The sequence below is a fragment of the Sciurus carolinensis genome, chromosome 8, assembly GCF_902686445.1.
Source record: "Sciurus carolinensis chromosome 8, mSciCar1.2, whole genome shotgun sequence".
Taxonomy (NCBI): domain Eukaryota; kingdom Metazoa; phylum Chordata; class Mammalia; order Rodentia; family Sciuridae; genus Sciurus; species Sciurus carolinensis.
The window spans coordinates 93,408,607-93,552,785 of record NC_062220.1 but is presented as its reverse complement, the minus strand read 5'-3'; the positions used below and the strand labels follow the sequence as shown (position 1 = coordinate 93,552,785).

General features: G+C 36.9%; 1 protein-coding gene and 1 pseudogene across 3 annotated transcripts; one reads left to right on the top strand and one right to left on the bottom strand.

Moving 5' to 3' along the window:
• Window positions 1–23,047: 23,047 nt before the first annotated feature.
• Window positions 23,048–141,825, top strand: Dpy19l1 (dpy-19 like C-mannosyltransferase 1). Of its 3 annotated transcripts, XM_047561134.1 has the most exons (23): window positions 23,049–23,808; window positions 50,222–50,246; window positions 50,871–50,958; window positions 54,000–54,137; window positions 55,127–55,247; window positions 56,230–56,323; window positions 83,993–84,050; window positions 89,015–89,106; window positions 93,338–93,437; window positions 95,629–95,706; window positions 105,637–105,723; window positions 107,324–107,383; window positions 108,139–108,219; window positions 117,785–117,886; window positions 119,965–120,036; window positions 121,937–121,986; window positions 129,956–129,980; window positions 130,748–130,867; window positions 132,217–132,391; window positions 133,175–133,274; window positions 134,560–134,685; window positions 139,010–139,206; window positions 140,543–141,825. In XM_047561134.1, exons 1-22 carry the CDS (start codon window positions 23,511–23,513, stop codon window positions 139,164–139,166), a joined length of 2,247 nt encoding a protein of 748 aa, XP_047417090.1. In that variant the 5' UTR covers window positions 23,049–23,510; the 3' UTR covers window positions 139,167–139,206; window positions 140,543–141,825. The 3 variants fall into 3 exon arrangements, with proteins under 3 accessions (XP_047417091.1, XP_047417090.1, XP_047417089.1); XM_047561133.1 differs by having other exon boundaries at window positions 139,010–141,825; XM_047561135.1 differs by lacking the exon at window positions 107,324–107,383 and having other exon boundaries at window positions 23,048–23,808; window positions 139,010–141,825.
• LOC124990776 (serine/threonine-protein phosphatase 2A catalytic subunit beta isoform-like) lies at window positions 81,548–82,470 on the bottom strand (annotated as a pseudogene).
• Window positions 141,826–144,179: the final 2,354 nt, after the last annotated feature.

Sequence of the window (144,179 nt, the reverse complement as noted above, 5' to 3'; positions counted from 1 at the left end):
GGTGGATGTACCTTGGCTCATCTGGGTGCTGGCTCCTGTGTGGTGGGCTTCAAGCGGCAATGCTCTTGCCGGCTTGGCTGGGACCCACCTGGCCACCACCTCACTGCTCCATGACTCCACGGCCTCACCACTCTGCTGCCACTTCTTGGCAGGGACCAGTAGGCCAACTATGTAATTTGGCAGCTGGGGAGCCAGGTCACCATGAAGCGCTCCTTCACCACAGGCCCAAAGCAACAGCATCAGTCCATCATGGACTGGAATCTCTGAAACTGTGAGCCAAAACAAATCTTGCCTCATTAAGTTGATTATTTCAGACATTTGTTACATCAATGGAAAACTGATTGACAACAACAACAACAACAACAACAAATAGTAACAATTCTGCACAATCTTCTATAAAGTAGAAAAGGAGGAAATATTTCCCAACCCTTTTTATTAGGCTAGAATCATGTTGTTAACTAACCACATCATGATAGCTTTCTATCACTGTGACAAAATACCAAAGAAAATCAAGTCCCCTTCTTATTCATGAGTTTGCTTTCCAAGGATTTCAGTTATCCACCATCAACTGTGGTCTAAAAATATTAAATGGAAAATTCCAAAAATATACAATTTTTAAGTTTTAAATTGTGTACCATTTTGAGCAGCACAATTAAATCTTGCACCATTCAACTCTGTCCAACTCAGGATATGAATCATCCAAGCAAATTCATACTACGTGTGGTTAGTTATTTAGTAGCTGTGTCAGTTATCAGATTGACTGTAGTGGCATGGCATAGAAGAGAGGCCACAGTTGCATATTTGTATCATAGTATATTGTTAAAATTGTTCTATTTTATTACTAGTTGTTAATCTTTTACTATACCTAGTTTATAAATTAACCTTGATAATGGGTATCAAGGAAAAAAACAAAATGTATGTATATAGTTCAGTACTATCCTTGGTTTTAGGCATCTACTGGGGGTCTTGGAATGTGTCCATATGGATAAGGGGGGACTACTGTATATATAGAAAGGCATAATAACTAGAATATCAAAATAGTTTAAAAAAGGACAATGTTGGAAAACTCACATGGCTTTATTTCAAGCTATAGTAATCAAGACAGTGTGATATTGGTAGAAGAATAGACATATGTCAATCAAACAAAATAAGAGTACACAAATAGACCTATACAAAGATGGTTAACTGAATTCTGAAAAAATACAAAGGCAATTCAGTGAAGAAAGTATAGTCTTTTCAACAAAATTAATCAAAATGAATCAGAAGTAAATGTAGAGTATAAAGAAATAGACTTTTAGAAGAAAATGTAGAAGAAAATTGTTACATCCCTGAATTGGGCAAAAAATTCTTATATATAGCACCGAAACACTAATACACACAAAGATTTTTGATAAACTGGAATTTGTCTAAAATTAAGGTTTTTGCCCTGCAAAGGTATCATCAAAAAATGCAAAGAAAAGCCACAGACTAGGAAAAACATATTTGTCAAAATGTTTATATATGTGAAAAGACATATCCAAAATATATAAGGAACTCTAAAATGCAACCATTATAAAAGAATGGAATTTTTAAAAGGGTCAAAGATTTGCACAGATACTTTAACCAGAATATATATAAGAATATAGCAAATCTACTCATGAAAAAACAGTCAACATCATTAGTCACTAGGGAAATACAAATTAAATTCACACTGAGATACTTCTACACACTTACCCGGAATGCAAAGGTTAAAACAAAATATAAAACTCAAAAATGCTAGTAAGAACTTGGAACTACTGGAGTATTCAAGAAGAAAAAACAAGACAGCTTCTTTGTAGTCAAACAAACACTGTATGACCCACAATTCCACTTTAAGGTATTCATACAAAAGAAATAAAAACTTAAGTTCACACAAAACCATTAAGCAAATGTGATCTTGCAGCTTTATCTATAGTGACATAAAGCTGGAAACAACTCACATGGTTAACCAGTGAATGGATAAACAATGAATAAGTAAAGTCAGCTATTAAGTGAAATAAACTGGTTATATGCAACATGGATGAATCTCAAATTCATTATGTTAAATTTAAGAAGTTAGGCTCAAAAAACTGCATGACTTTTTGACATCTCAGAATGTCACTAACATGACATCTCAAAAAGGGCAAAATCATAGGCAGGAAGAATAGGTCAGTGGTTTCCAGGAGTGGGGAGAGGGAGAAGTTGTCCAAATAGGGTAGGTAGAGGGAACATTGAAGGATCATAAAATTTAATTGTGGTAGTGTCTTATGCAATTGTGTGTATTTGCAAAAATCACTTTAATTTACATCAAAATGAGTGAATATCATTTTGTGTAAATTAAAAATTAAAACAACAAGACATAGTAAAAAAACTTTTTTTTAAGTATTTCTCATATGTCAGGTATTTTAAGTATGTTGTCTCATTCTATTCTCATAACAAATCTATGAAATAAGTACTTTTATCCTCATGTTACAAATGAAATTCATGAAGAGAAATATATTTATTGTCATATATTTAACAAGTGACAGAGCAGAAATGTGAAGAAAGATTTGTCTGGTTACAAGATTTGATTTTTTTCCTCCTGCAAAATGATCCATTGAAGAATCTACTTGGCACTCAACATGCACTCACATCACACAAATTGTACACCCACCTACATAAACACACACACTTGCAAACTCCCATGCATATATGGGTCTTTGAAATTGATAGTAATATGCAAATATAAAATTGTATTTGTGTGTGTGTGTGTGTGTGTGTGTGTGTGTGTGTGTGTGAGAGAGAGAGAGAGAGAGAGAGAGAGAGAGAGAGAGAGAGTGAGAGAGAGAGAGAGAGAGAGACAGAGAGAGAGAGAGGTATCCTGGGATTGAACCCAGGGCCTCATGCATACTAGGGAAGTGCTCTACCACTGAGCAATATTCCCAGTACCAGCTCCCCATCCCTTTTTAACCAAGGATTAAACCAAGGGTACTTAACTGAGTCACATCCCCAGTACTGTTTTTATTTTTTATTTTTAAAAAAATTTTGAGACAGGGTGTCTCACTAAGTTGCTTAGGGTCTCTCTAATTTGCTGAGGCTGGCTTTGAACTTGCAATCCTCCTACCTCAGCCTCCTGAGGCACTGGGTTTACAGGCATGCACCACCCTTGCCTGGCTCCCTGTCCCTTTAAAAATTTTATTTTGAGACAGTGTCTCACTAATATGCCCAGGCTGACCTTAAACTTGTGATTTTCCTGCCTCAGTCTCCTGAGTAGTTGGGATTGCAGGTGAGCACCACCATGTCCAGCTAAAATTGTATTGCTTTTATCATTATCCATATTGGCATCATGAGGTAGAGAGTGTTGTATTCATTAATCCATTTATTTCCTCATGTAGTCCCTCATTTCCTAGGTCAGGAAATAGCAATGGCTTTATTTGTGCTAGGTGCTATTCTGAACTCTGGGGATACTGCCGCCAATGAAACAAGACACCCCTCTCCCCACAGAACTCCTGGCCCAACGAGGGGAAACAGTCAATAAGCAAATAAATATAAAGTGGGATATTAGGCAGTAATAAATGCTGTTAAGGAAAAGTCAGTAAGGTAAGAAGACGAGTTAGAGAAGGAGTTGTTTTAGAGAAAACGTTCCTCTAGGAAGGTGAAATTGAAGCAGAGACCTGACTGAGGTGAGAAAGGGAGCTTTGGGAAATTCTACAATATTATTCCAGGTAACAGAATATCCAGGAGAAGCCTCTGAGATTGGGGTATACTGTTTGAGGGGTAGCAGACAGGCCCTGTGGTTGGGGAAACTAGCAGGGTTTAGAGTGGAAGCAAGCCCGTGAAGTCAGGGGATTTTCCTACTCATGGTATATACTGGTGGCTGGTCTTTACTTCCCTGTACAAATTGATCTCTCTTGGTCATTGCAAATTCTTTACAGGGTCATGCCTTATATTTCTTTTATTTAACTTCATTCTGTACCTGGCACTTCAATGGGCACAAAAGCAGATTCTAAATGAAAGAGTATGATGGCTAATGGCTATCACCCCAGGGAAGGCAGCAATGGAATCAATAAAGAAGTTTCCAAGAGAGTAGAAATTTCCCAGAAGTGATTCCTATTGTGGCTTTTGGGACCAACAGAGAGTTCTGTTGAGTGTAAAGTCCTCACTTAGTTTATTATTGTGGCATTTAGCATGGATTGGTCAGGAGTGACCAGTGCTTCCTCTGGGCTAATGCTCCATGGGGACCTGGTGGGTATGGTCTGTACATGCACCTGAGAAAATCCAGGGATGACAAAATGAGCTATTAGGTGTCCTGTATCTTCAGGGGAACTAGGTTCCTTGAAGAAACTAAGGGTTCAGAAGGAGGGAGGAGATCCTTGTATCTCAGGATAAAAAGACATTCAAGGAGAAGCCATGGACAAGTTATTGCAGCCTTTGGAAAAGGTTCCAGAGTAGTGTGCAGTGTGGAGGTAAGTCATGTTCACTCTGGTTCTTAAGGGACTTCACATAACTGTCCTGACACAGTCAAGTATGACAATAAGAGCACAGATTTCCTTAAGGAACAGACAGACAGTGTCTGGGAAGCTTGGACTTTTGATTTAGCCAGACTTGGGTATTAGGCCCAGCTCCTGCCCTGGGTAGAGTGAGCTCCTGTTACCTCCTCTGTAAAGACAGAATCCTAGGCCACCTTTGAAGGAAATATCTGCCATTTAGTCAGATATATACTGATTCCTTTCCATTCCCCTTACAGGCCAAGCTACTAAAGGTCATTTGTCATAGTTGTCACTGGAGCAGAAAGACCTGAGACCTGGCAGTGGCTTTCGGGAGACTCGAGTATGAGCTGAGAGGGACCTGTGGTACCACGGTGGCCAGTTGGAGGAGGATGGAGATGGAGGGGTTGCTCCTACAGAACAGCACCAGAGTGGGGGACCTGAGGTAAAGAGACCAAATGACAGAAGGGTGTACCTGCTGCTGGCCCAGTTTGCACAGGCAGAGGCGTCAGGGCAGCCCACCATGGGAGCAGACCTTTTGTAGGGGACTGAAAAGACCACCAGAGAGAATACCTCCCAAGAGAAGAAGGCGCAGTGCAATAAACTGGACTTATGACATAAACTGGGCCACAGACAGTGAATCTTCCAGGTTCAGTGCGAAAGCAGTTACCCACCTATCCCCAGCCCAACTCCTTTCCTAGGGATAAAGTATTTTTAAAAATAATAATGTGTCAGTAAATTCTAACACAGGCAGCCTCAAGGAGCCTTCCTAGGCAGCACTCCAACAGCCAGTGACATAGTCACAGGCCACAGCACAGCTTGTTCTCAGGACATCAGAGCAGGTGGCTGGTAGAGAGGCCGCGACTACCATCAGGTTGTAGCTGTGCCAGGCAGAGCCAGAGTTTAGACTCCTGTGCCCTGTGGCGCTGTGACAGCTGGTGATAGTCATTCTGCTGACGGGTAGGTCAGGGGCAGGACTCTGGGGCCCAGGAAGCAGCCTTGTTCTTGTATGCCCTTGAGACACCGTCTGGAGAGTTCCAGAAAAACTGGCATGGAACTTATAGGTAGAGAAGGTAGGAAGTCCGCAGGTGTGAGTGGGGTCAGGCAAGTCCCTGAAATTTTAAGCTGGTCCTGCTAACCTGACCTCCTCAGCATGGAGAGGCTTTGGAAAGATAAGGAGAGGAGAGAAATGACCAGGAAAGGTCCTTTTCTAGTACTTATCACATTGGTCAGGCACTATGCTTAATATTCTAAATATATTACTTATTCCTTATCCCAATTCTGAAATGAGAACACTTGAGATTAGAGGACACTGAGGCACAGTATCCATGTAAACATGGCACCTTTGTGTGGAAAGGTGTCGGGAACCAGGGGGACAGAACAGAATGGTCACAACAGAATCAGTCTCCACCTGAGACCACTCTCTGTACTCCACTGTGCTCCCTCTGAACTCAGCCTGAGCCTCCAGGGCCCAGGAGAAAGACAGCACTTCTGGAACTCTGTTCTGACCTGGGCATCTTCTTTTGGAGGAACTGAGAATTAGCCAGAAGAGGCATGGAAATGCTTATGGAATGGAAGGGGTTTGAGGAAGATCATAATGAGAGGGCTCATAGGAAAAGGGCAGGAGGAGGGCAAACATCAAAAGCCTTAGGCATTGCAGGTACGAGGACTGTTCCGTGGCATGAAGGCAATAAATGCATCAGTAAATGTGTCAGAGTTTCCCTGACATTGGTGCAAGGGAAAAGTGATTGTGAGCTCAGACTTCCTCCAGAAGTTTTCCATCTTACCAAAAATCAGTACTCTGCCTGCACAACCAGACTGCTTCCCACCTGGGACAGAGTTTCGGGTTACTCCAGGGCACCACCCTTACCTAACCTGGAGGTAAGGGAGATCTGCCTGATGTTACCTGCTCCATCTGAGATTTCCCACACCACACAGTTCCATGGGCTCTCATAACAGGCTCTCATAAGAGGATTCCCAAATCTGGGGGGAGGGGAGGTGCCAGGCTAAACAAACATCAAACAAGTTTTTTGTTGGGGTGTTTCATTTTATTTTTACCCTAGACTGCAGAGCCTTGAACGCATTAAATTGAATTATGGTTCACCAGGAGGGGAATGCAGCCTTTCTTAAGCTTATTTGAAAAATGAGCCTTTCTCTATAAAACACTTAAGAACATCTTAGTGAATTGGTGTTCTGTGAAAGATGATTTTGCATTCTCTGCCTGCTTCACAATTACATGGTGCCTAATTTGCTACACCTGTATTTTCTTAAACTAGAAGCAAAATAATAACCCAGGTCTACCAGTTGGGCAGCTCCCCCATCCCCTTCTCCTCCTCTGTTCTCTTCTTCCACTTCCTCCCTTCCTCTTTCTTCCCTTTAATCTACAGGAATATCATGAATAAAAGAGAACTAGGAAACAGACATACAAATTTGGCAATGATTAGTTTTCATTGGCAATAATTATTTTTAATTTCATGGCATGCAAAAATAATCTAGTCCTCAATTTCTTTTAAAGAAAAATAGGGTATTTAATAAAATTATTGCTTAATAAGTATTTGTTGATTTAATTCATCAAATGTGGTTGTTAAATGAAAATATTTATTTGTACCTTAGAAATGAGAAAAGGTCACATTTTGGGGTGGAGCACACCACCTCAGGGCTGCCGTACCCCAGGGGTGCCATTCACCTGGTATCCTAAGTAACTACCCCAGACCCATGCAGCACAACCCCAGGATGCACCCATGCAGCATAACCACAGGATGCCGTAGCCCTGAGTTCATTATAAGTAAAAGTGACTTTTTAAAAAACTGATTTGCCTTTTACCACTTTCTTTGGAGGAAGCAGATGAAGATTTAGAATTTTAACAGGGAATGTTTACCTTACAACACAAACTAGATGAAAAGATCAGCAGGCACCCAGAACACACATGTTTTTCCTGCAGATCCAGCCAAAAGTGAGTTCGCAGCCTGGGCATGATTCATACAGAAGCAAGGAACACCCCCCACACAGGTGGTGTGGCTTCCACCGGCCTTTGCAGTACTGCCAGCGCTCAATTTCAAACAGAGCCCATCAGCTCATTAGAAAAGAGCAGGCAAGAAAGCCAAGTCAGGCAGCAGGCTTGGTGCCACCTCTCCATGCCAGAGCCACCTGCACACTGCTTGGTGCAGAGGGATAACCAGAGAGCCCTGGAGCCAATTCCTGGAAACCAGCAGTGGCTCATCCATCCTGCCCACTCCCAGTAGGAGGAGCTGCCTGGGAATGGCAGTGGAAGGAGGACACCAGACTGGCAGCCTATGTAGTACCTTAATCCTCTCTGGTCCCCAGGGCCTAGCAGAGTTGTCTGGTTAATTCTGTGTTGAATGGAATGAATTGATTTTAGCTCCAGCTTCACAGAGAAATCCCTGAGTGATCTGGAAAAGCCACTTCTCTTGGAACCCACAGCAAAAAGCCGCTTTGAACTGAGTAGCATAAAACAACAGCAAGCATTTATTATTATCTTTCACTACTTTGGGATTCACTGGGCTCAGCTAGGCAGTCCTCATGCAATGACAGTCAGACAGAGCTGGGGCTAGAGTCCCCTGGATGGCTTTTCTATTCAGACAGTCTAGTATCTGGGAAGACCCACACAGTGGGGGCTGGAACAATTGGGGTCTCTGGCATCACTCCCTACCGCAGTGTGATTCTCTTCCCTCTACCCAGCATGGTAGCTTTCGGGTAGCTGGCCTTCTAAAAGCCCAGGCTCCACAGGGCATGAGGCAAATGGATCAATTGCCCTTTGTGATTCAGTCTCACAGGTAATACAGTGTCACTTTCACCACATTATATTCATGGAGCCTGCCCATGTTCCAGGGAGGGGCCAGTAGATTCCTCTTTCTGATGGGAAGAGTGTCTAAGAATTTATGGATATGCTTTGAAACTTCAGGGGCCTCAGTTTCTCCATATGTTAAATGGGGATAACAATCTATCCTCCTGGGAGAGCTTATTTTAGGGGGATGGGAGGATAATTGGGGCTAATGCAGATGAATTCACATGGTAAAGGTTAAGCTACTGTTCAAACACAAGAGGACACTTTAAAAAGTTGTCTTACTAATTCTCAAACTGGACTATATTATTACCATCTCAGAGGCTGAAAAACAGTCTTCTCATTGGCATTCTTCTCTTCAATAAATAAGTTACCCGAACTGTTAAAAGATCATTTCTATCTCTGGAAGCAACATTAAAGCCATTTTAAATGAAACAGAAATAGAGCCTGTGAACATTTTTGCTCTTCCCTAAATTTGTCCTTGATCCAAATCGGATTACCCACCATTGCCATGCATCTTGTCACACCCATTGCCGAAACTCAACATCTGGTCAGGGTTGATGCATACGAGCATTTACAGTGGAAAGAATTTGAGAACACGAAGTTGTCATTGGCCGAATTATCATTCAAAACAATTGTCATCTTTGCTCTATTTGCCTGAACAAAATAGATAAAAATTGTTCCATGTGTGCTTCAATTGTCTTAGCAATGGCACTTAATTACACTTATTTATTGGTTTTAGTTAGAACTGAGGGTTGCAAGTATTTAAAAACAATTCTGAGCAGGTTTATATAAAAAATGCCTCAAGCACTGGAGTGTTGAAATGTGAGTGGACCTTAGGAAGGATCTATTACCAAGGACTGGTGGGAAGCAGCAGAGATCGCTAAGATTTATTCCCTCATCTATTCACCCCGCACCCCCGACCCTTGAATCTGCTACATTCCACTCTGTACAGACATTTTTTTCTACTTCTTGATGGCATGACCTGCAGAAGTGGCAGCTCTATGATTTTTGTTTTGAGTCTTTTGTTCTCCAGGCTTGCCCACTCTAAGACCTCTGAGAGGTCCACATTCTTGGGAGAAACAACGTGTCTGTCCTTGGCACAGGTTGGTTCAGGGTCAAGTGATGTAATACCATTCTGCTGCAAAGCTCCAGGGCAGAGACTAGAAACTTAGACCAGGGGAGGGTAGGTCTGGAGGGAAGACCAAAGGAACTCTGAAATGCAGAGGCGTTCCAGAAGGTGAATGCTGCGACTTAGACATTTTCCTGTTCTACTAGACTTAAGGGCAAGATTAGTTTTTGTTCAATTTTATTCTTAATATCAAGTCCACTGCCCAACCCATAGCAAGTCATCAATGTATGTTGGATTTATGAATTGAACTTTCTACTATCACATTTCTTAAATAACAAAACCACAGTCTGGTTCAGACTGTGAGAATCTTGTGATAATTAGTGTGCCATAACTGAGGTCATCTCTTAAATCTATCTTGATCATTTGAACCGTAACCAAAAGGTGCATGTCAATGTTTGGAAACAAATGTCTTTCATACAATTTCTTCTCTTTTTAAAAAAAAAATTTTTATTGTAAACAAATGGGATACATGTTGTTTCTCTGTTCAATTTCTTCTCTTTAATAAAACATTTTAGGTAGGGATGGAGTGAAGAAAAAATGCATATGATCAATGGAAGTTTGCAGAGTTCAGGTATATATTGATCTATAGTTTAGATCGATAAGTTTTCATCTAAATAATGCTCATATAGATTGAATACAAGCAAGTATGTCTTAGCATTGGTGAACCACAGACACGCTAGGGCTCTGTGAAAAATCTATTCATTTTAAATGAATAAGAAAATAATTTGGGGGTGGATTGCTGAGAGAAGATTGAAGACAGGAAGAAAATATGCCGTGAAAACCTAGCAATCAGAGCTAGCCCTTCTCAATGGGAATCAAAATTATATTCAGCCTCATTTCAATCAAAGCTTCACAGATTTTTGGAGCTGGATGGCACTTAGGAAAACATATACTTCATTCTCTCACAGTTACACTGCAACTTGCACCAAATCACATAGCTGGCCCAGAGGGTCAAGGGACCAAAATGTCCTAGGAGAAACAGCTGATTCTTTCCCTCGTGGTATGTCAATGATACCTGTCATTCTTAGCAAGAGTAGATTCAATTTATGCAATAAATGCTTTGCCCTTGGGACTTAGGTCCTGGAGCCTTGGCCAGCAGCAGAGTGCCCCAGTGCCTGTCTCAGTAGATCCCACCACAGCACCATGTTACATTTGCTTTGCCCCCAGCTACTCTTTCTCTGCCCACTTTTCCTGGAAGGCTTTCAGCTGTGAGGCCTGACACACACTGCTGATGTCTAGTTTTATGTGCCTTCCAGCTACCTTTTCCGATGCAGTTATATAAATATCATCCTGCTCAGGTTTATTTTCCAAGTCAGTGGGTCCCAGTCACGGTGGTGTCACAACACACTGGGGTGTAGCAAGGGTTGTCAGCAATAGTGAAAGTCATTTGTTACCAACAATAGCATTCCAAAGTCTGCAAATGGATTGCTTTTAAATATATAAATTAAGGAGAGTTCAAGTTAATCCCCATGAAATGCCACACTCAGTTGCACCGAATGTGTTTGCCAAATCCGGTGATTGTAGGGTGGGCTTTTATGGCCTTTATTTTCAAAGAAGCAATTTTGAGCTCTTAAGGGAAACCAGAAATACAGTGCCTGTCTTTTATGAATTTTTCACCTCACCAGAGAATGTAGTGCCAGAGGTTAGGTATAGTGGCCTATCTGACTGACTCACTGTGTGACCTTGAGCAAGTTATTCAGCCTTTCTGTGTGCTTTCTCTTACAACCTGGAGAAAATGAAAGTATGCACATTATAGGTTGTTTTGAGAATTATACAAGCTAATGTTTGAGAATTATAAAACCTTAGTCCAATGCCTGGGCCTGGTAGAGGCTAGTTTTGTGGGAGGTATTATTATTTGTTAGGGTGAGACTTTCCCCTGATGAGTGTTTTCCCTGACATTTTATTGGTTTTCTTGTCTTTGGATGTAAAGAACAAATGTACCATTACTATGTTCAATCATAACCATACATAAATATGTGGGTTGCCTAAGCCTGGATTTCTTTTGTTTCCCTGATACTTCAAATTCCTTGGGCCTCTCCCTTGGCTGGCTCCTGAAATGTCGTGTGCTCTGGTAACTCCAGGAAAAATGAGATTTGGCACAAGGAGCTTTTCTCCAAAATATTTCATGACTTTCTTCACTGGCTCTCAGACTTGCACCTTGATTCATTTCTCCCTCCTATATCCATCACTTTTGGGCTCTTTCTGTTTCTTGCCAGTCCAGGGAAAGGGGAGGAGGGGAGACATTTGCTTACGTACCTGAGCTGTAACCAAGCTGGGGCTGGGCAGAGGGGAGCAGCTGGGTTCTGAAAGTGAATTTCTGGCATCCCAGATAGAAGTTCCAAACTATTTTCCAACCAATACTATGTAAATACTGGGCACTTTGGGTTAGATTAGTGTCCGGGACTAAATGGAGACCTGTGCCAGGGACAAAGCCCCACCTTAGAAGTTCCAAGTGTTGATTTGTGGCCTGAATGATCTCCTGTGTTCCTGACACTGTGGTTTGGACATGGTTTGAGTGTGTCCTCCAAAGGCTCATGTGTGGAAGATTCGTCCCAGTGTGGTAGCATTGAGAAGCAGTGGAACTTTCAAGAGCTGAGGCCGAATAAGAGGTGGCTGGGTCCTTAGGGTGCTGCCTTCAGAACAAATTAATGTAGCTCTCCTTGTGTAGACCGTGGTCAGGTCCCACAAGAATGGATTGTTATAAGAGTAAGCCAAGCCAAGTGTGGTGACACATGCTTGTAATCCCAGATACTCAGGAGGCTGAGGTAAGTTCAAGACCAGCCTGGGAAGGAAACTTAGTGAGGCTCTATCTCAAAATGAAATTTAAAAAGGGCTGGGGATTTAGTTCAGGGGTAAAGCACCCCTGGGTTCCATCCCTAGTACCACAAAAGAAGGAAGAGGAAGAAGAAGAGGAAGAGGAGGGGGAGGAGGGAGAGGAGGAAGAGAGGAGAGGAGCAAGCTTGGTCACTGAATCTGTCTTGTTCCTTGTCTCGCCATGTGACTGCTCTCTCCCTCTTATACACACTCCCACCATGATGTCACCCACCATGTTATAATGTAGCCAGACGGCTCATACTAGAGATCGAATGGATGGCATAACCACATTTCGGACTTTCAGCCTCCAGCACTGTGAGTTAAATGAACCTTTTTGCTTTGCAAAGTATCAAGCCTCAGGTATTTTGTTATAGTAACAGAAAATGGACAAATAAACCTTGTTATCCCACTAGCTTTTCCTTTAACTCTATAAACATTGTGTGAAAGATAATTAAGTATGTGTTAACATCCATCATATTATAAGGAATAAGAAAGAGATCATTTTTTTTTTCTTAAAGCTGTAGGTCTTAGCCTCACCATTTGGCAGAATCATCCGAGAAAACTTCTAAAAGCTACAGACACTCTCCCTGTCTGGGTTTATTGGTCTGGAGAGATGTCTGGGCACTGGCATTTCTTACACCCTCTCAGATAATTTTAATGTTGTCAAAGCTTCAAGGATGAGAACTGGCAGAACTGTGGGTATCCCTTGAGCAGCTGGAGATACCTTCCTTCAAGTTCCAAGAAAAGAGTCAGGTGATCTCAATGATGCTGGCAACTCTGAAATATTCTAACTCAACAGATCCCAAAATAATATGTCTGTAACATTTTATAGATAGTACATGTCCTATTGTTATCTACTTCATTTTCTTGGCAGTTTTTCAAGACCTATTTCCAAAAGCCATCTTAAACGACTAAAGAAGAATTACTATAGACATTCAATAGCTATTCCTCCAAAATAAGACTCCAGTAAAGATGGAAGAAAGGTAAACTTTGTGAAAATGTACCTCTTTTGTTTTTTCCTGATTTCTATAGAGAAAATGTGATTACTGAAAGTGTGTCTCACCAATGTATGGATCATTAAACATTAATAATGGAGAGATTTGAGAAAATACTTATGTATCCTCAAAAAAAAAATGCAAAACAGACATAAACAGAAGTAAAACAAGAACAACATTTCTTAACCTACTGGGGAATGGGATCTCCAACAGTCAGGACTGATTACTTTGGAGTAAATGAGATTTAAACAGCCTTCCAGGCCAGCACTTGTCAAGGTGGGACAGGAACCTGGTGCATCACAATTCCCTGGCCAGACATACAGACTAAGGCCCTACTCCAATTTCCCCCTCTTTAGGGACAGGGGCTGATCATCTGCATTTTAAGCAAACTCCCTAAGGATTTTACTTTACTTTTTTCAGCAGATGTGCCATCTTTAAACTAAAGCTATCCTGAAATACCACTAAACACAGTAGTGCAGCTGGAGCTTCCTCAGTTGCAGCCAAGGAGTGATGGAGCAGGGTCAGCAGGTGGCCTGTCCTGGGCTTCAGAGAATCTTCCCTGAGGCCCGACACCCAACTGCATAAAGGACTGCAGTGTTACATCTGCCTCCAGCTTCCAAGGAGCTGCTGGTCTGCTAATTTGTCCCCTTCCTACTTTCTCTCCATCTTCTCTCCATTTTCTGGACCACTGGGTTAAGTCTCCCTGTTGTCTCACCACACCTTCATACTCTTTCTCCCTCAACCAACTTATTCACTCAATGACTTTTGCAGTGCATGTATTTGTCAAAAATAATGACCAAAGAAAAGAAATTTAGAACATATAAGGTTGCAGTAAGGCAAACTAACTTTTTAAAAATATTTGCATTTAACTCACCAAATTGTAAAAATTTAACTTTCCAATATTTTCATTTCACTGTCCATTGAGTGTGACTGGGTTTGGTTTCAAAGATGTCCAAACATTGCTTGATAGTTCAGGGTTGCTATTGAGGGCCATCTTGTATTACAGAGTTCTCTGTTACATCTGGTAACTCACATCAGATTCTCCATGCAAGTCTGATTGCCATGAAGAAAAATTATTGCAGATTAAAGCTTTGAAGCTGATAACAAAAAAATTGGGTGTACCACATAGGTAACTTCTTAAAAAGCTAATCGTGTTTATTTCATCATGGGAGATGAGGAAAGGTGAGCAGACAAGTCTCTGTGTGGTTTTCCATGCTGTGCTAAGCTGCCAAAGGAAATGTAGATTTGTCAATGTGGGCTTTCCCACAAGACTGCTTTAGATATGAGTGTGACTAACCTCAGATTTCACAAAGCAAGATGTTGGCATTAGGACCAACCTCTGGGTGGGATTATTATGCATCTCTTCAGGGGATTCTAGAGTGCAACTTAACTCTCTTTGACTTTTACACTCTGAACAAATGAGAATTGAGAAAGGCTCAGAGTCAAGAAGATCACTGGCCCTAAATTGTCATTAGCATCATCATGCCCATCCCTAATTAACTCCATCCAGAGGTGGAAACCGCTAAACCATGGGTAAAAGTGCATAGAATGTGCAGTTAGGGAACCAGTGATGGAATTTTGAGCTGTGTGCTCAGTTAATGCCACTTCTTACTTCTTTGTCTACTGTCCCAACAAACAAATTGTTCTCAGAAAGGATTGTGATATGTTCTTTCTTTTCTTCTGTCCCTCATTCCTTTAATATCTTAGGGTCAATGGCAACTGGATTTCAATTCTTCCTGAGGCTACAGAGTCCATATACCGCATTACTCCCAAAGCTGTTAGGAACCTAGTATGATACACACTGCTTTACAGCAAGATCAAGGCTAGTGCATGATTTCATCGCACTTTGTACTTCAGGTCTTAAAATGCAACCTTGTCTCCCCTAGACATAATATCCATGATCCAGGTGCAAAAGTCAGCTTCTGGAAACCACGTTAGTTTTCTCTGGAAAGACATAAACATAGTCCTTACTGTTACTCCTCTCTAATCTGTGGCCAGCTATAAAACAGATATTGTAGCAACAACATTGAGCTTCTTGGTGGGCAAAAGAAGGGAGCTCCTTCACTCAAGCCCTGCTAAGCATTGTATACTGCTTATGGCAATGACTCATCTGCTGTTATTCCCTTAAGTTTAGTTTCCTGAGAATGAAACAAGATTCCTGGCATGAATTTAGGTGGACTGAACTAATATCTGTTTCATAAGTAAAACAACTGAATCTTCTAAATCATTTAGTTTTTAAGTATTCCTGCAAGGTTGTCTATAAATAGTAACAGTCTTGAAATGTATAATGAATACTTTGGAAGGTTAGACTTAAACCAATCTCTATCCTAATTATTAGCAATCCTTATTAGTGTTTTGTCATGTAAGATTTGGTTCACTTATCTATTTAAAAAATGTATTATATATTGTTAGCTGTTTGTTATTGTTATGGTTTAGATGTGAAGTATCCCCAAAAGCTCATGTGTGAGACAATGAAAGAAAGTTTAAAGGTGAAATGTTTAGGTCATGAGACAACCTAATCAGTGCATTAATCAGCTGATAGGGATTAACTGAATGGTAACTGAAGGTGGGTAGGCTGTGGCTGGAGGAGCTGGATCACTGGGGACGTGCCTTTGGGGTATAAATTTTCTATCTGGCGAGTCGGCTGTCTCTGTCTGCTTCCTGATGGTCGTGTCCTGAGTTGTCCTCCTTCACGCCCTTCTGCCCTGATGTTCTGCCTCACCTCCCACCCAGAGCAACAAATCAGCATCTATGGATTAAGATGTCTGAAACTGTGAGCCTGGAATAAACTTTTCCTCCTCTAAAATTGTCAGTTCTCTTTTGGTCACAGTGGTGAAAAGCTGACTAAAATAGGTATTAGAACAAATACCTGAGATAATCAGCTCATAAAGAGAAAAGGTTTAATTTGATTGACAGTTTTGGAGGTTTCAGTTCATAGTTAGCCCTGTGGCTTTTTATGGAAGGAGTATGTAGCAGAGCAAAACAGCTCACCTCAAGGCTGGGAAGTGACAAGCATGTTAGAAAAAGCTTTCTGGAAGACTGGAAGCATGAGAAGATACAAGGAGACCAGTCAGGAGGTGCTGCTGGGGGCCATGATGCTGGATTATGGCAGTGAGGATGGAAATCAATGAGAGATATTTCTAAGACAGGATCACCAGGATTCTGTGATTGGTTAGTTGTAGGAAAAAACAGAGAAGGAACAAAAATGACTTCATGGATAAGCAAATGCGAAAATGGTGGTGATATTTAGTTAGATAAAGAGACTGGAGAAGAAGGAGGATGCTCCAAAAAGACTTCTCAGTGAAAAATCCAATATGTGGCTGGGTATATGGGCCTGAGGCTAGGAAGGAGAGCTCAAGACACAGATTTAGAAATGTGCAACAGAAAGACAACCATGGGATTTCCCAGGGAACATGTGTGAAGTAAAAAAGAGGCTTATCTTTGAAGTCTAGGGGACATCAACATTTGTAAACAAGAAGTGCCCTCAAGGGAGACTGGCAGAGAGCAAACAAAGGGATCACAAACCACAAAAGTGTGTGGGTCAGAGGAACCAAAGGAAATGAGTGGTTGAATGGAAGATAGTTAAACACTAGCTAAACACCTTGAAACATGGAGGTCATTCGTGATCTTGACTACAGTAGTTTTGTGGAGTATGACTGCAGATGACTGACTTCCACGAACCTGGGGTGAATGGAAAGTGAGAAAGCAGAGATAGCAGGTATAAGGAATTCTGACAAGAATGTCTATGAATGAAGGAAGAAGAAAGAGAAAGAGAGTGGTTGTCTTGGGAAAATGTTGGTTTGGAGGAGGGTTCTAGTGAAGATAGGACTCATTTAGACATGTGTAAGACTTGAAGTCAGTCAGAAGAGTGGAAAGATGAGCAAGCAATTATTTGGTAGAGCGAGGCACCAGAATGGTATGCTTGGTATGGGATAGCCTCTGGAAGAGAGGTTGGTTGTGTATGGACCAGGGGTTCCTCCTTACAAAGGGCGGGAAGGAGAATCATGTGTGAGTCTGTGGAATGTGGAAGCCATCAGAATGGTATCCAGTTGCTCCATGTAGTGGGAGAAAAGGTCATCTTCCCGAAGTGATAGGGTTGGTGGCAAGGTGCAGGTTTAAGAGTCCAGCAGACATTTGCTATTTCTGCTCTGGAGAAAGGGGCCAGGAGAATGAGGAATGAAGGATTTAGGATCTATTTGCTGATGGGAACTAAGAATCCATAGGGGTTTCTGCCTTCCAAGTTATGGGATCTCTCCAGCACTCCTCAGCTGTGTGGGTATAGATCTGATGTTAGACAGTGAAATTCTGCCATGTGGGTGAGATGGAAGGAATATGCAGAAGAGGCAGGTGGAATCCTGGCAGAGAGAGTTTCACTGATGGGCCCTGTCATTGACACGAGTTGCAGTGATGGGTCTTGCCAAACAGATTGGGAGGACACTAGATACTGAGCTGTCAGAATTTTAAAACTCAGAGGTAAAGCCAGATGGAGGTAATGACAAGTTGTTGAATGAGACCATCCAAGTGCGTAGATGTCGTGGTTTAAGTGTGTATGCCCCTGGGCATGAGAATGGCAAGGAGCTGAGAGGCCCTGTGCTGCCTTTGTAGGAACCTGGAGATGGGGATGGGGGTGAACCGTACCAGGGAAGAAGAGAATGATGGGTAGTCTGTAAGGGCACCATCAATAGAGTAGATATGCCAAGGAATTCAGGGGAGCTTTCCAGGAGGCAGAAAGGAGTTGTGGGAAAGGAGAGGGCTGGAGTTGTGGGAGAATGAACCTGTCACACGAGCGTCCTCTGGACATACTCAAGAGGAAGAGCCATGGAGAGAGCTAAGAGTAACAGGAACAGATTGGAAGCTTCAGGAGAACACCAAGGAAAGGATAGGCAGAGAGAATTGGCTAGCAGGTGGGAGAATAAATCATACCATACATCTAGGTACTTATTCTAGTTACTGGGGATAGACCCCATGATTGGTCATATGATACATAAGTGAATTGGTTCTAAATCTTGTGTCTGGGGCAGGTAAAAGAAAGGCTCAGGTTTCTGAAAAGGAGTTAGTAGAGACATGCTGGATGTAAGCAAATTCATACGTGTAAGCAAGTTCTTGAATGCAAGCAAGGTGGATTCTTGGTTCCTAGTATTACTAAGGCCACTCTCAGGTTGGGTGGAGCTCAGCACTTTTAGAGGAGAAATCTGCTCAATCTAAATAGATTTGAGGAGCTTTGAAAACCAGGTCACATGAGATAGGGCACTCTGGCATTTAACATTCCACTCATTTCTTAACTCATTTTTCACTCCGTAACTCATTCCTTTTTTTTTTTTTTTTTTTTTTTTTTTAATTTGGGGTTGAACCCAGAGATGCTTTACTGCTAAGGCACATTCCCAGTCCTTCTTGTTTTCTATTTTGAGATAGGGATCACCAAGTTGCTTAGGGCCTCACTAAGTTGCTGAGGCTGGCCTCAAACTTGGGATCCTCCTGCCTCAGCCTCTCAAGTTGCAGGGATTACAGGTATGCATCACCTTACCCTATAGTAACCCATTTCCATATTTCTCAAATTTATGTTAGTTATTTCTTCCCTTTATCATTTCAAAAAGGATTTAAGATGTTCATATTAGCGCAAACTATGTGTCGTATACTAAGATTTTCAGAAATATATTGTTCCCCATTATGCCTTTTCCATATTCCCTTTCATTCAAATAAAATCTAGACCAAATTTTACTTCCTCCCTGAAAACTCAAGTCAGTCACCATCTCTTCTCTTTGGAATTCTTTTAGTACTTATGCTCTGAATCACATATTTTGCTATATTACTATATTTTGTTCTTGCTTACTGTGCCTCTCCAAATGAACTGTAAACCTTCTGGGGATGGAGGAGTCAGCATGTGAATTTTTTTGGGAGAGGGTACTGGAGATTGAACTCAGAAGCACTCCACCACTGAGCCACATCCCCAGCTCTCTTTTGTATTTTATTTAGAAACAAGATCTCACTGAGTTGATTAGCACCTCGGTGAATTGCTGAGACTGGCTTTGAACTCTTGTAATCCCTGCCTCAACCTCCTGAGCTATTGGGATTACAGTCATGCGCCACCACAACTGGTTAGTATATGAATTTTAAATGTCTCTAATACCTGCCAAGGCACTATGGACATAAGACCTTGGTTACGGGGATTCCACTTTGACAGTCATGCCCCTCTGCGACAGAGTGGTTCTTGATGATACACTATAACTAGGACTAATAATGAACTCTGAGTTTCTCAGGAACATTCACTGGAGCATGAACAGTTTAAATTACAAGGTCAGCTACTAAGAAAGACAGAAGATAAAGTTTGAAGAGCAATAAGGTAGCAATTTACATTTGTTCTCACCAGACTATAGGAATACATTATTACAAACACATTGACAAGTTAATGGTGGAGCTTTGTTGAAAGTTGAGTGTTACACAGATACACTTCGTTGTACCCATTTTAGGTTTCTAGGAAGTGTGCTGGGATTATGCAAGTTCCACCCTTGGTAGAACCAACTGCTGAGCCACACAACTGTCAGAAGGTAAGAGTTTAGCACTAGAACTCTTCTCCAAAACAGGTACCAAATGACCTAGTTTAAGGTATAAAGAAATAAATGCTACAGATTTGTCATTTGTTACTCTATGGGTAGGAGAGCAAGTGAGAGGAAAAAGGGAGCATTTGGAAGTTCCAAATAGGGTTTTTTAAAATGCCATTATGAAAAAATAAAGGAGACTGGTTTGCAACATAGTATTCCCTTGATCAAATTTACTCTTTCCATTGCCCATCTGATGTTTTGATGGTTCCTACACTTTAATATCTCTAAAACTTTATTTTCTGCACACACTTGTCTTCCTTTATAATTTTATGTTCTTCATATTCATTTTAAGTTTACTTCATCTTTATAATTTCCTCCATCTCCATTCCTGAAGTTGAACATTTTTTAAACAAATAAAATCTTTTGTTTCGGTACTCAAAAGTTTAGCTTGTAGTGAGAAAGCATCCTCCTTTATCCGGAGGGAGGCATGAGGAGATACATTTTTGTCTAGGCTTAATGACTCATGAAATTTTGTAAGTGCAAGGGGTAGGCAGGGAATAATTCAGGGGGGACTCGATGGCTCAGAGAAGCTTGAAGCCCAGGGATAGCAGGACTGGTCCCAAGATTGCAGGGCTGTGCTTGATCACCTGCCCTCTGCTCCTCTCATTCTTTGGCCCACAGTCCATCCTGGATTGCAGTCTTGGACTCTAGGAGGACACAGAGCTTGCCATCTTCCTTGTAGATCATCCACTGCTTCAAACACTTACCAAGCAATTACTTCGATTTAGACAATTACTTTGAACATTCATGAAGCAATAACTTTGATGGATGTAATTGTTACTTTGCATAGCCTTATTTAACTCTTGTAAATCTGTGAAGTAGATGTTTATATTACTCCCATTGCAGGGATGAGGAAACTCAGATTCAAAAAGTTAGAGTACCCTGGTGTTATGGTTTGATGCGAAGCATCCTCCAAAAGCTCACATGTGAGATGATGCAGGAAGGATCAGAGGAGAAATGAATAGGTTGTAAGAGTCTTAACACAATCAGTGAATTAACCCCGATGGGATTAACTGAAGTGGTAGGGCGTGGCTGGAAGGGGTGGGAATTGGGGTGTGTCTATGGGTTACATATTTTGTATCTGGAGAGTGGAGACTTCTCTACTTCCCTCTGCCACCCTATCCTGCCATGATGTTCAGCCTTACCTCTAGCCCTGAGGAATGGAGCCAGCCTTCTTTGGACTAGCCCTCAAATAAACCTTTACTCCTTTATAGTTGTGCTGGTGGGGTCCTTTAGTTGCAGCAGCAGAAAAGCTGACTAAAACACCTGGCTGTAGATACAGGGCAGGTAAAGGTAGAACATGGGGTACAGGGGGATAGAACATGGCCTAAAGTGACTTAAACAAAAAAACAAACACAAATGAAACAAAACAAAACACCAAAACCTTTTATTGCCCCTTTCTGGGATTGTCCAGATGGTTGCCAAGCCAAGAAGTGGAAGTGATAAAAACTGTTTTTTAAGTGGTCCTTTTTCAATGTAATTGAATAAACTTTTATAGCCGGCTCTGGGCTTGGCTCTGAGGGACAAGTGAAGATGAAGAGAAAAGACTGGGCATATTCCAGAAATTCAGGATCTTGGGCAGAACAGGGCTAGAGCTAAGTAACTTTCAGGTTTATGATCATTTCATTATGTTGTCTCCTGCATTTGTGCATGAATTTATTCATTGAACAGCATTTTCTCTGGTAAAATGGTAAAACTTAAAAGGAAGCAAGTCCTAAATTCATATATAAGAGAGAGACACGCAATCCAATATTGTAGTTCAAATGTTAAGCCCTTTCTTTACTCATGTGTCTTTCTAATCATTAAAATATCAAGCACCAAATTATATTATTATCTTGAATAGACATTATTTTTTAACCTGATGAAAAATAAATTCAGCATTAATCTCAGAGGAAACGCTGAATTCAATTGACACATTATTTTAGAATCCATGCCTTTTGCATCTTTCATTTTTTTAAAAACCAGTATCTAAAAATAGTTACTCCTTGCTTCAATAGATATCTAAACATCAAAATTCACAAACTATACGAAGTATGAGGAATTAATTAGTGTGGCAAAAGTCTTTCCTTTTACAAAAGAACCCACTGCCCTTTTTAAAAGTGTTAACAGTGAATGAACACAAATATTAAAATAATCACTAGGCAAAGAAATATAGGAAGAGAACTTACAGACAAGTGAAGGCCCTGGAAAAACAATCGAGATAAGTGGAATGATGTGACTTGATAAAAAAAAAAAAAAAAAAAAAAAAATTTTTTTTGGTACCAGGGACTTAACTCCGGGTGTTTAACCACTGAGCCACATCCCCAGCACCATTCCCCACCACCTTTTGAGACAGGGCCTCACTAAGTTGCTGAGGCTGGTTATGAACTTGAGATCCTCCGGCCTCAGCCTCCTGAGCGACTGGGATTATAGGCATGGGCCACCGCATCAGGCTTACAGAATTAGTTCTTAGAACTTTTTAGAAAAAGGTCGGGGGGCATAGCAAGGAAAAGATTCTCTACGTTGTGATACATGAGACTTTGGGTCTTTGTGCAAATACTGGCGGGACGAAGGGAAAGAGGGTCAACAGGAATCGAATCTGCCAGGTTTTCGGCATTCTCCTGCTATGGAAATGAAAAACGGTTTTCCGAGTACAGTCTTCCCATCTTATCAATACATACACATTTTTCTGCTTCCTTTCTATTAAGACAAGGCTACCGCAGATGAAACTAACAACATAACTTGTTGATAATCTTTCCTGCTTGGGCCGCTGTTCCATTTTAAGACTTCATCTTGAGCTCCTAGCCTGGTTTTCAGTTTACGCTTATATCTCAACCCTTGTGGACTCCCCACGAGATACTCCGTTGCTCTCAAAAATCGGGTCGTGCTCGTTCCTTCGCAACCGTGAAGAGGAAGCTGCACTTGACAGCGTTCTGAGTGGTGAGGCCACATTGAGTGGAGTAAATGGCGATTGTGGCTTGATTTTTATTCACAAGCCTAACAGCTGACCCACGAAGCTCCCAGAGCGCACGCACAGCGCCCCTCCGTGGCGGTTTCGGGCGCCTTTCCCGCTGTCCGGCCACCCGGCGTCCGCCCTGCCCCGCTGCCTTCGCGCCGCATCGGACGCGCGATCTCCGCGGGGCTCCACGACAGCCTTCATCCGCTCCAAAACTTCGACCGGCGACACCGCCTCCAGAAGGCTCTTCCTTCTTCTCCGCCTCTCCCAGAAGGGCGGGGCGGCCGTTTCCGGAAGGGGGTCCGCGCCCCAGCCGCGGCCGAGTCCCGAGCAGGCTGAGAGGAGGGCGAGGGTCCCGAGGCGGCCTCAGGGTCGGACCCCGCCCGCGCCGGAAGTTCGCGCGTGCGCGCTGGCCAGCAGGATCGCGCGTCCGGCGCGGAGGGGCGGAGGGGGCGGGGCCTCGCTGCTCGCAGTGTGTCCCCGCCCCCGCCCCCCGGCGTTCTGCGGTCGCCGTGACAACCGGAGCGGCGGCAACGGCGGCAGGCGCCTGAGTCCGGCGCCGCCTCCCGGCCGCACAGCCAAGCAGGCAGCCGCCGCCCGGCCTTCGTGCTCTCTCCGCCTCCCAGCCCGCGGGGAGGGACGGGCCCGCCCTCCGCCCGCCCGCCGCCCGCCCGCCAGCCAGAGAGTGAGCGGCGCCGGCCGCCCAGCCAGCCCGTGGTTCCTCGGCCGCCGTCCGGGCGCGCGCAGCGAGCGAGCGCGACTATGCCAAGATGGTCCTGCAGGCGCGGAATAAGCACCGGGAGGCGGCTCCCAAGCCGCCCCAGCCTCCCCGCGCCTCGCAGTCGCCGCTAAGGGGGACTCCCGAGGTCGGCGCCGGGGAGCCGGGACCCGAGCGCGCGTCGCCGTCCCCAGGGCGCAAGGGCGCTGCGGGCAGGAAGGGGCCCCGCGCCGAGTCCGCCGTGCCGCCCTCCGGGGTTGGCCTCGGGGGGCGCCTGGTGGCCGGGCTGCGCGGGGCGCTGGGCCTGCGGCGCGCGGGGCGCGGCCGGACCTGGACCACGCTTCTGCTAGGTGAGCAGCCCCAAGCGCGCGAGCGCTGGCGGGACGCGGAACTTTGAGGCATGGCCCGTCTCTTTCCTCCTCTCTTCTCTCCTCCCCTCCCCTCCATTCCCTTTCCTCTTGTTTCCGCCGCCGGACCCGGTCGGCTGGTCCGCGCCAGTTTTGAGCTCTCCGACTTCTTTCCTGGGACGTTCCTACCTCCTCCTCTCCAGTTCCCGGGGCTTCGCTCTCAGCGCACGGTTCCCACCGCTGTCTGGGCTTTAAAAAAATGGCTCCGAGATCAACAGCTGCCCGGCCTGGCCGCAAACGGACAGGTCTGCGCTAACTAGACTTGATCGCTGCTGATTGGTGCGACCGTCCGCCTTCCCGTTATTTTGGCCCCTGACCGCGAGGATGATTTGCTTTGGGTGGGAGCGATTCAGTAGAGATCGAAGCAAACGCACGATGCCTGTCCTAGAAAGTTGCCAAACTTATTATTAATTTTAGCGTGCTGTTTTCTTCTTAGCCGCAAACACCGCTGGTGGCACTTTATTTGTGATTCCCCTGTGCACGTCACTTTCCAGGTTGTGTTGTCTTTTGGGTGCCAGAGCCTTAACCTTCCCTGTTGGCTTGGGGACATTTGGTGAAGAGAGCTTCTCTACCATCCCTCTGCCGTACACCAAATGGATAATGTATGATGTGATGAAAAGAAAGTTGAAACATTTCACATATTGTGAACGGACAGACTTAAGGTTTCCTTTGTTCCCTGATTGACATTACAAAAAGGCAAGTTATAGCAATTTGGAAAATAGGCCTAATTTTTCCAAGTCAACCAGTGAAATGCAGTAACACTGCCTTTTCCTTATATTGCCATAATGGGTTTTTATTGAATTATTTAATTTACTGGTTATCTTGTTATCTATCAAAATTCCGTTCCTGATCAAAAGTTTCCTTAGCATAGAGTTTGGGATTCTGAATAGTCTGACAAATAGAACACAGGAAAATCGGCTTCCAGTGAGATCACAGGCACCACTAGAAACCAGTCAATCATAAAAAGCCAGTCATCATCACTATGTGCATTTTAATGGGCCCAGGGAGGTTGGTATTGTTATTTGGGTACTTTTTTAAAAATTGTAGATTGAAGAGTATAAAAATTCAGTATTTGCAGGACGCCCTCCTCTACCCCCCCCTCCCCCCGATTTTTTTCCAGTAGCGAACTTGAAAACCTGGCCAGTGTGCAGGTTAAGTTCACCTTGGGGAGGCAGCATGATACAGAGGATGAGACAGACCTTCAGAGCCAGTGCACATCAGTTCAGTTTGGTTTAAGTCTGAAGTTACTTCCTTTGCAAGCCTTTCTTTTTTTGCTATGTGGAATTATCACATGCCCTACTTACTCCACAGGGATCCTGAGGAGCAAAACTAAAAGGGGTGGGTGAAGCATGGGAAAGTACTTTGTTTCTAAAGCAGTTAATAAATTTTAGTTTCTATTTTAAAAGCAAATGCATAATACTGTTTGGAGATCTCATGGCAGAATAAAGTTGCACTTTTCTTGAATGACTAGTATAAACAGCAACCACTTTGTAGTAAAATGTGGAATGGCATTGGTTCTTTAGGGAATGGTAATAAGAAAAAGAAAATCCTTGGAATAATTACATAATACCTATTGTTATTTTTTGCATATTTTATTTTCTTGTAATTGTATTTTCTTTGAATCTTCTTATATTGAATGACATATTTGGATTTAGTAATGTTCATACTGAAATAAGATTTTGTATCAATGTAACAGTGTGGCGCTTTGCTTGACTTTCCCTTTGGGCATTGGAAGGAGGAGGTGTAGTGAAAGTGAGAGACCATATTCTTGGGTGTTAACCCTTTTCTGCTGTCATCAGATGTATTTAGGTTGGATGAACAAACTCTGGTCTAGAGATTTTCTTTCCTTGCTGACCATCTGCTATGAGGCCATATGGCACCTTTGAGGATGGTTTTGCTGAATGATTGAACCTGAGGTTCTTGGTTCATTCTCTGGCCCTGTACCCTCATAGACTGATTTTAAATCTAATCTTTCCCTACTGTCATGTCTTGCCAAAGCATCAGAAAACCTTAGATCCTGCAGAGAGAAGCAGTTTAGACATATATGAAAACTGCCTCAGTCTTCTTGCCTTTTTTCCCTCCCAGAATGAATGTTGAGCTGACACTGAATAGTATTTGAGAATGAAACTTTAAAATAGCTCTTTGGTCTTCTGTAGTGAAAGGCATTGCTTGTTCTTCTGTTCTTCAAGAGTTAATTTGAAGGTGATCAAGTAAACAACTAAATATTAAGCTATGACAAAAATGGGTTCTCTTTAGAAGAAGAAATGGGAGCTTTATGATAGAAGGATAGATTTTTAAGAGATAGAAGTTGGCTAAGGTTCTTTTCCATATGTGCTAGGCACTGGTGAGTCATTTACTTAGGTGACCCTTTCCATTGTTAGGGAGTGTTAAGCATTATTTAAGAATCTGTTTTAATATATTTTTCTTTTATTTGGACATTATTTACTACTTATTTAATGGTAACAGTTGTAAAGAGGGGTTCTTGAAATGTTTGTTTTTAGTTTTTTACCTAAGAGCTTCTCCTTATAAGCAGAGAAGGCAGTGGTGTAGAAAAAACATTGACAATGTTTCTCAGACTTTTTTGACCACAGCCCACTGTAAACAATAGTTAAGTCTGCTTACACCTCTGAAAATGCAACCCAGTACATAGATGTGTGTGACTATCAGTCTGTTTATATGTGTCCGTGAGTGGTCTGCTTGGAAACATTTAATGAACTATTTTTATGAGTATGAGCATATTTAAGACCAGTAGGGTAGAGGAGGGAGATGGGGGGGGTGTATGGGTTAGGGGAGGAAAAGGGGAGGTCCTGGGAAATAAAATTGATCAAATAATGTTATGTGTATGTACAAATATACCACATTGAATTCCACTATGATGTATAATCGTAATGTACCAATTAAAAACAAAAGTATGAGCAGGTTTAAGGACACCATAAAGGATATTAAGGCACCCAGGGACTGTCAACGATGGGAACGTGGAATCATCTTCCAACCTGAAGGGGAAGTGGGTCTTCTTCAGGAGCTGTACCAGTGAAAGCTGTGTTGTGGGAGCAAGGTCACCAAGAAGACCTGTCCAAACAATCTGCTCCCACACGCTGGTCTCCCAGAGTGCCGTTTATTGGCAGAAACTCCATAGTATGAGCTTTCTGTGATTGGGAACAGAGCAGAGAAGGGAGGAGAATGAAGACTAACCAGCAGTGCGCACATATTAAAAACACAAGTTCCATGTAACAATGTTGACCCTATATCATGCTGTATACCCTGATTTTTTATTCTTAAAAAAAAATGCTGTTTATAAACCATTAAAATGATTTCATGATCCATTGTTATGACCCATGGTTTGAGACACTGCCTTCCAAGAACTTTTATTTATTTATTTATTTATTTTATGATCCTATGCCTGTTTAAACTAAATGGGTGCCTGAGCAAAGGGTCTAACTTTCTGAGCTTTGGTTTGTGCAGAGGTAAAATGAGAGACCTGCACTAGAGCCGTGATTTTTCAATCTTAGCTATACACTAAATAAAGCACCTGGAAACTTTAAAATGTCCTGATAAGTCAAGCCATGCTCACCAAATCACTTAAAGCTGAATCTGAGGGTTGGGATGTGTTGGTGGACAGAAACATCAATGGTTTTTAAAGTTTAATGCCTTGCCTGTCCTGAAGCAGACTAGCATCACTGAACTGGTGTTCCTATATGGTAGCAATCTGGTAGAACTATGTCAATCCATACCCCTGCTTAGATGGGGGCATGGACAGTCCAGTTGCCATAGTTTCCTCTGATCTCTGTTATTTCCCCCAAACTGACTCTCAGTTGCCATTTGCCATCTGATGAGTCTATGTATTTCTTATACCCACGTCCCTTATTAGAAGGTGGAAGACAGAGGGATAGCTGGAGAGGGCTCCATGTTTCAGGAGTGGAAGTGAAAGATATAGAAGTTAGGCATGCACATGAAGCATGTCTGTGGTTAGGGAGTAAAATAAAATGCCCTTTTAAAAACAAACATAATAAAAAAGGTAACCCAAGTATGGAAAAGATAGATGCTAAAAGTTGTGTTTCCTCCCTCATATCAGTCCTGTTTGACTCATTCACATTACTTGCCTGGTTCCTGTGGTCAAGGGCAACTGCACCTCTGCTCTAACCTAGCTCTTATTGGTAGGACTTTACAATCTCTGCAGTGTGACCTTTTTGGTGGACTGTCTTGATATGAGAGGTTGTCCTATGCATGGCAGGATATTTAAACATCCCTGGCTTCTGCCTACTAGATGCCAGTAGTACCTTCCTAGTGGTGACAAACGAATGTACCCCAGGAGGCAAAATTACCATATTTAGAACCACCGATTTTATTATTCACAACTTTTGACAGTATTGTGCCTTCTTAGGGGTTCAAGGGGCAAGAAACTGGATGAAGGTAGAGAGTTAGGAACTGGGATGGATGGGGTCGTGTGGTGTGATGAAAGCATAGACATTTCAGTACTTACTGACCTACATTTGAATCCTGTTTCTATACACAGAAACTGTTTCTTACTCCCTTAATATTTCTCATTCTTAATTGATTCTTTAAAATGGGGATATAAAAACTTTGTCTGGTTATAGTAAAGAATATAATATACTTAAAATAGACAGTGGGTTCGTTCATATTCACCAATTATTGAATGTCTACTATATCATATGCTAGTTGTTGGGTATAAGATTTACAAGACTCTGTAGCCCCTACCTTTGTGAAATGTACATTCTAGAAAGAGGGGAGGTAAGGGAATGAAGATGATTATTCATTGTACTGAGGGCATGGGAAGAAAAAGATAAGCAACTGAGGTAGGGGCAACAAAACAAGCAAAGCCCAAAGCCAGGAAACATTTTAATTAAGGATTGGAAAGGCCTCTGGGGAAGTGGACTTAAAGGTGAGACTTTTAGGAAGGAAGGATGTTAACTAAAACAGAGAATGAGAGAAGCAGCATTGTGGAAGCAGCAGACAGCAAGTACTAAGAAAGGACAGGCCTTAGCATGTTGAAAGAAAAGAGGGAGGTGGTGCATAGACCAGATCTCAGAAAGGAGCTTGATTTAATTCCTGTAAGGCAGTGGGAAACCATTAAGGGGTGTTGAACAAGAGTGACATGATTACATTTTTAGTTTGAGAAACACACTTGGAAAATGGGTTGAGGCAATATTTGATTACATTAAGCAGAGAGGCCAAAGAGGAGGCTTTTCTGGGGGCCTTGTGGGATTGGTTGGTGCAGACAAAGGTCTGGACCTTTGGAAAGGGAGAGAACTGGGTGGATTTGAGGTATATTTTGGAGGTAGAAGTGATGGGACTTACTGTTGAACTGGTTTTGGTGTAAGGGAAAGGGAGGAGTTATGAATAGATTCTAGATTTTTGGCTACTATAATTGGGGAAATAATGGTAGTATTCACAGAGACAGTAAATATTAGGGGTGTAGATGAGGGGACAGGTTTGAGGAAAAAGAACAAGAATTTTATCTTGGATGTATTTATTTTGGAGAAAATTGTGAGATGTCCAAGGAGAAATGTCAGGTAGGTGGTAGAACATAGAGAGAAGGTACGAATGGAGAGACATAAAATAAGGAGTTTTCAGCCAATCAGTGCTCTTCAAATTTATAGGAATTCATGACTATTCCTGTGAAAAGCATCTTATACTGATAAGGGGCTCTGCGCTGGAGTTTGTTCTTAGAGCTTTAGATTAACTCATTTAACTGTTAACTCAGTAATCACCATGGCATTGTGATTATCATACTTATTTTACCAGAGGGAGATCTGAGGCACAGGTGTTAAGTACCTTGTTCAAGGTCATCAGATCACATTTGTGGAAGGGTTAGGATTTGAAGCCAGGCAGTTTGGCTCCTGAGTTTACTGTACTTCAACTTGTCTAGGGTGAGAATGTAGTAAGGGAAGAAATACATCCCCAGCGTTCAGTTCTGTGAATATTTCATGCTCATAAGTGTTAGCTTTCTTGTTTCTTCCTTTTTCAGAAGGAATAAGGAAAGAGAGATCATACATACAGATTGAGGAATAAGAAGTGGAAAGAGAACCTATTGCAAGTGGCTTAAGGAACAACAAAAGCTGGGGAAACGTGAGACCCAGGGACCACTAGCCATCTTCTTGTGCTTACTTTCAGACAAACACTTGGACACAACTGAGCACTAGCTGCAAGGGTGTGTTTAATACACAGGCATCCTACCAATAATTTCCCCAGGAAGGCCAACAAGTAAGATGAAATTTGAGATTTTTAAAGAATTTCTTAAGACAATTTTTTTTTCCCCTAAAATAGACCTTTGGCTAACACAAAGAATATTTATCATCACCTAAACATATTTTATTATTAAAAAGATGCTCTGAATATGACAATTTCTGAATTTGAGATGCTCATGAGCACTCATAAATAACAAATGTGCTGAGTTTAGTTTGTGTAAATGAAAGGATGTGTTCTCAATTTGTGATTAATTTTTGACCAATGAATGACATCAATACTGAAAGCAGATGAAATTTTAATTATACATATTCATATGTTTGCGTGTTGCTAAAGTTGAACATTTCGAACAATACTGTAAAGTTGTATAAATGTCTTTTAATGAATATGTTAGGCATATGAATGTCTCCTGAAATTTATGTTAACGAGATGCTTACATATCACAGAGACTACAGAAGCTTGAGACTTTATTGTTTGTATGTTTAGTCCTATGTTCTTGTTTTGCTTGTTCATCTTTTGTCATCATCTTCTACGTAAACCATTTGAACAACTCTTTCAGGAATAATCTGCTATTTTTCTTTAGTTACTCTTTTTGATGGTTGTGAACCTTTATGTTGTTGTTTAATTTCATAAAGAAAATCAGTTCTCCAGGGATTACCTTTCATAATTCAATTAAGAATCATTGAATAGGGATACATTTAAAAAGCGGAAGACTTAATTTTCAGAATATATAAAGCTACAACTATTATAGCATATTTTTGTGCTTTAGTATTATTTTTGTATTCTCAGCATTATTGCTATTATTTTTCTTCCCTGAGGGCACTTTTAAGTGAACAGCTTATGTCCCTTCACATTTGTTTGGCATCTTTGCCCATGTTTGACTTCCTCCTAAAGTAGCCAGTTGTTAGGTGTGTTTTCAGCACTGCTACCATCACATGATGAATATTTGGGTGTTATTTTGTAATGTTAGCTTATTATAGCAGTGAATGTTAACATAACTGCATAACTGTTACCAAAACCACTTACCAAAGTTGCAGGGTGGTTCATAGTATCAATCAAAGATGGAGGTGATTTTTATCTATTAGTATGCTGTAGCACCAATAATATCTTTAACACAGTTTATAAATCATTTGACCAATTACTTTTGCAAACTTGCCATCTAGACAGATTTTTAATTTGAGAAGATTGTTGTAATTGAGAAGAGTGAGGATTTATTCATATTTTTATACTAACTCAAATTTGCCCCAAATGGCTACTGCTCTACATTTTCCTAGTTCCTAAAAATAATCACTTTTTTTGGTAATACATACAGCCTTTCAGTGTTACAACCTTTCAGTTTTCTCTGGGTTTTAATACTAATCATAAAGTTCTTATATGATTTGGCATAGTTTTACTGTTTGCTTCTGTGTTTAAAATTTTTTAATAAGACATAATTTTTCACTTTTTTCAGTCCTATACTGGAATAGAACCCAGGGCCTTGAACATGTGAGAAAACATTCTACCACTGAGCTAAATCCTTAGTTCTTTAAAAAATTTTGTTTTGAGACTGGGTCTTGCTGAGTTGCCTAGGCTGGCCTGAACTTGCAATCTTCCTACCTCAGCCTTCCAAATAGCTGGAATTATAGGCAGGTGTCTGCCCATGCACCCAGCCCCTTGTTTTTCACTCTTATCTTTGATGTCCATGGAAATTTCATAAAATTCTAGAATTTAAAGGCTACTGCCTAGAATTTTACTTGCAGGGAAATAAAGTAGGACCAGTTCAGTGGCCCAACATCTTTGTTGAGTTCCCTGTGGTTAGGTTTGGTATTGAAATTAAGATCTGTTGCCTTCTTTGATCACATCTGTTGAACTGTAGATTTCAGATCTAAAGGCTTAGGCAACAAAGGTGCATTAATGGAAAGATGACCTCATATGTCATCTTAAGACCTGATAACTCTTAAAAAGAGCACTGCTTAACTTATTTTGGGCATCACTCTGATTTTTTTATCTGTTGGGGACTGTGCCATGTGGACGGCGCCTGATCACATACGTGGTGTGGAGGTTAATTAACATAAGCACACTCAGGTGATTTATCCCTGGCCGTATTCAGTTAAGTCCACACGCACAATGCGTGCACAGGTGTTCCCCAGCGCGCCTGCTGGGGTCTGCTCGTTTTGACCCTTGCCCTGATGGGGCGCTGGCTCCTCCTCTGATCGCAACTGGCGTGGCCCCACCCTCCCCTCCTGGAGGGAATATAAGCGGGCAGTGGGCGGGGGCGCGACAGTAAGGAGCACCAGCAAGCAGAGAAAAGCAGCAGCAGCTAGCAGCAAGAGGCAGAGAGAAGCCACTAGCAGAAAGGAAGAAGAAGAAGCGGCAAGCAGATAGAAGCAGCTTGCAGAGAGAAGCAGCAGGCAGCGGGGGAAGGCAGATCACAGAGCAGAGAATTGAGAACACACCCCTAGATCACAGATAGGTAGATCACAGTACGGGGACGCATCACTAAGAAGCACCTCAGATAGACGCACCCTTAGTTCACAGGATGCAGGATGCACCTTTAAGAAGAAGCAGCAGAACTAAGAAGAAATAGATCTCTGATAAGCGTAGAAGCCTCTCTTTTTCTAAAACTTTCTCTCTAAGCAAAGTTTCTCTTCCTGATAAGCAAAGTTTCTCTTCCTCTAAGCAATTCTCTTCCTCTAAGCAAAGTCTCTCTTCCTGATAAGCAAAGTTTCTCTTCCTCTAAGCAAAGCCTATCTTTCTCTCAAAGTCTCTCTTCCTCTATAAATTAGTGAATATAGGAAAAATAGTTTATTTCCAGGCCCCTCCGATAAATACCTGCGCAATTGTTGCCGCGGGCGGCAACATATATCCTTATGGTTAACCTATTAGTTTTCATTTTGTCATTCATAATTAACTTCTAAAACTAATAAAAACTGATTTTTTTAAAACTATTGGTTGTTTGGCAGTGCTATAAAAACAGTAAAAATAGTGCCACAATGTTTTTAATCATTTAAATTAAATGATAAGCAAGACATTGTGATATCCAAGGGCAGTTTGAAATTTGGAGTGACTTCTTAATGTTAAGATTGGAACGGTATATCAGGCAATGAACTTGTTAAAATCTTTGTTGAATGTGATGGACTGGATGTTTGAGGTTTGTTGTTCTATTTTTCTTTTAGTGAAGAAACACAGCTGGTACACTTTTGCCAGGTTTAGTAGAGTTTTGCAACTTCCATCTGCATACCCAGAAGTATTTAATAAGCTATCATATTATTTTGATTATATATTTTATCTGTTCTTGAAATACTGAAATGCATTTTTTTCAATAAGGAAGATACTCTATGAAGATTATTAATTTCTGTCAATTTAGAAATATTTTCACATTATGTAAGGCTAAGACTTTTAAAACATACATTGGGTAATTATATTAAGATTGCTTACTTTAATATTTGTACATAAATATTTAAATATATGAAAACCAACTTTGTATATTTTTCTTTTTAGAAGCTCAATTATATTCTGTTCAGGGTGGTTATACATACTTTTCATTCTCTGCTGTTTTCATATATCCATTTGAAATGAAACCATTTTGTCCTTGATGGTTTTATGATTTCTAAGGCATCCTTGTGTGCTGTGTGCCAGTGCACCCTGTTGGTTAAATGTGCTCAACATTTTCATGCCTGAGCTTGGAGTGAAAGAAACCCTGGGCTCTCTTCCAGACCTTACTGCATTCTAGTCATGTGACCTTGGGCCTCATGGGAAAATAAGAACCACATTTGTCTCAAAAGGACTCCTGGATCGTTTCTGCTTGATATGCGAAAGTGCTTTGTAAACTGCAACTGATAAACAGATGTTGAGTCATTATTATTATAATTAAGAGTTTCAAATTTTTTAAAACTCCTGTAAAGCACTGTTTTGCTCAGTGGCAAATATATGGCAGAAGCTCTGATTAACTTACTTCAGTCTTAAAAACCATCATCATTTAGACCATCGTGAACTCTACATCTTACCAGGAGCAGAAGTTTCTTCAAATCATGACTATGAATTTTAAAAGCAATCCTGTTCTCTGTTTGAGACTCAATATCTCTACTAGAAAATTGAACTCACTCCTTCTTTTCCTATTCAAAATTGGATTGCTCCTGAATTCAAAAGAGAAAACCAATTAAAAGGGCCAAACCTATCAACACTTTGTAGTATGGAGATCAGGAAGATTGAAATGAAAATAGAAAATAGAAAAACACTGTGCAATCATTTTGGAGAGTATGAAGTCCAAAGTGTTTGCATAGCTGTAGGTTGTTCTCCAAGGTCATTAAGTGCTAGGATTAGAGATAACCAAGTAAAAACTCCTCATTTTTTGCTTTGTGCAGATGAGACTCTGAGAGGCTAATTAAGTTATAAATCATATAAAACCTAAGGAATGTTTCTTCTTAGGAATGACTTTCTTAGCAGGAGAAATAAAAAAGAATTTTAATTCTTTTCCTTTCTTAATCCTTTTTTTTCAGCTGTCAAGTTTTGCCAGTTTCTCCTTCGGTTATCTTTTGAATTTATATTTGCCTTTTTCTAATTCAGCTCATGTCACTGCTATCCAGGTCTTCTTATCTCACACCTGAATTGTTACCATATTCTTCTCGTTGGCTTTCCTGCTATAACTATATCACTTCTCAAAGTTTGGACTGTATGAAATCACCTGAGGGTTTGTTAAAAATGGAGGTTTCTGAACCTTAGCGTGATCTGTAGAATTAGGATCTCTGAGAGTGGGACCCAGGAATGCAGTCTTGGCATGCCTCTCCTGGGTCAGTGTTCCAAGTTAGAACCAGCCCTGAGTCTGTCTTGTAATGGGTAAAGCTATGAGGGGATTCCAGTGTGGTATCAGTGTTGAGATGTCACCCTTAGAAGTGGTTATGGATCACCTTAGGTGATATTGTTAAAATATAGGTTGGAAGTCAGGAGGAGTGGGAGGTGACCTGAGTTCTATGTTTCCAACCAAGATGATGCAATTGCTGTTGGGCTCCAGGATACCTGGAATAGCAAGGAACCAATTCTCACGTTGAAGTTTGTTAAAAAAAAAAAAAAAAAAAAAAAAAATTTACCCAGATTTCACCCCAGTCTTTCTCTGTATCAATGATAACAGTCTTTATTATATATCTGAATCACTTGTGAGTTTTAAAAATATCCCTGGATCAAATACTTAAATATCTATGGTTTTATTTAGTGCTATCCTAATTAGTGCCAGGGTTTGGACTACTGTGGCTCTGTGTTGCTACCGAATGATGTTTTCTCTGAAACTTGCTTTTTTTTTTTTTCTTTTTGATCCCCCCTCTCTTTTTAACTAGTTCAGAGTTTCCTGGCCTTTTTCACATCATGACACATATAGAAATTGAGTATGCTGTGTAGCACAGTGGGGTAAATGGATTTTTTTTTTTTTTTTAAGACAAGAGGTTACTGATCTTAGGGACTCTGGCCTCTTTTATTTTTGGCACGTCAAGGCCCACTGACTAAACTCTCTGCTTGATGTTCAGAGAGCACTGAAAACCTGACGTAGTGTGTATATAATAAGTGGGCCCTCAATAAATATTAGTCCATTGTTATTATATTCCATACCATCAGTATTAGTGAGAGAACTCTTTTGTCATGTTGGATGCAGGTTCACATTCAATTTTGTTGTATTTGTCTTTCGGTTATCCACTATAAATCCTCACCTAAGGAGATTTAAGATGGCAGATTAGAGAAAGGCTGCATTTCCAGTTGCTCTGTGGTTCAGATTCAAGCAGCAGGAATATTGCTTCTCAGCATGGTGTGTGAAAGAGGGATGTCACTGAAATTCAATATTAGATAGTTACAGTGTCTTAGAAACTCAGAAGTTTGGTTGCATTGACCAAAGAACAAGAAAGAGTACATTGGAGTCAAACTGGTTGTGACAGTGGCAATGGTGCTGGTTCACTGCAGAGGAGTGATAAAATAGAGAAATACAGTGGACAAATTTGGCATGGAAAAACCTGTAGATCAGAAAAGCATCCTGAACATAGCTGATCCAGAGGATGCTCAGTGTGTGAAATGTGTTCTGTATTCTCAGCTGACTGCAGAGAGCTGAGGTGAAGCCATTTTGAGGATGCTACACTGCAACTTGCTGCTGTGGGGGCCTAGGAGATCATAGCAAACATTACCATACTATCCCAGCAAGCACCTACCCTGTGATCTTGGGTATACTTAGCACAACTTGAGTGAAATGGGCATAGAAAAGATTGTACACAGGGGAATTCAACTCAGAAATAAGGAGGGGAGTGCAACTTACTGAGTTCAGTGACTCACATGACCAGGTGAAGAGTTGTGGGAGACTGAATAGATGAGTGTAAATATACTTAGGGACAAAGCTTGGGGAGGCCGCGTTTGTGGACAGCTGTGTGTATGAGACTTGTGGAGGGTTGGTTCCCTCCCACAAGACTCCCGAGATCCAGACTCCCAGCAGAGATCTGCATCTACCTGGCCCTTTGGGTGTATTGATTTAATTTCTCCACAGCAGATACCAACCAACAAAATTCCTAAGGCCAGATTAGACCTAAGCTCCAGCTTCCAGAGCTCCCTTGTTAGAACTCTGTAGCAGCCCCACCCTGGAAGTGTATTGATCTCGTCTGTCCGGAAGAAACCCTAATCCATAGTATTTCCCATTTTACTCTACCTTATACTGATGAGAAGGGAAGCTAGAGCTGTTTTAACTAGCTTCAGTTTTAGGCCACTCCAGCTGGCAGCTTAGTGAGCAACACAGAAAGAGAAATGGGTTAATAGTCTATAGCTCTAGCTTGTGCATTTATGTATGTGCAGGCTCTCTCTCACTGTACAAAGCCCAAAAGGAAATGGAAAGGACAGTTGGGCATAGGCAGTGACCATCGTGCTTATTGACAGTTTTGTCCACCTTAGTGGAGACAATTCTCATTTTTCGTTAAGAATCTTTTTTTCCTTTTTTTTTTTAATTTGGTGTTCTTGCTGTGCTGATTAGTTTGTGGATAAATATACATATATGTATTCATTTCTGTTTTCTTATTTTAGCATTTCTTTTGAGGATTAGGGTTTTTTGTTTTGTGTTTCGTTTGTTTCTCTTTCTGTCTATTCTCTAACAACCAAATTCTCTTATTCTCTATTTCTCTCTCAATTTATTTTTTTCTTTCTTTTCCTCCTCCTCTATATATACCTCCATTACCTACTCAATCTCTTCTGCATTTATTCTGTTGAAATTGAATTTCAAAAGCCTTTTACCTTCCTATCATATTTTTCCCTTTTAATGAACTGTATTTTTACCACCATTTAGACCTGCTTCATTTATATGACTCCTGCCTCACCATTCATGTTGTTGTAATTATTAGTACTGTGGAGGGTGTAGTTGATATACTTGGTGTTTACTTTAATGCCAAGTCTAGTTCATAGCTATTTATTATTTTTTGCTGTTGGCAATTGTTGACCCAATAATTCCTGTTTTTGTAGTAAATAGTGCTGTAGATGTCATAGTAGGCACTGGTTATTTATTTTAATGCTGTATATTATTTGCTTTTGTTGTTGCTACAGTTTATTTACCTCTTTTCTGTGAGGTTCTTGGAATTTACAAGGACACTATAAATTCACAGGACAGAGACTCTGCTGCTGAACTAACCCCACCCAAAGATAGCACACTTGTTCCATACACAAAATAACCTCACTCAAACTAAAATGATACTTTAATAAAGAACCAAAACCCCCAAACTAATAGCCAGACCCCCAACTAGCTAGGGGGTCCCTAAGGTCCCACTGATGGATATCCACTCCTATAGCAAAAAACTGAATTAACACAAAGGATGTAGATACCATACCAATGAGGGATATTAATGTAGATCATTGTAGAACACTTAGACAGGAGAAGGTCATTCTCTAAAAAGATCCACACATAGAAGTGGAAGAATAATCCATCTCAAGATATGCATAAAACCCAACACAAAGATATAAGGAATATGAAAAATCAAGGTAATACAATGCCTCCTAAAGTTTATAGTTCACATCTGACTCCATATATAATGAAATGGATGAAATATCAGATAAAGATTCAAAAGAGCCAGGCATGGTGGCACATGACTGTAATCCCTGCAGCTCAGGAGTCTGAGACAGGAGGATCTTGAGTTCACAGTCAGCCTCAGCAAAAGTGAGGCACTAAGCAACTCAGTGAGACCCTGTCTCTAAATAAAGTACAAGATGGGACTGGGGATGTGGTTCAGTGGTCGAGTGCCCCTGAGTTCAATCCCTGGTACCAAAAAAAAAAAAAAAAAATTCAAAAGAATGATTATAAAAATGATGAATCCTAAGAGAACGCAGAAAAACAACTGAGTGAAGTGAGGAAGTCAGTATAGTCAGTACAGGATATGAGAAATTCAGTGAGTTAGAGGGTCTGAAAAAGAAACAAATCTTGGAAGTGAAAGACATAATAAATAAAATGTTCAGTTGGAAGTCTCTGTAATATAGTAGACCATGCCGAAGATAGAATCTCAGAACTAGAAGACAAAGTGGCTGGCCTTGAAAATTCAGACAACATTGAATAAAACAAGAACTCTGGGACAACATTGAGACCAAATTTAAGAATGATTGGAATTGAAGAGGGTTGTGAGATGTAAGCTAATGGCATGGATAACCTTTTTAGGGAAATAATGACAGAAAAGTTTCAAACCTTGAGAATGAGCTGGACATCCAGATACAGGAGACATTCAGAACCCCAAATAGACAAGATCAAAAAGAACTTCTTCATGACACATTATAATTACAGAAAGATGATAGAATTTTAATTGCCCGAAGAGAAAAAGGTCAGGTTGCATTTAGAGACAATCTAATCAGAATTATTTCCAGTTTCTTAGCACAAAGTCTAAAAGCCAGGAGGACTTGGAATGATGTGTTCCAAGTCCTGAAAATTAATAACTGGGAACCAAGATTGCTGTATCCAGCAAAGCTATCCTTTAGAATCATGGAAGAAATAAAAATCTTTCAAGAAAAGCAGAAACTTAAAGAATTCTTGACAGCTAAAACAGTACTATAGAAAATACTTAAATAGTTCACACTGAGAAAAAAAAAAATCAAAAACAATCCCTGTATCTCACAAGTGGTCAAATCTCATTTGAAGAATTGCTAAGCAAATGAGAAACAGGACCAAATTAAATATTAGGAATAAATCAAACTGGCAGGGATTAATAATCAACTCTGTATAATAACATTGCATGTAAATGGTCTCAACTCCCCAGTTAAAAGATGTAAGCTGGCAGAGTGGATTAAAAACCAGGCTCAACCGTATGTTGTTTGAGACTCATCTTACAGGAAAAGACAGCAGTAGACTGAAAGTTAAAGAATGGAAATTAATATACTCTACAAATTGAGCCTGAAAATAAGGAGTAACTACTCTCATATCCAACAAAGCAGACTTTAAATCAAAATTAATGTCAAGAGACAATGAAGGTCATTTTATACTGATAATACCAGTAACAATCAACAAGAGGATATAATGAGCATAAATGTTTATGCCTCAAATGTTGGTGCACTTAATTACATAAAGTAGACCCTACTGAAGGACTCAAACAGACCCTAGTATAATAAAACTGGTGACTGTGACACACTTCTGTTACCAATAGATAGGTCATCCAGATATAAATTCCATAAAGACTGTATGGACCTAAAAACATTTTAAATCTAATGGACTTAACAGGCATCTGTAGAATCTTTCATCCAACAAGGCCTGAGTATACTTTCTTCTCAGCTGCCCTTGGATCCTTTTCCAAAAAACAATATTTTAGGCCACAGAGTAACTCTTAGCAAATATTTAAAAAATGGTACAGTTCCTTGCATCTTATCTGATTATAATGGAATGAAGTTAAAAATCAACATCAAAAAACCCTACAGAAACGTTATAAACACATGCAGATTGAGTGGTACAATTTTGAATGAAGAATGGGTAATAGAAGAAATTAAAAAATTCTTACAATCAAATGAGAATAGTGGTACAATATGCCAGAACCTTTGTAACACTATGATGGTGGTTCTAATAGGAAATTTTATGGCTATAACTGCCTATATAAGAAAATCAGAAAAATCCCAAATAAACAACATAATAGTGCATCTCAAGTCCCTCCCCTTGGAAAACAAGAACATTCTAGTTCTACAACCAGTAGAAGGAAGAAAATAATTAAGGTCAGAACTGAAATCAATGAAATTTAAGATTTTTAAAATAAGATAAACTCTTATTTTATTTTCAAACTAACCAAAAGAGAGAAATTAATAAAATTAGAGAAAAAAAGGAGAAATCACTACAAACATCATAGAAATCCAGAGAATCAGTAGGGACTATTTTTAAAACATACTCCAATGAATTGGAAAACTTAGAAGAAACAGATACATTTCTAGACACATATGACCTGCCAAAATTGAATTAATAGGATGTAGGAAGCCTAAACAAACCAATAAGTAGCAATGAGATAGAAACACTAATAAAGAGCCTTCCAACAAGGGGAAACCCAGGAGCAGATGAATTCCCAGCTAAATTCTACCAGACCTTTAAAGAGGAACTAATGCTAGGGCTCTTCAAATTATTCTATAAAATAGAAGGGGATGGAACACTTCCAAATTCATTCTGTGAAGTTAGTATCGCCCTCATACCAAAACCAGATAAGGACACATCAAGAAAAGAAAATTACAGACCAATATCCCTGATGAACATAGATGTGAAAATTCCTAATAAAATATTAGCAAATCATATTAACAACATATTAAGAAAGTTGTACATCTTGACCAAGTTGGTTTTATCCCAGGGATGAAAGGTGATTTAACATATGCAAATTAATAGATATAATTCACATAGAATTAAGAATACTTTATTTATATATGATCTATCAAAATGTATAAATACATTCTACCATCATGTACAACTAATTAGAATGAATAAAATTTTAAAATCTGAAAAAAAGAACAAAATCTCAGTCATCTCAATAGATGCAGGGAAAGTCTTTGACAAAATTCTGTACCCATTCATGATAAAAACAGTGAAGAAACTAGGATAGAAGGAACCTACTTCAATGTCATAAAAGGTGTATATTACAAATCCAAAGCCAGTATTGTAGTGAATGGGGAAAAATGAAATCATTTCCTTTAAAATCCGTAACAAGATGATGATGTCCACTCTCACCATTCCTATTTTATATAGTGCTAGAAATTCTAGCCAGAGCAATTAATCAAGAGAAGGAAATAAAAGGGATAAAAATAGGAAAGAAAGACATCAAATTATTACTGTTTTTTATATGATCCTATACGTTGAAGGTTCAAAAAGCTTTACCAAAAGACTGGTGAACTAACAAATTCAACAAAGTAGCAAGTTACAAAATCAGTATGCAAAAATCAGTGACTTTTCTATACGCTAGTAATTAATCTGCTGAGAAAGAAATCAGGAATAAAATCCCATTCAAAATAGTCTTAAAAAAAAACAAACAAAAGCAAGGAATAAATCTAATCAAGGAGGTGAAAGACCTCTACAATGAAAACTATAGAACATTGAAGAAAGAAGTTGAAGAAGACACAAGTTGGGAAAACCTCCCATGGTTATGGATAAGTAAAATTGATATTGTTAAAATGGCCATACCACCAAAAGCAATGTACAGATTCAGTGTAATCCCATCAAATACCAATGACATTTTTAACAAAATTAGAAAAATACCATCCTAAAATTCATTTTGTTTTTGTTTTTGTTTTTTGGTGCTGGGGATCGAACCCAGGGCCTTGTGCTTACAAGGCAAGCACTCTACCGAGTGAGCTATCTCCCCAGCCCCCTAAAATTCATTTTGAAGAATAAAGGACCCAGAATAGCCAAAGCAGATCTAAGTCAAAAAAGAGAAGCTGGAGCCCTCACAATACCCAACTTCAAATTATGCTGCAGAGCTATAGTAACTAAACCTGCATGATACAGGCATAAAAACAGACATAGGCCAATGGTACAGAATAGGAGACACAGAGACAAAAACCAAGATGCTGTCATCTGATGCTTGACAGAGGTGTCAAAAATACACATTGGAAAAAAATTACAGCCTTTTAAACAAATAGTGCTGGGATAATTGGCTATCCGTATGTAGAAGAATGTGACTAGATCCTTATCTCTCACCCTGCACAAAAGTCAACTCAAAATGAAGTAAAGATTTATGAATTAGACCAGAAACTATTCAACTCCTAGAAGAAAACATTGGATCAACAGCATGTGAGCATATACACACAGGCAACAACTTTCTCAGTAGGACCCCTGCAGCTCAGCAAATAATGCCAATAATTAATGAATAGGATAGCCTCAAAAGAAAAACTTCTGCACAGAAAACAAGAATGTGAAAAGAGAATCTGTAGAATGGAAGAAAATCTGACAAAGGATTAATATCCAGAGTGTATAAAGGATTCAAAAAACTTAATACCAAAGGGGGGGAAAAAAAAACCCAGTTGATAAATGTTCAAATGAACTAAACAGACACTTCCCAAAAGAATAAATACAAATCATCAACAAATATTTGAAAAAATGTTCAATATTGTTACCAATTAGGGAAATGCAAATAAAAACTATACTGAGATTTCATCTCACTTCAGGTAGATGGTAACCATCAAGAATACAAGCAATAATAAATGCTGGAGAGGATGTGAGGGGGGAAAACACTTTTACACTTTTGGTTTAATTGTGTGAGAAATAGAAAGTCTGGTTGTCCATTTTTATAATATAGTCTTTAGCCTTAAATGTAAAATTACTTGAGATATAATAAAAACAACTGGAGAGGAGAGCAGAGTGAAAAGTTACAAGCAGTTAGGACAAGAGTGTGACAGATTCATGGCCTCTTGACAAGCAGGTGAGGGGAAGAGGGCCCAGTGGCCAACAAAGATACACTCCTTACATGCCAAGGTACACTCAACCTAACAAGGCCTTCCTGCCACAAGAAAACAGGCAGGTGGTGACAACTAAAGGTACATTTCTTAAATAATCCAGTAGAAGACAGTAAAACCTAGGCAGTGTTCAGGAACTGTCCACCCCATAATACTTAGCCAGTGATGAATTGGGGGAGGGACCTTGAACACTAGGGAATAAACTGCTATTTTTAACTACTATTGGTGTGTCTGCTCACCCAGACACCTGATCTTGCAATACTGTAAAAAGTAAAAAGTCTCACTTTTGCCATACCTTGTGTCTCTTAGTTCTTTGGATTTGGGCAGGTGAACTTGTTTCTCACAATTGTAAATTAGTGATACTGGTCTTGGAGATCAGGAAATGGGTCCTTGTACTCAGTGTTGAAGATTAAACACCTGAGAGACCTCAACGTAAGTGTAGAAAGCAACTTTTATTTAAAAAAGTGATAGACTGATTTCTCTAACGGGAATTGGGGTTGTGGAGCCGAAAGCCTGTGTGAGAGGGTGCGTCTTGCTGTTTTATAGACCGCAAAACCTCTCTTTTTAATTATTGCCTTCTCTTCTTCTTGTACTTGTCTGAGAGCAGGGATGCAGAGGTTAATTGTTAGCAGTGCAGAGTGACCAGGAGCATGAGTGCAGAGATTAACAACCCATTATTTTTTCTTTGATAACCATGATAACCAGTTGTTATCATCTTCTCTTGATTCCCATAATTCATTACCTATAATGACTGCCTGACCTTTGTCCCTGTTTAAGTTTGCTGAGGAATGTGATATATCCTGTCCACTCAGGCCAGGCGGGGCTGTAGGCAGATTGCTTTTTGGCAAAGAAAGTGTATGGGTTCAGTACAGTGGGCCCATTTTATTTTTTCTCTTAACCTTGTGTTCCCCCCATTCTCATCTATCCCTTACATTAGTACAATCACTGTGAGGATCAGTGTGGAGGTTCCTCAAAAGACTGGGAAGGGAACTACCATACAGTCTAGTTATACCACTTCTTGGAGTTTTTCTAAAGATTTAGATACGTGCATACCCATGTTTATAGCAGCACAATTCACAACAGCCAAACTATGGAACCAGCCTAGGTGTCCATCAATGGATGAATGGATAAGGAAAATGTTGTGTATATACCCAGTGGAGTTTTATTTAAATATAAAGATGTATAGAATTATGTCATTTGTAGGAAAACGGTTAGAACTTCAGAATGTTATGTTCAGTGAAATAAGTCAAACACCAAGTCAAGGGTCATATGTTTTCTCTCAAATGTGGAAGTTAGATAGGGAAAAGGAAAAGAATGGTTGGTGGTGGGTGAGCTTATGAAATTCAAAGGGAGACAAGTAGAGGAAAGGGACCAGGGTGAAGGAGGCAGGTAGGAAAATGGAAATACTGGGGAATCATATTAGCCAAATGATGATGTTACATTGTGTACATGTATACATATGTAACAAAGAATCCCACCATTATGTACAACTATAATGCACCAGTTAAAAAATATGGAAAAAAAATCCCCAACTAAGTTGTATTCATGTTCTAAGGCCTTCTCTCCCTAAAATCTTATTTAAATGTCCTAAGAAGATCATTACTGATCTGCCTTCTTAGATTTCTTACAGTTCTTAGACTTAGTGCCATCTGCTTGAATGCTTAATGTGTTCTTTCATTATTTCGTGTACTAAATCTTCTCTTTCAAAGATTTTACCCTTAAGGACAAAGATATTGGCTAATATTTCTTGAATGTTCTTCTTGGTTTCTAGGAAAATATTGTAGTAGTTATTTATCTAGTTGTTATTCAGGCACTTGCTGGCTTTGAAGTGTTCATAACCCACACAAAAATCTAGCACTAAGAAGGAAAGACAGAGCTAAGTTTGTGGGATGTGACTTTTTTCTTTCTCAGACTGGATCCTGATGAATGTCTTTTAATTTGTTAGCTTACTAACAGAAATTGGGCTTTGTTTTCTAGATACTATTGGTTAGAAATGTGAATTTTCACGTAATATGAACCCCTGAAATAATTTGGATTGTTTAGATGTTATTTTATGTGTTTTGATTTCTAATTGAACACATTCTGTAATTTCTCTTACAACTTAGATAACAGTAGTTTAACAGTTCAACCCAGTGAGATGCCAGGCATGAATCAACAGTGGCTCAGCCTTGCACTGTAGTAGAATAAACTGGCATGTGCATGACGTGTACATGGCATGTTTTGATGCTATAAAGGTATAACAGGAAGGGTCACAGGACAGTCAGCATAAATTGCTATATTTGAATTCTTTTGACTTTGAGGGATGGATTACAGATCTTTCAAGAAGGAACAAAGGCATTAAATCTTCAAAGCACTTGGGGTTTTAGGGGATTGTTGCTTAATGCAGTCACATTGATTGGAAATAGGCCAGAGTGTGGGCTTCATGGTGATTTAGATAAAACTTAATCTCAATTTAGGAGTAGTTTTGAATATCATTTTGGATATACAGTGTATTTCTTCATATGCATATTGTTATAAGATAAGGTCACTGATGGTCCATAAATAGGAAAGATGGCAGCTCTGTCATATAGAAGGAGTCAGATTTGGAATTAGAATCCCTAGGTTCCACTAATTTTGCCCTTTGCCAACTGTGTGGTAAAAAAATCCTTTCTGAGGCTCACCTTTTCTTTTGTGAACTGGGAGTAAATACTGACAAGGTTGTGGTAAAAATCGAATGTTTGTGAAGGTGCTTTGTGAATTTTTAGTTAAAAACTAGTTGTGATATGCAGATAAAAGGGAAAAAAATGTAACCTGATGGGAAAATGTGTGAGGTCAGGAACATGTCTGGCTGACTGCAGCTGTAGCTGAGTAGACTGCTGGTTACTACAGAAACCCATGTTGGCTTCATGGTTCTTGCCTGCACACCTGGGGTAGAAGAAGCAGAGAGAGGACAGGTGGGTCTCAAACTTCTGCTTGAGTTAGACTTAGCTGGAGAGTATTATAAATGCAAAAATCCCTCTACCTCTCAGTCATCCATAAGGAGGGGGCTTAGAAGGACCCAGGACATCTAAGCCACACTGCTGAGGTGGTGTGATTGTGGGAAGGGAGGAGGTAAGAGTGTACAGGTTCCCCAATTGCTGGGCAGTGAGGTTTGGGAGCTTTGAGGATTGAGCAGAGCTGTTAGGGCAGAAGCCTTTCTCTGGTTTCCCTTCCTCTTGGTGGTCCTTACAGTTGCTGAACCCTGTAGGACTAGACTTGTGTGGGGGGCCAGAAAATATTCCCTTCCAGACTTACCTAGGACATTGGACTTGCTGAATGTCCATCCCCTGGAAAAAACAAAAGCTGCCACTGGCCCTGGGAACTGTGGCTGGAATGAGGAGTCCTCAGAGGGAGCTGGGCTGGGATTCTGTGGGAAACCTTGTCTAGAGGGGAACCAGTCTGACATTCTGGTTCCTACTTCCTGCTTACTGCACAGTGGAACCCCAGTTGCTGGTCAAGTGAGAGCTGAGCAAGATCCCAGGGAAACTAGAAATCTAGAAGCTAAGCTGGTGGACACATGTTTATAATTCCATGACTAGGAGGCTGAGGCAGGAGGATCCAAGTCTGAGGTTAGCTAACCTTGGCAATTCAGTGAGTTCCGTAAACAACTTAATGAGACTCTCTCTTAAAATTAAAAAAATAAAAATTGGGCTGTGGCTGTAGCCCAGTGGTAATGTGTTCCTGAGTTAAATCTCCAGTACTAAGAAAAAGAAAGAAATCCAGAGGCTTCAGAGCTGGCTGCTGGTACAGGAGGTGTGCAATTTGCAGGAAATAAATGGAGACTCTGAAATAGCAGTAACGTCTGATTACATACACATGTGTCTGTCAAAGTATATTCAACTTAGGTTTTTATTATGTTGATATGATTTAGGATTATTTCATCCTCTCTGCCTTCCCCATTATATCAAGCAGCAGGTGTTAGCCAACATTTGAGTCCCACCTTTGTGTTCTGGCTAACAAGTACTGTACTGAAGTTCAGTAAGACATTGTTTCTTCCATCAGGGAGTTATAATCTATTTTGTTAAAACAGTATTCTAATAACAGGAGAACAGTAATTTTTAGGTACAAGATCTCTCAAATCCTAAGTGACTGAAAATTGATGTAATGTGACATATAATCTGGTAGAAAGTTTCTTTAATCAGAAAGAGTTAATGCAACATCCCAGAGTGTCTAATTTAGTTTTAGAGTGTAGGCAATTTATATTCTTACATCAAAATTAGAAGAGACTTTCAAAATTATCAGCAAATAAGGAATGTAGTTCTTTGAATTACAAAAAGCAAACCTCTTTTCCTTGAACTCTTGTGTTCTTATAGTTTTTTTTTTTAGTTTCTTTTGAAATTTAGGTCTTTTTTTTTAATACTCTCATTTTTTAAACAAAAGTATGCTAACTTACCTCACGTCTTTGAGAATACAAAAAAAAAAGGCATAGGTGTTAAAGTGAAAAAAAAAGATTTGTCAATTTTGTTACATTCCCCTCAAATATAGAAATGGTTGATAATTACTGTAATAAATTTAAAGAAAGTAATTTAGAATATTATTTTCTGCAGGAAAGAAGGTAAGATAAGCTCAGGGAGTGCTTTCTGAGTTTTTGTCATTTTATGTCTTTATTCTTAAATTACATACTCATGAACAAAATTTAACTGAGACTTTAATTTTCAGATGACATATAAATATAACGTACCTCAATTTTTAATAAAGTTTATCTAAATATTTATTTAAGAACTAATAGCCTCTGTGAAATATTCTGCCTATATTAAGGAATGAATTGTAGCATATTTTTCTATTATCTTTAAAATAAAGAGGGAGGGGATTAGGAATATTTTATGGTAAGGAAGCCTAAGCTATTGATTGTCTCATCTTTTCCACTCCCTTCTAGAGGACATACAGTGCATGTAAGTCTGCTCCCTTCTTTAGTTTACCTGCTGTGTGTCCTTGAGCAAGTTGCATAACCACTATATGCCTCAGTTCCTCCTCTTCATACTGGGGAAATATTTATACCTACCACATAAGATGTTTGTGAAGATTTATTGAGCTAGTGTAGATAGAGTGCTTATAAAGTGCCAGGTATATAATAAGCACTCAGATGTTAATGTTATTAGTACTAAGTTGAAAGAAACAAATCCAAAACCTGAGCAGGTTAGAATGGACCTTGTACCTTCCATCCTTCTCTTAAGATGTAGTATTCTGAGGAGATAGAAGGATGATGACCTTTACACATCCTAGTTCTCATTCCAGGATAGTGAATGTCAAAGGCTAATTTAATGGCATGATGTGAAATGCATTGCTGTGAAACTCAGTTGAAGTCAAGAATGCCTTCTTTTGCCACAGTTGTTTAGTAGTATTCTAGAAGTTTATTATTATTATCAAATGGGAAGAAGATATTAATAGTAAAATTACAGTTTAGGAGAAATAGTATCATTTGTAAGTAATGTTTAATATTGAGAATTGAAGACAATAAGCTAAAAACACTCTGAACTAACAGTTTACAAAATAAGCCAAGCATTGCATTACAAAACAAATACACTTCAGAAATAAATACATTACTGGTAATATCCAAAAGTGTATGAAAAAAGACTTCATGGATATTAGCAAAAAAATGTTGAGATGGAGCACTTAAGAAATATGAATAGATTATTTCTAATGTCCAATCCAGAATGCTCCACTATCAGAATTGTTTTGGGTGCTGACATGATGCCACAAGTGAAACCTTGGATGCCTGACCTCATGTGACTGATCAGTCAAAATGCAGGTGAACTTGAGTTACTATATACAGTTACCTCCAGGCTATCATGTATAAGATATATATGAAATCTAAATAAATTTCATGTTTAGACTTTGACTTCACCTCCAAGTATTTCATTATGTATATGAAAGTATTCCAAAATCTGAAAACATCCAAACTTTGAAACATTTCTGGTTCCAAGCATTGCATGTAAAAGGTACTTACCCCCCATCCCCCGTATTAGCTATGCAGATATTATTTTCCTCAAGGGAAATTAAAAAAACAATTGAATAATTGAAGTAATATACTGTGTTTATGGATATGAAGACTATATTAAATGTAAATTCTTCTTCAGTTAATTTATAAGTAAAATTCTAATCATAAACTCAAAGGAATTACCAAAGTCTATTTAATAAGTCCTCTATAGGAAAAAGGTGTCATTTACATTCAGTGAAAGAAGAATGAGGTATTCAGAAAATAATAGGTGAATCATTGAGAAAATAAAGCCCAGGTTTTATTATGGTGATGAGAAGTCTTTAAAATAGAAACCAAAAAGGAAGCAAATGGTAGATTTGCCAATAAATCTGTTTTTTAAAGAAAAAACAATTTTCAGTGAGTCAAAATACCCAGTAACTTAAAAAGTCAAGTGACAAACCAAGTTAAATATTATAATTTGTATGATTAAAAAGAATAACTCTTTTATAACCATTAATAACTTGAAGGCAAAATGAGTTTTTCCACTAAAAAAATAAATACCACTTTAAAAATAAAGCAGTACAATATGAGCCATTTAATTTTTACGTCAAATAGCATTTTCATAGTTTGATTGCTGAGTAGTTATTAATTAGAAACCTGCAATCAGATGTATCTTGTTATATAAGAAAGTTGAATGGCATTGTCTGGATTCATCTTAATATGTTCTTTGTACTTGGACGGAAAATAAACTATTGATTCTCATGTGAGATTGATGTTATTTATTGTTAGCTTTTTCTCTCTTATGTTTTCTTTCTTCCTTTTCTTTTTATCTATCTCTTCCTCCCTCCTTTACTTCTTTCACTTTGTTGAAGAACAGGAGTATGATTTATTGTCAAAACTCAGACGTTGTAGTAGTATATAAAAAGTGATACTTCCTCCTTCACTTCCTCTTCCAATCTTCTTCCCTCAAGCCACCATATTTCTTTATTTTATGGTACCCTTACCTATTGTATTCTTCTTTCGGTTTTATTCATTGTAGTTTCCATCTCATGGTTCCTATGTACTGTTTGGCAAATGATAGACCTGCATGTATTTTGCTGAAATATATGAGTGAATGGAAATTGTAGATATATACTTCATTCCCCTCTGATCCATTCTGCTGGTATTTTAAACTTAGCCCTAGTGCTTTCAAAGATTTATTGTTCTTTCCCCAATCTCTAAAGTTAGTCCAATATTTCCACATCTCAAAATATGTTAAGCTTATCTTTGAAAGGGTATCTCTACAAAGTGAAAATATTTCCTTATGTTAAAATAATAATATAAATTTCTTTTTTCTTTCAGCTGCCTTTGCCGCCGTGTTGCACTGGTAAGATTGCTTTTTCCCCAATGGAACATTTTATGCAAATTTTTTTAACTTACCAAAGCTATTTACTATATATTTAAAGGAAAAATTTCATTATAATAAGAGTGAATATCTATTACTAATAACAGTAGTCTGAAAAAAGTAGTTTCATTGATAAGTCAGGGTTAGAATGATATAATTTTTTAATAAGAAGGAGATCCATTATTAAAGAACCTATATTAGAGACTCTGCTTTGCTTAACATTAATATAGTATTCACATTGAGAGGAAGATTAATTTTTTTAATCTTCTGGATAGAGAGACATATGAATTTCATTAATCAGACATTTCTGAAGTGGTAATTTAATGGAATTTACAGTTTACTCTTTGCTTTTATTGTGCTTAACTTAAAATACCATTGTTCTGGTTCAATTTAATTTTAAAATCTGGTTTGAATGGTTTTTTTTATGGAAAGAAATTTTAGTAGGAATGTAATGCATACTGAGTGAAAAATATAGACACCCTTGTATTTCAGTTTTATTACAAAAATATAGAAGTTTATAGACACTCTTATATTTGCTTTTAGAGTTACTTTTACAAATAATACCGAGGGTGAGTTTCAACACTTACTTTGTTTTGTTTTTTCCAGGAGCCATATAACACACCTCTTTGAAAATGATCGTCATTTTTCTCACCTGTCAACATTGGAAAGGGAGATGGCTTTTCGCACTGAAATGGTTAGTTTTCAAGTGGTAATTTATTGTATTACTTTAGGAATCTAAAAAATTTTAACCTTTTTATCACGGAAAATTTCAAAAAGATATTCCAAAGTAGAAAGACTAGTGATCTCCCTCCTACCCATGTTCAGCAACTGACAACACAACCATTTTTCTTTCATCTGTACTTTAGGGGATTGGGAGTGTTTCAGGGCTGGAGAGCTTGCCTAGCATGTGCTAGCCCCTGGATTTAGTTTGCAGCACTGGGAAAAGGAAAAAAAAAGAAAAATTCATCTACACTCTTAGATGCCTGTCACTTTTTAAAGGAAATTCTGATCTTTTAACACTTTCTAAGGTATCTCAAGACAAGACTTTTTTTGTTGTTTTTATTAATTGCAATACCATTGTCACAGTTAAAAATGAATGAGTAATTTCTTAATATCATCAATATAAATCATTGTTTAAATGACCTGATTGGCACTTTTTAACAGTTGGTTTGCTTGAATCAGGATCCAGACAATGTCGCTACATTGCATGTAGTTGGTGTATCTCTTGAAACTTGATACATTTCTCTCCTCATTTTTCATTGTTTTGTTTTTGACTATTTTTTGAATTCAGATTGTCTTATATAATTATTCACAATAATTCATGTTGTTTATTGTGTTTCTGTGCCCTGATTTTCCTGAAAATTAATAGGTCGAAGTCTTCGTGCTAAAGATTTGACTTCTTTTCTAGCACAAATGCTTCCTAGTTGGTCTTGAGCACTTTTTTTCTTTTCTTTTTTCTTTTTGGTACCAGGGCCCAGTACCATGCCTGATTGTCTCATTATTTGAGATGTTAAGTTTAATCAGTGGTTTCAAGAATTGTCTTGCTGGTCCCTCCTGAGCACCCAGCCATCACTCTAGGTTTGTTTTCTCATTAGGATTGCCAAACAGAGATGATCTGTTCTATTAATTTTTTTCTTGAACTTATGGCCTGTAATTTTATAAAGAAGATCTTTCTCAGAGTACCTATTTGGATCCTCTGAGACTTATTCTTTATAATGGAAAGATGGGAAAATGTGCAGTTCTTTCCTTTCATTTGCTACTTTTTTAGAAAGATGAGTTGGTTCTCTAGTATCATCTAGTCATGACCAGTGGAGTTCCTTCTTTTGGAATATCATTATGATCTAATGGATTTTAATATGTTTTATAGATTTTTCTATCTGTAGCTAGTGAAAACCCTTGTATTTGCTCTGCATGCCCTTGATGTAACCTTACTAGTATCCCATATCTTCCTACTTTTTCAAGTACCGCAAAACATTTTTTTCCCAGAACTGGCCTCAGCCAATTTTCTAAGGAGCCCCAATTCGTTTTAGTGGCAAATGGCATTTAGAGAACACATATTGGCACCACAGATTCTTGTTGCTACCAGATTGACCATTGTGTCTAGATCTTCTTAGCAAACAGAATTAAGAAACAATTTTTTAAAAAATGAAAATAAATTGTGAATTTATATTCTTACATTTAAAATCAAATTTTAAGATTAGATGCTTTTAATGATTTGATATTGAATTTGTACCTTTTTGCTTAGTCTAAGAATCTTAATTTTAGCATATTTATTAGGAATAACAATACTGAAGGTATTATTGAAAATATGATTGCTGAAAACAGTTAAAGATTTTCTTGCAATTTGTTTTGACTTTAGACTAGATTTCACTAGGGATGTATAGTAAAATTACTCTATCTTAAAGCTACTTGAAATCCTTGTCGTAGTTGAGTTTCTTTTATTTTTATTTTGTTTTTTAGAGCTTTAATTTTTGTTGTTGTTGTTGTTTTTAGATTAAGTAAATATTCACATGATTCTAAAATCAAACCTACAAAACAAGATAAGTGTAGTACTTTTCTAGGGCTGCCATAACAAAGTATACCAAACTAGATGGCTTAAAAAAATCATAATTTTTTTATTTTTATAGTTTGTAGTTCTGTACAAGTGGGAGGTTAAGGTGTCGACAGTACCACCTTTTCTCTGAAGGCAGTAGGGGGAAATCTTTCCTTGCCTCCTAGCATCTTGTGGTTATTGGGAGTCTTGGTGTTCCTTGGCTTATTGATATATCACTTTATTCTCTGCCTCCATCTTCATGTGGCCCTTTTTCCTGTCTCTATGCAAATTTTCCTCTTAAAAAGATGCTGGTTAAATAGGATTTATAGTTCATTTTAATCTAGTATGACCTCATCTTAACTTGATTACATCTGCAAAGACCCTGTTTCCAAGTAAAGTTATATTCTTAGGTTCTGGTGGACATCAAGTTTTGAGAGTCACCATTTAACTCAGTATAGAACAAAATTTAATTTTAAAAACATAGAGCTAAAGCATCAAAATATCAAGAACATTTTTTCAATAAATAGGCAAATTGGCAAACCACTTTAATGTTTATGAGCCCAAACTGACCCCTCCCCCTGCCCGGACCCACAGGGTTCTAACCTTATGCTGAACTGATGCATGGGAAATGATCTAAAAGAATGATGTGACATCTGAATGAAATTAATATATCACTATGCAATTTTCTCAGTGTGTTTGCATTTTTACATGTAAATCTGGATAAAAGATGACTAATGTCATTTTGGGGATTCAGATAAAAAAGAAGGAAGCATTTTTTCTTGGTTAATGGTAAATGTTGGCTTCATAATAAACCATTTGCTCTGTTCATAAGCTAGACTTTTCTAATACATATTAGTATGGATTGCAGACTCTTCTTAGATGAAGTATGTTGAGTTTTATTTACTTATATCCTTTAAGTGCTGAAACTTATATTTATCTTTTAAGAGTTATTTGTATATTTTAAGTTTTGAAACTATTTTGTATTTAATTATTTTAATGAAGACAAGGTTATTCTAAAATATGTAGTTTTTTTTCCCAACCTAAGAATTTATCAGTGATCAGAAACCTATAAAATTAATTGTGGCCATTACTTGGTATAGTGCTTTGTTTTTCAGAGACAGTGTATTTAAAATATTTTTTTAAGCTAAGAGGAGACATAATAAGTATGTACTTTTTTTAACTGGAACTTATCCTTATTTCAGGGACTATATTATTCTTACTTCAAGACTATTGTGGAAGCACCCTCATTTTTGAATGGAGTATGGATGATTATGAATGATAAACTGACTGAATACCCTCTTGTTATTAATACATTAAAAAGGTTCAATCTTTACCCTGAGGTAAGTTACTTTTTTCCAATCATGATTTTCTTTTTGCCTTTTTTTTGTATTAAATGCTGTTTCTAAATCTAAGATCTAATTTAATATACTAAATTTATTCATTTTTTAAAAAAAGAAAATGTATATCTCAGGAAGGAATATGGGAAACAGATCATTATTGATTTGGGAGAATCTTAATTGGTTCTATGGGAACTGTTATTTTGATTGCATTGTTTAGAAAAATATGAAAACTATCTAGATTCTGTGTGTTTGTGAGGATTATAGTCAGGTAGTACCAAACTTACATGTCTTTGCCAAATAATGTTTCTCAGGGGTTCCTTATTTAATTGAGCACACTTTCTCGGGAAGGGTTGGACAGGAGTGTGCACACACAGGAAGTGAGGGAGGAAGGTACTGATATCAGGAATGATGAGGTTTGGCCTCTCATTACCCTCCCTGCTCTCATTTGACACTTCCCTAAACATTCTCCAGGGCCTAGCTGAGGTGTTACTTCCTCTTTGACTTGATGGGAGGATCTTGTGAAGCACACTTCCCTATATCTGCCTTCATGATGTGCTAGAAGGCATCTTGATGGCAAGGCTCTGTCTGTCTAGGTCTCTGCTCAGCAGCAACCTCCAAATCATTTAGTTAATAGATTAATGAGGACATGAACATCACAGATAAGTTACTACCAAGTTCCAGTATTTTCTCATTAAAGTATTGCTTTTGAGTGTGTTCTGTGACCATGTACAAATTGACTTTTCAGAAATGGAATTGCATGATGCATAATTTTTTGTGTTTCTGTGGTAGGCAAGTGCTCTGGAGGGATAGCTCAGAGGTCACTGAGCTATAGCCACAGTCTTTTTTTTTTTTTTTTTTTTGAACCAGGGCCTCACTAAGTTCCCCAGGATGGACTCAAACTAGTGATCTTCTTGCCTCAGTCTCCGAAGTAGCTGGGATTACCGGCTTAGAGTAATATTTCTTATAATTGTTTATTTTCTTAAAAATAGGTAATCTTGGCCAGCTGGTACCGAATTTATACCAAAATAATGGACATGATTGGTATTCAAACCAAGATATGTTGGACAGTTACCAGAGGAGAAGGACTCAGTCCTATTGAAAGTTGTGAAGGTAAGTTTCTTTCTATAATATTACCCAGTTATCATTGCAACATAATAAACTTGCTCCATGCTTAATGATATAAATAACAACCATTTTATTATGCTTGTGGATTCTGCAAAGTCAGAAATTTGGGCAGTCCAGAGGAGGGTTGATTGCTTTCTATGATGTCAGGAGCTCTACTATAAGACTCAAGTGGCTGAGAGAGGTGTACTTAAATGGAACCTACTTCACTCACATTCCAGCTCCTGGGCTGAGGTGACTATGAGATTGAGCTCAACTAGGATTATGAACAAGGACACCTGCATGTGGCCTTCCATGTGCTTTGGGCTTTTTTATAGCAAAATACTTCAGAGTAGTCATGGTTTTCCTGTGGTAGCTCAAGGTTCCAAGCTGACACTGCATGACCTTTATGCCCTAGCCTTAGGAGGCACTTGGTGTTGCTTATGTCTTACTCTGTTGCAGCCTGACCCAGACTCAAAAATAAGACTTAAACTGGGAGCAAAGGTGCATTCCTGTAATCCCATCTACTTGGAAGGCTGAGGTCAGGAGAGTTTTAAGTTTGAAATCAGCCTATGCAACTCAACAAGACTGTGCCCCAAAATAAAATTTAGAAAAGAACTAGGATATAGCTCAGAGGTAAAGCACTTATCTAGCATTTGCAAGGTCTTAGATTTAATTCCCAATAATACACACACACACACATACAGAAACAGACAGACAAACAAAAACACAAAAAAAAATAGGGCATAGACTCCACACCTGGGTAGGAGGCAATCAGAAGATTTGCAATCCTGATTTCAAATCCCCATAGCTACTACACTGTTTTCATCTCTAGTATGCATTAACATCCTGTTTTCATATGGGAACCAAGGAAACCATTTAATTTATTTGGCAACCATTTTCAACATAAATGCAATTTAATTTACATTGCTAGACACATAAAATACTTTATGGACTTTACTTTAGAACCTATGTTTTGTTTATTTTAAAGGGTTGGGAGATCCTGCTTGCTTTTATGTTGCTGTAATTTTTATTTTAAATGGACTAATGATGGCATTATTCTTCATATATGGCACATATTTAAGGTAAGTATATTTTAGTATTGTTCATAAAACAATAATAAAATAGTTGAGTAGATAATAATCTTTGATAACTTATTCAATTTTATAAGTTTTCTTAAAATATATAGTTGTAATTATGACATTTTTTCATATTTGCATAATTTCACTATTGGTATGACTTACCACACTTAAAATAGTTGTAGAGGCTTAAGCAGAACATGTAGGGATACTTGATAAATTTCAACTATTTATAGGCATTTGGCTTAAACAGTATGTATTGTTTATGTAAAATATAAGTGAACAGACTACTTATTATCAAATATAAATGGCCCTTTGTTAATGTTAAAACAGAAGCATATTCTATATAGATATTTATATTTAATATTTCTTTCCTGACTTACTTCACAGTTGAGCAGTATTCCTAAAAGTGATAAAATTTTTAAAGGTTTTACGTTTCTTTTTCATTTTTTTGACAATTTATCACATTGTATATGTGTTTGAACTATTTGACCTTGAATGTATCTTTAGAATTTTTTTCCTTACTGTTTACTAATTCTTTGTAGTACTGAAATATGAACATATGTACATGATTTTCAACTTGGGATAATGAGTTTGAATCTAGTATTATCCAATTATCTTCTTTGTTTTAGAAGTGTGACACTTTCAGTACTTCAAAGATCTATTGTTTCTAGCTCTGAATTTTAGTACATAACAGTTACTTTGTAAATATTTATCAAGTGAAGAAGTTACTGCATCAATTTAAAACATTTGAATATAGATTTAAGACACTTTGCTAATATTTCAGACGTAGTTCTTTTAATTATTGGGGAAAGTAAAGTGAAAATATATGATTAAAAGGTGACATGGAAAAATATATATGTATTTTAAAGGAGACACACAAAAATAGCATAATCAAAAGATGGTGGTAGTCAGGAAAGGATGTTGACTTGAAGGACAATAGAGCAGTCTGCCTGAATCATAACAAACCAAAGTGGGGGGCACTTGGTGGGATATGTTTATTTTGCTGGTATATCTGTCTTATAGATACCTTTATCACATTTGGGAGATTAGATTTCAAGTAAGAAAAATCAGAATATAAAACATGGTATTATTCTTAAATTGCTACTTTTTTAATTGAAGAATTTTTAAAAATTTTAAAACATTGATAATGTTTTCTTGTGATGCTTGTTGTAACCATCATATCAAAGGCTGAAGGTGCAGAATCTGCTGAATATGAGGTTCTGGTTTGGTTGAGAGGTTCTTGGTGTCTTGGGTCTTTGAACCTCAACTGTAGGCAGTTTTTTCTTTGCATGGGAGATACATATTCACTTGTTAGTCACCATGTAAAGTACATACCAAGTAGTTTCTTTATAAAGACTGTGTTTGTACTCTGCATGGGAATGGGGCAGGATAGGAAATGAGGGTGACCACAGGGTGTGTGCATGAATGGAATATAGAAAGACTGTAAGAAAGGATGAAGTTTTAGAATTCAGAGGCAAGATAAATTTGTTCTGTGTGGAGGGCTCACTTTAGCTTGACCTTGGAAATCAGGTGGACTTGGATTGGTGGAAATAAATTCTAAGGAGGAGGGCATCCCAGGAATATGCAAACATGGGAAATCTGGGATGTGCAAGGTGGATAATAAGCAGACTAGTTTTATTGGAATGTATGTTTTTGAGGGAGTGCTGTGGGTGATTAAAACTGAAACAGTGGTTGATCCAGTTGATGAGAGGTATTTATGCCAGCATGGTTTGAAACCTATTCCAAAACAAGTGAAGGAAATCAGAAATTTGACTTGTAGAGAGACAGGATTCAGGCTGAGCTCTGATCCCAGAGTATTCTGCACTTTCACCTATCCCACAGTCACTTAGTGAGACTCCAGCACAGAGCTTGTCAAACTATTACAGGATTTTAAAAACCAATTTAGTGACTGGACCCTGTATTTTTTTTTTAACACGAAAAATAAAAGAAGGCAAATATGAATAATAGAGTATATTACATTTCATGGGATAAGTGTCAGAGGAACTTTGTTTGATGTATGTATGTTTGTACATTTGTGCGTATTGAGTTACAGTGTAAATTCTCATTTTTTACTGTAGTTTTATTGCCTGTAGACTACTGCTTAAGGTGATATGAGGGATCGACTGATACTTTAGAGCATTTGGGTCTTTCCAAATAGCTGCCTATGGTTCTTCTCACAGTGTCAAGGGCTGAGGCTTGTTTCACCTTTATCTACTTTACTGCTTTTGGCCCTTTGTACCTTTGCACAACTCTCATGCCCCACCACCGTCTGCAATAGCAGCACACATTTTCATTTTCCAGCTCTACTTTGCTCTTTGTGTGCTTTTTTCTTAACTCTAATCTCTTTAGTCCTATTCAAAGGAATCTGTGAGGATGAAGAGGAAGAAGGAACTTAGTTTCTTCTATCGTTTCTGTTCAGCATAATTAATGCAGAAGATTTCACAAAGAAATGTGTGGGGATTTCTTTTTACTAACAACCATTCAGTTCTGTAGTAGACACCAGCTGTGTCCTCCAATTCAATTCTACACTGTCTATCTTGAGATAGCCTCAGATTCTACAAGTCAAGGGCTAAGTTCCCAAGACTTCCTTCTGATGCCAGTCACAAACCCCAACTTTTTTTTTAACCTGTGTTCTGACTGACTGGCTATGATTAGGAGTTCTCGGGTTTGGGAACTTGCTAGAGTAGCTCACAGAACTCAGGGAAAATACCTACTTACATTTATTGGTTTATCATAAAGATATTGCAGAGGATACTAATGAAGAGAAGCGTTGGAATAAGTCAAGTGGGAAGGGGTGTGGTGCTTTTATGATCTCTTGGTGTATCACCTTTGAGATACCACTATGTGTTCAGTTCTCTGGAAGCTCTCTGAACCTGAGCATTTTGTCTTATGTAACCTTCATCATGTAGTCATGATTGATTAAATCATCAGCAATTAGTGAACAACTTAATCTTCAGTCCCTCTCCCCTCTGTGGAGGTTGGGGGTGGGGATGAAAAGTCCCAAATCTCTAATCCTGCCATGGTCTTTTCTATGACCAGTTTCCATCTTTAAGCTACCCAGTCACCAGTCAGCTCATTAGAATATTTAAAAAAACCTTATCACATTGGAGATGCCAAGGATTTCACAGTATCCCAGCATCCTTAACTCAAAGATCTTCTCTGCATTCCTCATCACTAACTGAGCTTGTAGTTCTTCTGCATAATGGAGACACTTGTATTATCAGGAAACTGAAACTTCTTTTGTTCCCTGAGGGTAGAGGTGTAAATCACACTGGAATGCTGATCTTGGCATATATTATAGAGTAAAATTTTAAAATACTTTTGATGATAAGTATTTTCAGGGCCCTCATATTACTAGTTAGTTCTTAATGATTTATCCTTGATTATTCAACTTTCTAATCTTATAAGTGATAAAAACCTTCAGACTTCTTAAAATATGAGTTTAGAATAAAGAGGAGGACATTTAAAATGGTGGTTAGAATTTTTCATAGAAATTATATATTGAAGTAGGAAAATTGAGATTTGTCTAGAAGATTAGAAATTTGCAGGGCAAACCAAGTGTGCCATTTTTTTTTTATCCCAGAAGAATATTTGCTTTTAATTAATACAGATGTAAGTTTTCAGAAGCCAAATAGCCAGTCCATTTCACCAGAAATAGAAGTAGAAGAGAAAATAGAAAGCAGCCACATGGTGAATGGGGCCAGGCTGCCAAGCTCTGACTGGAGGAGGTGAAGTAAGATTTGTTTTGAAACACAACAATTCTTTTTCTGAAATTCTTAGTATTTTAGAATTTCTTTTAAATGCCCATTGTTCGTTATTATTTTGTTTTTGGAGCTGTATTTTTAATTCACAGTTACAATTATTTATTTCATAAGATACTCTGATATTTCTAAGCCAAAGACTGACAGTGTCTAGAGGCCATTTTCTTTAGTTAGGAACTTTCCCTTTTGTTTCTTTGGGGGAAATTCATATATGCCTAGAAAGTGAAATTCTCTGAGTAAATAAGTACCAAAACATTTTGTTTGGTAACTTCCAGGGGAATATATCAAACAGGTAATACTGAACTTTTTATTCTTGGCATTTTAGTTTGATTTTAGTATTATTTTGGAGGTTGGGGTTACTGCTAATTGGGTCACTGTAAATTTTTGTATAAGAATAGACGTTTTTATGTTTTGCTATTAATATTTTACCCTTAGGCAAACGTGTACTGGAATATGTTTTATAGTCAGCTTTTCTGGAAAATATACATATGTACATAAAGTTTATCATAACTTTTACTGACATAAAAGATGCCTGTAAATAATAACGGGATTTCTAAACAGGTTATTTTTCTTTGTTTTTGGAAACAGTGCACCAGAAATACTTTGACTCACTCAAATCTAAGAGGGAGTGCAATACTGGGAGACAAGAATTTGTGGAATCAGAGATAGGAAACAAAGCATTCAAGACTCATGAAAACTGAAACTGAGTATTAGAAAACCCTCTTAACCAGGGAGGCCTATTGTGTTAGTCAGCCTTCTATTATTATAATAAATACCTGAGATAATCAGATTATAAAAAAATAAAGGTTTACTTTTGTTGACAGTTTAGGAGGTTTCATTCCCTGGTTGATTAAACCCCTTCCTTATGGGCCTGTGGTAAGTGACGGGAATGTATGATGGAGCAAGCAATTCACTTCATAGCAGCTGGGGAGTAAAAAAAAGAAAAAAAAAATAAAACCAAGCAAATAAACAGAGGAAGGGGTAGGATGCCATAATCTCTTTTGAGAGTATGTCCCTAGGGACAAAATCTCCCACTAGGCCCCTCCTCTTAAATGTATCACAACCTTTCAGTAGCACTGAGTTGAGGACCAACCCAAAACATGGGCCTTTGGGTACATTCAAGATCCAAACTATAGCATCTGTTCTCTCCACATCATCTGCTTTTCTGTACCTCCTTCCTACTCCATTTGTTCACTCTCTTTGTTTCTTCTCTGATAGAGATGTGTATGTGTTAGTCCCACTCCCTAGGTAGTTTGGTTATTTAACGTGGCTTTGGAATTGAAAGGAAGTAAAAATTTTTAGCAGGTGCATATTTCTATTAGTAGAAAATCAAGTTAGGACAATTTGATCATGAATTAGGAAATATTCATTGAAAGAAGGCTGTGGTGTAAGGCTCATCCCTCTGTTGGCGTTATAGTTCATCCCCACTGGCTACTGTTATTTTTAGTTGTTGCAGTCCTTCAGTCTATTTTGGTTCTTCCCCATCTGCCTGAGAATGTGTCCATCCCTAAACTCTCCTTGAAAGGACAAGTGGTGCCATCCTCCTTGCATACCTCAGTCCTTGGATGGTGATCACCTGGCAGCTATGCCATTGGTTGCTTGGCTTGTTTTTTAACCATAAGATGGCAAAAAAAGATGCATAAAACCATCAGAAAAGTACTGTGACTGACCTAAGTAAACTCTGGCTTTATCCCTTTTTGCTCCATTTTCTCTTTAGAGCCGGCTCCCCTGCCCCATTATACCTGTTTCCATTGCCAAGTTTCTACACCCCATGTTAAAACTGCAGCTGAAGGACAGGCAGAATTTCCTTTCCCATATTTCCTATAACAAAAGAGAAAGGGCAGAATCATGGAAGCACCTAAGTTTCAGTATGATTGTTAGAACTTTTAATTAGAATTCTTTGAACCTGTTCCCATTTAGCACCTATTTGGGGGTGCCCACAAAATACCCTCATTTGGTTTTTAGGCTCTTCTGTTTTTGATTCCATTCTCTATTAAGGATCATCTGAGCAGGTCTTCTGGAGAAAACAGTGGGCAGTCTGTGGTGTTTATGACACCTTGGGACAGAGCAGTGTATGTTGACTAATATGTTTCTGGTCATTGCTGCCTGCTTGGACTTGTTTTTGTTGTACTCCACAGAATACTTTTACTGAACTTGACTTTTTTTCCTCTTTTAAAAAAAAGTTCTTTTTAGTTATACATGACAGTAGAATGTATTTTGACAAATTATACATACGAAGAGTAGAACTTATTCTATTTAGGATCCCATTCTTGTGGTTGTACAAGATGCAGAATTACCCTGGTTGTGTATTCAAATACAAGGCTAGGAAAATTATGTCTGATTAACTCTGCTGTCCTTCTATTGCCCTCCCCGCTCTCTTCTCTTCATTCCCCTTTGTCTAATCCAATAGATTTCTATTCTTCCCCTCCCCACCCTCCATCGTTTTGGGTTAGCATCCACACATCAGAGAGAACATTCTGTCTTTGGCTTTTTGGGATGGCTTATTTCACTTATGCTGAGGGTCTTATAAGAAACAGCTGTATGGAATTCTTTGCTTTATGTTTGTGCATCTCTATTATTTGAGTTCATTATCTGTCACTTAGTATCTTCCTTTAAAAAACTTTTAATGTGTGAATGTATTACACCTATGGAATTGTATAAAATCTTTACATTTTAGTAAAATGAATACTTGTGTGCCTATCACTCAGACAGATAGAGAAATTGCACATTGTCAGAAGCTTTCATACCCATAAGTTCTTCCTTAGTACATTCTTTTCCCTTCCATCAGAGGAAATGATATCCTAACTTTTGGGCTAATTTTTTCCTTGCTTTACTTGATAATTTTACACCTTCATATATATTCTTAAATAATGGTGTACTGTTTAGTTTTGAAAAACTGAGTATCAGACACAAACAGCTGAACTCTGAGAGGGAACTGGGCTTCCAGGGGTTTAGAGAAATTACTGATGCTACCTGTTGCATCTTCCTACCTCAGGGGTCACAACTGGAGGGACATCACTGTTAAGGGAGCTCTAAAAAAGGCTTTGGCTGTCTTATGGATCTTGAAGTGGGGACAGGGGAGTGGGCGAAGGACTAGGAGTGGACAAAGATCAGGTATTAAATCTTGAGAGTGGGGATAAGTGTCTTAAAGGCTTCCTGCTTACTCTGTAGGAGATGTCTGAAAAGGACCTCTGCCTAAGACCTTAAATAAAGGCACCAGACCAGGATCATGACTAGCCAGAGGGGCCTAAGTCCTAGACTGTAACTCCCTAAGAGACTGAAGTACCCTGACTGCACCAAGCCTGGTGTGAGGAGGCCAGCTCCACGTAGGGTTTTAACCTTCAGCTCAACTCCTCAGGGCATCAGTGGGACAGGTCATGAGCCAGTCCTGGAAGAAAGGTAAGATTCAGTTGATGGGCACATCTGGCAGAAATTTAGTCTGGGTCATGTGTGGAATGTCCAGCAGAAATATCTTTGTGGCAGGAGTTACCCCTGTTATTAAATTCACCACCACGTCCTCTGGCTCTGAGGAGCACATCAACAAAGAACAACTTCTGTGAGTGAAATGAATGTCTTTAGCTGATGCTAACAATGAGGCATGTATGATGTAAGATAAGATGAAGGTGAAAATCTGACATTATTTTCAGGTTAATTAAAATTTGGGGATTTGGGGCATGGGTCAGGATACGGTCCTGGACAGTCTGTGTTCTGTGGTTTGTACACATTCATCCTCTTGGCAATTTCCTTCACCATTTGTGTTAGTCAGTTTTACATCACTATAACAAAATACCTGATATAAACAACTGAAAAAGAGGAAAGATTTATTTTGGCTCCCAAATTCAGAGGTTTCAGTCCATGGTCGGTTGGTTCTGTTGCTTTGGGCCTGTAGTGAGGCAAAACATCAAGGCTCTTGAGAGTGGGTAGATAAGAAGTATTTGTATCTTGATGTATTTGAAAATATCTTTATTTTGCCTTCATATTTGATTATTTGGCTGCATATTCTTCTCCAGATTTGAAAACACTTTCTTTGAGAATTTTGAAAGTGTTCTTTATTGTTATCTTGCTTAAGATGGTGCTATTCAGACATTAATATTATTCCTGTTATTCTGATTCCTAAACCTTTGTATGTGACCTGTCTTTCATTTTTCTGGAATATTATAGAGTTTTCTCTTTGTTCTGAAATTTCATAGCAGTATATCTTTTGATATAGATCTGCTTTCATTTATCTTAGGCATTTGATCAGTTGTTTCAGTCTTGTAAATATGTCCTTAATTTCTGAGAAATTTTCTTGAATTGTTTATTGCTTTTTCTTTCAGAAGTTACATTATTTGAATACTTCACTTTCCATTTCCCTGTTCTTTAGTCTTTACTTTTTTAAAAAATTTTAATCTCTTTTACTTTATTCTATAGTCTAGAAAATTTTATCTAGCATAACTTATTTTTTTCAATGCTACTCTTGCATTTTCCATTCTTTGGTAATGCTTTAATTTATAAGAATGATTTATTCTCTGAACATTCTTTTTTTAAAAAATGTAGTACTTATTTTTGTTTCCTGGACTCATTTCTCTTTGAGGGTATTAATGATTTTTTTCCTGCCTGGATAATCTTGGCATTTTTTTATCTTGCTTTTTTATATATTTTGGTCTTTATTTCCATGTTAGGAGCCTTAGATATCTGGCAGCCCTAGGCTTTTGTGATTAAAGTTGGAGTACCAAAAAAGCTATATGGGAGAGCTTGTTAATGTTGAGTTTTTATATAGTTTGAATGTGATGTGAGAAGAATTTAGACTGTCAGTTCTTTCGTTCACCTTTTGATATAAGAAAAATATGTTGTAGCAAATATCTTTTAGGATTGTAACAGAATCCTAAAAGGTTAACTGAAATGGGAGATTATAGAAGAATTTGTAAGGAGTGATTTGGTAGGAGGGCCTAAATGAATTTAGAAGGCACCATTTTCTACCTAAGAATGAAATTGTGTTTGCAAAGCAGCTGGAAGAATACCTACCTTCAGAAAATATTTTTTGATTGAATGAAGCGAATGAATTTATAAGCTAATGAAGAAAGAGCTTAGCTCATTGTTGCCATATATAAAAGGCTTAGTAAAAATAGGTAATTATCTTTCATTTAAACTTCATCAGTATTTACCATTTTAGGAAACATTTTTTGTGGACTTCATCTTGGAAGTTTTCCTGCTGCATATTCTTACCTTTACTGTAGAGTATTTTTGTATTGAAGACATATATTCTTAAGACATTTGCAAGCCTGTAGTCTAAGTTCTTTATGATCATAAACTCAATCCTATGATAACCCTATGAAATAAGAAAATCATTTTCTAGATGAGGAAACTGAAACATATGGATGTCAAATGACTTTTCCAGGTCACAAAACTACTCGGTTGCAGTTATGATTTGAACATATTTAGGGGCTCCAGAGTGTGTGCTCTGCTGTCTGCCTATGTGAATATATGTTGTGTTCTTTCTGTGGAAATTTTACTATCCACAGCTTTAGTTAATTTGTATTTAAAGACCTCAAAGAAGAAACAGTTTATCCCATTTCCAAAAGGAGGTATTTATATTTTATTAAAATATTTCATCTAAAATATTTTAAAGATAAGTGGCATGTAGAAGAATGTAGGCTTTCCTTAGGCTGGGGACATAACTCAGTTGGTATAGTGCTTGCCTGGCAAGCACAAGGCCCTGGGTTCAATCCCTAGCACCACAAAAAAAAAAAAAAAAAAAAAAAGAATATAGGCTTTCCATTCTCTTCTCTGTAGTAGCTCATTTCCTGAGGGTACTGAGGTCTTAGGATTTTGCTGTTTTTATGCCAGTACATAGAAGTTTACTCTTTCTAATATTACCATTTATCAGGATCTGATTTTGAACTGTTATCTGGAACATTTTTATGATTTCATTCTTACAGACATTTGTCTGACAAATATCAGTAGGTCTCCAAATAAGTTCATTGGACAGTTTCTATTAATCTGTTGCCTTACTGGATATGATACTTCTTACAGATTAAGTATTCCTTCCATAATGCTTGGGTCTAGAAGTGTTTTGGATTTTATTTTGAAATATTTGTGTGTGTGTGTGTGTGTGTGTGTGTGTGTAAAATGGGATATCTAGGGAGTGGAACTGAAATTTAAACATGAAATTCATTTATTGAAATTCATTTATGTCTCATTATGTCACATATCCTAAATCTTGCCAGTATTTTTAATAATTTTTGTCCATGTAACAAAGTTTATATACATTGAACCATCAAACTTGCTTGCAGCATCAGGTTATTACTCAAAAAGTTTCAGATTATGGAGCATATTAAATTTCAGATTTTCAGAATGTCAGATTTATAGATGCTCTATTTGTAGTACATTTTAAAAATTAATTTTCATTATTTTGCATGTACATACATATCTTTGGTATTATTTGACTTTTGTTATGATAAAACACAGCAGTAGTCCCTTGCCCCACTCACTCCTTTGTCCAGAGAAAACCACTTTGAAACCTTTGAAACCTCTACAATTCTAACATGTAAACTAGTAGTAACAGTTACCATCATTATGACTCTGTGAATGCTGCTCACTCCTAAGTCAAGCAGTGCAAATAATTTTTATTTGGTAACTTGATATTTTTCCTGATTGCCTTTTAGTTTTCCCTAGTTTTCTATATACTGATTAATTCCTCTCCAGTTCTACAGTTGAACTATTAAACACTCGCATTTCACTTTGCCGTATGTATAAAATTCATTATTTCAGTTCCCCAACATGGAGCCTCTGGAATTCCCCTTCAGAGCCCTTTGTCTTCTGGCTTCAACATAGACTGGCCCTTCTCTAGGCTTGCTGTGCTCTATTCTGGGAGTTTTGTTCACCACCATCCTGATAATTTCCTTTTTCTCTCCATTCATTGCTTCTTCGGACCCAGTTTTGGCCTCTTAATTGTTTCATTTTGGAATGTCATTCTTAAGTAGTTCCCAAGCAGCAGTATGAATGGAGGTCATTTTAAAACATACATATGTTACATATTTGAACATTTCTTTATGTCCCTTTTATGCTTGATTACTAGTTTGCCAGGTGTTTTAGTCAGCTTTTTCGCTGCTGTGGCTAAATGATCTGACCAGAACAATAGAGGAGGAAAGGTTTATTTGAGGGCTCATGGTTTCAGAGGTCTTAGTCCACAGAATGCTGGCTCCATTCCTCAGGGCTCTAGGTGAGGCACAACATCTTGGCGGAAGAGCGTGGTAGAGGGAAGCAGCTCCTGTCATCAGGAAGCAGAGAGAGAGTATCTCTCCACTCTCCATATACAAAATATGTACCAATTCCCACCTCCTCCAGCCATACCCTACCACGTCGATTAATCTCATCTGAGATTAATTCACTTATTGGGTTCAGACTTACAACCCAGTCATTTCTCCTCTGAACCTTCATACATTTGTCTCACATGTGAGCTTTTGGGAGACACCTCACCTCCAAACCATAACACCTGGTCATAGAATTTTTTTTTTTCCTCAGAATTTTGAAGACTTTAATAGTCTTCAGAGATTCAATCTGGCTTTTCAAAGGTCTGGTGCTTTTCTGCCATTGGTTCCTTTTGTTTGTGGCCTGGTCTCTTTGGCAGCTTTTGGGCTCATAATTTTATTTTTGTTCTGCAGTTTTGTGAATGTGGTAGATAATGTTTCATCCTTTTCCTTGGATACCTCGGACTCTCCCTGTCTGGGCATTTACGTTCTTCATTTTGGAGGCATCCTAATTCTATTATTATTTCTCTTACATGACTTTTTTCTTCTCCATTTTTGTTTTTCTCAAAATCCTATTGTCTGGACATTGAAATTTTTGAATTAAAATCTAATTTTTGGGGGGATTTTTTTCTTTGTCTTTTTGTCTGGTAGACTTTATGGTCCTTTTTGTGAAAGTTCCAACTTTCTGAAAGAATCCTTTTTTTTTTTTTTTTTTTTTTTTTTGCGTTTAAACATTTCTTCTGCTTCCTACATTGTCTCTGGCTCCCCCTTGAATTTGTGTTAGTTTCTGTTTTTCACATTGAAAGCTTCCCTACAGCCTGGTTATCCTTAGCTTGACATTTGTATTTTAGAATGAGGGAACGTTTAAGGACTGGTAGAAGGTTGTGAGGTAGACAGGACTTCCTGACTGGTGGGCTTTATTATAGAATAAGACTGCAAAGTACTTTGTGGGGGAAACTCAGGCCCTTTCATCTTGTAACTCCTCAGCCGCCTCTTTGTATGGCTAGCAGACCGACGGGATTGAGGAGGCACTTGAGAATCTCCTCTACCTCTGTAGGGAAGTGACACTTGGACAACAACTCTGTACCCACTGATGGGATATCTACATATGGGAGGGCCTGAGTCCACACTCCTGAGGCAGAGTCCAGAGTTCCCTCTTCTTCCTTTCCATTTCCTCTCCTGCACAGAGATAGTTTTTCTAAGAACATTCTAAAGATGTTTTACATCAGTTTATCTCTATTTCATGTCTGCTGCTTAGTATCCCTGTGGCTACTCTGATTTACCCCTTGTCTGTTTCTCCCCATTCAAATATTTACCATCCTCTGTCTCTATGCAGTGCTCTGAGCTGTTTTGCTTCTCCACTTTTCTGAGAAAAGCCTGTCCCTTTTTTTGTGGATATAGCCAGTCAGCAGAAAATGCCTTTTCTTCCACTATGGACCCACCAATCATTGAAAATAATGTGTTCATCTTCTGAGTTTTTGTTCTTCTCTGTTTTTTGTTTGTTCTTTAGAGGTTCTGAGTGACTCCTCTTATACTGGAGAGAATTTTTTTTTTTTTTTTTTTTTTTTTTTGGGTGCTGGGGATCGAACCCAGGGCCTTGTGCTTGCAAGGCTGAGCTATCTCCCCAGCCCCCGAGAATTTTTTTTTTTTTGAAACAACTGTATTTCTAGATAAATTATAGTTCTGAGGGCCTGGAAAAATTAGTCTGTCAAAGTCCCCTTGTAATTTTGCTTAATTTTTTTTTTTTTTTTTACAACTTCAGTGAATAATCATCATAACATTTTTTCTATTCTTCCTTCTCATCATCCGACCAAAGTAACCTATGAAGTATTCAGAGTTCTTTTTAGATTTTGTGACAAAATAGTACAACTTTTTTCAGTTCTTTAATCCCCTGCTATCCCTCACCTGTTTTAAGGAAAAACTGAATTACTTTTATGCCTGTTTAGTTTCCATTGTTTCATTTGATATTTTTTTGTTTGTACTTACTTTTTTACAAAGTCAAACTTTTACTGTTTATCTAGACTGGATCTTTTGCTAAAAGCATATCTTAAATATGCTGTGAATTACACCATCTCAAACTTTTCCAGCTGCTGTTTTTTCGAATGTTCTATTAACTTGGCTTGCAATCACATCCATAATCAAACCCATTTGGTCTAACAGTTGTATATGAATATTTAAAAGATAAGTATTTCTTTTAGTATGCATAAATTGATGAAAGTGATTGGTTGAAAATATTGGCCTCTTTTCTCTAAAACCTGTCCACATTATGTCTTCACTGTCCTAGCAAATGACATTTTTGTTTACACTAATACCCTATTAGTCTGACCACTAGGAGATATCTGTGACTTCCCTGTCTCTATCTCTGCAATTCAAGTACTCACAAAATCTTTTTCCTTCCTTCAGAACATCTCACTTCTCTCTTTGTGTCACTGTCACTTGAAGACACCTCAGCATCATCTCACTAGGATTGCCTGTGCTCCCCCCACCAGCCTTGTCCCTTACTATGCTGTTTTGCATACTGAAGTCCATGGGATCTTTTTTCTTTTTCACTTGAGTAACTGTGATAAGGACAGGGCAGCTAGAGCTCAGAACTTGGATAGGAGCAAGAATCATGAAAGGACTCGGGAGGTGTAGCAGAGCTAGATCCTGCAAGGCATTCTGAACATATTTTGGTGTTTGAATTTGACCCTGAGAGAAATGGGATAACAGTGAAGCGGGGGATGGATGGTGGTAGCATGATTGAATTTGTGTACTTTTAAAGTTCATAGAAAATACACTGTGGAGGGAGCAGGCCTAGAAACAGGGAGGCCATGAGGGAAGCTGTTGAGGCATCCAGGTGGAAGAGGAGGTCAGCCTGGGCTAGTATGTGTAGTAGGATAGAGGGAAGTTAGAGACTCAGATATTAGGCAGTGGAGTTGAGATGAGATTTCAGGGAGGAGTCCTCTCAGAAGGCAGTGATATATTTCCAGTAGAAGGAAAAGGAAGAATCTGAAAGAGTCTCAGAACGTAAAGTAGGTTCTTGTTCACCATGGAATGAAGCCACTGGAGGGCACAAAGAAGAGAACTGCTTGGGAGCCCAGCAGTTACATGGTTGGCAATCGAGACTCCACTGACCACAAGGTGCTGACTATGAATGGGAGCCTATATCTGGACCAGTGTCCAAGAGCAATAGTGACATGAGGCTTGGAGTGTTTGATTGACAAGGTTCTCAAACAATGAATGCCAGCAATTATTGATTTAATGGTATTTATGTATTCATTTACCTCTCAGATACCATTTGAATCTCTGCTGTGGGCAAGGCTTAGTACTAAGCACCATGTCAACTTCCTTGATAAATTGGGAAGTTCACAATAACGTAAATAAAACTTTTTTCTTAATGCCATCAAAGAGTTAAATTAAAGGCATTAATTACTTGCTTGTAATAGGCTAGAGGGGTCGACATGGAGACCTCAATTCATGTTTCTTAATTTCACTTCTTTTCCTCATCTTTACTTTCTGTCTTTCCTTAGTGCACCAGTGAATTCCCACTGTAGGTGTAGGGGAAGGTTCTCATCTGTGAGGCAGGCCTTCCTGGCATTTCTTCATTAGGCTGGCAAAGGGCCAAAGCCTTCTCAAATGTGAGATTGGATATTTGATTATTCAAATAATTTGTTATTTCCAAATTATTCTTTCATTTTCTTAGTTATATAAGAAGAAAACACTGAATTTTTTAATATAGTTTTGAATTTACTATGATTGCTTTTTTTCCCTTTTCAGTTGTTGAATTTTGTATGTTTCGTCCTTTTTGTATGAGTAGAGCCAAAAATCTCTGTGATTAACAAAGCCCATCAAATTTTGATAATTGATTTGAGTCTTTACAAATCAGTAGGGATAGGAAAGAAGAGAACCATAGAATTATTAAATTTCAATACTGGAAGGAATTTTAAAGATTTAAAAATACTTTTCTAAATCTTCAAAATTTTAAAAATGTTTGAAGTAAAATTAAATTTTAAAAAAGAAAGTTTTTAATTTTTAATATTTCTCATTTTATATAAGGAAATTGAGGCTCAAAATATGAATGAGAAGTTTGAGTAAATATGGTAAATGTTTAGGAAGCTTACCAGTAAGTTTTAATACTTACATAATAGGAGCTTATTTTTTTCCTGACAGTTTTGATGGTAATATTACAAAAGAAACTTTTTTTTTTTAAACCACTAGGGAATGCTGAAATGTCAACTGATCAACTATAATGGAAAAGAAAAATTAAAGCATTTTAAAGTATTTTGATTAATTCATCTTTTCTGTTTAGCAAAATAAAGTGATGTCATCTTTAGGATCAGGATAGGAGGGAGTTCAGTGTTAAGGATGCTATTTGTGATTACTGGAAGTTACATCATTTCATAGTGATCGTAACTCAGAATACTCCTATAGATAAGCATATTTTACTCTTTCCTGCCCCTTGCTGTGTGGGTGTTTATGTGTACCAGAAAATCTTTCTCCCTGGTTAGTTAAGCAAAACTGAGTCTATATTCATGGAATATGCTGACTAGAACCTGTTTTGGTTAATTTGGTGAAAAACAAGTGTTGTCAACATTGGTTTAGCCGTCAGGAAGATGCCCAGCCTTAAAGTTCCACAGGCTGTTTAGCACTTGAGGAAGGGTATAGAACTTCTAAGACAAACTGCATCCTGAGATTTAGTCAGCAAATTGGATTTGTGGCTTTTCCAAATCCAACCCTGCCATTTGAAAAATAAAAGTCATAAAATTTCAGTATTGGTTCCTGTCTGTATCAGGAAATTTTTAAAAGGGAATTTTACATTAAGTTCCCAAAATGTATTTTTTTTCCTTCATCTTTTTGTGGTTTAGGTTGTTTTGGACTATAGTCAGAGAATAAGGTATCCTTGTAGCTGAGTACTCCAGGAACATTAAAAAAAAAAAAAATCCTCTGTATAATCAAAATAAATCTATCTTATCTATCTGTATGTTCACAGAATTGAACTTATTATCTCCTTCAAATCCTTGATATGTTTCCTTTAATTTATATGACCCGCCAAATAGTGTTATAATTCTGTAGTATGATCAGATTTTTATTATATTTTCTCTGTATTTCTAGAAGTTCTAACTTTAGATTCTTGCCTGATATATTGCTTGTTCATAGTATTTGTATTTAAGGAAATACAATTAAAATTTAATAAGTGCAAAGAGACATACTGGGGGCAACCAATGGACAGAATTACCATCATCATAATGAACATCCTTTCCAAATTATATGTAAATTTAATGTCATTTTGACCAGAAACTGAAAAGTTTTATTGTTACTGTTGTTTGTTTTCTTTTTTGGAAAGAGGAAACTGATTAAGATGATATTAATATAAGAGCGAGAACCCAGAAGCACTTAACCACTGAACCACATCCCAACCCTTCTTATGTTTTATTTTGAGACAGGTCGTTATTAGGTTGCTGAGGTTGGCTTTGAACTTATGGTCCTCCTAACTCAGCCTCAAGAGTTGCTGGGGTTACAGATGTGTGCCACCATGCCTGGCCCTAAAAATAATTTTTTTAAAAAATAAGAGTGGTTGAGTGGGGAGATTTTTACTACTATTGCTGTAGTAGTAAAAATAGTGTGTGATACAAAAAATACAGAATTAGGTCAATTGACTACAATAGAACAAGTTCTGTCTAGCATTGAAGACATTGGTATATGAAAAAGGGCATATTTCATTTCTCTGGGAATGGGCATAATTGGGTCTAATTGGGCATTTTAAAGAGAACAAAAGTAGTCTTCTTCAGATGATCTATCTAAGTAGAAAATGGAATGATACTAGAAGAAATTTTAGTTTATATTTTTGACATGGGGAAGACAAAAGGGTTGCTTCACAGGCAAAGCAGGAAATAGAGAAGAACTAGAGAAGAAATAAAGGAAAATATTGGCATATTAACTACATGAAATTTAAAAATTTCTTTCTGAAAGAATACACCATAAATTATACCAAAATGCTTTGTCACATGTGCGACAGCCAGAGATTTGATAACCCTAATCTTTAAATAGGAAAGCAGACAGTTTATTAGAAAAATAAACAGGGTTGTGAACAGGCAGTTCACAGAGGAAAAATGTGTATTATCACAGCAAATGAAATACTAAAATGATTCTCCATATTAGAGAAATAAAAAAATCAAATTAACAGTGAGAAAAATGTTTTTACCTATTCAAAGGGCAGAATTTTAAAGAGTCTGAGTATATTGGGTGATACCGAAATGGCCCCCCTCATACTCTGTGGTAAGTAGAGACTGGCATAGTGCTCTGACCTGAATTACTTCCTATATCTTTCCTGTGTCCCTTATTTTTGTGATGTATCAGCTCAGCCAGTTTTTGTTCAATATCCTCTATTTATTTGCCCCTTTACAACTTGTGCCAGTTCAGACTGATAACTGGTAGAAAGACATCACACAGTCCTACAATTAGGGACCCTATAAAGTCTCTATCCTCAGTTAAGGTACTTTCAAGGAGTACCTTTAAAGATGCAGCAACCCTTTTGTTTTCCCTAGTTACTTCTTTCCTAAAAGGCAAGTGATATTTCAGATCTCCTCTGCCTTTGAATTTTTATATATTTATTTATTTTGTTTAAAATGGAAAGTTTATTTGTTCAGTACACCAAATAGGATGCAAGTACTGTCATGACAAATATACAGAAAGATGCAGATCGACTTAAAATAGTAATTTAGTTTAAATGAAGGTAATCTCTATAATATTATGACAATATACTTCCAAGAAGACTTTCTGTTAATTATACATTTCAACAAAATAAAGGGTAATGGATTAAGTGAAAGTCAGCTTGTGAATTTTTCATAAAAATAAAACTCCAACTCTTATTACTCCATGCCAGTTAAAACACTATAACTAAAATTTTCAAATAAGCACAGAGAAGATGCAGTTACCTTTTTTGCTTGAACAGTCCAGAGGAAAATGGTTACTACAGATACAGCAGGCATACTGATAGACTGAACAATCTAGAGCATAGTGTACTAAATTTCAGTCTCAAATTGTCTACTGAATGCTCATCATTAGTATGGCACATTTTGGTCTATGATATAGTTTAATGCCGTGACAGATCACAGTTTGTTAAAGAAAGACAGATTTCTGTTGCTTTTTCTGTTTGTTTTTAAATATATACATGTGTTTGTGTGTGTTTGTATTTTTTTTTTTATTTACTTATTTTTTTTACGTTTACATAGGGTAATGATGTTTATTATATTTTTCCCCTCCCCCCCACCCCTCCCACCCCTCCCACCCCTCCCACCCCTCTTTTCCCTCTACACAGTCCTTCTTTCCTTCATTCTTACTGCTCTCCTTAGCCTAACTCTAAACCTAACCCTAAACCTAATGCTAGCCCCTCCCACCCCCCATTATATGTCCTCATCCGCTTATCAGCGAGATCATTTGTCCTTTAGTTTTTTGAGATTGGCTTATCTCACTTAGCATGATATTCTCCAATTTCGACCATTTGCCTACAAATGCCATAATTTTATCATTCTTCATTGCGGAGTAATATTCCATTGTATAAATATGCCACAGTTTCTTTATCCATTCATCAACTGAAGGGCATCTAGGTTGGTTCCACAATCTGGCTATGGTGAATTGAGCAGCAATGAACATTGATGTGGCTGTATCTCTGTAGTATGCTGATTTTAAGTCCTTTGGGTATAGGCCAAGGAGTGGGATAGCTGGGTCAAATGGTGTTTCCATTCCAAGCTTTCTGAGGAATCTCCACACTGCTTTCCAGAGTGGTTGCACTAATTTGCAACCCCACCAGCAATGTATGAGTGTTCCTTTTTCACCACATCCTCGCCAACACCTATTGTTGCTTGTATTCTTGATAATCGCCATTCTAATTGGGGTGAGATGAAATCTTAGGGTGGTTTTGATTTGCATTTCCCTTATTACTAGGGATGTTGAACATTTTTTCATATATCTGGTGATTACTTGTACATCGTCTTCTGTGAAGTGTCTGTTCATTTCCTTAGCCCATTTGTTGATTGGATTATTTGTATTCTTCGTGTAGAGTTTTTTGAGTTCTTTATAGATTCTGGAAATTAGCGCTCTATCTGAGGTATGGTTGGCAAAGATATTCTCCCACTCTGTAGGCTCTCTCTTCACATTTCTGATAGTTTCCTTTGCTGAGAGAAAGCTTTTTAGTTTGAATCTATCCCAGTTGTTTATTCTTGCTTTTATTTCTTGTGCTATGGGAGTCCTGTTAAGGAAATCTGATCCTGAGCCAACAAGTTGAAGATTTGGACCTACTTTTTCTTCTATAAGATGCAGGGTCTCTGGTCTGATTCCGAGGTCCTTGATCCATTTTGAGTTGAGTTTTGTGTAGGGTGAGAGATAGGGGTTTAGTTTCATTCTATTGCATATAGTTTTCCAGTTTTCCCAGCACCATTTGTTGAAGAGGCTATCTTTTCTCCATTGCATATTGTTGGAACCTTTGTCTAGTATGAGAAAATTGTATTTATTTGGGTTTGTGTCCATGTCCTCTATTCTGTACCATTGATCTACCTGTCTATTTTGGTACCAATACCATGCCGTTTTTGTTACTATTGCTTTGTAGTAGAGTTGAAGATCTGGTATTGCAATACCCCCTGCTTCGCTCTTGCTACTGAGGATTGCTTTAGCTATTCTAGGTTTTTTATTCTTCCAGATGAATTTCATAATTGCTTGCTCTATTTCTGCGAGGTACATCATTGGGATTTTAATTGGAATTGCATTGAATCTGTATAGAACTTTAGGTAGTATAGCCATTTTGACGATATTAATTCTGCCTATCCAGGAACATGGGAGATCTTTCCATCTTCTAAGGTTTTCTTGAATTTCTTTCTTTAGTGTTCTGTAGTTCTCATTGTAGAGGTCTTTCACCTCTTTTGTGAGATTGATTCCCAAGTATTTTATTTTTTTCGATGCTATTGTGAATGGAGTAGTTTTCCTAATTTCTCTTTCTGAAGATTCATCACTTATGTATAAAAATGCATTGGATTTATGAGCATTGATCTTGTAACCTGCTACTTTACTGAATTCACTTATGAGTTCTAAAAGTTTTCTGGTGGAATTTCCAGGTTCCTCTAAATATATAATCATGTCATCAGCGAACAGGGATAGTTTGAGTTCTTCTTTTCCTATTCGTATCCCTTTAATTTCTTTGGTTTGTCTGATTGCTCTGGCTAGAGTCTCAAGGACGATGTTGAATAGAAGCGGTGAAAGAGGGCATCCCTGCCTTGTTCCAGTTTTTAGGGGGAACGCTTTCAGTTTTTCACCATTTAGAATGATATTAGCCATGGGCTTAGCGTAGATGGCCTTTATAATGTTTAGGAATGTTCCCATTACCCCAATTTTTTCTAGTGTTTTGAGCATGAAGGGATGCTGTATTTTATCAAATGCTTTTTCTGCATCTATTGAAATAATCATGTGATTCTTAACTTTATGTCTGTTGATATGGTGAATGACATTTATTGATTTCCGAATGTTGAACCAACCTTGCATCCCTGGGATAAAACCCACTTGATCGTGGTGCACTATCTTTTTAATATATATTTGTATGCGATTTGCTAAAATTTTGTTGAGAATTTTTGCATCGATGTTCATTAAGGATATTGGTCTGAAATTTTCTTTCCTTGATGTGTCTCTGTCTGGTTTAGGTATCAGGGTGATATTGGCTTCATAGAACGAGTTTGGTAGGGTTCCCTCCTCTTCTATTTCATGGAATAGTTTGAGGAGTATTGGAATGAGCTCTTCTTTAAAGGTTTTATAGAACTCGGCTGAGAACCCATCTGGTCCTGGACTTTTCTTTGTTGGTAGGCTTTTGATGACCTCTTCTATTTCATTGCTTGAAATTGGTTTATTTAAGTTGTGTATGTCCTCCTCGTTCAGTTTAGGTAGTTCATATGTCTCTAGAAATTTGTTGATGTCTTCAAGGTTTTCTGTTTTGTTGGAGTATAGATTTTCGAAATAGCTTCTAATTATGTTTTGTATTTCACTCGTGTCTGTTGTGATGTTTCCTTGTTCATTCTGAATTTTAGTAATTTGAGTTTTCTCCCTCTTTCTCTTTGTTAGTGTGGCTAAGGGTTTATCAATTTTATTTATTTTTTCAAAGAACCAACTATTTATTTTATTAATTTTTCCGATTGTTTCTTTTGTTTCGATTTCGTTGATTTCGGCTCTGATTTTAACTATTTCCTGTCTTCTACTACTTTTGGTATTGGTCTGCTCTTCTTTTTCTAGTGCTTTGAGCTGTAGTGTTAACTCGTTTATTTGTTGATTTCTACTTCTTTTTTTGAATGCACCCCATGAAATAAATCTTCCTCTAAGTACTGCTTTCATAGTGTCCCAGAGATTTTGATATGATGTGTCTTTGTTCTCGTTTACTTCTAAGAATTTTTTTATTTCCCTCCTGATGTCTTCTGTTATCCATTCATCATATAATAGTGTATTATTTAGTCTCCAGGTATTGGAGAAGTTTCTGTTTTTTATTCTGTCATTTATTTCTAATTTCAATCCATTATGATCTGATAGAGTACAAGGTAGTATCTCTATCTTCTTGTATTTACTAACAGTAGCTTTGTGGCATAAAATATGGTCTATTTTAGAGAAGGATCCATGTGCTGCTGAGAAGAAAGTGTATTCATTCTTTGTTGGATGGTATATTCTATATATGTCCGTTAAGTCTAAATTGCTGATTGTGTTGTTGAGATCTATAGTTTCTTTATTCAATTTTTGTTTGGACGATCTATCCAGTGGTGAGAGAGGTGTGTTAAAATCGCCTAGTATTATTGTGTTGTGGTCTATTTGATTTCTGGAATTGAGAAGGATTTGTTTGACGTACGTGGATGAGCCAATGTTCGGGGCATAGATATTTATGATTGTTATGTCTTGCTGATTTATGCTTCCCTTAAGCAGCATGTAATGTCCTTCTTTATCCCTTCTGACTAGTTTTGGTTTGAAGTCCACATTATCTGAGATGAGGATGGATACTCCAGCTTTTTTGCTGTGTCCGTGTGCATGGTATGTTTTTCCCCATCCTTTCACCTTTAGTCTATGGGTGTCTCTTTCTATGAGATGTGTCTCTTGCAGGCAGCATATTGTTGGATTTTTCTTTTTAATCCAATCTGCCAGTCTGTGTCTTTTGATTGATGAATTCAGGCCATTAACATTCAGGGTTATTATTGTGATATGATTTGTATTCCCAGTCAATTGACTCATATTTGTTTTTGACATGATTTGGTTTCTCCTTTATTTGGCTATTCCTTTAGGCTAGCGCCTCCTGTTGCTGATTTGCATCGTTGTTTTTCATCTCTTCCTCATGGAATATTTTGCTGAGAATGTTCTGTAATGCTGGCTTTCTTTTTGTAAATTCCTTTAGCTTTTGTTTATCATGGAAGGATCTTATTTCATCGTCAAATTTGAAGGTAAGTTTTGCTGGGTATAAGATTCTTGGTTGGCATCCATTTTCTTTCAGGGCTTGGTATATGTTGTTCCAGGCCCTTCTAGCTTTTAGGGTCTGGATTGAAAAATCTGCTGATATTTTTATTGGTTTCCCTCTGAATGTAATTTGATTCTTTTCTCTCGCGGCCTTTAAAATTCTGTCTTTATTTTGTATGTTAGGTATTTTCATAATAATGTGCCTTGGTGTGGGTCTGTTGTAATTTTGTATGTTTGGAGTTCTATAAGCCTCTTGTACTTGGTTTTCCATTTCATTCTTCAGATTTGGGAAATTTTCTGTTATTATTTCATTGAATAGATTGTTCATTCCTTTGGTTTGTTTCTCTAAGCCTTCCTCAATCCCAATAATTCTCAAATTTGGCCTTTTCATGATATCCCATAGTTCTTGGAGATTCTGTTCATGATTTCTTACCATCTTCTCTGTTTGTTCCACTTTGTTTTCAAGGTTAAATATTTTGTCTTCAATGTCTGAGGTTCTGTCTTCCAGGTGTTCTATCCTATTGGTTATGCTTTCTATGGAGTTTTTAACTTGGTTTATTGTTTCCTTCATTTCAAGGATTTCAGTTTGGTTTTTTTTCAGTATCTCTAACTCTTTATTGAAATGATCTCTTGCTTCCCGTATTTGGTCTTTTAACTGTTGATTGGTGCGATCATTTAATGCCTGCATTTGCTCTTTCATCTCCTCCTTCAATGCCTGCATTTGCTCTTTCATCTCCTCATTAGCTTCCCTGATCGTTTTAATTACGTACATTCTGAACTCCCTTTCTGACATTTCTTCTGCTCTGCTGTCATTGGGTTTTATTGATGTAGTATCTAGGTTTGTTTGGGACATTTTCTTCCCTTGTTTTCTCATAATGGTCAGTTGTCAGTGGGACCCTGAGATATTGCAGTTTTCCACTATTGGCTTATAGTGTCCCAGTAGATTTCCAGTGTATCACCTCCCAGCCTTCAGTAGCCTGATGTCTTGGAGGAATCTGATAAAGCAGCTCATTCGAAGAATACTGTCCCTAGCCCCCTACTGGTTCCACGTTTTGGAACTGGCTCTGTGCGGAAATGCTCTCACTGTGGGCCTGCACCGTGCAGCTGGCCGTGTGGGAAGAGCCCACTGCCGGAGTGTGGAAGACTACCTTTGGAAGACTCAAGCTGCCCTGCCCGGCTCTGCTAAGCCACCTCTATCTGGGCCTGCCACCCGGGCTGAGCTTTACCCAGTGGGCAGACTCACCCGTGGCTCCACTTCAGTCCGAGTCTCTCAATGCCTCCCCTTCTTAACTCCTGGGTTCTGGAGCGACCAGGGGTGCAGTCTCCCTCTAGGCCGCCATCTTGGATCGCCCCGTGAAGAGAGCCCGCAGCCGGAGTGGGCAGAGCCGCCTGAAGAGGTCTCCTGCTGCCCTGCCCTTATCCCTGAGGCTGACTGCAGATCGAGGCTCTCCGCTGGTTCTTTGCAGGAGTACACTGCACTGCAGGGGCTCCGGGACTCGGAGCGTGCTCTGTTCAGACAGGCTCTCACTAGCGGGCCAGTTCCGTTCCGAGAACCTGGAGAAGCTGGCTGTGTGGGCGGGGCCCACCGCCGGAGTGCGCAGGACTGCCTGTGGATGACTCTAGCTGCCCTGCCCGGCTCCGATAAGCCACCTCTATCTGGGCCTGCCACCCGGGCCGAGCTTTACCCAGTGGGCAGACTCACCCGTGGCTCCACTTCAGTCCGAGTCTCTCAATGCCTCCCCTTCTTAACTCCTGGGTTCTGGAGCGACCGGGGGTGCAGTCTCCCTCTAGGCCGCCATCTTGGATCGCCCCGTGAAGAAAGCCCGCAGCCGGAGTGGGCAGTGCCGCCTGAAGAGGTCTCCTGCTGCCCTGCCCTTATCCCTGAGGCTGACTGCAGATCGAGGCTCTCCGCTGGTACTTTGCAGGAGTACACTGCACTGCAGGGGCTCCGGGACTCGGAGCGTGCTCTGTTCAGACAGGCTCTCACTAGCGGGCCAGTTCCGTTCCGAGAACCTGGAGAAGCTGGCTGTGTGGGCGGGGCCCACCGCCGGAGTGCGCAGGACTGCCTGTGGATGACTCTAGCTGCCCTGCCCGGCTCCGATAAGCCACCTCTATCTGGGCCTGCCACCCGGGCCGAGCTTTACCCAGTGGGCAGACTCACCCGTGGCTCCACTTCAGTCCGAGTCTCTCAATGCCTCCCCTTCTTAACTCCTGGGTTCTGGAGCGACCGGGGGTGCAGTCTCCCTCTAGGCCGCCATCTTGGATCGCCCCGTGAAGACAGCCCGCAGCCGGAGTGGGCAGAGCCGCCTGAAGAGGTCTCCGGCTGCCCTGACCTTATCCCTGAGGCTGACTGCAGATCGAGCCTCTCCGCTGGTTCTTTGCAGGAGTACACTGCACTGCAGGGGCTCCGGGACTCGGAGTGTGCTCTGTTCAGACAGGCTCTCACTAGCGGGCCAGTTCCGTTCCGAGAACCTGGAGAAGCTGGCTGTGTGGGCGGGGCCCACCGCCGGAGTGCGCAGGACTGCCTGTGGATGACTCTAGCTGCCCTGTCCGGCTCCGATAAGCCACCTCTATCTGGGCCTGCCACCCGGGCCGAGCTTTACCCAGTGGGCAGACTCACCCGTGGCTCCACTTCAGTCCGAGTCTCTCAATGCCTCCCCTTCTTAACTCCTGGGTTGTGGAGCGACCGGAGGTGCAGTCTCCCTCTAGGCCGCCATCTTGGATCGCTCGTGTTTGTATTTTAAAGCTAGATATAATTCCACATACTAAGGCAGGTTTTTCCCAGAAGGAATTTACAGGAAGTAATCTGAGGTGCACCAGGTAACATGAGGCTCTTCACGACGAGGTGCTGAATCAGGCTGAAGAAAAGAATATTTTAAAGTTTTATCTACTACCATGATAGCAGCCTGGTTTCCACAATGATAACAGTAATTAGGTGCACCAAAAATGGTAACCATGTTCTGATCATGGCACCAATTATTTTCCTTCCATTATAAGCTGGTGAGCATGCAAAACCAGTTTGAGACCACTGGCACCATTAAATGTTTCAGAAATGTCTTGTCCAAATGTGTAGCCAGCACCACGTGTTGAAATACCCCAACCACCACGATCAACATTGGGCCCTCATGTGGAACTACTTGTAAACGATCCAGGGCTCTTATATGATCCAGTATATCTGTGGATGGAGAGAGGCTATCATGGAGGCAGAATATCTGTCCATCTACTAAAGCTGTAAGTGGAAGATAAATAGATCTATACAATATTTCCAAACATTGGCATTTCCATACTTTTGTAGACATTTATCATAAAAGCCATATACTTGGATAATTTGTCAGATTTCATGATTTGCTCTCAATATTGTAATGCATTCTGGATAATGCACCTTTAATGCTAAAAGAGTCACAGTCTCCACCGAGTAATAATTTCTGTCTACACAGTCACTCATGAATAGATAGTTTGTTTCTGGTGATTTTTCCATCAATTCTGAAGAGTTCCATAAGGTCATGGAATTGGCCATGTACATCTCCACAGTTGGTAACAGGACACCAAACTTCTTGCGTATTTGATTCTTTTGTTAAAATTTTTGTTAAAATTTTATTAAAATTTCCTTAGTCTTTTCACACAGTGTCCACACTTGGTTGTTGTTAAGCTATTAACACTCTTTTAGCTGCTCAACCCATTGGTCCAGCTCCTTGGTGAACACCTTGTCATCCATGGTAGCAGTTCCCCTTCCCTGCCATTCCCTTCCCCCTCCTGCCCCCACCCACTGCCTTTAAATTTTTAATGCTGCCACCTTTCCTTTTAGGAGCAAATGGCTGCATCCCCTGATCCATAAGGGAAAATGGAAACTCCACATACTACCTTTCTGCCCTCTGTGTGTTACACATATTGTAGATGGACAGAAAGAAAGGACATTGTAGAATAATAAAAAAAGCAACATGAGCTAAATTGAGTAAGAATACCTCTAGTGTAAAGATGAAAGAAATGATGGAAAAAAAACCTAAAAACAACTTTGATTCTTCTCCTCAGGCTTGGAGGAAAGTAGGGAACATTTCACTCTTATTTGAGCAAATGTTTTCATCAGGTTTTTCATTACTGTGATCAAAAGAACTGACAAGAACAATTTTGAGGAGGAAAAGTTTATTTGGGGCTCATGGTTTCAGAGGTCTCAGTCCATAGAATGCTGACTTCATTGCTCTGGGCCCAAGTGAGGCAGAACATCAAGGCAGAGGGTGTGCTGGAGCAAAGAAGCTAGGGCATGACAAGAAGCAGAGAAAGAACTCTTGCTCAGGCTCACCAGGGACTAAATAAAACACCCCACAGGCACAACACAGTGCCACCCCCCATCTCCAGCTACATCCTACCTGCCTACAGTCACCCCCCAGTTAATCCCTATTAGTGATTTAATGCACTGATTAGATTAAGGTTATCCTAACCCAATCATTTAGCCTCTAAACTTTCTTGCATTGTCTTTCACATGACTTTTGAGGGACAGCTCATATCTAAACCATAACACCAAATGAAGGTTTAGTTTTTAAAAGAACTGACAATTACTCTAAACTCTTGTGGTTTCTTAGCAAGGTATAAACCTGAAGGTCATACTTTGATATTTGTATTTGATTTCATTTTTCCAAAAACAAGTGAGAGATAAAATTTTTATCTGGAAACTAATGCTTCCCAGATATGTTCTGTACAAAACTAGTTTGGGAATGGGGTTTGGGAGGAAGTGAATGAAGTCTTCAGTGTGCTGACAAACTTCGTGAATTTCTAAGAGCAGGTAGACAGTGTGGTGGTTTCCAACTTCTTGACTCTTTCAAGAGTTATTTTCTGTACTTTCCCCCTTCCCTTTCCCTCATGTATGTCATGTAGCCCAAGGGAAATAGTTTGAGAAATGTTGCAGTACATAAAGAAATACATGGTGCTGAGGGAAAAAAAAGAAGAAAAATCAAACTGAAGATGCACAGTAGCATGACTGTTAATAATTTTCTATTTTCAGTTTATTTGCTTTTCTGACTATATACATTTTGAAGATAGCAAATGAGTTTTTTGAAAACTGAAATGTATTTTGACAAATAATTTGGAGGAAATAAATTATTTTGTAAATAAGCATAAGTAAGTTCTAGTGTGACCAAAAAGTTATACTACTGAAAGATTATCATGTTATGTTATTTTCAGGGTTTATTAGGTTACACTGAATTTCTGATATTTGAGTTATGTTTTTTTATCCTCTTTTCCAGTGGAAGTCGTTTGGGAGGCCTAGTTACAGTGTTATGCTTCTTTTTCAACCATGGAGAGGTAGGTCGTCAGAATATATTTTCAGAAAACCCTGGAAATACAGCTTTCTTCCTTAAATTTAATTTCTTTAAATTTAATCTGTAGTAGCATTCTTTAAATGTGTGAGCTTATTATTTTGACCCAAACTTTAAGTGCTAACATTTATTTTAAATTAACTTTTCATGATCATTATATCTTTTATGCGATACTATTGTTATTGGTTTGAGAAAATAGTGGGTCTATAACAATTCTTTTTTTTTAATTAATTAATTAATTTTTTTAGTTGTCAATGGATCTTTTTTATTTTATTTATTTATATGTGGTGCTGAGTATCGAACCCAGGGCCTCACACATGTCAGGCAAGTGCCCTACCACTGATCCACAACTCTAGCCCTATAACAATTCTTTACATGATTTTAAAATGATGAAAGCTCATATTTCAGGAATAATATACTTTTAAGTATACTTTGAGGAATATTTTATTATACCACAAAGATTCTGGATCAAGCTGCCTGGGTTCAGAACCTGGCTGTGTCATTTAGTGGCTGTGTTAGCTGAGCAAGTCATTTCATCTGTCTATCCCTTTATTTCGTTTTTGGCATAATGATGCTCTCATTTCATAGGAGGATTATTTGCAGTGGGTAAATGAATTCACCTGGGTAAGGTGCCAAAAGCAATGTTGGGAACATGATAACTGCTATGTAATCGTTAACTTGAATTGTTAATTTTACTTATTATTACTATTACTAAAAGTTTAGTTCAAATTAAATTCTAATATAAATTCAAAGTGTCCATGAATTCTTTCCTTTAAATTAATCATAGCCATAAATGACTCTCTAAATATATCTCTGTTTAGAAAGGTCAACTTTCTTTGTGTTAAGTGACTTCTTTCTTACACACTGAATGTCTGCAGTGTTTGAATATGTGTACTTTAAAAGCTCTTAAGAGTGAGTAATCATATGCAAAGTTTATGCAGAGTTGAGGATGAACTTTACTAATGGATATTCAACTAATATGCACTTAATTCCCTGGAATCATGGAAATACAAAGCCATAATGGCCTTGTTGATGAGAGGACATTTAACAAATGATTGCTGTGCAATATCAGTTATTTAGTGTAGCGTCATTTTTGAGGAAAGAAAGAAAGAAAGAATAATTTGGCTTTTCCTGACTAGATTCTGTGCATTGTGATAGTGTGAACTGTGAAACATTTTGAAGCACAGATTCTTTAAAAATGACCTAAGAAATGGGATGTAATGGCTTAATAATAGAAGAAAGAAGCATTGTGTGTTAACAATAAGATGCTGGAGGAAAGGGATTATTTAACATTTTGGAGCCCATATGCAGTTAGAAAGACCACTGTTTGTTAAGCACAAAGGTTTGTTGTGTTACTCCTTCCATGTATAACTACAGATTGTTAATTCCTTATCCTATGTTTTTCTTATAATTTTGATGCTCATGTAGCATGCACATCTTTTCTTACAAAATCTTTTCAGTTTTTAACAATGGAATTTAAATTACTTAGCTGAGTTTTCAGACTGATGGATTTTATTTTTGCTACTTTTCAACTTAAGTTTATTTAAACATGCTTAGACATGACTTTCTTAGGAAAAGATGAATTTAAATATGTTTAGAATTAGAATCTTAGTCTTACTGAAATAAGCATGTAAACAATTGCATTTAGATGTAACTGTAACTTTAAAGTAGAAAAGTGATCTTTTTGTGGGATATTGTCCATTTAAAAAGTGAGAGCATAAACTGCAGTTTTGGGTAAAGTGTTATTGAGTGCTCAAGTAATTGAAAACTTAAAATTTCGTATATATTTTGGCTTCCAGATTTTCAGACCTTATTGTTTTCTGATTTTTAAAAATGTTGCCTAAAATATACAATTTTTATATGAATGGAAGCATCTAATCTGGCAGTACCTATTCATGTATCTAGTGAAATTTGTAGAACTATCTTAACTGAAATTGCTTTTGGTTAATGACTGGTCCCTTACTGTTTTAGAAGAGATACTTTAATCGCCTGACTGAATTGCTTATGTGCCCCAAATAGTTGTAAATTGTTACTTACTTTTAAGTTCTATTCCATTATTTGGTTTGCCCTGTACTAAGATATACTTTTAGATCTTTACTTTTACACAGGAATTTTTGCCTTAATAAAGTAGGGAAAGTGTAGCACAGATATATTAATCATATTATTTAAAACAAAACCTTTAAATATGAAAAATGAAAATGTCATAAAGGGGCTCTAAATTGCCCCAAATAATGATCAATCATATTGAGGTTACCTGTTCCATGATCAAAATTATACAGATGTTTTTGCTTTTCAACTTCTTACGTTACTTACATAATATTTGGAAAAGAATTCTCTAAATACTTGGAATAATCTTGATGATCCTTATATGCTTTGTAATAAATAGTAAATAATATACCAGTATGCATTAGAATGAAAGCCCCAAAAGATTGATTAGCTCAAGGTTGCTCAGCAAGAAGATGAGTTTTTAAAATTTTATTTATTTTTAATTTTTTTTAAATTTTAGTTGACAGATAATTGTGTGTATTTATGGAGTGTGATCTCTGTATATATTGTAGAAAGAGTCAAACTAATAACCATATTCCTCACCTTATCAATTTATTTTTTATAAGAATGTTAACCTATTTTTATAGCAATTTTGAATTATATAATGCATAAACTGTGGTCACCATGTAATACAATAGAACACTAAAAATTTTTCTTCTAGTGTAATTTGGACTTTGTTTGTACTCTTTGGTCACTTTTCTCTGCTTTCCCATCCCTCTCTTTTCCCCTTATTCCCAACCTCTGTTAATTACCATTTTATTTTTTGTTTCAATCAGTTTGATGTTTTTGGATTCCATTTAGATGTGAGATCATGTGGTACTTATCTTCTTTTTTATTTATAGGTTTTCATATTTTGCCACATTTACTCTCTCTCTTATACACACCCCTGCCCACAGACATTTTTCTTATCCATTTGAAAATGAGTTGCAGTCATGGTGACATCTCACCCCTAAATACTTCAGTATCTATTGCCTGAAAGCAAGGCCATTGTCTTACATAATCACAACTTACCTTTATCATCATACTTAAGAAGTTTAATACTAAAAATTATGCAATATCTTAATATAGTCCACATTCATATTTCCACAGTTTTTTCAGTACGTTCCTTTATACTTGTGTTTTAGATATAGAATTTGTTTAAGATCACACATTCCATTTGGTTGTCATTTTATCTAGTAGAGTTTATCTAAAACAGTTCCCCTACCCTTTTCTTTTCCTTGGCATTGACATTTTGGAGGAGTCCAGGTCCATTTTTTTTATAGAGGCCCCACGAATTAGATTTGTCTTATTATTTCATAACTAATGGATTCGGATTAGGTATTTCCGTGGAAAACCATGTAGATAGGGTTGTGTCTTTTTTCATTGTAGAGCATGTGGAGGAATATAAGAGCAGTTTTGTCCCATTGTTGAATTTACTTGGTCATATAGTTAAGGTGGTAACTGTCAAGATTTACCTATTATAAGCATGCTCCTTTTCCTTTTACATTGATAAGTAATTTGTGGGTTGATACTTTGAGACATTGAATATCCTGTTCCCTTATAACGTTTTACCACATGATTATACTGTCCATTGATGATCCTAGTCTGAGTTAGTTATTGCATTGGCCATTGCAAATAGTAATTTCTAATTCTGTCATTATTCATTTATTTATTTTGTGGTACTGGGAATTGAACTCAGTGATTACCACATGCTAAGAAAGTGCTCTCTACTACTGTTATATCCCTAGCACTATTTTATTTTCTTTATTTTATTTTATACAATTAACCTAATGTCTTTTGTTTAAAAGACCATTCTTTTTAGTGGTGCTTTTGTTGTAAATAAGGTGCCTATATATTTCTAAGTTTGTTTTTGGACTCAATTCTGTTCCATTTGTCTGTTCATCTTTAAGCCAATATCATACTAAATAAGTAGCTTTGTAGGTTTGATATCTGATAGTAAAGTCTCTAACCTTGTTCTTCATTATTATTACTATAGCTCTTCAGATCCTTTGTGTTTTTAAATAAATCTTAGAATCAGTTTGTCATTACTGCTTCCTTCCTCAACATAAACACAACCTGTCCGGATTTTAGTTGTGATTGACTCTGAATCTCTAGATTAGTTTAGTGAAAATTTACATCCTGAATATATTGAATCCTGCATCCCATAAATATGGCTATATCTCTTCATTTGTATCAGTCTACTTTAATTTCTCTCAGCAGTGTTTTGTGTTTTACACTTCTTTTGTTAAATCGGTTCCAGGTTACTTAATGCTTTTGGGTACTGTTCTTAGTGCTTTTGTGTGTGCCCTTTAGTCTTTGAACTCTTCCCCTGGCCTAGGATTGCCTTGAACTTTTTTGTCCTCAGAAATAGAATTAGCTATTTTCCAAGGAATCCTGGATCCTGTTAGTGGAAAATGATATTTAGAGACCAGAGTCTGGGTAATAAACACTCCCATTTTCTCAAACATTAATCATTTCTGTGTGCTGGGAACTTTTGTACTTCTCTGGTTATTTTGGAATATATCATATATTGTTATAACCAATAGTTACCCTATTTCCACCAAGCCCACTATTGGGCATGCATCCCAAGAAAATGAAATCATTTTATCACAGAGACACCTGCATACCCATGTTCATTGCAGCACTATTCACAGTAACCAAGATACAGAATCCACCAATGTGTCCATTAACTGATGAATGGAGAAGAAAAACATACAAGGAGAAAGACATCCTTGTATGTCTTTCCCAGTAAGGTTTCTTACTTCCCAATTTTGCTGTTTGTGAAAAGTCCAATAACTTTTTTCACAATATGTCATTTAAATTATGTATGAGATTTACTCCTCTTTGCATTTATAAATCCAACTTCTGTGTCTTACTTAGCAAATTTAGCAAGTATATCATATACTCTGAATGTTCTTTTTCCAGTGTACCCGTGTGATGTGGACACCACCTCTCCGTGAAAGCTTCTCGTATCCATTCCTTGTACTTCAGATGTTGCTTGTGACTCATATTCTAAGGTAATATACATTTAGCCTTAGGTTTTCTGATGTTTTTCTTACCTTAAATAACTGAAAGTAGTATTTTTTAAGTTCCTGTAATAAAAAAGCTAACATAATAAATTAATTTAAATGACCTTGTTATGTCGAATTTGTAAAGATACTTCAAAAGTATAACTTGCAAATCCTTAGTACTAAAGATGTTTCCTCTGTCTGCCTTCTAGTCCTCTTCGTTTTTCTTAGTGGTCCACAGTGACTGCTCAAGGAGAGCTTTCACTTTTTCTTCACTTACACAAGTCTTTTTCTGTTACCACTACAGTCTCCCAAAAGTGGGCAGAAAGATGGGGAGACTATTTATGCTATACTTTAATCTTGTAAGATATAGTCCTTTGGAGCCAGGAACTCCTCACACAGTCATCATAATCAGATACATTAACACAGATAGTTTGTCTTCCTACATTTGTTTAGTATCCTGATGGTCAGATAATAGGAATAGAAGGAAACCTCCTCAGTAGACCAGAGATATTCTAGGAGAATTCCTGCTAGAAGTTCAGGCCTGGTCTTCAGCTAAGGAACTAACAGGTTTAAGCACAAGTGAGCGTAGGGGAGAACATTTCCCCTTTCTGTTGACATACTGAGTTTCAGTATACATTGCCTTGTTTCAGAGAGTAAATATAAAACAAAATTGAGCCTATGGAAAAATAGAACAAAACATGATAAAAATCTGAAGCTGTCTGGGCCTAAAAACAACCTTTAGTGGTCTACTGAATTCAGAAGAAACTTATTGAAGTCTATTATGCTCCATAATTTCCCTCTGTAATGACCTCAGCAGGCATAGTGCTGGTACTGGCTTCTAGTCCCCTATTTCATGTCTTCAGACCGACCTTTCTCAGGTAGGATGGGAGATGACTTTGGTATTATCAGCTTTTTAAGTCTGTGAACTCCAGCTTTATTGTTGTCTCTTAAATCCTCTTTTATTATTAAATTTAAAGCTTCTGTAGCACCTTCAAATAAAGTGAACCTATATGAAGTAATAACCTTTAGCTCTACCCTGTTGGTTCTGGGGCACCTCAAGAGAGAGTCCTCTTCTCAGACATTTCTGGAAGAAATGTTACGCTATAAGAGAGTGAGTCACCATTGCTGGAGTGATTTTCCACATCCATTTCTTGATCTTAGCTTTTTTCCCTGTGGTGAAGACACTGGCTTGCCCATCTGTCTCTCAGTCTAGCTTTTCCTCTGCCTCTGTTCCTATTTTAAATTCAGCGAAGGTAAACCTTGGCTTCTTCTCACATTCAGTCACTAATCTGATCTAACCTGTGGAGCTGTGAATGGTACTGCTCCAGTTGCTGAGTATTGCTTCCCTTCGTCCATCTGTGCTTAGTTAGAAGGTTGTCTTGTTGCTGTGATAACAAATCACCACAAACTCTGATTTATTACCTTACAATTCTATCGATCAGAGGTCCTAAACCTCAAGATGTTGGTGGAATCTCTCCTGAGAACTCTGGGGAGAGTCCTTTACCACTCGCCTTTTCTACCCTTCATAGGCTGCCTGAGTTTCTTGGCTCATGGTCACTTCCATCAGCAAAGCCAGCAAATGGAGGATTGAAATCTCCTCCTGTCAGTTCACTCCAACACTTCTCTGCTGCTTCTTTTCTTACTTTTAAGAAACCTTGTGATCTGGGTGTGATACATGCCTGTAATCCCAGTTTCTTTCCTATAATCCCATCTTGAATAACTGTAAGAATCACAAAATTGAGGCCAGCCTGGGCTAGACAGAAGAATCACAAAATCGAGGCCAGCTTAGGCAATTTAGTGAGACTCTCTCAAAATAAAAAAGGGTGCAGAGGTGCTGGGTTTAATCCCCAGTATTGCCAAAAAAACAGAACAAAACCCTTGTAATTATATTGAGCCCTCCTGGTTAATCCAGATAATCTCCCTCTCTTAAGGTCAGGTGATTAGTAATATTAATTTCATTTGCTACCTTAGTGCCCCTTTGCCTTGTCAAGTGAAGTGCACAGGTTCTAGGAATTACGATGGGGCACCTCTGGAGGCCATTATTCTACCTACCACAAATGGGGTTGCTCCAATGACTGTTTCCTGCATTCAGGGGCTGCTTTATGTTGGATTCTTCTTTGATTTGTACTCCAGGGACTTCTGTGACAAGCTCTTTCTTTATATTTTCTTTAGTCTCCCAAAGAAATCATAAATTTTCAAACTTTGTTTTTATCTTGGTTGACATCTTCCTTCTCATATTCCTGATCATGCTGCTTTCCCCAGGGCTGGTTCAGGTTCATCATCATCTTGATCCTCCTTAACACCTTCATTGACTGCTCTCACTTAAGGGGACAACTTTTCTTATTTTTTTTCCTTGTTGGAATGGCTCCCTACTCACCTGGTGTTACTGGTTGCTGAAAGTGGACTGGCTGCTTTCATTTTCCTTAAGTGACAGCAGCACTTTGGGAAATGCAGTCTTTATAGCTGGGAAACCACATCCTGCTTTCTGGATCTGTGTCAGACTTCTTGTCTTTCTTCTGAAGGATAATGACCCCATCTCTACTGGTCATTTACATCTTCTGGTATTTAATCTTTATTATGGTCTCTTTTCTTCTTTGGAAGGACTGTTGTTTCCTCTAGTTTTCTTGGTTTCTATCTCTAGTAAAAGTCCCTTAATATGAGAGGGAGGTGTGGATGAGTGGCTTGGGTGAGCAAGAAGCAACTAAGCTGTGTTGAAGTATGCTGCAGTGCTGAGGGAACTGTGATAAAACTGGAAAAGAAACTATTCCTAAATGCTGGTAATCAATTATTAGTAAGGTTAGCCGTATATTTTATTTTAACAAATTGATTTTTTCCAGGTTTGAATTTTTAAGTATTTTTAGAAGTTTGGTTTTATATAAGCCACCTAATAACAGCAAGTCTTAGCCTTTTTTTGATTATTCTTGGTAATATTTATGTTTTCATTTCTCTTGTCTTAGGTCAGTGCTATATTGATCATATCATCATCAGTTAGAATTCCATTGATTATCTCCCTCCAGTGCATTTTGTACCAGCTGCCAGATTAGTATTAAATGCTACTCCAGATCTGTAATGTCCCTTATTACCCATAAAATGGAATACAGTTTTAGTATCCAAAAGAAATAGGGAGGAGCTAGGTGTGTAGCTCAGTGGTAGAGTGCCTGCCTTGCATGTGCAAGGCCCTGGGTTCCATATCCAGCATCATGGGGGAGAAATAAACAACAGGAATAAATTTTTAAAAACTGTAGAGAATTGCTTTTTGCCAGAGACTTTCAAACTTTTTAGGTAGGATACAGTCTTATACATTCTGTTTCCTTCTAATTATCTATATTAAAAAAAAGGGGGCTGGGTTTTGTGTAGTTGATTTTGTGACTCATTTAGGTTACCTGGAGTTTAAAAATAACTTCAGTTGAGTTAGAGGAGCAGAGAGGGATGTCCTTTGAGAAAGGGCTATTTGAAGAAGCAAAGAAAGGCATTCTATGGTGGTGTTCAGTGCCCCAGGGGGGTTTATCCTAAGGAGGATTGCTTTATTCTGTCCAAGCTGCTTACAGTTGGTATGTTCATGTGAATACTGTACTTCTGTGAAGGATGTTGGGTAGGTTTAAGGGCTCTGCACCGGCTCAGATTTAGGAAAAAAGATGAATCATCTCACCCTCCTAAAATCTCCTAAATTATAAGTCAGTATCAACGTGAATCTCCTGAAGATGGCTCTAGAACTGCCCTCCCCCAGCCTGCTTTTGCCTCCATTTCAGTTTTCTATGTTCTACTTTTACAAGACCAACTTTTATCCCACATCGTCACAAAATCCCCTCACCTGCTCAGCTCTGATTCTGAATTCTTGCACCATTTGTCCACATATTATATAGCACTTAGACTATACCATTTTGTCATTTTTTTCATAGGCATCTTCTGTCTCTCCAACTGATGAATCTATTGAATCGACATTTAAGGGTCTGATTATGAATTCACCAAAATATAATTTGGAAAAAAAATTCAGTTTCTGTACTAACCTGAACAATTCTATGACAAGGCTTTGTGTTTTTACAGTAATAATGGCCAGTTATTTTTCACAGAAAATTGTAATTGGGTGTCAGGGGGTATAATTTCTAACACATTGGTTCATTTTATGTTCAGTTTATGTTATAACACATCACGATTGAGATGCTAATTTGCAATAGTTTGGAGCCATGCTAGACTCTTTTGTTGTTAAACTTACTGATATTTATTTTACCTTTTCAAGGGCTACAAAACTTTATAGAGGAAGCTTGATTGCACTCTGCATTTCCAATGTATTTTTCATGCTTCCGTGGCAGTTTGCTCAGTTTGTACTTCTTACTCAGGTAAGGTGATTGTATTTTTAAAGTGATTTAAGCTTAGTGTGTTTGATTATGTGAACTCATTTGTATAACATTATAGCTGAGCTGCTCTATGATTCTAAGTCCTAATACTTTCATTTAATGCTTTTAAAGAAAGTTCAGAGTAAAAAAATGTGCAAGATTTGTTTATTAATGAGTATTAGTTTTTTACTTACTATGCATTTACTTACTATGCATGGGTTCAGAATGCATTTATGAACCCATTTTATAAAATGCTTATTTTTGTTACTCAGTGTTTGTGGGCTTAAAAAAGAACTGATGCCATAATTTTAATTATTTCTCTTAAGTAAACTATAGTATATCTCTTAAATAAAATGTGTTACTTTTATGAATAGTGCCTTATATTCTTACATGTAGGATAACTATACATAGGATAAGATGATAAATAGCTAATGAAATTCATGTTTTATAATTTCCCCTACCAGTTTGTAGTTTATCACCTCTTCATGGATTCATATCTCACTTCCAAATGTTAATATATAGAACAAGGTAGCCTATTGAGAGAGGAGTATATCATGTATTCATTTTTCTCCCTTTTGCTATTTTTTTATTATTATGCTACCATATTTATATAAAGCAGTTGATGAATTGCTTTTTAATATTCTTTGGAATGTGTTGCTTCAGTAATGAAGTCAGACCTGGATGTGAGTCCAAATTCTAATCATTAACTTCTTGACATTGACAAAAAACTTAACTTTTCTTAGTTTCAATTTTCTCATTTATAAAATAGAGAAAATAAAAGAACCCACTTTATTGGGTTGTGGTTAGCATCAGATGAGGTAATTTATGTAAGACTCAACCAAGTACCCAGTACTTAGCCAGATGCTTTCATCATTTTTTTTTTTAAATAGACCTGATTTGTACTTACATCTTCTTTTGATCTTATCTTTTAGACTCCTTTGTCTTCTTTAGTTTGATGACATTTTACATTAGTTTTTGGTTTAAATTATCCCTGATATTCCCTCTTTAAGATTCTATCATGGAGGTGTGCTATGTATTGCTTAGCCGTTGGCGTACAAAGGGATCTTTCCCATTGCTTCCAGTTAGTGGAGATGGCTTTCCTTTTGTGTGTGTGTGTGGCGGGGTAGGGTTGAGATGCCTCTGTGGGTCTTACGTTGAATAACAACACACACTCCCCCACAGTTATTATTGTATAAAGTAATAATATGAAATAAAACCTATGGGGAGTGTGTGTTGTTATTTACCCTTACGCAGTATGTTTTCCCCACGGTTAACTAGATGAAGAGACATCTTGGTTTGGATCTTGGTTTGGTGATGGCAGTTATTTTGTTTGTTTTTACTAATGGGAACATTTGTTGTAGATTATTTGGAGATTAAAAACAATCCTTAATGATTGAAGCTTGTTATGTTTAAATATTTAGCTCTTTCAGTTCGTCCATGCTGTTTGTGTGGTAGGAGAGACATGGCATTTAATTTGAATGGCTTTCTCCATAAGAAGGGTGGAGAGGCATTGTCTGACATAATACCTCTTTATAAGAGATACAGTATCATCATTTAATTAATCCATCTAAATAATTCCAATATTCTTAGAATTCTTGATAAATAATGTACAATTTTCTTCAAACTGCAAAATTAAAAATACTTATGAAGTGAAAGTACTCCTTTTAATTTGAAATTTGAAAAATTTGATTATAACTAATATTTGAATATTTATACAAAAAACATGTTGAGACAGAACACTAATGGAGATACTTTTGAAGAATGACTAAAAAGCAGAAATCAATGTATTTTTACATAAACGTGCTTTGCTTATTTTTGAGTCTTAATGCACCTCCCCCAATTATGTATTAATGGATATGTTATAAATTACATTTTCATGTTTTTTTATGGGTCAGGATGCTTTTTAATTATACACGTTGATGATAGTCAACCTGATAGAAAAGTGAGTGTTGTTTTGGATAATCCACAAAGTAAATAATTCATATCTGAGAGAGCTGTATATGAGAGAAAAAATCAAGCACAATTTGCTATGTTAATATATTGACTATACTCAATAATAAAATTGGCTGATAAAAGGAAAATCATAAATGTAAATAAATTTAAGGCAACAAAATGATTTTTCTGCATTTTTATAGCTATTTGTTTTATATGTATCTTATTTTTATTTTTAACTTAATTTTTTTTTAAATTTCAGATTGCATCATTATTTGCAGTATATGTTGTGGGGTATATTGATGTATGTAAACTACGGAAGATCATTTATATACACATGGTAATGATTTTTAATTGTTTCTTATTCAGTTTGATTTTAAAATGAACTTCTGACTAATATTTGATTTATTGTTGAAACTAGTTGTAAAATGATTCTATATGTAAGACAAGCGTTGTTCAAACACTGTAATATAGTTGACAGACCTCATTTTAAATAGGCCACCCAGAGAGTTATAATTTTGGTCATAGTATCTAATTGAAGTTGTACCTAATTTATACTTTTACCAGTAATTGCAATTCATGAAAAAAATGTGCAACAGTAGTATATTATCTTTGGAACTGTCTGGTAAAATGAAGTAAAGTGTGCATTCACTGGGCATCTACCACTAAGCATGTTAGACACGTAGGTAACTAGAACTAGAGGCTCCAGCATTCATGTGGCTGGTCTTCCCGGTGTCTCAGGAGGCTGAGGCAGGCGGATCCCTAGCTCAAAACCAGCCTCAGCAACTGTAAGGCTCTAAGCATCTCAGTGAGACCCTGTCTAAGTAAAATACAAAATAGGGCTGGGGATGTGGCTCAGTGGCTGAGTGTCCCTGAGTTCAATCCCCAGTATAAAAAAAAAAAAAAAACAGAGTATGCTAAAAGGGTAAATTAGGGTGTTATGTTGGAGGATGATAAGGATTAAAGAAAAAACAAATCAGAATAGGGCAGATCAGTAGTGCCAGGGTCAGGGAGTATAAGATCCAGGTCTCAAGTGAAGTGGTCAGGCCACGTCTTGCTGAGAAGGAAACTGAGCAAGGATTAGAAGGAGGACAGGGAGGTAGCAAATATATATCATAGAGAATAATATTCTAGGTTGGTGGAATAGCTAGGGCAACAGTCTCATGACTGATGAGCTGATGTTGATGAATGTTTATCTTTTAAAAACATTCGTCTTCTATTACTTACATATATATTGAGATGTTTTCTTTTCTGATAATCTTCTTTTAATACCTTTATTTTATTATTTATTTATATGTGGTGCTGAGGATCGAATCCAATGCCTCACACATGCTACGCAAGCACTCTACTACTGAGTCACAATCCCAGCCCTTCTCTGATAATCTTAATGTTACTGTAATATGCCATTATTACTTTTTATTCTCTAGTAGTTGATAAACATAAAAGGACATTTAAGTATAGGAAGTTATGGTTATGAACACAGTTACAAAATTTAAAACTATGAGTCTATCCTCCAAATGAAAAATAGAACCTTGTCATTACTGTGAAGTCCTATGTGGCCTATAAATATCTTCTCACCTCTCTTGAGAGGTAACCACTGTTCTGCCTCTTTAAATTGTTATTAGTTTTTTGTAACTTAACTTTGTATGTATTCCCAAATAACATATACTTTATTTTTAAATATTAGCATAGTTTTGGTTTGTACAAATGTTTCCTTTTATGAGAATTGTGTTTTCACTCAAATTTCTGAGATTTATATTAGTGTTCAGGTATTTTCACTGCTTTATATTTTTCATTGTATGAATGAAGTACAATTTATCCATTTTCTCATAGAAGGATATTTAGGTTCTTCCTTCTGTACCACCTGGACTTCTTTTTTTATTTCACTGTATTCTTATTCATATCTCCTGAGGCATATATATTAAGAGTTCCTCTGGAATATTTACCCTGTAGCAGACTTGCTGGTTGATAAATTATGGACATGTTCAATTCAACAAAGACCAAATTGTTTTTCTAAAATGATCAGACTACTTCAAGTAGCAATGTGTAGCAGTTCATATTATTCTACATTTTTAAAAAATTTTGTTCAATCTAGTTGGTATAAAATGGTATCTTGTGACCTTAATTTACATTTTCTAATTCTCAAAGCTGAGCATCTTATGTTTATGAACCTTTGTGTTTCCATTTTTATGATATTCCTATTCAAACCTATCATCAGTTTTTCTCTTATATTCAAGAGAAAATACTTTGTTTTAGTCAGAGCAATATAATCCATTACTTTCATTTTTATGTTGATGCTGAAATTATTTCAGATCTGTCCAGCTGTTTGGACCAGCTTCTCCTTTTAAACTTGTCCTCATCATGCTTCACCACTTAAAAAAAGAACTAAATAATATTAAGTATCATGAAATCTGCATCTTCTTAGATGATCCTGTGTATTTTTCCCTCCTTAATCTGCTATGATGGTAAATTGACATGAACTGATTTTTCTAACATTAACAAAAAGCCTTGCTTTTCTGGGCTAGACACTTTTTTTTTAATATATTGCTGAATTCAATTTGTTATTGTTTCTATCGGATTTTTAGATCTATTTTTGTGAGTGGATTCAATAGTAAATTTTTATATGTACTTGGCTAATTACTTTTCTAAACCAGTTAATACAGTTTTTAATAAATCAGAGTAAATGGTAAATGTTGAGAGTTCCAGTCATGTAGTCACATAGGCAACTATGGCTGAGTGCTTTGACTCAAAGTTATAGTTATCAAAGTACCAAACTTACACAGATTTAATTTGTAGGTGAACCTTCTTAGGTAAATAATATATGGTTATGTGATTTACTAACTATTTTTGTTCTTTGTTCATTATTACTTTATAGTTCATAAATTTCTTACAGCCACAAATATTTAGAATAGTCCCCCAAATAATTATTTTTACTTTTTAAAAAAATTGTTGTTAAAATACATGTAACAGAATTTACCATTTTAAGCACTTTCAAGTGTATAGTTCAGTGGAATTAAGTACATTAATATTGTTTTGCAAGTATCACCACTGTGTATCTCCAGAAATCTTTTCATCTTGGAAAACTGAAACTCTGTACCCATTAAACACTAACTCCTTATTCTCCCACCTTTCCAGCCCCTAGAAACTACTATTCTACTTTTTTTTTCCCCTCCGGAAGTACAACTTTTCATTTCTCTGGTTGTACACAATGTGGAGTCACACCATTCCTGCAGTCATATATGTATATAGGGTAATGATGTCTGTCTCATTCCACCATCTTTCCCACCCCTTGCCCCCTCCCCCGCATTGCCCTCTGTGCAATCCAAAGTTCTTCCATTTTTTACATTCCCCTCCACCACATTTTGTATCAGCATCCACTTATCAGAGAAAACATTTGACCTTTAGTGTTTTTGAATTGGCTTATTTTGCTTAGCATGATATTCTCCAATTCCATCCATTTATTTGCAAATGCCATATTATTATTTTTCTTTATGGCTAAATAATATTCCATTGTGTATATATACCACAGTTTCTTTATCCATTCATCTATTGAAGGGCATCTAGGTTGGTTCCACAATTTAGCTATTGTGAATTGAGCTGCTATAAACATTGATGTGGCTGCATCTCTGTAGCCATTCTACTTTCTATCTATGATTTTGTCTACTTTATATATGTCATGTAAGTGGGATTATACAGTGTTTGTCTTTTTGTTGTAGACTTATTTCACTTAGTATGATGTTCTCAGGTTTCTTCCATGTCAGAGCATGTATCAGAATTTCCTTCCTCTTTTAAAGTTGAATAATATTCCATTGTTTATATTGTTTTGTTTGTCTATTCTGTCCATGTTTTTGCTACACTAAATAATGGTACAGTGAACATGAATGTCAAATATCTCTTGGGGTCCTTGTCTTCAGTTCTTTTCAGTATATACCTAAAAATGGAGTTGCTAAATTGATCATGTTTGAAATCTATCTTAAATTTTTTGAGAATTGTACTGTTTTCCAAAGCAGCTGTACCATATTACATTCCCACCAACAGTACGGAACTGTTCCGATGTCCCCATATCATCTCCAGTATTTATTTATTATTTAATTATAGCCATCCTAATGGGTATGAGGTGATATCTTGTTGTAATTTTTGTTTTTTAATTAAAATACTTCATTTTGTAGAGCAGTTTTAAGTTTACAGTAACATTAAATGGAACAGTGTTTTCATATACCCACTCTTTCACTTATGCATGATCTCCCCAACTTTTGATACACTACACCAGAGTGGGATATTTGTTAAAATCGATAAACCTACAGTGGCACACACATATAAAATGACATATATCCATCATTATAGTTTTGTACAGAATAGTTTCACAACCCTAGAAATCTTTCTCTGTGCTCTGCCTATTCATTTTACTCTCACCCCCCTACTTCTAGTAACCACTGATCTCTTTATTGTCTCCTTAGTTTTGCTTTTTGCATAATGTCAAGTGTTCGGAATCACACAGTATATAGCCTTTCAGATTGGCTTCTTTCACTTAGTAAAATACAATTAAGTTTCCTCCAAGTCTTCTTGTGGCTTGATAGCTCATTTCTTTGTGGTTCTGAATAGCATTTTGATTATGTGGATGCATCACTGTTTATCCATTCTCCTCCTGAAGGACATTTTGGTTAATTCCAAGTTTTGGCAGTTAATGAGTGAAGCTTTTGTAAACATTTGCCTGCAGGTTTTATGTAGGCATAGAGTTTTAATTCATTTGGGTAAAGGCCAAAGAAAATAATTGTTGGATTGTGTTAAAAGTATATTTATTTTTTTAGGAAATTGCCAAATTGTCTTCCAAATGGCTGAACCTGTTTGCATTGTCGCCATCAACAAGTGAGAGTTCCTGCTTCTCCACATCCTTGCAAGCATTTGGTGGTGGTAGAATTTGGATTCGGGCTATTCTAATAGATGTGTAGTGGTATCTTATTGCTTCAGTTTGAATGAAGTCTTTTTATATGCTTATTTTCCATCTCTGTATCTTATTTGGTGTGGTATCTTGAAGATCTTTGGCCATTTTTTCATTGGATTGTTGGTTTTCTTATTGTTGAGCTTTAAGAATTCTTTGTATATTTGGATATCAGTCTTTCATCAGATACGTCTTTTCGGAATATTTTCTTCCAGTTTATGACTTGTCTTCTCATTCCCTTGACATTGACTTTCTCAGAGTAAGAGTTTTTAATTTGAGTGCAGTTCATTTTATTAATTCTTTTTTTGGAATATAGTTTTGGTATTGTATCTAGGAATTCATAACCATATCTAAGGTCATCTAGGTGTCTGCCTATGTTAACTTCTAGGAGTTTTATAGTTTGGTAATGTACATTTAGATCTGTGGTCCATTTTGAATAAATTTTTATGAAGGGTTTAAGGTCTATGTCTAGATTGATAGATATTTGTCATGTGGGTATCTACTTATTCCAGCACTATATGTTGGAAATACTGTTTTTACTCCATTGTGTTATCTTTGCTCCTTTGTCATCTGTTGACATATTTTTGTATTTCTAGGCTCTGTACTTTGTTCTATTAATGTCTGTTTGTCTAGTTGTTCTTTTGTCTATTCTTTCACCAATCTGACACTGACACTTGTCTAGCTTTATAGTAAGCCTTAAAATTAAGCAGTGTTAGAGTTTTTTCTATATAAGTATTGCATTGCTTCTTCTGAATTTTTTGCATAACCATATGTCTTTAGAATCAGTTTGTTAATATTTGTAAAATAACTTGTTAAAATAATGACTGGTTGTTTTGAATATATAGATCAAGTTGGGTAGAACTGACATCTTGAGAATATTGTATCTTCCTATCAATAAATATGGAATATCTTTGCATCTACTTAGCTTCTATTTGATATCTTTCATCAGTGTTTTGTAGTTTTCCTTGTAGAGATCTTTTGCATATTTTGTTAGATATTTACATTTTTAACTTTTGGTGTTCAATTATAAATGGTAATGTGTTATAATTTCAAATTCTACTTTCTTCATTATTGCCATATGGAAACACAGTTGACTTTTCTACGATAACCTGTATCCTGCAACCTTGCACTAATCCCTTACTAGGTTCAGGAGTTTATTGTTGATTCTTTGAATATTGATTTTGTTATTCATGTTGACTAATCATGTCATCTGCAAACACAGTTTTATTTCTTCCCAACTTTTATACTTTTATTTCCTTTTCTTACTGAATTATCTAGGACTTTTAGTATGATACCGAAAAGCAGTAGTGGATAAGAACCTCTTTGCCTTGTTCCTGATCTTGGTAGGAAAGCTTCCAGTTTCTCACCATTAAGTATGTGTTAGCTGTAGTTTTTTTGTTAATTTTTTTAAGTCACATTGAGGAAGTTTTTTTCTATTCCCAATATACTGCAAGTTTTTGTCATAATGAGTGTTTAATTTTGTCAGATAAATTTTTTGTATGCATTGACTGATCGTGTAATTTCTCTTCTTGAACCTGTTGATGGGTGTAAAGGATATATTAATTGGTCTTTGGAATTTTTTTTTTTTTTCACATAAGAAGGTTTATTAAGCAAACAGAGTGTCTTCCTGCAGGGTAAGAGAGAAAATGAGAGGAAAAGAAAGGGAAAGAGAAAGGGCGTGTGCTAGAGAGAGTGGAAAAGTGAGGAGGAGAAAGAAAGTTGGTCTTTGGATATTGAACCAGCCTTGTATATCTGGGATACATCTTTCTTGGTTCTAGTGTATGATTCTTTATATGCATTATTTGATTCAATTTGCTTATATTTTGTTGAAGTTTTTGCATCTGTGTTCATGAGAGATATAGGCCTATAGTTTTCTTGTAATGTTATTTTCTGATTTAGTGTTAGGGTAATATTGACCTCATAGAATGAGTTAAGAAGTATTTCCTCTACTTCCATCTTCTGGAAGAGATTGTAGAAAATTGTTTTAATTTCTTTCAATGAACAGAATGCTTAGGCATATTTGGAAGTGGTACTTTTTCCTTTCCTTCTGCCATAAGCACAAAGGGATTTTCCTCTGATAGTCATTGCAAAGAACTAGTAGAGCTCTTGAAAGTAAAACAGAGCTGTAGGCCCTTCCCTAAGACTGGGTTCACTAGAGTTTTTAACTTTCAGAGTTGTCTATCCTGAGTCTCAGCAATCATCAGTTACAGTTTGGGTTTTCCTACCTCTGCATTGGTTCCCAAAAGGGTACTGCTCATGATTTTTAACCTAATACTTTCCTCAATTTTTAACAATATTTTTGTGCAGACTTTAGATTTTTTTTTCATATTAAATACATTATTTGTGAATAGAGATAATTTTACTGCTTCCATTCCAATGTTAATGTTTTCGGTTTCTTTTTATTTCCTAATTTGGCAAAGAATCAGAATACAAAATTGATACATAAAAATCGTACAGCCACATCAATGTTCATAGCATCTCAATTCACAATAGCTAGATTGTGGTACCAATTGAGATGTCCTTCAACTGATGAATGGATAAAGAAACTGTGGTATATATATACACAATGGAATATTACTCAGCCATAAAGAATAAAATTATGGCATTTGCTGGTAAGTGGATGAAGTTGGAAAATATCATGCTAAGTGAAATAGAACAAGCAAGCCCAAAAAACCAAAGACCGAATGTTTTTTCTGATAAGTGGATGATGTTGTATAACAAGGCAGGGTGGCAGGGAGGAAGAGAAGAATGAAGGAACTTTGGATGGTGTAGAGGAAATTGGGGTGGGAGAGAGTGGGGGATGGGAAGATAGTAGAATGAAAACAGTATTACCCTATGCATATATATGATTACATGAATGGTGTGAATCTACATTGTGCACAACCATAGAAATGAAAAGTTGTACCCCATTTGTGTACAATGAATCAAAATGCAGTCTGTAAAAAAAAAAAAAAATTTAATAAAAAAAATCAATTCACTCCTTAAACAGAATACCTGTCTACGTGAAACCTCTGATTTTTTTTTTTCTGACAAGATCATTTTCTCTCAAAATATTTACCCTCTTATTTACTGACAAAATTTCACCTCCATTTGCTCAAGCCCAAAGCTTTTCTCCCTTTCTCTTCCGCTTATACACCCTACATCCAACTGTTAGTTCTGGCTTCCAAATATGTCCAGATTATATTCACTTCTCTCCAATATTACTGTTATAATCCTGACCAAACTGGTTCAGACTCATACAATGAAAGCAACAAAACACTGCTAAAAGAAATTAGGAAGACAAATTCTTTAAAGCCTGCTTTTCAGTTCTAAGCTCTTTTCTCTGTTGTTAGTATCCTCCCTTTAAACACCCTGTACAACTCCTTTCTTCTGATCTTCTTACTCTCTAGTCCAGGTCCTGAAGCATTTGTTGCTTTGAATTTGGAAGCTCCAAATGGTGCTGTAGATTGAATTGAAGATAGTGTGATTTAAATTTTATAACTTTGAAAACAAAGCCAGAGTTATAATGTTTTTCATTTTTAATGATTCTGAGACATTTATCTCACTAAAAGCCTATATACCCATTCTGATCAATGGTAAGATCATTCTCAGGATTTTTTTTTTTTTAAAGTAAGTTTGTATTTTACTAACTTCAATTCCAATATTTCTTAAGACTTTTTAGAGCTTCATTTCTTAGTACTACCTTACATTTTCTTTTCAGTATTCTTGGCATTGTTTTGCGTGATTCTTGGTCATAAGTGTTTTTTTTCAAAGTAATATTATTTTCCTAAATTATGTAAAAATTGATTGGAGAAACACGTGCAGTAGGGATAAGCAGTTCACACATAAAACAACATAGGGAATAAGGAAGAAGATGCTCTATCTTTTCCAGTATTTCAACAATGGGAAAGGCGGCACAGTGGTGCACACCTGTAATCCCAGCACTTTGGGAGACTGAGGCAAGAGAATTGTAAGTTCAAGGCCAGCTTCAGCATCTTAGCAAGAGCCTCAGAAACCCATTGGGGGTCAGGGATGTCTTTCAGTGTTAAAAGTGTAAAGTGTCGCTGGGTTCAGTTCCAGTTTAAAAAAAAAAAAGAAAGAAAGAGAGAGAGAGAGAGAAAGAAAGAAAGAAAGAAAGGAAGGAAGGAAGGAAAGAAAAGAAAGAAAGAAAGAAAGAAAAGAAAAGAAAAGAAAAGAAAAGAAAGAAAGAACGAGCCAGGCATGGTGGCACATGCCTGTAATCCCAGTGGCTCAGGAGGCAGGAGAATCACAAATTCAAACCAGCCTTAGCAAAAGAAAGGTGCTAAGCAACTCAGTGAGATCCCATCTCTAAATAAAACACAAAATAGGGCTGGGGCTCAGGGGGCTGAGTGCCCCTGAGTTCAATCCTCAGTACCCCACCCCCCAAAAATAAAGAAAGAAAGAAAAAGAAGAGAAAGAAAAAAGCATAAAATAGGAAAGTGAAACAATGACATAACTGTTTTTAAAAAAATTAGACACAATGTAGGCCATAGAGTGTATCTACAGGAAATCTCTTATCCTATTGATGGGGCAGTAAATTGATACGATCATTTGGTAGAGCAATTTGTCAATATTGTTTTTCAGATTTTAAAATTTGTGTATCCTTGATCCATCAATTCCACTTTGGGTTATTTGTCCACAAGTGCAACTTACACATAAAATGAACACATAAAGATGTTTATCATAGCATGTTTGTAATAGGAAAAACAAACAAAATAGAACTGAAAAGCAATAATCAGAGGACCAGTTAAATAAACTGTGGGACATCTGTACAGTGGAATTCTTTTCTAAAAATTTATTTATTTGTTTGTTTGTTTGTTGAACCGGGGATTGAACCTGTGTACTTAACCATTGAGTCATATCCCCAGACATTTTTTATTTATTTTTTTATTTTTGAGACAGGGTCTTAATAAGTTGCTTAAGGCCTTGCTAAATTGCTGAGACTGGCTTTGAACTTTCTGTCTCAGCCTTCTGTTGCTGATATTACAGGCATGTGCCACCACACCTGGCTCATTTCTCATTTCTTAAACAGAATAAATTAGATTGGCTTGAATTGATTTGTAAAACTCTCTGAAACATAGTAAGAGTACAAGCAAAAAATAGTATACCTATGAGTAGATTCTTATTTGTGACTTTTTAACAAAATATAAAGTAGAATTTATTCATTTTAGTGCCAGGAAGATGCATGGAAACTGTTGTGCTGTTTTTATTATATATTCCTTTTTGAATGGCTTGAATTTTGTTTATCATGGATATGTGCAGTTTTCACAATGAAAAATCAGTGATTCTGTTTTATTTGCATTAATTATGCTTTTTCTTGGATTTTTCCAGATTTCTCTTGCACTTTGTTTTGTTTTGATGTTTGGCAACTCAATGTTGTTAACATCCTATTATGCTTCCTCTTTGGTAATTATTTGGGTAAGTGTTCTTTAAGTACATGGCTGATTTTTAATTTAATGGTATCAGTTTCTTTATCACTGGCTAGGGATTCATGAGGGTACAAGTTTGTTTTTCTTTTTTTCCTTTTGTTTTTTCAGTGTCTATCTAAATATAAAATTGCCTCTTCCAGAGATGATTGTGTCTCTTTTTCCCATGGGTTTCACTATTACACTGTTTTACAAACCTAAGTTATTTTATTCCTTATATCTAAAATATGTGTTTTAGTACAGGCCAGTTTCTTGAAGACAAAAGCATATTGCATTGTCTTAATTGGAATGTATTCTACTTTTTAAGTAATCATTTAAATTACTTAGATTATTTTGGCTTTCTTGATTTCTGGAACCCATTAACAATTTGGAGCCTCCTATGGCTTCATCCCATTTTACGAATAATAATTATTTTAAAACTAGAACCCATTAACTTGCTTGTAGCCTCCTGTTCAACCCACTTTACAAATAATAATTATATAAAAACCTATTATCAAAAAATATTCCTCTTCCTAATTTGGGCTCCTGCCCTTTTTAGGTGTGTGACTTGAATGTATTTAGCCACAGAAATGAGCAACTAGCATGTGGCAATGCAGTATTTTCAACAAAAGTAGTTAACTGAATTGTGCTTTGGCAGTAATAAGTTCAGTTCTTAAAATCAGTGTACTCTATAATTAGGAAATGTGACATTATACTCACTTCTATATTTTACCTGCCTGTGTTAACAAGTATTGTTATTACTCAAGATTAAATATATTACTCTTTGTACTTGTATACAGGGAAGTCATTGAATTGAATATTGCATGTGAATACAATCTAATCTAAGTTCATTTTGTAAGAAATTGCCTTTAAATTCACTTGAGCTTCTCCAGTATGTCAGGTACCCTGCTAGATTCTTGACACTCACATTGTCTTAGGTATGAATTAAGCATATTTATGTGTACTTCCTACATGGTATGTAAATGATGCTAACAGTTATAGAATATAACATATTTATGTATCTATGTGTATGATTTTGAAACCTGAATTGTATCACATTTTGTAATCTCAGATGCTCAGAAAACTTCTGAAATGACTTAATTTGGGTTCAAGTATATGTGTTTTGATCTCTAATTACATTTGCCAAGTTTCAATTAGGTTTAGCACTCTACAAGTAATATAGTTTGGGAGTCCATGTACTTGGAAAGACTTTAGATTTGTCAGAGAAGTATTTAGTTGATCCATTAAAATCACATTTTTGCTCCCAGGAGCCAGTATTTCTTAGCTTAAGTAAAATCTTATGCCAGTATGCCTGCTGCCTAAAATTCTGCATTTGTTATATGCCTCTTGCTTCTTAGACAAATCAGATATGTAAAAATCAATCCTATACATTTATATATGGTGATTCTGTTTTCAATTTTGCAGAATCACTAACTGACCTAATCTTCTTTGGATAAAATAAAGGCTATGTTTTGAAATTACTGACTGTAGAAATGAGTGTGTAGTAATACTATGTGGAAAATCAACAGTGTGCTGAATTTTAGGTGCTTGAATCTATTTAGAGTAATTATTTATTCCTTGAATTTGTATTAAATATTATTTTTTCTATTCAGGGAATGTTGGCATTGAAACCACATTTTCTGAAAATAAATATATCTGAACTTAGTTTATGGGTAAGAATCTATTTTAATGCTTGTGTTTTTTCTTTAAAATATATTGGGTTTATGTTTTACTTTTTTATTATTATTAGAGCGTTATGGTTATACATGCTAGTTGGGTTCATTCCAACATACTCATATATGCATGGAAAAAGATTTCAGTTCATGATCCCCCCTTTTCCTCCCTTTTTTCCTTCCTCTCCTCCCTTCTGTTCTCATATTTTTCTTCTTCTCCTCTACTAGACTTCCTTTCACTCATCTGTTAATTTATATTTGATTGGTCCTTTATGTTACCCTATCCTTTCTTACCTTTCCTTTATTTTACTCTAGCTTCTGCATATGAGAGAAAACATTTGACCTTTTTTATGTTTTACCTTTAAAGAAACAGATCTTACAGTTTTATAGCAAATTAGGACTCAATATTAAAATGCCAAATTGCCCTTTTCATGGAGGAAGTTAAGATTAGTCTGGGAAGGTAAAAAGTTTTAGTTTTATTATCCACATTTCTTTTGAGAAATGGCCCACATATAAGTAACAATCCATAGAAGGAGAATTTTACAAATCTCCAATAAAATACATTAGTTTTAATAATAAAATTTCAAGTGTATATTTTCACTTGTAGTTAGAGTCCTGCATTTTGGAGCAACATGCTTTATTTAAAATTGAGACACATTTGGCAGTATTTTGGAAATAGAGACATTTAAAGCTTTAGGCTGTGGAATTTGAAGCTTTGTTCATTTCATTGTTTTATTTGTTTTTTTATTTATTAGGTTATCCAAGGATGTCTTTGGTTGTTTGGAACCGTTATACTCAAATATTTGACATCTAGAATCTTTGGGATTGCAGATGATGTAAGTGCATTTTCACTTAAACTTGAAAGACTTGAAAGAAATCAAATAGACTAAGAATGAAATATTTGAGTTATTAAAGTGCCACTTTTTAAACCTAATTCCATGATGAAGTCTATTCACCTATTTTTAAAATTTATTTAATATGATAAAAAGCAATTGTCTTTATGTATACAGTTTTTATTCTCCAGAATTAATCTTAACATAATTCTTTTGTATCTTTTTCTATCTTCTATATCACAAATATTTAAAAAATTTAAAACAAGGAAGTGGTAGAGATTAAAGCTCAGATTTTAAGGTCTATAGAGCCACTGAGTCTGACTTCTTTACAATCCCTTTTGTAACAGATAAAGATGCAATCTTCAGAGCCTCAACTGGAGATCCTCACTGCTCCTACTTTGAATTTTCTGGTCAACACTTGTGAATTCTTTTTTTTTTAAGTCGTAGGTAATTTAGTCTAAGTTAGGCTTATTAATAGAAATTTTTGTTTGCTTTGATGTTTGACCATGAAAGAAATTAAAATGATAAGTTTTCTGGTTTATAACTTTAGGGATTCTTCCTAGTCATAATTGCTTAGCCCATTTTATTTTGATGCTTTAATCAGCACATCCCAAGTCAAGAGGCATCAGCAATTGCAATACAAGTAATGAAGGCTATGATTTTATTTAAAAAAAAAAAAAAAAGTACAGAGCACTGTAAAAATACTGAGGAGGAGAATCAGGGAAGGATCCTTTCAGTATTCTCCTTGGTAGAAGTCTGATGAGCTAGAAGCTAAGACTGTTTGCAAATTTTACTTTCATCTGACTCAGTGATAAATTCCAGAGGCTTTAAAACTTCTGTTTTATAAACCAGTTATTCTTTCAGCAAGTGCAGCATTTAAGTTTATGAGCTCTGGTGTCAGACAGACCTTAGTTTAATCCTAATTGTCCCATTTTACCTGTGAGATCTCAAATTACTAAGTAAAAAGTATTAATGCAGTATAAACTGGGGTCAGTACTCCGTAAATATAGTTGGTGTTATTGCTATTTTGTATTATTGTTGTTATCATTGTTGTCATTTATTATCATTGTGTATACATATATACATAAAATACATATACATTTATACATACACAACATTTTCTTGATCTATTCACCCCTTTGTGTATACTTAAGGTGCTTTCATACCTGAGGTTTTATTAATAGTGCTGCAATGGATGAAAATGGTTGCAGATATCTCTTCATTAATTATTTTTCTATGGTTGATCTAGGGATTACAATATGCATCTTAATGTATAACAATCTACTTCAGGCTAATACTGACTTAATTCAGGAAAACTACAGTGCCTTTGCACCAGTATATTTCCATTTCTCTTCCCTCTTTTGAGCATTGCTGTATCCCATCTATATGTAAGTGCCAACAACAGAGTTACAATTATTGCATTATGCATCCTTATGTCTTACCAAAATTAAGAAAGAATAACAAAAGTGTTTATATTGCCTTTTGTATTTATCCACGTTTGCCATTTTTATTGTTCTTCCTTTCTTCCTGTGAATGTGAGTTACTGCCAGTTTCATTTTCTTTTAGACTATGGAATTTCCTTTACTAATTCTGGTCAGGCAGGTCTATAGCAGTGGATTCTCTCAGGTTTTGTTTCTCTTGTAAGGTTTTTATTTATCTTCATTTTTAAAGGCTTATTTTGCTGGATATAAAATTATTGGTTGACAGTAATTTTCTTTTAGAATTTGTGACCTCCACTTTTTCTGAGAAGCCAGTCAATTAATATTATCTTATAAGTATTAATGAAATTAATAAAATGCTATTAATATTATTTTTTCCCTATACATGATGAGTTGTATTTCTGCGGTTGCTTGTGAGATTTTCTCTTTCCCTTTCACATTTAAAAGTTTGTGATATGTCTAAATGTGGATCTTTTATTCATCCTTCTAGATGTTTATTGAACTTCTGTAAGTCACATTTTTTCATCTGAATTAGGAAGATTTGGGTCATTATTTTTTCAAACATTTTTCTGTTCTTTTTTTTAATGTCCCCATTAGCATGTTCATGTGCTTAATAATCTTGCAAAGTTTTTCAGGCTTTGTTCATTTTTCCTTTTTTTCTGTCTGTATTTATTTATTTATTTTTCCAGTACTAGGGGGTATCTTAGCACTCTACCACTGACCTACATCCCCAGTTCATTTTTTATTTCTTATTTTGAGAAGTGGTCTTGCTAAGTTGCCCAGGTCGACCTTAAACTTGCAATCCTCCTGCCTCAGCCACCCAAGTAGCTGAAATTACAGGTGTGCACCTTTACTCTCAGCTTATTCATTTTTCTTTAGTCTTTTTTTTATTTCTAATTTTCAGATTAGATAATATCTGTTAACCTATCTGTAAGTTTATTGATTGTTCTGCCTTTTGACACTGCTGTTGGGCCCATCCTGTGAAATTTCCATTTCAGTTATTTATACATTTTAACTCTGGAGTTTTTATTTATTAAAATTTCTGTTGTTATTGAAACTTGCTATTTTCTGAGTCTTTATCATAAGATTTTCATTTAACTTTTTTTTTTCTTTTTATTTATTTATTTATTTATTTTTTATTATTGTAAACAAATGGGATACATATTGTTTCTCTGTACATGGCGTAAAGGCATACCATTTGTGTAATCATAAATTTACATAGGGTAATGTTTGATTCATTCTGTTATTTTTTTCCCTTCCCCCCACCCCTCCCACCCCTCTTTTCCCTCTATACAGTCCTTCCTTCCTCCATCCTTGCCCCCCTCCCTAAACCTAACTCTAACCCTAACACTAACTCTTCCCACCCCCCATTATGTGTCCTCATCCACTTATTAGCGATATCATTCTTCCTTTGGTTTTTTGAGATTGGCTTATCTCACTTAGCATAATATTCTCCAGTTTCATCCATTTGCCTGCAAATGCCATAATTTTATCATTCTTTATGGCAGAGTAATATTCCATTGTATATATATACCACGGTTTCTTTATCCATTCATCAATTGAAGGACATCTAGGTTGGTTCCACAATCTGGCTATTGTGAACTGAGCAGCTATGAACATTGAAGTGGCTGTATCTCTGTAATATGCTGATTTTAAATCCTTTGGGTATAGGCCAAGGAGTGGGATATCTGGGTCAAATGGTGGTTCCATTCCAAGTTTTCTAAGGAGTCTCCATACTGCTTTCAGAGTGGCTGCACTAATTTGCAGCCCCACCAGCAATGTAAGAGTGTACCTTTCTCCCCACATCCTCGCCAACACCTGTTGTTGCTTGTATTCTTGATAATTGCCATTCTAATTGGGGTGAGATGGAATCTTAGGGTGGTTTTGATTTGCATTTCTCTTATTACTAGAGATGTTGAACATTTTTCCATATGTTTGTTGATTGCTTGTAGATCTTCTTCTGTGAAGTGTCTATTCATTTCCTTAGCCCATTTGTCGATTGGATTACTTGCATTCTTGGTGTAGAGTTTTTTGAGTTCTTTATAGATTCTGGAGATTAGTGCTCTATCTGAAGTATGATTGGCAAAGATTTTCTCCCACTCTGTAGCTCTTTCTTCGCATTGCTGATAGTTTCCTTTGCTGAGAGAAAGCTTTTTAGTTTGAATCTATCCCAGTTATTAATTCTTGCTTTTATTTCTTGTGCTATTGGAGTCCTGTTGAGGAAGTCTGGTCCTAAGCCGACATGTTGAAGCTCTGGACCTACTTTTTCTTCTATAAGATGCAAGGTCTCTGGTCTGATTCCGAGATCCTTAATCCATTTTGAGTTTAGTTTTGTGCATGGTGAGAGATAAGGGTTTAGTTTCATTCTGTTGCATATGGATTTCCAATTCTCCCAGCACCATTGGTTGAAGAGGCTATCTTTTCTCCATTGCATATTTTTGGCCCCTTTGTCTAGTATGAGAAAATTGTATTTATTTGGGTTTGTGTCCGTGTCCTCTATTCTGTACCATTGATCCACCTTTCTATTTTGGTACCAATACCATGCCGTTTTTGTTACTATTGCTTTGTAGTAGAGTTGAAGATCTGGTATTGCGATACCCCCTGCTTCACTCTTTCTGCCAAGGATTGCTTTAGCTATTCTGGGTTTTTTATTCTTCCAGATGAATTTCATAATTGCTTGCTCTATTTCTGTAAGGTACATCATTGGGATTTTAATTGGAATTGCATTGAATCTGTATAGCACTTTTGGTAGTATGGCCATTTTGACAATATTAATTCTTCCTATCCAAGAACATGGGAGATCTTTCCATCTTCTGAGGTTTTCTTTAATTTCTTTCTTTAGTGTTCTGTAGTTCTCATTGTAGAGGTCTTTCCCCTCTTTTGTGAGATTGATTCCCAAGTATTTTATTTTTTTCGAAGCTATTGTGAATGGGGTAGTTTTCCTGATTTCTCTTTCTGAAGATTCATCGCTTATGTATAGAAATGCCTTAGATTTATGTGCATTGATCTTATATCCCGCTACTTTACTGAATTCACTTATGAGATCTAACAGTTTTCTGATGGAATTTCCTGGTTCCTCTAAGTATACAATCATATCATCAGCAAATAGGGATAGTTTGAGTTCTTCTTTTCCTATTCGTATCCCTTTAATTTCTTTGGTCTGTCTAATTGCTCTGGCTAGAGTTTCAAGGACGATATTGAATAGAAGTGGTGAAAGAGGGCATCCCTGCCTTGTTCCAGTTTTTAGAGGGAATGCTTTCAGTTTTTCACCATTTAGAATAATATTAGCCATGGGCTTAGCGTAGATGGCCTTTACAATGTTAAGGAATGTTCCCACTATCCCTATTTTTTCTAGTGTTTTGAGCATGAAGGGATGCTGTATTTTATCAAATGCTTTTTCTGCTTCTATTGAAATAATCATGTGATTCTTGACCTTAAGTCTATTGATATGGTGAATTACATTTATTGATTTCCTGATGTTGAACCAACCTTGCATCCCTGGGATTCATTTAACTTTTAATGGGATTCTTTAAATTTCACATATTCCTAATTTGTAATTGCTGTTTTGAAGTTTTTGTCTAAATATAAAATCTGAGCCTCTGAGAGTCAATTTTTATTGATGACTTTTTTCCTGAATATGAATCAGACTTTTCTGTTTATTGGCATGTCTCATTAAATTTTCTAAAAACTGGATATTTTATTTTTATTTATTAATATTTGCTCCCCCACCCCACCCCCAGTACTGGGAATTGAACACAGGGGCTTAAGCATGCTCGGTAAATATTTTACCACTGAAATATATACTCAGTGAGACCCAGTCTCAAAATAAAGTTTTGAAAAACGGTTGGGGATTCAGTGGTAGAATGTTTCTGGGTTTTTTTCTTTTTCTTTTTTTTTTTTTTAATTATTCTTACTGGTTTTTTAGCTTGACTTCCTAGGTGTTACTCTCCTGTCTCTGTAAATTAGTGTTCAGCCATTAATCAGTCAGAATTGTAGCTCAGATATCTTAAGGCAATATATCTTCTGTTCCTTCCTGATGGATCTGAGTGTGGTTGGCAAGCAGATTCAGAGTGCAGGTTCAGAGCACAGATCTTTTTTTAAATTTGTTTTTGTTGTTGTTGTTATTGTTACAGGGATTGAACCTCGGTGTGCTTAACTACTGAGCCACATCCTCAGCCCTTCTTTTTCCTTTTGAGACAGGGTCTCACTAAGCTGCTGAGCTTGGCTTTGAGCTTGTGATCCTCCTGCCTTAGTCTCCCAAGCTGCTGGGATTGCAGGTGTGCACTTCTGTGCTTCAGACTGTTTTTGAGTGTGTTGCAGTGTTCCTGGGTTTGGTGACTTACTAAGAAGACCTGCAGGACTCAGAATAGAGTTGTACTCATGACATTTATTTATTACAGGGAAGGTGAAAAGGCACAAGTTATGGGTTGGGGAAGAAACCAAGCATAAACTTCTAACACTTCTCTACTAGTAGAGTCACATGGGATGCCCTTAGTTTTTTCAGAAATGAATTATGACAAAATGCATGAAATATTGTCTGCCAGGGAAACTATAGAGACTCCAGTCCTCAGGGATTTTATGGGGGGTTGGTCACGTTGGCACCCTTGCCTCTCTTATATCAAAATTCCAGACTCTTGGAGGGAATGTAGGTTTTCATGATAAACCACATTATTTGTATAAGTTAGGTACAGTAAGCCACTCTTACTGGTTATAGCAATGGGAACCCTTCTGAAATCCTAGTGGCCAATTTGCAAGTAGATTTTTCAGAGGATCATATTCAGGCCTACTTGGCCAAATAACTCTTTTTCTGCACGTCATTTTTTGTCCCATTTTTTCCTACCTGTTGTGCCTTCTTGGGTCTTTCCTGAATGTGCATGTCACCTTCCATCCTGCCAGTCAAGGACTTTTGGAGAGCTTGGGGTCTCTTGGATCTCCACTGGGCATGTGTGCAGGTTTCCAGTCCTCCAAGGATGTGAGAACTTATCTGCGGCCGCGATGGTTATCTCATTTTCAGATTCTCGTTGTAGAACTTCGGACTAGTCTGACAGTCTTCTAGGCTCTGACAGAAAGAAAGGCTTTTGCCTTTTATTTCCTACTGAGATTGCTGCTTTTACAGATAATACCTCTGAGTGCAGGTGTTTTTGCTCTTCTTCCCAAATCAATGCAGCTTCTTCCTTGCAAACAATTGGCTTTTCCTGGCCAGCTGCACCTGGTAGGACCATTGCACTGACTGATCTGGGGAGTTGGTGGTAGAACTGATAGTGGGTGGGGTGGCCTAGGAAGGAGTGCATCATCCTACGGTTTTTACCAAAATTCATTAGTGTTTTAAAATCAATAATTCTCAATGTGTTGTTTCCTTTTGGTTGATTTCTAGAACCTGATATGGTTGGTTGTGCCAATTTTGTTCAATTGTATAGTTGTTTGGGGGAAGGTATTTGCCCATTTTTTTTCCCTCTTTGTATCTGAAAATTCCACATTCACTGATATTTGAGTATTGATCTGTCCTTGTATTCCTGGATAAACCTCACTTGCTCATGTTGTACTATTCTCCTAATATATTGCTAGATTTGCTTGGCTTATATTTTTAAAATATTTGCCTGTATTCATGAGGAATATTAGTAATAGTTTTCTTATAATGATTTTGTCTGGTTTTGGTTTTAGAGGAATAACCACCTAAAATTGTAGGAAAATGTTCAGTCCCCTTGTTTTTAGAGATAATTTCTCTAGAACTGATAGTTCTCCCTTCTCTGTTAGGACCTGGAGTTTTCTGAGTAGGTTTTTGACTTCCAAGTTTAATATCCTTAGGAAATTACCTAACATAGGGAGTGAGCTTTGATAGTTCAGATGAACTTTGTTTCATATATGTTAGCAAATGGTTCATGTATTTAAAAAAAATTATTCAATATAGTTGAATTAAAAAATTGCTGAAATTTTTGCATATGTGCATGTATGGGAAATGTTCTTTTTTGTATTTATTAACTTTTGGAAATTTATAAGTTCTTATTTTTCTAATGTGACATATAACATTATATGTATTTATTGGGTTCAACTTAATGTTTTGAAATTTATTTATATATTGATATATATATATAGTTAACTATGTATATATAGTTAACTAGATAACTAGGCTTAATCATTCTAATTATATGTGTGTGTGTATATATATATATATATATATACATATATATGTACATACACTATACATTATCACATCATTAGCATTTTTTATTATGAGAGCACTTAAAATCCCACCCTATTTGCATTTGTCAAAAGTATGAGTACTGTCATTAACCCTAGGCACCTTGCTGTAATACTTCTCGAATTCATTCCTCCTATTTAACTGTTGCTGTATGTTCTTTGAATAAACTTTGTCCTGCCACCCTACTCCCACATGTTCTCCCCAGCCTCTGGGAACTACTGTTATACTTCTGCAATACCAATTTTTTTAGATTCCCATATGAATGAGATCAAACTTGAGGGAAAAACTTACCTCTTTTGTTGTCACTGCCCTTATTTTCTGGTAAATGGTTTAAAACCAAAATTTTCCTATAAGTAGTATTTCTTTGTGTATTTTACAAATTGGTCATTTCCTGATTATCTTTTAATCTAAAAGGTAGTACATTTTATGTTATTTGGTTTCTAACTAAAAGGGTTTTTAAAGCTATTGTAGTTATTTTCTAGTTTTATTATATTAATGATCAGAAAAAAAATTATGTCAATTGTTTGGAATCATTGAAATAAATGGTATAAGAACATTTAAAAATTTTTTGCTATTTTAAAGGAAAATGCATATGAACTGTGAGGTTCATATTCTGTAGTGTTTGTGAGCCTATTAATTATATTATTCAAATTTTCTGTTAATTTTGTCTGCTTTTCTGTTCTAGGGACCAGGGTTTAACATTCCCAATGAATACTGTCAGCTTATCTGTTTCTTCCTATAACTTTGTCAATTTTTAAATATATTTTGACTTGACGGTTATTTCCAAATGTGTTAGTGATGTGTATAATTTTGCTTTGCTGTTCATTTTACTAACTCATAATGTTACTCACTGTCTCTTTCACATATTTTCGCCTGAATTTAGTTTTATGAGATACTACAATAGCTAACCTAGATTTCTTTGTTTCAGATTTATTGGGTTTATCTTCTTCTATTCTTCTGTTTTTGACTTTTCTACCTTTAAGTATATCTTTTATAGAAAGCATAATATTGGGTTTGTTTCCTTAATCCCAATTTCAACATCTGTCCTTTAGTGAATTTAAGCTCTTGTATATGTGGCAATCAACATTATACCAAGATACTTTTCTTCCATTATATTTGGGATTTGTTTCCTTTTACTATTTTAGGTGCTGTACGTCCTCCCTATTGATTTCTTAAACTTATCAGCATACATTTTTCCCCCAGCAAGACAAAGTGCTTTGAAATGCTTGTCACATTCCTGTGACGCTTCAGCTTCTACTTTCACTCTGTTCCTCTTCCTTCATGTTGATGTCATGTAGAATTTTAGGTTTGGTGTGTCTTAGTTATAACTACCTGTCTTTTCTTTGATGTTTGCTTTTTTAGACAATAATGAACTTAAACATTTGGCAATTGTTTGGTCTTCAAGCCCTAGTTTTCTCATTTATTAAGTGAAGATATTTCCACAACCCTTATCTTGCTTTTTGTGGTGGTTGTGAATGTGGCAGTTGTGAGAACACTGGTAATGTGAAGAATTACACTTAAGAGTTGGTCATTGGTCAAAAGGTGCTTTACTCCAGTGCATGCCCATTTTATTTTCTTCAGGTAGTCTTTTAAATCCCATTTCCAGAATTCAGAATTAATATTCCCCCTTCTTCACTCTGTAGCCTAGGTTCCTAAATGATGGATATAAGTCCAGGGAAACCCAGTAAGAAGCCTTTAGTACATTGATGAGAGTGGAAGGAGGGGCGGTGTTAGAGCTATCATTGATCAGCAAAAGAAGGGGCCACCGTGAGGTTGGAGGGAATAGCACTTTCCTTAACAAAAAAAGTCCAGTATGGGAACAGTGATGTCTATAATGCAGTGAAAACTATTTGTAGATACTGTTAAGATTAAAGTACATTATAACACTATTTGGCTTAATGTAATGATTCCTTACTTTATATCTTAATAGGCTCACATCGGCAACTTATTAACATCAAAATTCTTCAGTTACAAGGATTTTGATACTTTATTGTATACCTGTGCAGCAGAGTTTGACTTTATGGAAAAGGAGGTAAGATGTGATTTCTAGTTTTCTTTCAATGCATTTTTCATAAAGGGTGCCCTGTTATTTCCGATTCTGTATGTAGTTTTATCTTGGTTTAAAGGAAAACGAAAATCTGGCAGCTTACAGGAAGAGGTTTCTATTTACATTAGTACAGCTCCCTGAATTATATGGTCTGTTTTCATTTTGGTAATTTGGAAGTGTGCATTCAGACTAACCACAGTTTCTTGGATGAGTAAACACAGGGGCATTTTCAAGTTGTGTCATTTCAGAGACAGTACTCTCAAGCTTTTACATTTCCATTCATTTTGTGGTGATTTGAATGATCTCATTGCTTTTAAATGTCATTGAGCACAGGTTTTCATTCCAATGTTTCTCTTTCTAAAACTTTATTCATATGTTTAGAAGGAAACCAGAGAGTAGGTTAGTGTATTTGAGAAGGCTGCAATATTACTTAATGGTCTTGAACAAGTGGTTCTCATTCTTTGTCACTAGTTTCTAGTGGCACAGTACAAACAGATATTGTGAAGATAAAATGAGATGTTATAGGAAAGTACTTTTGGTATTTTAAATAAATACTATTTTTAAATATATTATAAGCTTGTTTGGTTCAACAAACATGTATAATTTGCCATTTAAAAACCAGCAATATGGCACTGATCTATTACATTTATTATCTGTGATACATTTTCCATTCAAGTTATATGTACGCATGCATTAAATTGACAGACAATATTTTATGGGCCTACTTATTTTCCCTGCAGTTCTACTATTATTCCATTGTCCTGAGTTCCAGATCAATGGACCATAGAGCAAATTTAACCACCAGCCATTCTGAGTTAAGGGTGTCTTGCAGATGTCCAGCTTACTCTAGTTGGCCTATCAGTCTTCATTTATTGTGTTTATGGTTTTGTGACATATAATGACTGATAAAAGATATATGAATGATAGCATTGAACCTTCTGAAAGAATCAAAAGAAACATATCTTGAAGACATTAAAATACATATTCACAGGAGATAAAGTCTCCTTCAAGGAAGTGGCAAAGGAAATAGAAGGTAAACTCCTCTTTCTCCACATCAGTGGAGCATTAGGATATGGTAGAAGTTCCTTAACATTATTGAAGGCATCATATGTGCCTCTACAACCTGAGAGTATTAATTGTTAGTTCTGTGATGATGCAGATTGTTTACCAAGGCATAGCAGACTTCAGTCAATTTAAAGCAAACAGAAAAGCTGTTGGCAGCATGCCATTCACCATCTCCATGGGTATCTGAATTCAGGGACTGTGCTTCTGAGACACAGTCCTGACGTGCCACTTCAAGAAGTGTGTCCTTTTTATGGTACATCCATGAGGTGGGGAGAAAGGACAATTTCAGCAAGTTATTCCCTAGTATGGTACTATACTAATGTGGAAAAATGTCTGAGATGTATAATGGAGTGAACAAAATGGTATGATCTTGTTTAAGTACAATAGTAACATACATAAAGTATAACAGATCAAAATTTTAACAGTGGTTTGGGGTGGGGAGATAATTGAGAAGTGTACAGGATTGTGATGTATAGAGGCCTTGTTATTAAAAACATTTTTGTAGATTTTTGCTAGTAAAGAAAATGTAAAAATATCTTTTTTTTCCCTTCATGAGTATTGGTCATATGTATATTTGTATGTGTGGGGGGAATGAATGAGTCAGGAATAAGATTGTGTGTACCCCCACAAAATGTTCAGGGAAACTTAATTCACTTAAAGGAGCTCTACTAACCTCAGATGAGTAGTAAGCTGGGCTCTCTAGTTCGAAAAGTAGCATGCAAAAAGTGAAAAACAATCTCTAGTCACATTCCACACTTACAAGTGTTTGGGAACTGTATTTTTAGTGTTTCCAACTCAACACTTTGGTGAAATTTGTTTCTATGGAAATGCACCTTCATTTCGATGATGAGAGTCAGTGGTAGATTGGACTTTTGATAGGTGAATGTTTGTATTTCTCTACTTATGCTTTTAGAAATTTACCTGCTACATTACTCGAGATATAATTTTGTTTGGTTAAACTACATTTTCATCTAATAAAGTATCTCTCTGAATTGCAGACTCCTCTGAGATATACAAAGACATTGTTGCTCCCAGCTGTACTTGTAGTATTTATTGCAATTGTTAGAAAGGTATGTCTGTTGCTTCAGATCTCTTTCTTACAATAAAACATTTACTTGTTTTTACATAACACTTGCATATATTTGGGTATTTAATAATCAGTGTTTTGTATTGATTTATTGGAACATTATTAATAGCCTTTGATAGAACGTTTACAAGTCTTATTATTTTGCTATCTGCTAGGATAACAGACATAGGAACAGGGTGACTCAAGTTTGACAGTCATATATTTTTGGAAGACATGATCAGAGAACATATTGACCCAGATACAACTTAGTTTTGCCTATGCAAATTATTACTGATTTGCTTTTAACTTGTATGTAATATTTTCCCCCAAATATTTAACATATACCTAAGTGATCTGTGTAGTGTTCAGCAACTCCTGAATTGTCTTTATTAGTAATCAAAAAGAAAAAATTGAGAATTAACAATGTACTGATGAATTAGATAATATGTGAAGGCTCCCAGGTTGACTTTGATAATGCAATTCTAAGCCCACATGTAAATCAAGCCAAAAAGGGTCCAGTCTTCAGGGAAGAGCAAGTATGATGCTCTCAACTTTTTTATAAGTTTGTAAATACTTTAACTCTGATTATATTAAGAGAATGAATTGAGATTAACCTGTGATCAGATAAAGAGATGGTTAGCCCTAAAGTTTTTTTGATTTGTAGCTGGTGATTTCTGTGTTAACCCAATGTCATATATTTGTTGAATATTATAGATTCATATCATATATTTAAACTGTGCTTTGTATGTTCTTAAAACATCTTTTACATGCACATTTCAATTGGTTATTGACAGCTCTCTGAGGTAGGCAGATATTACCATCCCCATTTGACAGATGCTAATTTGGAAGATTATTGTGTCCATTAAAATGTCAGGAAAGAACAAGATGGGCTCTGCACCTTTGCCCTCAGTAGACACTATGTAATATTCAACTTCGTATTCACTTTTCTTTCCTTTTCTGTTCTTGTTTGTTTGTACTCACTTTTTAATTTCAGTCAGGTAATAGTTCCCACTGTGTGCCATGCTTTGCACTTTGTATACTTAATGGTGGTGTGCACCTGGTAGATACTGAAAAAATATTGGACATTGACCATCCAGAATGTGTTCAAAAGACAATCACTTGGATGACTAGAGATGATAGAAACTATTAGATCAGGTTAGGGAAGCTGGGGTATTTGGTTAAAGAAGAAAAGATGCAAATAGAGGATAAAGATTTCCAAATATTTAAAAGTCTCCCATTTGAAAGTAAGATTATATTCTTTCTGGTTCCCTAAAATTATGGCCAGTTCCAGGAGGGAAGGACTTTAAACCAGAAATGATCTTGACTAATTAGGAAAGTGTTACAGATTCAGGCAGAAGCTAGATAGTATTGCCAAGGGCTGGAAACTGTTGGCAATGCTGTAGAAACATCCATATTGGGATAGGATTTTACATCAGATGACTTCCCAGTTACTACTAAGTACAACAGCACAGCAAGTGATTTTGGCTTTTGAATGCTATGTGATTATGTCTAAGCCAGTTCTCTAGTTTTGTATATGTGTAATTAAAGAAAGGTGATTGCCAACACCTTGGCATAATAGAAGCAACACCAAATGTTTATTTGAAGCTAGAAGATATGGTTTCAAGACCAGCAAAGCTTCTTAGTAGTTGTCCTCCTTTAGGGAGATCCTTCCTTCCAAGCCTCTTGCTTACTTATGAAAGGATAGTATAGCCTACCTAATAGGTATATTGAGTATTAGATATGATCACATATTACACAAATATGTCTGTATTGCTATAAATTAGTATTTTTGAGTGTTCTCTTATTTCCATACTTAACATTTTTAATTAAGAGTTTTAAAGTTCAGAAGCTGTAAATTTTTTCTTAAAATATCTTTGCTAAAGTATTTAAAAATCTATTTACAGATTATTAGTGATATGTGGAGCATCCTAGCTAAACAACAGACACATATAAGGTAAATATATTATAAAGAATTTTATGGGTTGGGGTTGTGGCTCAGTGGTAGAGTACTTACCTGACATGTGTGAGGCATTGGGTCAATCCTCAGTAGCACATAAAAATAAATAAAATAAAGCTGGCATGTCCATCTATAACTAAAAATATTTTCAAAAATGAATTTTGTTACCTGTTTTATTTATTTATTATTTACATTGTATTAATTTTATATTTGCATGTTGTGTACCCAGCATTTGGTAACTGATATTTTTTATTATTTTCATTCCTCTTCTTAGCCTTTCTCATTATTCCCTACTTGTGGAGAACACAGTATATCACTTACTTATCTCTCACAGCTCATCCAGTACAATCTTATAGTAGCCCTATGCATTATCTGTACTTGAAAGACATAGCTTCTTCAGTTAATCAGGGAAAATAAATTTTTCTGTTAAGTGTTTTTTAGACCAATGAACTGCTTTTTTTTTTTTTTTTTTTTTTTTTAAAGAAATGAGCAGGATAAGGATGGGGAAAAACATACCATGCACATGCACCCAGTAAAAAAGCAGGGGTCTCCATCCTCATATCAGATAAAGTAGACTTCAAACTTAGGTTAGTCAGAAGGGATGAAGAAGGACATTTCATACTGCTTAAGGGAAGCATAAAACAGCAAGATATAGCAATTATATTGATGCCCCAAACAATGGAGCATCGATGTATATCAAACAAACCCTTTTCAATTTTAAGAATCAAATAGACCAAAACACATTAACAGTGGGAGACTTTAACACACCGCTCTCACCACTAGATAAATCCTCCAAACAAAAACTGAACCAAGAAACTATAGAACTAAATAATGCAATCAATGATATAGACTTAATAGATATTTACAGAGTATTTCATCCATCATTGAGCAAATATACTTTCTTCTTAGCAGCTCATGGATCCTTCTCCAAAATAGACCATATGCTATGCCACAAAGAAGCCATTAGTAAATACAAAAAAATAGATACTACCCTGTATCCTATCAGACCATAATGGAATGCAATTAGAAATGAACGATAAAATAACAAACGAAAACTACTCCTGCACCTGGAGACTAAATATTATGCTATTGAATAATGCAATGATAACAGAAGATGTCAGGGAAGAAATAAAAAAATTCTTAGAGGTAAATGAGAACAATGACACAACATATCAAAATCTCTGGGACACTCTGAAAGCAGTAAGTAAAAGGAAAGTTCATTGCATTGGGCTCATACATTAAAAAAATAAAAAGTCAACGACTAAATGACCTAACATTACATCTCAAAGCCCTAGAAAAAGAAGAACAGATCAATACCAAAAATAGTAGAAGACAGGAAATAATTAAAATCAGAACTGAAATCAATGAAATTGAAACAAGAGAAACAATTCAAAAAATTGACAAAACAAAAATTTGGTTCTTTGAAAAAGTAAACAAAATTGATAAACCCCTAGCCACATTAATGAAGAGAAGGAAAGAGAAAACTCAAATTACTAGAATTTGTGATAAAAAAGGAAAGATCATGACAGACACCATTGAAATACATAATATTAATTAGAAGCTACTTTGAAAATCTATACTCCAACAAAATAGAAAATATCAAAGACGTTGACAAATTTTTAAAGACATATGATCCTCCCAAACTGAATCAGGAAGAGGTACACAATATAAACAGATCACTTTCAAGCACTGGAATAGAAGATGTCATCAAAAGCCTACCAATCAAGAAAAGCCCACGACCAGATGGATTCTCAGCCGAATTCTACAAGACCTTTAAAGAAGAACTGATACCAGTACTCCTTAAAGTATTCCAGGAAATTAAAAAGGAAGGAACCCTTCCAAATTCATTCTATGAGGCTAGTATCACTCTGATACCAAAACCAGGCAAAGACGCATTAAGGACCAATTAACCAATATCCCTGATGAACATAGATGCAAAAATCCTTAATAAAATACTGGCAAATCACATACAAAAATATATTTAAAAGATAGTGCACCATGATCAAGTGGGGTTTATCCCAGGGATGCAAGGTTGGTTCAACATCTGGAAATCAATAAATGTAATTCATCACATCAATAGGCGTAAAGTTAAGAATCACATGATTATTTCAATAGATGCTGAGAAAGTATTTGATAAAATACAGCACCCCTTCGTGCTTAAAACACTAGAAAAAATAGGAATAGTAGGAACATACCTCAACATTGTAAAGGCGATCTATGCTAAGCTCATGACCAACATCATTCTTGATGGAGAAAAACTGAAAGCATTCCCTCTAAAAACTGTAACAAGATAAGGATGCCCTCTTTCACCACTCTATTCAACATTGTTCTTGAAACACTTGCCAGAGCAATTAGATAGACCAAAGAAATTAAAGGGATACAAATAGGAAAAGAAGAACTAAAGCCGTCACTGTTTGCTGATGACATGATCCTATATTTAGAAGATCCAAAAAACTCCACTAGAAAACTTCTAGAACTAATAAATGAATTCAGCAAAGTAGTAGGATATAAAATCAACACTCACAAATCTAATGCATTTCTATTCATAAGTGATGAATCCTCTGAAAGAGAAATAGGAAAACCACTCCACAGTATCCTCAAAAAAATAAAATACTTGGGAATTAATCTAACAAAAGAGATGAAAGACCTCTACAGTGAAAACTATAGAACATTAAAGAAAGATATTGAAGAAAACTTTAGAAGATGGGAAGATCTCCCATGTTCTTGGATAGGCAGAATTAACATTGTCAAAAGGCTATTCTACCAAAGGCGCTATACAGATTCAATGCAATTCCAATTAAAATTCCAATGACATTCCTCATAGAAATAGAGAAAGCAATTATGAACTTCATCTGGAAGAATAAGAGACCTCAAATAGCCAAAGCAATTCTGAGTAGAAAAAGTGACACAGGAGGTATCACAATACCAGACATTAAACTATACTACAGAGCAATAGTAACAAAAACAGCATGGTATTGGCACCAAAATAGACAGGCAGACCAATGGTACAGAATAGAAGACCCAGAGAAAAAACCACATCAATACAGTCACCTCATACTAGCCAAAGGAGCCAAAAACATACAATGGAGAAAAGATAACCTGTTCAACAAATGGTGCTGGCAAAACTGGAAATTCATATGTAGTAAAATGAAATCAAACCTTTATCTCTCACCCTGCACAAAACTGAACTCAAAATGGATCAAGGACAGGAATTAGACCAAAGACCCTGCACCAAATAGAAGAAAAAGTAGGCCCAGATCTTCATCATGTTGGCTTAGGATCAGACTTCCTCAACAAGACTCCCAAAGCACAAGAAATCAAAGCAAGAATCAATAAACAGGATGAACTCAAACTTAAAAGCTTTTTCTCAGCAAAGGATACAATCAAGAATGTGAAGAGAGAGCCTACAGAGTGGGAGAAAATCTTCTCCACATGCACTTCAGATAAGAGTACTTATCTCCAAAATTTATAAAGAACTTACAAAACTTTACACCCAAAATACAAAGAACTCAATAAATAAATGGGCCAAGGAACTGGACAGACACTTTACAGAAAAAGACTTACAGGCAATTAAAAAATATATGAAAAAGTGTTTGACATCTGTAGTATTTAGAGAAATGCAAATTAAAACAACTCTAGGATATCATCTTACTCCAATTATCAAGAACACAAACAATAATAGATGTTGGCATGGATGTGGGAAAAAAGGCACACTTCTACATTGCTGGTGCATTTGCAAATTGGTACAGTCACTCTGGAAAGCAGTGTGGAGAATCCTCAGAAAACTTGGAATGGACCCACCTTTTGACCCAGTTATCCCACTCCTCGGTTTATACCCAAAGGACTTAAAATTGGCATACTACAGTAAGACAGCCATATCAATGTTTATAGCATCTCATTTCACAAGAGCTAGATTGTGGAACCAACCTAGATGCCCTTCAACAGATGAATGGATAAAGAAACTGTGGTATATATACACAATGGAATATTATTTAGCCATAAAGAAAAATAATAATATAGCATTTGCAATTTAAATAGATGGAATTGGAAAATATCATACTAAGTGAAATAAGCCAGTCCCAAAAAACCAAAGGCCAAATGTTTTCCCTGATAAGTGGAGAATGATATATAATGGGGGTGAGGGAGTGGGAAGGGAGAGAATGGGGGAACTTTAGATTATGTTGTAAGAATTGAGAGGGAGGGGGGTATGAAAAATGGTGGAATGAGACTGACATCATTACCCTATATACATATATGATTACACGAATGGTATGACTACGTCATGTACAACCATAGAAACAAAATGAGGTACCCTATTTGTGTATAATGAATCAAAATGCAGTCTGTAAAAAATTAGAAGATTAAAAAAAAAAAGAAATGAGCAGGATAATAAAAGACTGAATCCATACCTCACTTTTTACACAAAGTAAATATTCTAGGTAAAGTCAAGATTAAAATATAGTAAAACAAAAATAAACACAGAAATTAAGAGAATATATGTTTTTGCATAAAAGATTTATAGCATAATATTCAGTACATGCAAGAGGAAGAAGAAATAGGTGGGAGGGCAGTTTAGCAAACAACACAGTGGGCCTGGATTTTAGCCAGCAGGTCTGTCAATGTAAATGAATCATCTAGAAATGCAGTAATAAGGAAAAGATATGCTTAGTATGGTATCTATCATGTGCAATGTGAAAATATTTAAACAACCAGAATATGTATTAGGAAGGAATTGATTTAATTATGATCCAGTCATAGAGTGGAGTGTTGAGCCATCTTGATAAAAACACTTCCATCATATATCAGTACATTTAAAAATTGCCAAACAATATATATGTAGGACAATTATACTTTTATTTAAATATGAAGACTTTATATGTTTATTTGTTCATAGGAATGATCTGGAAGGATAAATCCACAACTGTTAAGACATGGGAATGGAAAAATGAGTGAAAGACATTTTAATTCTATTTTTATTCTTTTGTGCATTTGGGGGTGGGTAGAGATTATTAATTTTCTGTTGTCTGAATTTTCTTTTATAGCATGACTATACACAGCCTATTCCCTCACCTCATAATTTTTACCAACACAGTGCTAACTTGTTGCATGTACTTCTAAGGGGATCCTTGTGCTCATTTGAAAATAGTGCTGACTGTGCTCTTGCCTGAACCCGATGCATTTGAGTTGACGGGGGAAAGGAGGAAGGGTCTAGTGTGTATTGCCAGACTTTCTCTTCATCTGAGGTGAGGTTATTTCTGAAGAACTCAGGAAGAAGCTTATAAAGTTATGTCCTATAGTATACAGCTCTGAAAGAGGAAAGTGGAACTTTCACAGAAAAAAAAGAAAGTGTCCCTTTAAGGATAACTCAACTGTAGAAGTACAGAGAAACCACTGAACTTCCTGGGGTTTTCAATTCAAGTAGAGTTACAGCTCTTTTTTGGAAGGGAAATGGCATGTTGATATTTCATTTTGCATAAGTGTCAAAGGCATGTCATTATAAAAAGGTAAGGGGTAGGTGATACATTTTAATGATCAAGGCATTCATACCAGTGTTTCCTTCATTCAAAGACCTATGTGGCAAAGTAGAGTAGAGGCAGCATCATGTAGTGGAAAATGTATCAGCCCTGAAGCCAGCCAAAATATAGTCCTGGTCAACACTTGGTAGCTTTGGAACTTGGCTGTTTTGACTGTAAATTGGGATAATAAATGCATATTAACATTGTATTTGGTCAATAAGTAGAAACTGCTAATTTTTACTTGTCATGAAAGAATAAGGGACACTTTCCCTTCTTTATTTTTCCACATGCTGAGTTTGCTAATAATTTATCCATATTCTTGAAGTCGAATTCTCAAATCAGATTATGTGCTAGATACCTGAAACACATGTAGGGGTTCACTGATATATGTTTGTTCATTCACTCAAACAACATTGAGCTCTTAGTTCCAGACACTGTTCTAGGTCTTGGGAACAGATCAGTGATTAAGAAGAGAAGGTGTATATTGTCAGTTCCCACTTTTCTATCTCTGACTCAGACTTCTCTCCTAAACTCCAGATTTATACTTTCAACTGCCTTTTTGTCATCTCTCCTTGGGTATCTAGTGAGAATCTCAAATTATTTGGATACAACCCTGAATCTCTATTCTCCCTGATACCCATCTTATATGGTACCTCCATTCTACTGGTGGCTCAGCTCAGAAATCCTGTCTCATTCTTTTTTTTTAATTTAATTTTTTTGTTCTAATTTTTGACCCTGGTCTTTATCTCACTTTCATACCCAGTCCATCTGCAAATCTTGCCATTGTACCTTCAAAATTATATGCACACTTTGAGTACCACTGACCGCCTCCATTCTGGTCCATACCACACTTACCACCCCTGAATTGTTACCTCCTGACCTCCTTGCTGACTCCCTCCCTGTGCCCTTGCTGCCAAGGTCTGTTCTCTGTACAGCAGGCAAAAGCCTTTCAACAGAAGTCAAATTGTGTCACTACTCTCTTCAAGCACTTTTCCAAATCACTTGGAATAAATCAGAGCCTTCATCGTGGCCTCTAGAGCCCTGTGTCTTTTGGCCTCTCATCCACTGTGATCTCTCCTGTCACTCTCCTCTCATTTTCCTTTCCCTCTTCTCTCAACATGCTGACTTGGTGGTTAGCACATCAGAACCTCCCTGCCGTGGAGCTCTTGCATCGTTTTCCTCTCTCAGCCTGAAGTATTCTTTCTACAGGGTCTTCAGTGCTCCCTCTCTCAGCTCCTTTAGATGTCAGTAACTAGGTGATCAGACTGATTAATAGCCTGCCTTTCCAGGTACGTCATGCCCCCTGCATCTTTCACTCTGTTTCCTGTTCTCTGCAGCATTTGTCACTATGTGACGTGTATTTGCTTTTTGTTTGTTTCCTTTGACTTATATGTAAGCTCTGTGAGGGTAAAGATTTTTTTTTTCCCCTGTCTTATTACTCCTGTTTCCAGAGTGTTGAGTGCTCAATGAAATTGAATGGATGGATGAATGGATTGATTTGAACCCTGAACTCCTGAAGGATTCACTTTAGTAGAGACAGGTGATAATCCAGTATACCACTAATGAGAACTTTTTCTGTGTAGAAAAATAAGTCAGGGAAGGGGTATAGGAGTGCTCAGTGTGAGGACACTGGATGTAGGATAGCCAGAGGCCTCTCTCATGTTGTAAGGGGTGAATTAGTCTGTGGCAAGAGCACCAGAGGCAGCATGGGAAGAGCCAAGTAGGGCCAGCTTAGGAAGATCATGTGCAGTGTGGTGGGATTTGTGAGTTCACATTAATCTCAAAGGGTGCCCTCACAGGCTTTTAAGTCAGAGAGTGGCACAACCAGCTTACCATTTTAAAAGATTGCTTTTATTGCTGTGATGAGAATCAGTGGTGAAATAGGGAGAGATGTGGACAGGACTTATCAGCCTCTAATCATGAATCTTTCTATAGAAAGGAGGGCTGTCAAGAAAAGTTAAAGGTGGAATGTTGTGAATATTTGTATATTCTACAGCCAGTGCTGAGAAAATTCTAGTATGTGATTCCCCAACTTTCAATCGTCTCTATTGCAGCAGCAGAGTATGGGGGAAGCATGGGATCCACTTCCACTAGGGGTGGGAAGCAAGTGTGTGGGAATATGAAGCTGTAGAGTTCTTTTGCACTCCGTTTTGCTAGCATGTCACCAGTGAGGGATCTGGTACAGCACAACATGCTATTATTGTCATAATAAATACCCAAGTAGTCATAGATTCAGAATATAATACAACATTGTCATTTTAAAAAATAAACTGTCTTAAATGGTTATAATACTGGTTTTGGTAAATAACTTTTAGTTATTTTATTTACATATATGTGTCTTGGGGGAATACTATAGAAGTTGTAAAACTTATATTCATAAAATAAAAATGCAAATAAATGAAGTAAGTGCTTCGGTAATGCTTTAATAGCAGTACTTTTTTCTGTTTCAGAAAAAACCAGTTTGATCATGGAGAGGTAAAGACTTAACATTACTGATACTTACCTTTTTTTTTTTTTTTTTGGCAGAAGCTACTCACACTTATCTTAATGTTTATATATATATTTGATCTTCCTTTGTAGTTTTGGTTTCTTGGTTTGTTGGCAATTGTCATTAATCATCTTCAGAATAGCCCAGTACATGTTTCTATGAGAATGCTATATGCAGATTCATTGGCCATCATTTGTTGAAACAAGTAGGAAGTTCATTTGGTCTACTTGGATAATCCTCATAGTAATAGCAGTTGATTTCTGGAGCTCATTGAGACACAGTTGTGAGGTGTCTGTATGATTTGGTAACTACTTTTCCTCCCGCTCAGGTTATCCTGCAGCTTCAGTGACTGTGGTGGGCTGTTGCTGCAATCTCCTTTAGAGCCAGCCTGGCTTTCATGGCAGCTCAGGAGCAGTCATTTCTTTTACCACTCTCCTTGCCTTAGTCTGGTGGTAGCACCAAGGTAGAGTCAGAAATGTAAGCTTTATTAACAGCAGGCTTGACTTCACTGGAATTACAGAAGTATTGCCTTAGAGACTTTAAATTTTAAGCCTTCTACTGAAATGGTACAGTTCGAAAGTAAATCTTAAGGACTACTTTAGAAATTTCTGAAATGAAAACAGTATTAATCTTTGTTACAAAGGAAAAAGGATTCTTTTCTTTATATTCACCAGTTTCTTTATATTCACCAGTTTAACAGTATATTCTTAAACTTCAAGAATAGTAGGAGTAAATACATTTTTTTTCCTTTCAGCTGGTTTATCATGCATTGCAACTGTTAGCATATACAGCCCTTGGCATTTTGATTATGAGACTAAAACTCTTCTTGACACCACACATGTGTGTTATGGCTTCCTTGATCTGCTCTAGACAGGTAACATGGTCATAATGGTGGAGTTTTATCTACTATAATAATTTGACCCCAGTCTTGATTATCAAATGGCCCTAAAGTAATGTTGAGTTACCCATGGTTCTATAAGTCATTAAAGTTCTTTATGGTTTTATATTCATCTTTTTAAAGTATAAGGACTAACACTGATCACTGTATACTCTTCTAACTTCCAAAATAGTCCTTGGTACTATTTAACAGCACTAATCTGTGCAGGCTGAATTCATGAGGGATAAATACAGGTGTTGCCAGAAAGCAGGACTTAATTATAGAAATAATTATTTTACATTAATATCACAAAGAATTCTAATAATTAACTTCAAGTTATAAATTATATGTTCTTCAGTATCAAGCTTATTTTTTTATTTATTGACTGTACATTTCTTTTTCCATTCCTAATTTTCACTTTTTAAAATTTAGTTTAATCCATCCTTGATTATTTACTGCTTGTATTTCCTGGTGACTCTTCCCTTGCTCTTCATTCATTGATTTATGCTTCTGCATACTGTCACCTTCTCATCATTCAGCCAACCAAGGTGCAAAAGTAGCACCTCTCTCAAATGTAGCAAATATTTACTAAATTACAGGTGTCTAGGGATGAGAATATAGTAACAGACAGAAAAATAAAATACCCAAAATGTATAAATGACCTCAAGACGCTTGAGATCCAACCCTGCAGACATACAGAGAAATAATATTAAGGAGTGAAGAGTCAGAACAAAATGCTGATACTGAGTGTGTACTATCTGAGTTTGGAATAAATGACCAACTTCAAGTTTCCCCCATCAGAATGTTGGAACTGTGTTAGAGAGGCACCACTTACCCTAGTTTCTGACTTCTCTAGGCTGGGACAGGAAAGGAGGCTGGTTGGGTATTTTTTGTCTTCAAACCCATCTCACAATGTGACAAGTAATAGAGAGCCTTAGCCAGGCCTAGCTTCCTGGGACTGGGCCTCTTGTGTCACCTCTGCATAGGACCCTGAATTCACAAGAACCCTGCACTTGAGTTAATACTTGTTTTTGCTGTTTCTAACTACTTAATGATTTTGAACGAGGGCCTTGTAAATTGTGTAGCTGGTCCTGGCCCTTCCTGAATGTGGAGTATAGAAAGCTGGTTGAGAGAATAGCTTCTTAAGTCCTGTCCCACTTACCTAAAGCTAATGGTAGAATTCTTTTGATCCTGTGGATTTTGTCTCTGGGACCTTTCCTTAGGATATGTATTCCTAATTTGGGACTCTAACAGAAAGCATGTTCTTTTCTGGGAAGATCTTTTCCTTATTGGATACTTGCTGTTCTGTACTAACAATTATCAATGTATTCTTAATTTGGTTTTAGTTATTTGGATGGCTCTTTTGCAAAGTACATCCTGGTGCTGTTGTTTTTGCTGTATTAGCAGCAATGTCAATTCAAGGTTCAGCAAATCTTCAAACCCAGTGGAATATTGTAGGGGAGTTCAGCAATTTGCCACAGGAAGAACTTATAGAATGGATCAAATATAGCACCAAACCAGGTAAAAAGACATTTAGTGAGGGGTTTTCTCACAATTTCATAACTACTGCAAAATCCTACCCAAGTTATTTCCAGTGATTCATTGTTTCTAAGTAGTGCTGCTTCTAGTGAATCCAAAAAACCAGAAAGTGTCAGGTAGTAGGTATTAGTCCTGCTTATTAAATGATTTTCAGGGAAAATTTTAATGTTATACATATTTTCTTGGTATTTTATTCTGTTATTTTTCTATAAATTTGAATTTTTTTTTCAAATTTGATCCAAAGTTGTAAATGCCACATTTAAAATAATTTTATTGCACTTATTTTTTTTTTAAATAATTTTTAGTATTAGTCCTTTACATTCCTTCTTGAACTCATGGAGTGCAATCTTTTATTCATGTATTGAAAAGGAAACTATTGTTCTAGTATTGAATATCAAGTTATTTAATATGATTGAATAGTAAACCATCTTCCAGAATTCCTTGGTACTATAAAACTTTCCTAGTCAATTCGATACTTTTTCCCTAGAATCAAGTGAGATTTCTGAGACATTGAAAAAGAAAAGAAAAGAAATCCTCAATGATGAGGTGATAAAGCTCTGATTTCCAAGGAAAACAATTTATCCAAGCCTGATTGCTGACCTCTGATTACTCGGCCATATGACTTCATGCTTTCTGCCATTAAATCTTTAAGTAATGAATCTCCCTGGGCCTCAGCTCTCACCTGTGGGATAACTGAGTTGAACTAGAAGGAAACCCCTTCTCACACTTGCCAGTGTCCTCCTTGGGCCTTCTGCTTGTTTCCAGATGCGGTGTTTGCAGGTGCCATGCCCACTATGGCAAGTGTAAAGTTGTCTGCCCTTCGGCCAGTTGTGAACCATCCACATTATGAAGATGCGGGCTTAAGGTTAGTACCTCTCATGTTGTTTGAAAGAAATTTTCCATATGAATAGTGAGTGAGGAAACAAGCAAAATGAGGAGGGTTTCAAAATGGATACAGGAAACTGAGATTTATAGGATCCAGGAATGGAATGCTGAAATAAGACTGCTATGCTGGGGGAAAAAAAAAAAAAGAAAAAAGAAAGAAAAAACTGATAGGTTCCATAGGGCAGTAAAATTATAACCTGTGGAGTTGTCTTTTCCCCCAAGCAGAAAGAAAGAAATCGTATACCAATTGTCCACAGGTTAACAAGTTTCCAAAATATCCAAGTCCTTAGTCATTATCCTGCAGTTACCCCAGAAAATCACTGACTCCGTTTTTATTAAGGTTTTCTTCTTACAGGTCATTCTTCTTGAATTCTGAGGAGTCAGTTGAAATACAGTCTCATTCCAAGGGAGTTTTTTTCTGCTTTTCACCAATTTTGCGTGCTAGAGAATGTCTTGGGTGTTTTTGTTTTTGAAGACTTTTTTCCCCATAAATTACAACCTTGTGTTCTCTTAGAAGAGAAAATATATTTAAATTTGATGTAGAATCTTAAAGTAGGTAAAGCTATTTATTTCCTAAATGCTTACATGAATCCTATTAGTATATTATTTTCTATAACAGCAGGATGTACATTTTATAAATAATAAAGCTTTTTATTTAAAAATCAATTACAACAAACTAATTTCCAGAGCAATTTTTTTTTACTATTCCAATGCTTTTTAAAAAAATTTTATTTGTTCTAATTAGTTGTACATGACAGTAGAATCATTCATACATTTTGATAGATCATACACAAATGGAGTATAATTTCTCACTTTTCTGTATTTTGTTAAATAAATTTAATTTTTCATAAATCTATAAGTCAAATGGAGGACCATTTAATGCTGAGTATTGTTGATATCAAGCTTTGGGACTCTTGACCTTTTAGAATAGCTCGGTTGTGTTTGTTATAGATCATCCCTGTCCACACAAAGGGTTCCACACAAAGAGTGTGATAGAATGGCGAAGAATTTAAAAACAGCGAACAAACAAAAAGAAACACTCACATGTGTTAAAGCCACACTCTTCCCTTAGGACTTTAGGGCTAGTCTGCCCTCAACTTCAACCTCACCATTGCCCCTTAGCAGACACTCCTGTGAGGAGTCTGCTATTTTCTTGATTCTTCTGTATGGTCTTTCTTTCTGTCCCATTCCAGATTTTCTTCCAAATAATGTCAATTCTATCCTTTTAATCTTAAATTTTTCTGCCCACATATTTTTCCTTGAAGAGCCAGAACGAAAATAGTATACTCGATGTATAGTCGAAAAGCAGCTGAAGAAGTGAAGCAAGAATTGATAAAGTTAAAAGTGAATTATTATATTCTAGAAGAGTCATGGTGTGTAAGAAGATCCAAGTGAGTATTCAACACAGTAAATATTTTATAATTTTATAATCCTAAAACATGAAGAGTCAATTTAGGCTCACAACAGGCATTTTGCTGGTGATATATTTAAAATATATAAGTGTTTTATTTATATTTATGTAGTATATATTTTTTGCATATGTATATTTAACACTTTGCAGTGTATAAGTGGAAGAAGCTTTTTAGGTTATTATTTTGGAGCTTTCTTCTTGTTATAAGTATCTGTTTCTAATGATTTGTATGTACTCAACAACTTTAAGGGGATATTAGAACTGATCGATAATCTCCCAAGTTATTTATATTTACCTTTGATGTTTTTTAAAAAATCTTTTACTTAAAGCCAAGTGTTTTCTTTCAAAAGATTTCCAGAGTCTGAGACCAAATAATAGATAGTCTCATTATAGTAAAGTGGTCCAAGCAGCTGAGAGTCAGGGCCTTTATGGTCTAAACCAAATCTCTGTACTGTGTGGTGTCCAGTGAATGAATGTGATGGATTCTTATCAATGGAGAATGAAACTCTTGCTGTGTCACCTTAAATGAGTGGGAAATAAATCAGCTGTGACCCATGAGTTCATAATTTGAAAGTTTATAGTTTCAAACAATAGTTTATCTCTTGAGTTTGTAGTTTAAAAGTTTCTGTTTTCACAGAGTTCACTAATCAGAGTATAGCTACAGGTGTCAGTAATATCCCAAAAGCAAATGTAGATGCTGAGTTGACTGTGTAGAAATGCTGCACTTGGTGACTAGACAGCAGATGACAGAAGGCTGCTATTAAAGAACCAAACCTTTTATCCACGAGGAGCCCGTCACATGCAGTTTCACCAGAAATCAAGACTATTTTATGGAACAGTATCATTTCAAAGATTCTCAGTGTATCTGTAGCTATTTCTGTGCTGTATCTGTGGCTTGATTATACTTGCCCACCATATATTCCATCAGTACACAAGACTGTTAAGACACAATGGTGTGCAAATAGTGCTATTTCATAACATCTACTCAACTTTGCCCAAAAGGGAACTAAAATAATTGTTAACTGCTTTTTCTATGAATTTGTACCAGAGTACTTGAATTTAATCAGGATTTATAGAAAATGTTATTGTTCTTATAGTTTAGAAAATGCTTTACTTATGATAATATCAATTGAAATATGATATATATATATATATATATATATGAAACTCATGTACTAACCTTTAATTTACAAATCTAGGACGAAAAAGGTATAAGCATCTCTTATAACAGTGTTATAAGGTCATTATAATAAATCAGTGGTGGGCTAACATTTACAGTAGGAAGAAAGCTTCTTGACAGAAGTTTCTACAAAATTGGGATCTTTATTTTCTTGGGCTTCTCTTTACTTCACGTTGCTGGAACATAAAATAATTTTCATAGTATTTTTTCTTCCAAGCAGTGAACCTTGACTCAAGATTATTACCTTTTTTTTCTAGACTCTTGCAAAGTTTTTTGAATATGTGCAAATTGCAGAGGCTTTGCATTCTGAAGTGTTGGGAATGCTCTTCGGATTTGCATAACTGTAGTAATGTCATGTTCTGATAGGCAGAACACTGTTTTATGTACACAAGAAGGAATATAAAGGCAGCAGCTATTCATCTAGCTTCAGGTCCCTTATGAGCACTTAGACTCATAAGCTGGGTGCTGTGTTTCCCCTGTCGTGACCTGGATGTGCCATAGTTGTGTTGGTTGCAGCAGGAGTCCAGAAGCATTTCTTTTATCTGTTTTCCCCACTCATTAATCAAACACTGTCAGTTACTTAAAGCTTTCAGCCAGACTCTGAGCTCTTGGGTCCACTCTGAGCAACCTGAAACAATATGAAAACTCTGCTTTCTTTTCTGACCAAGAAGCAAATGGGACATTTGAGAGAAAAAGGAAGAATGACAATTATTTATCTCATGTTGATATCTACAGTAGGAAGAACTGTGTTTCTTGACAAAACTTTCTACCAGAATTGGAATTTTCTTTATCGCTGTGACCTTTACTCTCCATTGGTTATGCCAGCCAGAGACACCTGTAGATTACTGGAACATAAAAATATGTCAGAACCTGGGAAGCAAATGGGAACTCAGAAGAGGGAAGGGAAGGGGGATAAATGTTTATCCAGTGCTTAATCTGTGCCTGGCACATTTATGAGCACTGATACATGCATGATCTCTTTGCAAGTGGCTTTATTGAATGCCTTGATTAGTCCTTAAATATATCACACTCTGTCTACCGAGTACTAAAGTACACCTGAATGTAAATTGTAGATGAGTTTTTAGTTCACTACTTAGTATCCTGCTTTCTTTCAGTAATTCTAGTATTAGAGCCAACATAAAATTAAAATACATATATTCAGAAAAAAATTATTCAGATTCTCACTAATGCTTTTTTTTTTTTTTTTTTTTTTTTAATGAGATTTCCTTATGTTTCCTAGGTTGTTTGGACTCCTATCCTTAAGCAATCCTCCTTGCTCAGGCTGTCAGATAGCAGGGACTACAGTGTGGACCACCATGTCCAGTATCACTAATATTATTAGAAGATACAGCTGACTAACTTGGGGGAAATCTCAGGAAACTCACAGACAGACTAAAAAGGGCATCATAGCAGGCTCATAGAGCTCACAGAAGCAGCTTTTTGCTCTTTTTTCCTAAAAGATATCCAACTCTGGAGAACTCAGGGTAGTTTTCTACTTCCTGTGTTACTCACTCTACCACTTCTTGCTCTTCAGTGTGAAACAGATTGACCTCGACTTGCTTGAGAAAATTAAAATTTGGAAACCCCAAATCAACCTTATTATCTAGACATTCAAAGTGCATGAAATCCAGTATTAGTGAAGACATTGCACTGGAACCCACTGTCATGGGGACAGTCATTGGCAAAACTTCCCTTAATCTGACCAAGGAAAAATGAAAAGCTGTGTAGCTCTATGATTGAATGATAATGCTGCCTCTTGATGTTTTAACTTGCAAAAGAAAGATAGGCATGGGAATGTTGATAACAGCATTGCTTTTAATTATAAAATGGGAAACAATTATAATATCCATTCATAAAGGAGAGGTTAAATAACACATACAACCTAAAAACTATTAAAACCAATGAAGTAGGTTTTTATCCATACTAAGGTGGAGAAAATGACCTAATTTTATTGTTCCAAGTTCCAGGATAATCCCATTTTCATGAAACCAACTCTGGAACATCTGTGTATATAATTATTTTCTTATCTGCAATTGTATATGTGTATGATCATTAAAAAAAGCTCTTGCAGAATATATGCTGAATGTTTATAGACACCACCTCTGGGAAATGACATTGGAGAGGACTGACTTTTCAGTTTTTTCTTTGTTTAGTTCTGTATTTTGATATTTTTATAATGGCAGATTACTTTAAGATTAAAGCTATTATTTAAAAAAAGAGGAAACAGCTACTCCCCTGCCACATGGGGGAGACCCGGGTTGGATTGCCACTGAACTCACAGGAACTCGTTGGAAATGTTTTTTTCCGTTATTTCAAAAACAAGTGAAGCAACTATGACAAAACATAAGCAGTGGTCAATTCTCTATAATTTTTCATATGTTTTTCTGTTTCATAAGATTTCTCAAGAACCAAATGAGAAAAGGAACTTTATCAGACTCCAGAAGTTATATCTATGAAAGTGTTCTTAATTTAAAATAAATTGTGAAGTTTTTCTGAAGCACTTATTTAGGCAAATATCACTTGGTGCCAAACTCTCTTGCACCATTCCTTTTAAAACTACATTACTTTTAAGATTTAATTCCGCATTTTGCCAAGATATAAGCTTAAAACTACCAGATTTTCTTTAAATAGACACATGTAGAATACAATTAATGCAGCTTCCCTATAAACTAAGCATATTTGCCATTTATACTTTTTAAAAATCAATATATATTTGTATGTGCTGAGCATGATACTAGATACCTGTTCTCTCTCAGTCCTCACAACAAATCTATGTCATGGGCATTTCACATATGTGGAAACTGAGATGAGTGAAGGAAACAGCCCAACACTGCATTCTTGGTAAGTAACTGGGGCAGAATTTCACTGAGGTATCTCTTGCTCCAGCACCTACATGCATGTATTCTGCAGGCCTGTTTCTCTCTTTATGGTCACCTCTGCTACATTACCTTGTCCTAAAGAGGAATTATGGCAGCTTACTAAAATATTAATAACTGTCAGAGGATTTTTTAAAACTAATCAGAAAAAAAATGAAATGAGATCAGGAATATGGAAAGTATGCTCTGCTTTATCTGCAGATATATAATGTGCACTGATTTTTAATGGATACATTCATTTTTTCTAGGCCTGGTTGCAGCATGCCTGAAATTTGGGATGTGGAAGATCCTGCCAACGCTGGGAAAACTCCATTATGTAACCTCTTGGTGAAGGAATCCAAGCCTCACTTCACCACTGTATTCCAGAACAGTGTTTACAAAGTCCTAGAAGTTATCAAAGAATGACTACTACTTCCTGACCTGCTGCCTACAGAGAATTACATCAGTAATGGTTTTAATGTTTTGCTACTAAGTCATGTATTATTTTTAATTCATATCACAAAAACTTATAAGTAACTGTTTTCAAATAGAAAACATTTTATTTGGTAAATTTGAATGTTATTCTGATTGTGAAAATGGCATATACCCTTATCAGTTGGTTACCATTTCAGTACACCCCTTAAAATTTGCTATGCAAATGAGTATATGCTTGTACTTGACTTAAATATTTGTGCTAAAGTGAGCAAACCCAGCTGTGTAAAAATACATGATGGGCCATGACAAAGGCGGTATGAAAATGTAATCAGTTCTGAATTACGTTGGGGCTTCCTTACAGTTTATGGACTCTTAACGCCCCTTTCTTTCTTCTTCACCTTCTGCTCTTGTCTTTGGACAGTACAGTGTTCATGAAGGTTTTCAGTCCTGCCAGCCCTTTCATCACTTGAGTCATAGTAGATGGCACAGATATGGGTATTTGCTTTCTGGAATCACCTGTTCATCTCACTCCCTTGTGTTCATTTTTTCTCTGTTGCTCTTGTGAATAAGGCCTTTCCTGCCCATTTTTAATCCGAACTCTTGAAGATAATGGTTAGGACCAAATCCCTCTAACTTCCAACCATATGGCATTATTGTGTGTCTATACCTACCCACAAGCTTTTGTCAGATAAATGCTATTTACTCAAGTTGTTTATCGAGTACTTATTCTTGGTTAAAAAAAAAAATAATGGCAACTGTATTTTTCTCATTTTTAGTATTATTCAAATGTTTATATTTTAATACCTTTAAACCACTTTAAAATTTTTTCATGTTTAATTCTAGTTTAAAAAAAATATTTTGAACAACCCCAAATATAATGCATCTACAAACTAATGTATATTCAGGTTGACATAATTTACAATAGACTGTAGTATATGGTAATTCTTCTTTTACTACTAAGATACAATGAAACATGACTAATTTTTCTGTCAAAAAAGTAAATGAATAATGATAAACAAATGGTGTTTTTCTATTTTACTTTCACATTGCCTGTCTTTACTAAGACAAAGCCTTAAGCCTTATGTTATAATTTTGGTTCTAAAAACCATCATTTCAGTATGAGGAGTGAGTGTGTTTCATCTTCCTCTTTATTCTTTTCTTTCTATTTTTATTTTGAAAAATTTCTGCTTTGAATTCCTCATATGAATTTTTTGTTTCTTAGAAATTAATTTGTGTGAAGTGAAATTGTTCAAAATGATGAACCTTCATTGTTTTGAGAAAGGGTTTTCAGGTTTTAAATTCTAAGCAAACCGTGATTATGGCTGACTACACATTTAATTATACAGTGTTCTCTTTATTAACCACAGGCAGATTAACCTCATTGTGGATTGTCCTTGAGACCTGAGTCCTCAGGGATGGTTTCCGGTGCCCACTCCTGGGAGCCACAGAAGAGCTGTTCTCTTTCTGCCTTCTTACCAGAGCCCAAGGACAAGCCTGGTCTGGGGGAAGCACTAGTTTGCTTGTGTTGATCAGCTGCAAAGACAGCATGCACACCTGAGTGTACCCTCCGTGAGGGGCGCCGTCTCCAGCCTTGCCCCAGAGCCGGCACCTCCCAGGGCTTCTCCTTACCTGGAGTCAGCCTAGGAGATTGCTTCTGTCAGTATTCTGCAGATGTACAGTCACCCTTTTTCATTTGCTACTTGACCATCTTATTTCTTAGGCTTTTACCAGTTTCCCAAAGAATAGGGAAGCAGCTGGGGAATTTTTGGATTAGGAGTAACATTTGATCAATGATGCAGCATCCCAGAAAAATGGGAAGAAGGCGCTTGGGGTTGAAGAGGAGAGAGTCAGCATGGGTGGGAGAGGGCAGGTGTGCTCTGCATTATCTGCAGTTGTTCCTCACCTAGCGTACCTGCTGTTGCATATCCAGCAGTTAAGGATATTTTTTCAACCATACTTTTAAAGTCATTCTCTATTCTTCTCACTCTAACAATTCCCTTCCTAGTAAGTTCACATGTAATGATTGGAAATTCTGTACAGCAAAAAACATTAAAATACTGTTATAATTGTTTCATATGCTGGGAAACATTAAAAGCAGTCTAAATTAGTTTTTTCTGGAAGAATTCTTTTGTAACAGTATTTCTTAATGTTAAAGCCACCAGCAAGCTCTGCTTCTATTTTAGGTGAGTCAGAAGCCTGAGGGACCATGGCACACTCAGCCTTGAGCACCTCCAGTAGCAGCCGGTGCTGTAGGATATTAAATTCTTTTATGGTAACATGGAGTAGTAGTAGGTTCAGTGTACATGACAAAGCAGTATTAAAACTCAGTATTTTACATATTTTTAGCACTTAAAAATATTTTTGCTTTAGTATGGGGAAAGTAAAGATGGGCAAAGAAGTGATTGAAAATGCTATTGCTATGATATTTAAAAAAACAAAGCTGGGGCAGTGTTTCCATAAAAAAAGATAAGCCTCTAAAAATGCTTGGCAGAAAAAGTGTGCTGTTAAAGTAGGCCAGTGACATTAAGGAGAAAATGAAAGGCTGTATCAGGAATAAATTGATATTATGTAGGAGTATTGTATTTTTATCAATTTTATGCCACTTGTTTACATGTACTATATATGTTAAATAAAAAAGATCATGAAAATGTAGAAAGTGGTTTTCTTGCCTTCTGTTTTCATTTCCACCTTGACAGTGAACATGTGCAGTCTTCTTTTATAGTCAGATAACTATGAACTGGTTTGAATCAGATGGCAGTCCTGAAAAAATTTTAGTACATTCCATGAGACTCCCTGTTCTTCACTGGAGGTGATAGGAATGGGAGTTACCCAGACTTTTCTTATACTTATGGCAGGAGTCACTGGACTGCTGATCATTTTCAGCAAGGGACATAGTGTTAGGGAATAAATATATAGTAGCTGACAGTTTTATTTTTCATACACTAAATTGCAATTTGGTATCATACTTTCTGGTGTCTAAATTTTAATTCCATGTTTTTGTGTTATTGTTTCATTTCTTCAGAGGAAAGTCAGTTTAGCTTGTTCATTCCTGCATAACTAATTTCCTAACAGTGGTACCTTGATTCTGACATCTTTGGGACATGAGATTTTTCTAACCCAGTCATTCTCAAAATAAGCAGGTATCAGACACCTGGAAAATCCCCATCCCACAAAAGTTTCTGATTCCCTTCGTCTAAGGTGGGGAACCCCAGAATTTGCACTTCTTTGCATTTCTTAGGTGGCATTGCTTCTGTTTGTCTTGGGATGACACTTGAGAACAGCTGCTCCAGTGGATGGGTTACCTGAAAGACTGGCCTCTAAGGGATGTTTCATTCCTGACATGACATCCTTCTCAGGCATGTTTGGGTTACTCCAGGGTCTGGAACTAATTATTCATATTTCCTTTTTTGGGGTCTTACAAGGAGCAAACAACAGATAAAGAACAAATAAGGTAAGTTTTAACCAGAGCACTTTGGGGTTATGGCTATTTATTTATTTATTTGTACATACCAGGGATTGAACCCAGGGCGCTTAACCACTGAACCACATTTTCAGCCCCCCCCCCCACCTCTTTTTATGTTAAGATAGGGTCTCATTAATTTGCTCAGGGTCTTGCTAAATTGCTGAGGCTGAATTCACTATCCTCCTGCCTCTGCCTCCCGAGCTGCTGGGCTTATAGGCATGCACCACCACACCTGACTGTTATTTAAATAGTTTGAATTGTAAATTGGTTCTTGTTTCTTTTCAGTTTAGAGGTGAAAATGTTTTGAAATATCTTGTAATGGTACTTGGCCTAAGAGAAAACAGATACACTTAATGATGTGTGGTTATTTAAAAAATTTTTTCCCCACTTTATTACTTTTGTTTTGACCCCAGAAATTTTCAGTCTTCTCTCTCTATTAAAGGGCAACTGAGAATGAGATTGCCTGCTTCTCTTTTCTGCCTTCCCTTTCTCCAGCCCCCAACTAGAAGTTCCTAATTTAAATCTGTAAAGTTGCTCTCAGAGCAGAAAAAGAGGAACTGCTTTTAAACTTCATTCCATTCTTGAATTGGCTTTTATTTCAAAGCACTATATCAGGACAAATACGTTTTTGCATTCCAAGTTGAAAAGAATATTATGGTACAGAATGGTCTTGGAAACGCCTTTTCTATTTCCTCCCATGAGAGGGATTTTAGAATTGTGAATGAATGCAAAAGTTGAAGACTTTTTCTCTTAAGATTTTGAGTCATTGTTGTATAAGAGATAAGATTTTTCTTTTTTTAATTAAGAGATCATGATAGCATTGTATTGGCATTGCTTTCAAAGCAAATGTTTTCTGTGCTCAGTTCTCTCTAACCGGAACCTCTAATTACTTTACACACAATGTTGTCAAAATGACTTTCAAATAAATGGTAATGGCACACAATATTCTGTTTACTTAGGCATGCTCTTTTTAATATAGCATAATATCATTTCATTGATTTTTAATACACAGGTGCTGTTTTTCTTTTGTTATATGCATATTTAATAACTAGGGAAAAGAGTTGAATTAAACAAAATTAAGCTCATTTAGTTGTTCTGCTGATTGCTTTGACAGCTGTAATCCCTTCTCCATTTATTTAAAAAGTGGAAATGAATATAAAAAAATGACCATTACTGAATAGATTTGGCACCATGTGTGGGAACTGATTAAAGAGGGGGGAAAAAAAACTTGAGCTTGCTGGGCTTGAGCCCATCTTTATTGCCTGAGCTGTCTCTGGAGTGTGAGTTTCTGTGTTGATCCCATAGGTCTTCACTCTTGACATCTGCTTATTCACCAGACTTCAGATTCAGATACTCCCTCCTGCACAGGAAAGTCTTCTTCCCAGGAAATGCAATTTAGATTACCCTCCAGCCCTTTACATGGGTAATGAATTTGGCTTTTTCTATCAAAAGTCTCTATGGAGTCATTCACAAACTTGTTTGCACAGTGGAATTACTTAGGAATTTTTAAAGATCCTGAAGTTTCCCACCCCCAGAGGGGT

What these genes read in the sequence shown, in the direction of transcription:
- Dpy19l1 (XM_047561134.1), top strand. Translation starts at nt 23,511, where the DNA reads ATGGTCCTGCAGGCGCGGAATAAGCACCGGGAGGCGGCTCCCAAGCCG. An exon ending in TCCTATTGAAAGTTGTGAAG is followed by an intron (nt 55,248 to 56,229) that starts GTAAGTTTCTTT and finishes TTTATTTTAAAG; the next exon opens with GGTTGGGAGATCCTGCTTGC. An exon ending in ACCAGTTTGATCATGGAGAG is followed by an intron (nt 129,981 to 130,747) that starts GTAAAGACTTAA and finishes TTTTCCTTTCAG; the next exon opens with CTGGTTTATCATGCATTGCA.